Below are 144,179 nucleotides of genomic sequence, written 5' to 3'. Positions count from 1 at the left end.
ACTACGAGGAAAACGTTTTCGTTTCTGCGGTGACTGGGAGGGACGACAGGCGCTCGGCTATCTACTGCTAATGTCTACGGGGTGATTTGAGGTGAGTAACTTCATGCTAAAACACACATATTTATGTCGTTTTGCCACACTATTTGAGCTAAACGAGCACCGTGGTGTCTCGTACGGACCCAACCTGTGTTGCATAGGTCTTGGAATTGTTTTCTGAGGCCCAGGAAAGCAGATATAACGTGCCCCAATGGGTTAGCATTGGAGCGAGTCTGGAAGGCTGCCAGGCAGGTACAGATCTCGGGCTAGGCAACGTCAATTTTTGTCGGGTTTTTTGCTTCTAATAAGTCGGGATGACCCTGAGGACAATGGAAATGGGGTCAAAAATGACCGGATTTCTCCTTTAACCAAACGTGAGTATTTCAGTTTTGTGATTTTCTTGGTTTTATTTGGTATTTATTTGTTGGATCACAGGTTACTTTAATTTGATGTAAAGAGTAACATTTCTCTTAACTGACGGCCTGATGCTGATGTGCAAAGCTTGCACCTACAGTGCTCTTCTCTGTTATTTTGACGGTTGTTATTGAGACACTGCAATAGTGCGCTATTGTGTGGGGAAATGAAGCCCAAGAAAGGATAATTACGTGAAACAATAAAAGAGAAACGCGTTTATCGTCATTTTTGATTGGAGGCGGGCTTTGGCACAGGCTACTTTTCAGAGGGTGTTAGTTTCATTTCACTTAAAGAAAAATGTAGAAACTAGAAACTACTACTTTTTCCTCTTCACTAGGCTATTCCTGAATCCAGTAATATTCTGGGGACCAGATAGAAAGCTCTGGCGGGCCAGATGTGGCCCGCCGCCCGCGGTGTTATGCCGAGTTCTGCCTGCCCGCCGAGAACTGCATGCACCTCGCGGGAGCGCGCACAGCTGAAGGGAAACTACCGTAATGATTTCTGAAGGCGTGGCTGTGCTTTAGCGTGGGATTTCAGATAGTTATGCTAAAACAATATTTTTTAATGTGGAAAATTAATGTGGGGTGTCATCCACACTGTCTAGGTCGATCAAATAAAGTAAGCTGGTGCTGAGAAGACCATTTGATTCCTATCATTCTTTGATTTGAAGTCTCACTGAGTGTTAAGGGGTACATGCTTTATTCGGCAGAACTGATTGCTGCTGCTGAATAATGCATCAGCTATTATTTATGCCTCACTAACATTAAATGTATGATATTCACACTGTTAAGCCAAAACAGCCTAAAATATGAGCTGGTAAAAAACCATGTGATTCAAAGATCTCCAGCAATAAAGTTACAGGGTGGATGTGTTATTCGGCAGTGCTGTACAGGTATGTGAGCTGCCGAGAAGTGCATTCCCCTGTTTTTCCAGGCTAGAAGAGTAGCACATGTATGAAATTCACACTGTTAAGCCAAAACAGCCCAAAATATGAGCTGGTGAAACCATGTGATTCAAAGATCTCCAGCATTAAAGTTACAGGGTGGATGCATTATTCGGCAGTGCTGTATATGAGCTGCCGAGAAGTGCATCCCCCTGTTTTTCCAGGCTAGAAGAGTAGCACATGTATGAAATTAACACTGTTAAGCCAAAACAGCCCAAAATATGAGCTGGTGAAACCATGTGATTCAAAGATCTCCAGCATTAAAGTTACAGGGTGGATGCATTATTCGGCATATATGAGCTGCCGAGAAGTGCATCCCCCTGTTTTTCCAGGCTAGAAGAGTAGCACATGTATGAAATTCACACTGTTAAGCCAAAACAGCCCAAAATATGAGCTGGTGAAACCATGTGATTCAAAGATCTCCAGCAATAAAGTTAAAGGGTGGATGCGTTATTCGGCAGTTTTTACTTGCTGAGAAATACATCTAAACATAAAAATAAACATAGACCATACATTTCTTTCTATGGGAAGCCCATATTACACACAGTGTTCTGTGCTGTACAGTGTACAGACTTGGAGATTTCTTTATAGTAGGCCCTTACTATGTGCACATACACCTCCAAATGTTCACCAGCTGGGATGATGACACTTTATCCAGTCAGAAATATAAATAAACTACTTAAAACTCGGGTCAGGCTCCTGCCTATATCTGTGACCTGCTTTTACCATACGAGCCTGAATGCTGTCTGAGATCCACTGGCACGGCCTTGCTTAGGGTCCCGAGGTCCCGTCTAATCACAAAAGGTGTTATTAGTTATAAAACAAAACAAAAATGCAGTTTAGTAGATAGTAGCACTCACACTGTATTTGGAATATGAGACATATACAGTATTTATTAAATAAAAGAACAGCATGACCCAACAGGACTTCAGAACTTTGGATGAACGGTCCAGGACAATAAAACATACTGTACTTGTACTGTATGTAAGTGTTAGATTTAAATAAAATTACACACAAATACCCAAGTAAGCAAACAAGGTAATGAATAAATGAATAAGAAAATGGAAATAAATAATCAAATGTTAAACTATTTACAATTGTCAAGCCCCCATTGCATAGAACTTTCTAGGTGCATAGCGGGCAGAGGTAGTCCTCATCCAGCGCTGGACTCTTCACACAGACATGGTGGTACCACCTGCCACAGTTGTCACAGGCAATCTGAAAATTTGAAATGCACATTAAAGGGCATTACTACTACCATATTACTATAATACTATGTTATAAACCTGGTACAAGTAATGACAGACTAACCCATGAGATACATACTTAAGTGACTGATGTTTCAGAGATAATGATGTAGATTTTGTAAGCTACAAAGTATGTCTCAAATTTATGTAATTACCCATTGAGGGTCATCACTGTCCTTGAATCCACAATGATGGCAGAGGTCCTGGAGAGTGTCTGTAAAAACACATACAACAGTGTTATTTCATATTCATAATAAGTATAAACTTTTTGTTGTTGTTGAAAGAACAACACTATATCAAGACACTTAAATATCATACAAATTATAAGCCAAAAGGGAAACACACCAGATTCACGGAGGAGAGTGCTGGCTATATCCACTCTCATGCTGTTTACAGCGCTTGTGCTTGTGTCAAAGGTGGTGGCCTTTCCCTCCAATATACACTCAGCAAACTGATGAAAATAGATGATCAGCAAAGCATTTTTAAGATTACTTTTTGATCACCCCTCCAAAAAAACAAATGAAAACAAATAAGTAGACCAACTACATAGCACTCATAAAGAAAATTAAATACTCATCACAGGATATGTACATTGAAACCAGTTGTAATGTGTAATGTTCTTGTCACCTTTATTAATTCACGGTTAAAAAAATGGCTATAATAATAGCCAGTTACACTCACTTTCAAGGCAAAGACACCGCATGATGTGCTGTCTCGGATCCAGAAAAAGACAGTTTTTTTCTTCAGGACAAATCACCTTCATATTTTTGGAAGGAAACGTGTTTTAGGCTTTGCATTTTAAAGCTTTAACAGTGAAACATTCCAACCCTAGAAAGTAGGCCAGCACACAATTGCCACAAACTTGCCCAACCTGTCCAACCAATTCATCTGTATCTGTGTGGTTAACTGTAAACTACTACTGCTCAGACCCCTTAACTACTGGCCTCCCAAATATTGATAATATAAAAGAACAGATGTGGCCTCTATTAAACGACTTATAAAAGCTACAGTGGTCACACTTCTACCGTTAACATCCAGTGGTGGTGCTCATTAAAAATCCCCACTATCTTTTTGTATCTCGATGGATCCATCTGAAAATCAAGATAAGAGAAACCAGTATTTTGCTTTAGTTGAAAATAGGACTGAAACATGGCATTCATAGCAACGTTTATGTCATTGTTATACCTCTATTTTTAATGAAAATTACATCAGTGAAATTGTACATTTGAAATTACAAATCATAAAAAAGATTTCTATACAAACCTTGAGTTTGGAGGTTTTCCCTGTCCAGATGCGTGTCATTTCGAAGCTATCAATTACAGCAGCCTGATCAACATTTTTTTGGTTGTACCGTCGCACAAGCAAGGTAAGGTAAGCGTTGATTACCTGTGAATGATACAAAAAAAACACCTAATTATTTCATATTTTGTTCCAACAACAGGTTTTTAGATTTACAACATATTTACATCACTATCTGTTACTGAGCACTAATGTCCTGCACTACAGTGCATTTAACTTCTTCAGCCCTGCTTGGCCTACCAGTGAACCCGCCCATACAAACACTCTTCATGTGTACATCTTTCAAAACACTAGAAAGTGATTTACAGATGCAGATAACCTAAACAAAGACATAGAATAAAGCATGGTGAATTTTGAAGAAATATGTGTAATGATGCACAGTGTTACACAAAAATAGTCAATTCGAGTTACATATTACGTCAACTTGATTCATTGACTGAAGTTTTGGAATAAGTAGCTACAGAATATATGAACATGTTACAGTAATATATAGTGTTTAAAAAAGTATGAAGTAAAAAATGGAACTTGAACTGAGAGCATAGAATAATAACAAAATTACCTCACTCTCAAGCTCTTGGTTTGGAGCAATCCTTGCAATGTCCCAGCAGAACAGTTTGTATGGTCCAATTTTGGTGAGAATAACATGCACATTCAAGTGTTTCCCAGCCCACAACTCATTCACATCTGCAAAATTAAATAGTAGTAATTTATCTGTTACTATACTGCTCAATGATTTAGCCATGTTATGTTATACATCACAGAAATTAAATAATTGTCATCAATAATCACCTCAAACAAACCCTAAACTGTTAGATGTCTGGTTATGCCTGTCCATTTACTGAAGCCTCTTTGATAACATTAAGTAATTAATAGTGCACATGATAGTCAGTATATGTTTTTACAGACAAAGAATGAAATTTGCAAAAACATACATGTATCTATTTCTGTTTCCGTATATGTGGCAGGTGCTGAGGCTGCTGAGGCTGCTGTGGCTGCAGCTGCAGCTGCTGAGGCTGCTGGGGGTGTAGGTGCAGCTGCTGAGGCTGCTGTGGCTGCAGCTGCTGAGGCTGCTAGGGGTGTAGGTGCAGCTGCTGAGGCTGCTGGGGGTGTAGGTGCAGCTGCTGAGGCTGCTGGGGGTGTAGGTGCAGCTGCTGAGGCTGCTGGGGGTGTAGGTGCAGCTGCTGAGGCTGCTGTGGCTGCAGCTGCTGGGGGTGTAGGTGCAGGTGCTGTGGCTGCAGTGGCTGCAGCTGCTGCTGGGGGTGTAGGTGCAGCTGCTGAGGCTGCAGATTGCATGGCAACAGGTCCTCTGCTCGCTGGTGCCCTGACTCTTGCTGCCCTGACTTTAGTTGCCCTGACTTTGGGTGCCTTGGATACAGGTGCTGATGCTGCTGTGGCTGCAGCTGCAGGTGCTGAGGCTGCTGTGGCTGCAGCTGAGGCTGCTGTGGCTGCTGTGGCTGCTGAGGCTGCTGTGGCTGCAGCTGCAGGTGCTGAGGCTGCAGTGGCTGCAGCTGCTGAGGCTGCTGTGGCTGCAGCTGCAGGTGCTGAGGCTGCTGTGGCTGCAGCTGCAGGTGCTGAGGCTGCAGTGGCTGCAGCTGCTGAGGCTGCTGTGGCTGCAGCTGCAGGTGCTGAGGCTGCTGGGGGTGTAGGTGCAGGTGCTGTGGCTGCAGTGGCTGCAGCTGCTGAGGCTGCTGTCGCTGCAGCTGCAGGTGCTGAGGCTGCTGGGGGTGTAGGTGCTGGGGATGTGGCTGTAGGTGCAGTGGTGGCTGAAGCGGTGGCGGCTGGTGCTGTGGCTGCTTCTCCTGAGGCAATCCTGTGAGGAATCCGTGGATTCTGGACCTTGAAAGGTTTGAGGTGGTCAACACTCACCTTTTTCCTTACTGAACCGTCAGCTGCAAGCAGATCAGCACTTTTGCCTTCCATTGATGTTATGACAAAGGGGCCAAGAAAGTTTGGGTCCAGTTTTCCACCTTTGCGCTGTTGGCTCCTTATGTTCTGGCGCCACACTTTGTCACCAACTGCAAATGTGGTTTGGTCCATTTTAGATTTTAGTCTCTGCTGCGTCTTATCCTGGACCTTTGAGACATTTTCCTGAACAATGCTCTTAATTGCATCCAGGCGTTCTATGTCTTTGGAGACTGTTTCCTCCTGTATCACATCCTCAACACTATTGTCCAGCTGTAAATAGATAAGTCAACATTATTCAAAATACACTAGTGCTGCCTTTTGCCCCAAAATCAACCTGAACTCCTGTTTGTGTCATACATTGTCAATAACTACCTATATCATATCAACCCACTTACTCACCACTAAATAATTTTTCATGTCCCACTGTCACTGCCATAGATATTGCAACCCTGCTGTACATATATACATATATATGTATCCAATATTTATTATCTATCCCATTGGACTACTGCCTCATTGTTTATTTTCACTACCGACTGACCACCTTAATCCACCTTCCACCTTACTTATCTATGTTTGTACTTGTACGTGTTCTCTGTTGTATTATGTCATTGCTCAGTTCTTGTTGCTGTCTTCCTTATGTGTGTACAAGTGAGCGCATAAACCGGAGTCAAATTCCTTGTTTGTCTGTACATACTTTGCCAATAAATCAGATTCTGATTCTGATCAAATTTAAAAAATAAAACAAATCTTGGGAGTGCTTTTCTTTTTACACCATAAGTTAACTAACATTGCATCCTCATACTTCATTTAACTTAAATTTTGCATTTTCACAAACCTGATAATCCTCAGGAATCTCTGCTGGGTAACGTGCTTCCCGACCAAACATTAAAAAATAAGGTGAAAATGTGGTGGTCATCTGTTTTTTGGTACGCAGTCCAAACATAACAGCATCAAGATATTCGTCCCAGGTCTGAAGGCTGGATTATGCTTCCGCGTAGTGATAACGCAACGGCAACGCAACGGCCACGCAGTTGCTTGGAGACCGTGATGGTTCTGCGTTGGGTTTACGTGTCGAAATGCAATTCAATGCCACACCGGGAAAGGGCGCTATGTTTTTTGTAAAGACTGACCGACCGACCGAGACTCTTGGCGTATATCATCGTAAGCTTCGTTATAGCGTATTTGTTTACTTTCCGGCTTTAAACATCCACAATTTTTCAGAACTTGGTGTTTTATTTCTTTGTGCAAAAGCGAGAAGGTGCAAACAATAAAACAAGGTGAAAACAATAAAAGTAGCCTTTTAAAAGTTTAAATGGCGGTGTTTATGAGTGGAAACCGGATAGCGGTCTCCAGCGGATGTAGTTAGCGGACCAATCACAGCCGATGCCGCTGCGTTGGTGTTGCGTTGCTGTTGCGTCGCCTCTACGCGCGTCGAGGATTTTTGGGAGGCACACGTCAGGCCCTTGCGTTGACGCAAGGGGGGTCCGCAAGGACGCAAGGGGTCCGCAAGCCCCCTTGCAATGACAATTTCAGCATAGTCATGCTGTGCTTTCCTTACTTTTGGATGGTTCCATTCATCCTCTCAACTAGACCGTTGGTCTGGGGGTGATAGGGAGCGCAAAGGCTTCGTTTGATGCCTAATTTGGCACACACACTCTTGTTGATCTGTTAGACACATAATTATAAAAATATAATTTTAGAAACTAACATGAAATGTTAAAAACCTCACTTGAAAAATATATTACTATCATACAATAAAAGTAGTTCTGCATAAAAAAGGTTGAATTAGTAAGGCCAGCATTACCGCATTGACAAATTCACTCCCCTGATCCGTCAAAATCCTTTTCGGAGCCTCAAACTGGTGGACAAATTTGATTATTTGTTCTGTGACCACCTCTGCACGTTTTGTCTTCAGTGGATAGGCTTGTGGCCATTTTGTGTAATAATCGATCATTACACACACGTACTGGTTGCCTGCGGTTGTTGTCACCAATTTACCAATGAGGTCCATTCCAATCAGCTCAAATGGTTGTGTTACCTAAAACAAAACAAGTAAAATGAGACAATGGTACAAATGAACCAAAGTGTGTATATCCATGTAACAACATGGTATTAACTTGTATTAACAAAATTTTACTAAATCCTCTAGGGTCATAATAAAACATTTGAAGACAATTAACACTTATCCAAGATACTTCCTCAATTTTACAGAGTGGTGGTTCATTTCATTAGATTTTAGCTGCGTGTGTTTCACGTCATTATCTCATGTGTCTTTTGATTTCACAAGGCAGTATTATGATTTTCAAACCCTAACAAGTCTGTGACAGTTGGCTCATGTGAGGAGCCACATAATGAAAACTCAGCTGAGCAAAATTTTCATTGCTATTATACACATCGATTACTGTAAGACTTGCACATCTGTGACACTGAACAGCTCCTCAACAAATGCATGGCACACCACAGAAAGCCAATGGATATAAGATGAAATCCATGTGAAGCACACAAACACAACTGCCACATTCAAGTGTCTATGCATATTTTGAAAAATGTTTTAATAAAGCCACATGCAGCATAGTATGTCATATTGCAGCAGCTCTCATTAAACTATAGTCTAAGGAAAGTGCAAAACAAAGTAGGGATTGGCCATGTGGAACTCTAAGATCATTTGTTTGCTACATTTATCAATGCATATGGTGAAATGCACCCAAAGATTAAGTGAGCATTAAGAAGCTCAGCACTAAATTTAAATTATGTCTGCAGTGGGTATCAGACTGTGCAGTCAGAAATCTACTGCACCCTCTTACATATGACATCATTGTGTCTCTACTTTTAAGTTGGCTTTGCTCTGAGTTCTACTCTTGCCAAAGCAGAGAACAGATACTTGGCTGCTTAAACAGGCCTCATATCTACATTATACTGTATCTACTAAGCTAAATAGGCTGGTCCAAGTGGCTTGAATGGCAGTTTCACCAGCCATTATTAGGGTTTATATTCTACTACTATTACACATAGCTAGTAAGTATCAACATCTCTGGTATCACAAACTTTGCACACATGCAGAGATGAAATGCAATCAGTATAATGTCCCCTGTCTTTAAAAAAAACAATACTGCACCACCAGCACCACATCCTACCCTGTCAGTTTTATGTACTTACACCTTTGTTAATGTGATCTAAATTATTGGCTTGTGTATATAATGGCCTTGACACCATGGTGTTAGATTTTTTTGTTAAATGCATGGGAACTCCTCACTATCAAATAAAGCTAACGAATCCTTGAATGACTGGAAAAACATCTTCAACTCCTAAATCAGAAGACGAAAATCACTTTTTTTTCTTGCATTTTTTTTACATTAACAATATGGAGAAAAAATCATACCTTTATTGGGGTATACTGAACCTCCTGTTTTATCAGCCGCTGAGTTGACTGGCACACTGCACATTCTGCCACCTGTTTGAACACAATGACACAAGGACTTGTCATTCTGAAGCACTGACATGTTCATTGACAGATATTTACTTTTGAGAGATGAACTAAGGATTTTGAGCAAGAGACTGGCTTTTGCAGGTAATCCATGTCCTAATTGTTTTGAGAAATGCTCTTACTGTTTTGCAAATGTTGAGGATGATTCGAAAAATGTACCAAAGTGACTGAGAAAAACTGTCATTCAAAAGCTCATTGATATAGGACCATGTTACAGACTACAAAGCTCTTTAGTAGTAAAAATAAAATCACACAGGAATTTGTTTCATGACTAATTTGATGCATTCTTACCCATTTGTCTATATCCGTGGTCATTCCAGGCCAGTGAAAACGCTTGGAAATTGCATCCCTTGTTTTTTTCTGGCCGCTGTGAGCTCCTGTTGGGCTATCATGAAAATCAACAAAAATGGCATTGGCTTCCTCTACACCACAAACCACTTTTGTTTTGACGTCTCCAGATCCCTTGATGTAATAGAGTGCTCCTCCTAGAAGATACATTATACAAAGATCAACTTGTGACAAGCCAAAACTTTAATTTTTTGGTCAAACGTATACATAGGCTCCCTTAATAATTAAGTAGGCCTACTGCTAATCTAATTAAATGCATTTTCAAATGAAATGGTCATGTTATCAGTCACAGTAGTTTACAAGGAAATTGTGCTCAGTCATCCCACGATTTTTACTATTGACAGGTTATCAACATGCAGTACCAAACAAAACTACAGGTGTAGACTACACCTGTAGTTTGGTTTGGTACTGCATGTTTGTCTGCAAACACACAATTTCTTCATTTATTCAATGAAGAAATTGTGTGTTTGTCTATTTATCTATGGATTAATATCTGTCTGTATTTGTATGCTATGTATTAATGTATTTATTATTTCTGTATTACTTCATTATATCACTAAATATGAATAGATTAGTGTTTGAGTAAGCAGGATTAGAAACCCCAAAAAAGCATCCATCGACAAAACGTCTTTGATTTGGCGTGCTTCCAGAAATGTAGGCTAGCTAAATTTAAGGTTTACAAATGGCTCCTCAAAAACTAGATAGATAGATGGATAAGCATTAACCTTCAACATGGTACCTTGAAGCTTTTCGTCGAATATCAGACTTTTCTGCTCTTGTAAGGTCACTTTTATATTTGCCGTTAACTTTATACTGCAAAATATCCTCGTGCAATTGAGGGTCCATGATCCAAGAATGATGGCAGGTTAATTAGCAAAAATGGCAATTGACCTCACGACACAACTCTCGCAATTACGGCACACCCACTATCAGGCCTTGAAAAACCTGATACCTGAAATTACTACGGGATGCAGGATTATAAACGCTGATGACGACGATGATAATATCATATTTATGTCTGAACAAATAAATATGCTCCAATTAGAGAGTTTATTGTATCATTGCATATGTACTTAGGCTATATATATAGGCTATTACAATGATTGATATATATTGTTGGCAAAGAGAGGGGAGTCCTAATAGAAACTGATAAGAAAAAGCTTCGTTTGAAATAATTGTGGTGAAAATGTATGCTACAGATCAAAATATAAAATGTAACTGACTTGTAATCACTCACAATATGGTCTTCACGGTGTGTTTTTGAACTGTAGGTTTTGAAGAGCCTCCTCTGAAAACAGTTTAGGATTCTCATAAATTGTATTACCTGTAAGCGCTTTACAAATAAAATCTATTATTATTATTATTATTATGAACACAAACACAATTTTGTTGTAAGCATTTTCCAGTTGCTGGTGTTTTTAATGTTTGACACAATCACGAGAATCTTCTAGCCTGGAAAAACAGGGGAATGCACTTCTCGGCAGCTCACATACCTGTACAGCTCTGCCGAATAACGCATCCACCCTGTAACTTTATTGCTGGAGATCTTTGAATCACATGGTTTTTTATTTAGCTCATATTTTAGGCTGTTTTGGCTTAACAGTGTGAATTTCATACATTTAATGTTAGTGAGGCATAAATAATAACTGATGCATTATTCAGCAGCAGCAATCAGTTCTGCCGAATAAAGCATGTACCCCTTAACACTCAGTGAGACTTCAAATCAAAGAATGATAGGAATCAAATGGTCTTCTCAGCACCAGCTGACTTTATTTGATCGACCTTGACAGTGTGGATGACACCCCACATTCATTTTCCACATTAAAAAATATTGTTTTAGCATAACTATCTGAAATCCCACGCTTAAAACACAGCCACGCCTTCAGAAATCATTACAGTAGTTTCCCTTCAGCTGTGCGCGCTCCCGCGAGGTGCATGCAGTTCTCGGCGGGCAGGCAGAACTCGGCATAACACCGGCCGCCAGTTGACATTCACTGCTGTACTCAGTCTCAATATAAAGGGTTTTATACTCACATGCCAATCATCGTGATCATTGGCATAGAAGTAAAAAACAATTGAACAATTAAAAGGAGTGAAATCAGAACTAGCCTTCACAACCTGCTGTTATCCAGTGACATATACAGAACAAGCACAAGAGCACATTCAGGATTTGTGTGGGGGGTGGTGTATATGTGTGTGTGTGTGTTAGCAGGTACAAAGAGGGGAGCAGGGAATGTGCGCGCAAAAGATCGGTCCTCACAATACACAAAGGGTCAAGAGCGTGTTACCATCACACAGGAGCTCGTGAATGAACTGGCATTCGTTCGGCGGGACCCCGGTCCTTTAACTGATAGTAGATCGCTTACTGAGCTCATGAATGTGTCCGAGGTTAGACCAAACACTGTTAAAGAAATAAACCTATGGAGACAGAACCCTGACATTAATAGTTGGCATTGAAAATAAAATTTGGCATTGTCATTACGATTTTTGGCAGCGAAAATAAAATTTGGCATTGTAATAACGATTTTTGGCAGTGAAAATAAAATTTGGCATTGTAATAAAAGTTGTATTGACACTGGAAAAAAAAAGTATTGGCATTGAATAATGTAGTTTTCAATGTCAGTCTTTAGATTTCTTCTTCATGTCCATCTTTTTTCAGTGTGTTTTTTTACACTCTATTTCCCCCCCCAGTCTCACTGGTTTTCGGTTTCAATGTTCTTTTTTTCAATGCCAAGTTACTGTCAGGGTTTTGGCGTGGAGGGGGGAGTGTCTGAGGGGAGGGGCTAGGGACGCGTGAACGCGCCTCAAGGTTATAAGAGGGGAGTGAGTGGGAGTAGGAGGCCGGGCCTGTGGTGCACCTTCTCCCTACCGACAGCATGGAGCAAACGAGTTCGCCTGCACCGCCCAAACCGCCCGTAAGTATGTTACTCCGTGTTTGTTGCTGGTTTCCACATAGAACCTTGCGGCGTTAAAATGTATATGCTTTATGTTATGCGGATTTGGCAACGGTCTGCCGGAACAAGCGCTAACGTTAGCTTAGCTAAACTAAAGACGTTCTGGCTAAAATAAGCTCAGCTAACATAAGCTAAGCAAAATTAAGCTAAGCTAAAATAAGATAAGCTAAATTAAACTAAGCAAAATTAAGATAAGCTAAATTAAGCTAAGCAAAATTAAGCTAAGCTAAGCAAAGCAAAATTAAGCTAAAATAAATTAAGCTAAGATAATAAAAATGGAATTACCGTCGTACTGCAACGTTAGCTAAGCTAAGATAGCTAAAATGGAATAGCGAATTTGCGCCCAGTAGTCGAGTTGTAAAAAAAATTCGGGGGGGGGGGGGGGGGGGTTGGTCAATATTTTTCACCTTTAAAAAAGAAAGTGGGTGGGGTGGTGGGGGGTAATTAACGTACATTCGTTATCAAAACAAAACACTGATAATTAAGCAATATCACACGAGAGGGAGTGCTGTTGTACTGTATATCAGCACGGGTGTGATGCGGCCACGTGCCTACGACCGAATCACACCCGGCATGTCCAGGGTTTTCAGCCGCCTCTCATGTTTGATAGAAGGGGAGTGGGCAATAATGTTCTCAGATGTCTGACAGTACAGCTATCAAGATGTAGGCTACCATTTCTCCAGCCCTGTGAGGTGTGTTTTGTTTTCTAGGCACTTGAGGCCAGTGTTATTGCTGCTGCACAAGGCCTCATAAATGTCCTAACACAAAACATTCAGCAGCCACATCAGAACCCAGCACAGAGAAGTTCAGTGCAGTCGGGGCACCAGGGTCAGCAAGCACAAACCTCGAGCCAAACAGTACAACAGGAGATGGCCAGGTCTTGATAATCATCTTGATACTGGACTTATTTGATGAGAAATTGTGTTTCATAATGTTAATTCATACAATTTTGTCATATGTTGATATTTACAGGTCATTTCCTGGGTTCTTCGCAAAGAGAAAAGGAAAACATAGATTTTCTCCCCTTCAAAACACTCAGAAGGAAAAAGTTAACATTAAGGCATTCACCGTTTATGTATATTTGCTAAATAGTGCCTGCACTAGCACTCCTTCTGCAGCTGAGGAATTGGAGCTGAGCCAAGCTGGATTGGGAAAGAGGTCTCTTGACCTGACGGATGACATGGACCATGCCATGGTATTGTAACTACTATTTTAATGAATAATAATTTTGACATTACAGAAGGGCTAGATGTACATTGTGGTCATGTTCAGGACTGCAACTAACGATTGTTTTCATTATTGATTAATCTGTCAATTATGTAAACGATTAATCGATTCGTTGTTGGTCAATAACTAAAATGTTAAAAAATGTGGGAAAATATCAATCAGTGTTTCCCAAACCACAAGACAACGTCCTCAAATGTCTTGTTTTGTCCACAAACCAAAGAGAGACTCAGGTTATTGTCATAAATGAACAAAGAAACCAGAAATATTTTTTATTTTAGAAGCTGAAATCTGAGAATTTTGACTTTAAAAAAAAATTTGATTATCAAAATATTTGACGATTAACTTAGTAATTGATTATTGTTTGATTAATAGTTCTCTAGTCATGTTTTACTGTTATTTTGATTAAATACTATTATATACAGCTATACTTATTATTATTTTGTAAAAACATCTAAACTAATTGTTTCCAGATACATAAAATTCTCGTTGAGGAGTATCCCAAAATGGAGGGGGTGGAAGGGTTGCTTTTCTACAAGGCCTCAGGTGCATTACATAATATTTTAAAACATCTTTCCTATGAGTAGTGGAAGGACATCATCAATTATGAAATCTCTTGTCTTACTGTCTGTGCAGGTGGCCATGGAAGACGAAAATTGGTTGCCATAACTCCTGATATTGATGGTTACACCGGGAGACTGATTCGCAGTGCTTCGGCTGCCGGGAAGACCATCTTATACATTGCTCCACTGCAACAGGAACTGGATATGACACCATTGCCCTCAGATGCAGCTGAATTTCAAAAAACACCCAAGGCTGCATGCCAAAAATGCAAAGAACGCATGCCACTGCATATTCTGGCGTTGCACATCCAGTCATGTATGGAGCCTCAAGATGATGATTATGATGATGATGAGGTGAATGCATATATCTAAGATACATTTTTCTTTACTTGTTTGTACACAACGTGTACAGTTGCCTAATCCTATGGTAATACACAATATTATAACACAGGTCCCAATATCTAACAAAGACTAAACTATAGCTACACCTAAAAGGCCAAATCGTTTTTGCTAGACCAGATTTAACCTTGTATTTAGGGCAGCATGATTAAAAAAAATCGAATCATGATTGTTTTGACATTACAATTGCCATATCATTTGCAATATTACAACCATAAATTGTTGAATTAGTAGAGAAAACATACTTACACACTTACTTGCTGTATGACCACATTTTCTAAAATTTGATTATTTGTTCTTTATAGGACTGACTAGATGAAGGTGATGTTGAAATTCTTTCCGTCACAAATTCAACAGTTGCGCAGCACAACATTGAGTCCAGAGAAGAGGAAAAGGTTATAATGTCGGACCTAGATCTGTCTACATTTATGCATCATTTTCAAACTATCTCTACAGTTGATTTGACCGTCTGTCATTTACAGGTTGAAAAGGAATGCCCTATATGCTCAAGATGCTTTCCAGCAGACGACATTGCTCTGCATGCGAGCCAGTGTGGTGAAAGGTAATGTTGTGTAATGTTATCCATTTTAGTTTAACAATTTCAGCCCTTCTCATATGCAATTTCTTGTGTTAAACCTGTGCTTTATTACAGTATGCTTTTCCAGCTTTTCAGACTTAGAAATATGTTTAAAATGTTGGATACTTGCTTTAGAGGACGTGGTACTTGCTTTAGAGGACGTGGAAGTGCCATATCATGAGGCAGGCACGGCTGGTTCTGGCCTCAGTGCCCAATGGTAAAGTGAGAGGGGTCGCGCCGCTTGATATGTTGGCCAATCACAGCTGATGTCCAATGTAACATTTAAAAGCCCCTGAAATGGGCATAATAGGTCCTCATTAATTTAATAAATGCATTGATATAAATATGGCATTTCTGAAGTTTACAGTAACCTGAGTTGTACATTCTAGATACCCTGAAGTAATATGAGTGTTGGTGTGTTTAGTTCAATGGGCTGACAACCTATCCACCATGGTTTCAGGCTTATTCTCTGCTTGCTAGAATGGACTGCTTTAAGGTCTCCAGTCTCTTAATGGCCGACTGTGGTTGCAAATTAGATTAACCTTTTTCCTTCCTACCTTTTCTGTGAGAGTCTAAGGGCAGAGGATGTTGTGATGATGCTGTGTTAAGCCTTTTGAGACAAACTATTTGCAAAAATGGGCTATACAAATACAATCACCTTGCCTAACCTCATCAGTAAAATCAACAATAAATAAGTATGTTAATGTTGATCTTTTTAGTCCACAGGACAGTATTAACAGCAGTACCGACTGCTTCTCCAGATCTGACACTGAGGAAGGTATGCCTGTGGCTGCCATGTCTAGGTATTTTGTTTATTTTTTTGCATTTGCCTTTTTTCCATTCACTTATACTTCTATTTTCCTAAGATGTAAATCTAACTGAAATGTTTTTTCAATAGTGAAGATGTCCTTAACTGGCTTGCAAGTCAAGTTGATGCAAGCAAAGATTTTAAGATCTGTGTTAACCGAGAGGATATGGTCCAAAGAGGCTTCATTCAGTGGCAGAGACAAAAGAAGGGCTCCCCAGTCAATAAACTCAAAGTATCCTTCATCGGGGAAGCAGGCGTTGATACTGGTGCATTAAGCAAAGAATTTTTGACGGGTAATGTAATGAAACTTTTAGAAAAATTGGAGATTCATTATTTAACACTGAGTCAGTTTGATTCGTTTGCTGAATTGTGTGTCTTGTCATCATATACTTTATTTAGAAATGATGCATGCCATTGAAGTGCGGCTGTTTGAGGGAAGCGGCAAAAAAGGAAAGAGTCCAGTTTACTCCATTACTGACTTACAAAATGGCTTCTACAGGTGTGCATGGTTTCATACTTGTACTACATTATGTAGTTTATGCATTACACATTGCAACTAACGATTATTTTCATTATCAATTAATCTGTCGATTATTTAAATCAATTAAGTTGTTTGGTCAATAACATGTTAAAAAAGGTTGAAAAATGTCAGTGTTTCCCATTCCACCAGATGACATCCTCACATGTCTTGTTTTGTCCACAAACCAAAGAGATATTCAGTTTATTGTCATAAAGGTCACTTTTAAGCTGAAACCAGAGAATTATTTTGGCTACTTAATGACTTACGATTACTCGATTATCAGCTGATGATTAATTTAATAATCGGCTATCGATTAATTGTTGCAGCTCTAATGCAATGTTTGTTGATGACATGCAGAACTGCAGGAGAAGTGTTTTCAGTCAGCCTGGCCCAGGGTGGCCCTGCACCATGCTTCTTGAGAGAGTGGTGTTACCAGTTTCTTGCAGAGGGACAGTATGACGCTCTGCAGTTGACCAGAGATGACATAGATGACTGTGAATATACTTCACTCATAGACAGAGTGAGTACATTTCTTATTAGCTGTAATGAGTAAAATGCTTTTCTCAGTGAACAGAATTTCATTGCTATCCTTTTCCTGAGGTTGTGTTGTAATTTTAGGTGGAAGCTGCAACTGATCTGACGGAGCTAACAGACAGTATTCTGAGTTGTGGCTACACAGGAGTGGTCAAGCTGGACAGAAAGGAAAGTATTATAAGGTGTGTACAATTTCCTTCATGGCACATTATAGTGGGCACCATTACAGAATCCACCTTGGACTTGGCAAAATACCCTGTTACGTGGTGTGTGTATTAACTGCTATTACAGTACTTTAGACATGAAAGAAAACAGGCAAACGGTACAGCAAAAATAAGTATATTTAACTTTTTACTTAAATTTAAAGCATTTGTGTATGTTTCCTGGAAATGTCATATCTGTACTTGAAATGTGAATGCATAATACCAGCTGTCCTCTTTATTCATTAGTTTAATAATATTTTTTGGCCCATGGAAAATCAACACAAACCTCACTCCCTTTTCTCAATAGAGCCATTGTTGTACACGCTACAGTGCGTTTGACTGCTATGCTTCAGGAAATCAGAAATGGAATGAAGATTTACAATCTTTTGGAGGTGATTGGGAGGCACCAAACTCTCTGCTCAAACCTGTTTGTCCCCAAAGAGGATGATGACAAAGTAAGGATATTGAACATTTCACCAGATTTGCTTCACTGCTATGCAAAGGATTTAACATTTTATTGACAATCAGTGTTTCTCAAACCACAAGATGCATCCTCAAATCTCTTCTTTTGCCCACTAACCAAAGACATATTCATGTTATTGTCATAAAGGAAACAAGAAACCAGAAATGTTCACATTGAAGAAGTTGAAATCAGAGAATTTTGCCTTTTTTTTTTCTTAAACTACTCAAACCGATTATTCGTATATCAAATTAGTGGACAATTAATTTGATAATCGATTATTGTTCGATTAATTGTTGCAGCTCTAGTGCCTTGAAATAAGATTTGATAAGATTATTTTAAACCATACATCTCTTAAAGACTTTGTTTATGTGGAGGCTTTTTTTGTGTCTATCTCTTCCCGTCTGTGTTGTAACCACCTTTTTCCTTTCTTTGATCTTCAGCCGGATGCTGACTACATAATGAGCGTCCTGGCACCTGAGCTGAGTGAGAAGGGGAGTTATAGACGAGCAACAGAAAATTCCATCATCAACTTCCTCCAGGACTTTCTGCAAGAACTTGAAGTCACAGGTTTGACTCTGTCTCTATTACAAGTGTTAACACACACATTCATATCTTTGTCTTTCATATATTTATTTATAAAGTAATTGATAAATAGGGTCAGTTTCTCACAACGTTTGAATTGCACATGATGAAATACTCAAGATTTGTTTGAATTTTTTTTCTTCATTTTTCGTCATGCAGGTCAGAATGAACACCAAGAAGTGTGTGAGCCTCCTAAGAAGGTATCCCAAGAAGTGTGTGAGCCTCCCAAGAAGGTATCCCAAGAAGTGTGTGAGCCTCCCAAGAAGGTATCCCAAGAAGTGTGTGAGCCTCCCAAGAAGGTATCCCAAGAAGTGTGTGAGCCTCCCAAAAAGGTATCCCAAGAAGTGTGTGAGCATCCCAAGAAGGTATCCCAAGAAGCTGTACAAAGTCAGAATGAAGACAGGAACAGGAGTCTGGAACAACAGAGACACTTGAGACTGTCCATCCCAATAGTGATGCAATGGTTAACTGGACAAGGGCACAAACCCCTTCTTCCATCCGATCAGGCAACTTTTAAAATAAAAGTGAAATTTGACCCAAAAAAATGCCTGGTCATGTCATTTGTTTCCCTCTTGTAAGTGCCTGTACAAATACAATAACTCTTCCTGTTGCACATATGAAGACATACACTGAATTCAGAGATGTAATGACAGTTGCAATCAGAATGGGTAGAGAGTTCAGTCGGGTGTAGAAGCCATGTTTCCTGACCACCTATTGTGTACTAGGTTGACTACTCCTGTACCACTGTAAATTAGTTGGTTTCTGTATTATGCCTTTTCAATATTAACACTTAGAATTGCATGGATGATTTAAACGTTTATTCAGTGAACAATTTGCTGTAAAAGTTCAACATCACAGCATAGTTAATTACAAGGTCCCCTTCAATAAGTGAACTGTCTGACCACCTATTGTGTACTAGGTTGACTACTGTACCACTGCAGTTAGTTTCTGTATTATGCCTTTTAAATAAGATCACTTGCATGGATGATTTAAAGTTTATTCAATGAACAGTGAGCAATTTGCTGTAAAAGTTCAACATCACAGCATTGTTAAATACAAGGTCCCCTTCAATAAATGATCTGACCTGTCGCTTTGGTTTGTGAAGATATGTAATTTCAAACATTGTTTCAGATTATGAGTTTAATTTATCTTGTTCAACCTAATATGTTTACACTTGTCCATCTATGATAAAACAACACAGTAGAACATTTGTAATGTCATAAGTTTACATGTGGGTATTACATGGACGCCATCACGGTAATATGAACCTGACAAATGGGCTTTATGCACAGCTCCACTACTTCTTGAACTTAAACCAGCTCCTTTACGTCCTGTGTTACATTATTGGACAAAGTGATTGATCCAGGTGTGTCTGACCATTGTTCTGAGGTCAGAAACGCCTGGATTAATCAGTTTGTCCAATAATGTCCACATTTGGGGCAGAAAATCATAACATCCAGTACTACTTACCTCACCATGCTGTGATAAAAAGGAAAATGCAACAACCAAGCTGAGGGTCATTTTTGATGCTTCTGCACATGAGAATGGCTGTCCATCTCTTAATGACTGCTCACTGGACCTGAACCCAGACCTCCTCAACGTCGTTGTCAGTTTCAGGTTGCACCCCATTGCATTCATGGCAGACATCACAAAGGCTTTCCTACAGATATAAATCGCAGAAGAGCACAGAGATGTGATGAGCTTCCTGTGGCTCACTGGTCACCCTGATGCTAAGAACACAAACCAGTGTGTGCTGACAATGACATGTAGTGTTTCGTGTGTCATCAAGTCTATTTTATTTATTTAGAAATCATTATTTATTTATAGGTTATATTTCATGATTTACATTCAGATAGTTGAAGTATATTAGATAGATAGTATTAAAAAATACAGTTAAAGGTTATTTCTATACATGATTTCAATTATTACTGGTATGTGATATTACACATTTAGACCACAAGGAGGCATTTTTTGTTTACTTGTCAGTTGAGAGGAGGTCAAAGTTCGAACCGTATAAGTCTTTTAGCCCATGTGCTATTAATGTGTTTTTACCATGGATCTAATACATCCATGGTTTTTTACTAACATCTGCCATTATTCCAGACCCTGCTTGTGTTCTCCTGCCACTCCACAGAGTTGACACTGTAGACCTGCTTTGCATTGTCTCCTTGACATACCTTACAAAAAGGGATTTAATTCAGATGTTCTATTAATGTACAATTAAATGAATTATGTGCTCAGTCTTAATTCATCAATAGCACGCCAGAATGAACTTAGTTTTGTAAGGAGTAAAGCTGCAGCCCTTATGTTTTACCTGAATCTGCCTTCCTGCAACTGTGATTGTGACCCATAAAAAAAAAGCCTCTGTGGGACAATTTAATCCAGATTTGAGAAGTCTAGGTACATTGGATTATGATCTGGTCTGGTCCAATGTGGTCCAGATGTTTAGTGACGGTAAAATGTGCCTTTATTGCATTTTCACAAATAGAATAAAGGTTTCACCAATGCCGGCAAAGTTAATGTCTTACCTAAAATGTGTAAAACGTAAATTAGTAGTTAGATATCTATGTTAAAAAAAAATGAGGCGACCAAATGAACACAAATTAATAAAATTCACTTGTGGAAAGAATACCGACTCCTGAAATGTTAAGGGTGCCACAGAATGTCAGAGTTGTTCAGACCATCAGGAAAGAAAAGAGAAATAAACATACAAATACTTCCATTGTAATTTATTAATGTATATAACAAATTGATTATTTTTGATGCACACAAACTTCATGGCACATTATAGTGGGTACCATTACTGAATCCACTTTGGACTTGGGTAAAATACACTGTTATGGTGTGTGTATTAGCTGCTGTCACAGTACTTAAGATGAACATAATGATTTCAGGAAAACAGTACAGCCAAAAAAGAAAGAAATGTGTTATGCATTTTCAAAAGAAATGTATGTTTAAAAGTGTCTTCAGTTAACAATTCACATTTTTCTGTAAATGTTACAAAAATATCACAGAGAGTTCATTACATTACAAGTTCTCTTTTAATAAATGTTCAAAGGACTCTTCCTGCTGTATAATATTAAAGACATACAGTGAGTTCAGAGATAAATTTCAGTTGAGTGTAGAGGCCATGTTTCCTGACCACCCATGGTCTACCACTGTAAGTTAGCCAGGTCTGCAAGTCTATTCTGGGAGTCACCAACTCTGCACAAACCTGTTTCTTAAAACTGAAACATTACATAGTCCACTGTAGCCTTGTAAATGTCTCTTCCATTGTCCTGGGAGGGCTGCCATCAATCCTGCCATCGCCTGTGGTCCCAGAGGGCAATGGACTGGTGGGAGAACTACACCTGTGGACTCTTCACCCAAACTGTCCAGGTTCCTGCCCGGGACAGTTTGCATACCCTATAAATAAGAAATATTGTTGTAACCTTTAGTGTACTTCACAGAACAATCAAGCTTAGCAAAATTATGAATACAGTGCTGTGAAAAGTTTTTTGGCCCATTCCTATCATTTTAGCTATATTTGTCACATCTGTCATGTATTATTGTGCTTGGATTTAACATTGTTGAGCTTTTACCTCTAGATTCTCTGGAGCAGCCACAGGAGTCTGGAGAAGCCCCAAGGTCCATAGTTGATTGGGAGTCAGGTTTTGTTCAGTTCGCAGAGGATGGTTGTCCCATGCACCTGTAAAAGTGTCGAGGTCCATTCGGAGGCGTGGTACAAATACATACTGGGCACAAAATAAGTGCAGACTGTTGGAGGGATCTAGCAGCTCATCTTCTTCAAGACTGTGAAGCAGCTCATAGTATACACTTGTTACTGCCATCCACACGTCACGCCACAAGCGCTCAACCCTGCAAGAGGGAAAACAAACAAACAAAAAAATCACACAAAAATAAACAAGTCACAATTACAAAAGGCATTTGTATGCTGATGTATTGGGATAACCACCTCCATTGGAATTATCCAAATTTACAAGGGCAGTTGCTGCACTTTTGAGCATCATTAATCACTTCCATAGGAACATTTGTTGTGATGTGGGGCACCAAACCCTAAAAGGTACCTTCAAATCCAAAACAACAATACAGCTTATTTTGACATACCTTTGATTGTGCACGCTCTTTCCTGATATGTAGCTTCCTCTGCCACAGCCGCGAACAGTGAACATGCAGTGAGCAATGGCAACATTCTCAACTCCTTGGTCACCTCGAACTCTTAATAATGACAGAAACCAAGTCAAATGTTTACAGTTAATAAAATTTGATTAACAAAATAGAATATTGGAGGATCTTGCCGTTTTCTTACCTTAATGGAAAGCCAAATTCTTCAACAGAGCTCATGAAGAAGCCAAGTGCAGTTGTTGCCTTGTTATTGTTAGCAGCACTCAGGTACATTATCTAGACGTAGTGACAAAATACTTTAGTGACTGTACAATGGAATATGGTAATACTACAATGAGTTTGTCTTGGAATAAGTGTTTACCTTTCGTGAATATCCATCAATTCCGGCGAAGATGACAATACCATATCTGACAAGAAAAAAAAAATTATTAAGTGTATAATTTCAACTTCAGATATTAAAAATGAAAAACAAATTACAGATCCACAAGGAGTAATTTTGAATACATTTTGACATTATATGTGCAAATGTAATTTTACTAGGTCAAATATAATTGTGGTAATCTAATCTGTTAATTTAAAAAAAAATAGCTACACTGGATATGTATTGTGGGTGTCAAAAACTACATTTCAAATATCCACAATGACAGTGTACCTGATTAATTTGTGGTTTGTATCCACATGAACCAGTGAGAGGGGACCCTTTACAGAATACACCCTTCTGGCAACAAAGCCCATACATGCCATTCTCTCCAAGATCCCGGCAGAATCCACGCGGTGCATGGATGCTGAAACCTGCTCCCATGTCACACGGTGTCCCATAGCCTGCAGCTCACCTTTCATCAGTCTATAGCCGATGTGTGGCATCCTCAATTTGACAGAGTGCACAAGATTGTCCAGCTCATCATCAGTGAGATTGCTGTATGATCCCTTAACTGATAGCCCATACTCATGCATCCGCCGAAAAACTGTCCTTTCAGTGACACCAAGGATCTTGGCTATGCAGGGGATTTTCAGGTGCATGTCAATTAAGCTTTTCATAAGTTTATATTGAGATGGTGTTTAAAATTAGATTTTCTGGAGCATCCCTGGCCCAGCCTATGCACTACCATTAAAAATGCACACGTACTATGAAGCTAAATATATGAAAGCCAATTATGGTGACATGAATGTTGATTAACTTGCCATTACCTGTTGGGATTGTGAGTCTGCCATCTCGTTTTACTTTAGAGTCCTCTGGCCTTAAATTTGTGCTCCCTGGCTGAGGAGTGCGATATTGCTGGTGAATACTGTGTTGGCACATTCACGGAGCCTCAGATTCCTAGAAAACAAAACACACCTCACAGGGTTGGAGAAATGGTAATTGGATCATGATAGCTGTACTGTCAGACATCTGAGAATATTATGTATTGCCCCCACCCCTTCTATCAAACATGATAGGCAGCTGGAAACCCTGGACATACCGGTTCTAATGCAATGAAATTAAAAATTTTGGCCAAGGCCGAAATAAATTATAATGCCAATTTTTAGTACAGCTGTGTTTATGGCTATGACTGTGTACTTTTACTTACCTCACTAAAATAAGGCATTGTAATTGCATAAATTAATATTCATGCTTCAAAGAATAAATCAATCACAAAATTATTAAAATATTTATTAATCAATGACATTCCAACAATGCACAATATAAAATAAAATATTTATCTTGACCCCACTTATGAATAACCTGCAGGCCTAACTGACTGGCGGATGAAAGATTGTAAAATTAATAGTGTATGCCATAGATATATATGTATGCCACTCAGCTGACAGGGTGAGGGCGTCATGTTTCCATGACTACTGACCGGAAACAGACACATGGTACATGTTTACCAATTGTAAAATTGAAACTCTGTGATGTTAACACTGAACACTGAATAGTGGGGAAGGCTCTGTATTTTGTATTTTGTGTTTTTCTTTTCTTTCTTTCTTATTCTGTCTTTTATTTTACTGTGCTTTTATAGCGATTGATCCCCTTGGGTCTGAAATAAATACATTAAATGTAATAATGCTGAACTTTAACAACAAAGACAAAGGTAATGTTAAGCAGTACACGGGCGGGTTATTTATCGGATGCTGTACTGACTGTAGCCGCGCTAACGGCGCTAACTGATAAACAGATACACAGTGCGTAGGCCTATATGTGGTATCAAATCGGTGAGCCTGAAATGGGCGAAAGACGGGGGGATAGGTGTTTCCCATTAATGAACGAGACTACAGTGGGTTTTCACGGCGCGTCATCAACCCGGAAATCGCTATTCCGTTTTAGCTTAGCTAAGCTAACGTTAGCGCTTGTTCCGGCAGACCGTTGCCAAATCCGCATAACATAAAGCATATACATTTTAACGCCACAAGGTTTTATGTGGAAACCAGCAACAAACACGGAGTAACATACTTACGGGCGGTTTGGGCGGTGCAGGCGAACTCGTTTGCTCCATGCTGTCGGTAGGGAGAAGGTGCACCACAGGCCCGGCCTCCTACTCCCACTCACTCCCCTCTTATAACCTTGAGGCGCGTTCACGCGTCCCTAGCCCCTCCCCTCAGACACTCCCCCCTCCACGCCAAAACCCTGACAGTAACTTGGCATTGAAAAAAAGAACATTGAAACCGAAAACCAGTGAGACTGGGGGGGGAAATAGAGTGTAAAAAAACACACACTGAAAAAAGATGGACATGAAGAAGAAATCTAAAGACTGACATTGAAAACTACATTATTCAATGCCAATACTTTTTTTTTCAGTGTCAATACAACTTTTATTACAATGCCAAATTTTATTTTCACTGCCAAAAATCGTTATTACAATGCCAAATTTTATTTTCGCTGCCAAAAATCGTAATTACAATGCCAAATTTTATTTTCAATGCCAACTATTAATGTCAGGGTTCTGTCTCCATATAAACCCAGCTGCGTGGATACACAATCAGCACTGGAGTACAACAATACAGAGAGCAATGGACTCGGCGGTCCATGGTCAAAACTTCAAACACGTTAACAAGAATTACAAGCATATCCTACACTATTGAACCTATGCCTCTGCCCAGACAACAGCCTCTTATCGATTATTATTATCGATGTGCTTGAGTCTGTCCTATGTGGTGGCAGCGCTTCTTGGCACGCCGGCAGCGATGGGCTGTGGTTCGTGAGTCCTCGTGCGGCAGCGAGGATGCGACGAGTCGGTTGAATCCAGGCGAGAGCGGGGCTTAGCAGTTAACCTTCTCGCTGATATACTTGGCTATAGAAAACAGATCGGGTTTCTTCCTTCTGCAGGCAAACAATAAAATTGCGCGGTGCAACGATTTGGTAAGCTGGCTCCAGCTGAGAGCGGGTCGTAGAAGTTATCCTTCTTGCTGTTAGCTTGGATGAAGAAACAGCTGTGTTCTTCCTTCTGCAGGTAAACAGGACACTCACGCGGTTCGGCAATCTTCTCAGGATCCAAAATAATAAAAAAAAGAAAAAGGCGAGTAGAGAAAAAGGAGGGAAAACAGTCTGTCTCTCGTCCAGCGAGTTTGGGGGAAAAGACTGCGGCCTAGGACAAAGGAAATGCTGCAGATGCTAAAAGTTTGGTGGAGAGAGGCCGTAAAATGTGAATGCTGGCCTTTATACCCCACGGCCGACCCCAGGGGTCCCTGTGGTTGTCAGCCAATAGGGCACCAGAGTTGGTGTGACATCACACTTCACACCTTAGTGAGAAGTAAAGCAAAATGGAGGTTTGGGGGGTTGTAGTTCTTTATCTCCTTTGTTCTGACCGCATGTGAAGGCTTTTGGCCTCTGTGCAGGCCGCTCTTTGTCCTCCTACATGCTGAGGTTCCAACAGCTATAACCAGTCAGCTGACGCTAGCTGTAGCAGCCTTTCTGGGGAAAACCTGGTCTGATCAGGAGAGATGGCATCCACCCCACTTTGGATGGAGCCACTCTTCTATCTAGAAACATCGCTGATTTCACTGGTAGTCCTAAAACATGACAAAACCAGAGACCAGGAAGCAGAGTTGCAGTCGTACACACTTCTCTGCACCTCCATTAGAGCAGTCACCCACCCAATACCAAAACCACATCAGAACAGTGTCTGTACCCCGTCCACCTGCCCGCTGTGTGACTGCTCAACTACTACTGCTTTTTGGTCTGCGGCGACGTGGTTGGGATGGATCCATCTCAGGGTGGCTGTGCCTGCTGCCATGGACTACTACTGTTGATAATACTATTACTGTTAATAGTACTACTTCTGTTAATACTACTACTACTACTATACTACTACCAACACCAAATGCAGATGGAACCCAAGGGCCTGGGGCTGCACGACATTTTGACTTAAAAGCCTATTAAGGCAGTTTTTTCTCGCCACTGTCGAGTTGTAATGCTTGCTCCTGGGTGATGTTGGTACTTTGAAAATCATGAGCATGTTCTAGTCCTGCTCAATGTATAAAGTGTCCTGAGATATCTTCTGTTGTCATATGACACTATAAATAAAAATTTATTGAATTGAATTAGACAGACAGAGAAAAACTCTAGCATCCAGTGATATATTAACCCTCCAGGAAAATTCCGTTCCCATACAACTAACCTACACTATTAATTATTTTCCACACATGGTTACCGAGCAACTTGGTGTGGATTAGCCAACAAAATGACTTGGTTTGGTTGAGTAAAAATATCATTGTTTGGACCAATTTACTATGAAATTGAAACAAAACACAACAAAAGGAGAGTTACGTATGTAACTACGGTTCTATGAATTCTGGATGACCACCGAGGCGGTGCTTAAGCACTGGATGCTTCCATCTCGCGCATGCGCAGGTCGAGTAATTTTACCAACAAAGTCACCTGTGACACCTGGGTGACCCGTGAACATCTATATATTCCGGGGTCACCAAGGGCTCTGTTCCAACTGGATCTGGCGGTCATCCAGAATTCATAGAACCGTAGTTACATACATAATTCTTGTTCTATTTCATTCTTACTGACCGCCAGAGGCGGTGCTTAAGCACTGGATGACTTATACCAGAAAGGTCACGAGGAGAACTCACCCACCTACTGGCCCGAAGCTGTCGACTAGACAGCCGTCGCCACAGGATGAGGGACAGCAACATCTACCCTGTAGAACCAGGCAAAGGTACATGCTGAAGACCAGGTAGCGGCGGAGCAAATGTCCTGAAGAGGGACTCCCTTCAAGGCAGCCCATGATGTAACCATACTCCTGGTAGAGTGGCACTTAACCCCCGAAGGCACAGGGAGCACTTGTACTCTATATGCGCCGAAGTGATAGTCGTTGTTTAGACAGCGCAGCCCCTGTACCGCAGCCTCCGTAACAGACAAAAAGATTATCTGTCTTACGTAAGCTGGTTGTCGCCACCACATATGCATGAAGAGAATGCACTGGGCACAGCAGGTCTGACAACGGTTCTGCATCCCCCCGTGAGCCTAGGGGATGGAAAGCAGCCAATTTGATTGATTGGTTCACATGAAGGGGAGACAAGCGTTTGGGTAGGAAGGACGGATTTGGGCAGAGAACAACTCCTGACCAATCCGCATGCCAGCGCAGACACGTTTGCTTACCGACAAGGCATGTAGTTCCCCCACCCGTTTTGCAGATGAAATGGCAAGAAGGAATGCCGTTTTCATAGATAGTGACCCCAGGTTGGCCTGACTCAGTGGTACATATGAGGGTAGACATAAGGCCCTCAGGACGAGTTGCAAATCCCATGAGGGATCCCTTTAAAAACTGCCTGACCAGGTCGTGGGACCCTACCGTCTGGCTATCCACCCTGGCATGTGTGGCCGAGATAGCAGCCACATAAACCCGTAGCATGGAAGCAGCTCTTCCATCGTCCAACACAGACTGCAGGACGCGTAGTATCACAGTTCGCCCTGCGACCCACACCACTGTGTACACCACTTCCACCTGTTGGCATACAGCAATCTTTTAGAGGGTGCTCATAATAGTTTGGATCACTGACTGGTCACAAGATGTCAAAAGTGGGTCCTGGCAACCAGGGGCCACACGTACAGCCGCAGGCGACCAAGGTTCGGGTGCCAGATGCGTCCGCCCACCTGAGACAGAAGGTCTGATCTCTCCGTTAGGCGCCATGGCACTCCATTGAGGAGTTTAAGCAACCATGGCCTTCCCGGCCAATGTGGAGCTACCAGCAGTAGACTGTGACAAGGAGCTCTAACACATTTATATGCCTCAGCCTCTGCTTGGCCCCCCACTGGCCTCTGACTGCTCTGCCCTGTCATACCGCGCCCCAGCCGGTCAGGGAGGCGTCCATCTCTACAACCTCCCGACGGGAGGCAATCATCCCTAAGGGTGAACCCGTGATCAGGTATACCCTCTTCCTCCAGGGTCTGAGGACCAGGAGACACTGGCCGGAAACCCTGAAAAGCTTGTGTCCGTGCCTTTTTGGGTCCAAGTGGAGACCATTTGCCCAGATCTGCAGAGGGCGTAATGTGAGAAGGCCCAGTTGGACAATCATGGATCCCAAAGTCAGCATGCCAATCAGCCGAAGGATCAGATTGTATCTCAGCAACTGGCCATGCCGGAAGCGCTATAGAAGCTGCAGTATGGCAGCTATGCGCCTTGAAGTGAGGAAGGCTCGCATCGACACAGAGTCCAGCACCATCCCCAGGTAACTTGTGACCTGGCCTGGTGTGAGGTTGCTCTTGGTGTAGTTGACCGTTAGGCCCAGCTGGTTCACATGGCTGAGGAGAACAGCTGTGTCCCTGACTGCCTGCTCCCCGGTTGGGGAAATGACCAACCAATCGTCCAGGTATGGCATGATTGTCATACCTCTGGCCTGTAACGGTGATAGGGCCGCTGCTACACATCGTGTAAATATACGGGGAGCCAGGGACAGCCCGAATGGAAGAACCCTGAATTGGGTGCCGAGAAAGGCAAAGCGGAGGAATCGCCTTTGATGTCGTGTAATCGGGACATGAAAGTACGCGTCTTTGAGGTCTATTGACACAAACCAGTCCCCCCGAGTGACCCTCTGGAGGACATCTGCCACACGCAGCATGTGGAAGGGAAGAACCCTGAGGAACCAGTTCAACCCATGCAAGTCGAGGATAAGGCGAAACCCGCTGTCCTTCTTCAGCACCAGAAAATATGTCGAGTAGAACCCATCTAGCTGTGCTTGAGGTTCTACAACCTCGATGGTGCCCTTCCCAAGGGGGTGGCGACTACCTGTTTCAGAACCAGGGATTTGCAGGGATCTTTGACCACAGTAAGTTTGATCCCGCCCGCAGAGGACCATGGCCTGGGAGGGAGGAACGGTGCACGCCGAAAGCTTGCGAACTGCTGCCTAGCCCGGCCAACCTCTACACTCCGTTCCAGGGCCTGCTGGGCAGCCGGGCCGAACGTCTGGCCTGGTACCACCGGAAGTGAGCGGAGGGTCCTAAGACACACCGCTGACATGGGGGACTACGCCAGCCACACCTGGCGACGCGCCAATGTTACAGTCGACATTAACCTACCCAGCTCTCGGGTCATAAAGCAAACGTCTGCAGTGAAGCGTCACTGAGAGTCTGTGCTGCGGGATTAGAGCTGGACTCCTGTATGGTCTGTGACAGGGCCAGGATGAGGTGAGAAAGCGAATTCCCGAGGCAATGTTATAGCTCCTCGTCAGTAGGTCATCTGTAATTCGGCACTGGAGTCGAGGACAGCGTGCATCAGGCCTCAGAGCCTCATCAGGGGAGACAATGAGGGATGCAATAGATGGCTCAACCGGAGCTAGGCCATAACTATGAGCATTATTCGTGGACGCCAGAGCTCTGCTATCACTGGTGTGGTGTGACAGAGCTCTTGAGTCGGCCAACATCTATGGAGCTCTGCAATGTGAGGCTCAGAGGGCGGTGCAGAGAAGGCGGAGCACTGAGAAGCCTGCCGGAAAAAGGCATTTACTGGTGCAGCTGAAACTGGGACTTCATCCAACCCCAGACGTGCCAGGGCTACACATGGCCGGCCTAGCAGTGTCACGACCAGACACTGACCCTCCAGTCGAGCTGCCAGAAGACCCTTGAGAGAAAGCTTGAGAGGCTTGGGAAACCTTCTCCACGCCAAGTTCCACCTCCTCCGTAAAAAGAGAACACGACGCAGCCGTGGACAGCATGTCGTCCTCTGGGGGCAAGGAGAGTGCAAAGGCTCAAGGTGACCTACCGAGGCCGGAGTATTGTGAGCTGGTTGGAGGTTTTGGAGGAGGGCTTTAAATTCAGCAAACTCAGTTGAGAGTGTATCAACCTTGTGAGCCAGACTGTCCACCTTACGGAACTTCCCGGGGGTCCGCCAGACCTTGAAGCACTGCGTCTGGTGCCACTAGGACCCACACCTGAGGGGGGCAACCCCAGTTCGTCCTCCACTTCAGCCAACCTACTAAGCCTGAGTGCAAGAGGCATAAAACTACAGTTGTTGCACCCGCTATCTGACACTGCGTCCCTCAGGTGTTCAACCCTGAGACATGCAGGATATTGGTCATGGCCATCCTCTGCCTGGAGGGAGGCCATACAAGAAACACAGTTATGAGAGCCCAACATGGCTGCCAAAAACAATAACAGAACAAGCAGATTCCAATGCAAATCTGCATTGAATATAGGCTACTGCTGGTACTATGGCATATCAATATAATGCAGACGGCTCAGGTGAGAGCACCTATAGCACGGTGCAAAACAGCAGTGCGCAAAATAATAAATGGGCTTATACAGCCGGAAAAGTGAGGATAGCAGCCGCGCAACCGCAGGCTATAGCATTGTAGAAGAAAATGCGTTACCTTACAATTCTTATTTTAATCTCATACTAATATTCCTTTCTCTTGTACACATCAAATGTACTGCTGCCCCTATTTGATTGTGGTTGACTTGTTATTCTTTATGATAAGACCCTTTGATCTGTCCCCCTTCCTGGACCGTCTCCGAAACACCTTTATCTCACATACTTGATCAAGGCCTTCATGAATGGCCCCCAGGGCTCCAGACTAACATTTTTCACTAGGAGCACAGTGGCCCCTAACTTAAAATTTTAGGGGCGCAAGCAGAAAATTAGGCATAGTAGTAGTTCTATCATTGGAAGATAAGTAATTTTTACAAAAGTAAAAAAAAAAAATTCTCTGTGGACACGTACCTAATACGTGTACACGGGCGATTTTAAACATGAGTGGACGCGCCGCTTCCCAATATTGCACGCTTGGTGGGCTGCCACTGAGGATGATTGACAGGCGCTCTCCTTCATACAATCACGCGCACACTTCATGGCTGCACCTGATTGGACGATCGATTCACAGCTGTCCTGTCTGCTCCGGAGTTCACGCAGACCAACATGGCGGCTCGTTTGGAAACTTTCTCTTATTTTACGAAAATAGTTCACCGAAAGGTGTTTCTGAAAACATTTTAAGCGAGAAATAAGCTATGCAGTTGCTGAATTTGTCTTTATTTTAGATCGACAACTTTCAGTTTAGAAGATTTTCGCGAGCGTTCCCGAGGTGGCGAGTCGAGCCCGGCGCAATGAACGGGACGCGGAGAAACACCGCTGCCTGTGGACACGTACCTTGTCTCTTTCTAAACACTCAACTGCAGGCGGCTTCCTCCACTGAATCACGTGTTGTAAAGACGCTTTACCATAGGTTGAGGGAGGAGGCAGCGGCAGTGCTGCGTTTGGGGGCACTTCAAAAATGTGGCGCTTTGTGATGCAGCTCGAGATATAAAATGCTTCAGAATCGCTGTGTGTAGAAATGAGATCACGTGTATGTGTGAATCGAGATCGCGATTTTTTAACGTTTTTTTGTGCAGCCCTACTGTGATCTTATGGATTTCAGTGGTTCTCTTTGTAAAAGATTGTTATACTGAATGAATGGGGTGTGTATAACCGGTTTGAGAGTTGTATGAGCTCATTGTAACGTCTTGTTTGTCAATGTTGTGTATTTGTGTTTTGCTGTGATTTAAGGCCTGCTGCGGCCATAAATATGTTGTTTTCTTACTGTGAGAAATTATTGCTGGAATTGAGAAGTTGTTCGGGAGGTTACAATTGAACACAACATTCCAGCTCTAATTCGAATTCTTCTTCACTGTTCCTTTGTTATTTAGTAGTATCGCTTCTTTGGCTAGTTAGGTTGTTTGTCTGTTTTAATTAATTTTCCCCAATCTACTTTAGTTTTAAATACATTATATTCTATTTTTTTTATTATTTCTTGTTACTAAAGACTGTTAGTAACTTGCCCTTTATCCCTTCTCTAACTAGTTTGTCTGTCTGTTTTAATTAGTTTCCCCCACCCTGCCCTTTGTTATTTACTCTTTTGTTCTTTACTGTAGTTAAATTGTTGGGTCTTTTAGTATTCTGGCTTCTCTTTAGCCTGTTGGTTTGTTTATTTACATTTTTTTTAATTCACTTCACCCTACCTACCTTTTATTATTTTTGTATTTTTTGTAAATATTTTATTTTTTCAATTTTATGATTTCTTGTTTCTCATAACTAATACCGTACCTTATCCTTCTAGTATTATCATTTCTCTTGCGCCGGTTGTTTCTGTATTAATTAATTTGCCCCGTTTTTTTTTTTTTTTTGCAAAACATATTCTCAATTTTATATCTTTTATGTTCTCAATTTTTAGTATTATTATTATTTTCTCATTAATCATTTTATTATTTTTTTATTTTTTATTTCATTGTATTTAATTTATAATTTTTTTATTTCGCCTGTTTTTTTGCCTGGAATGCTCTATACAAATCTGGCACCCTACTGAACGGAGTTAAACTGAGAGAGCATTCACAGACACCAGGATGAACACATTCACAGTAGCGTTCATCAGGCAGTAATACAGTACGTTATGTATTACTGCCTGATGACCGCTACTGTGAATGTGTTCACGTTCAGCCAAAATATGACGATTTCATGAACTATTGTTCAATGAACGCGCTCAGGCACAACACTGTTTAGTAGTATCGTTTCTCTAACTAGTTGGTTGTCTGTCTGTTTGAATGCATTTTTTCCGCAACCTACCGGTTGCTATTTCAGTCTTTTTTGTAAATACATTATTTTTCTATTTTATTATTTCAGGATTCACATACTGTTAGTACTTTGTCATTTTAAGTGTTGTTTATCCTTAACTAGTTTGTTGTTTTGTCTATACCTTTTGTTAATATTAGTTCTTTTTTTTTAAATGTCATCATCAATCATTTTCATTTTTTTAATTTCTCGTTAATAATTATGTTGGTTTTAATTTTTATTTCATCTTATTTTTTGTTAGTGTTTCATTATTATTTTCGCTTGTACATTTTTTATTATTTTTTCTCTCTTCAAAAAAACAACAAAAAAAAGGGGTAAATTAACTGAATTATATGACTTGCCATCAATCCTAAAGACTTGTCCTCTGTTAAATTGTCCTCTGAGGTTGTAAACACAGTAGGCGTCTCTGGCATCACTACACAAAACCCAATAGTACTCCAATGACAGTGGAATTAGGCCCCCTATCTGGAGAACATGCAAGATGGTAAAGTTATTCCAATGTTGTAATGACAAAACATTTTGTGATACTGTAGCCAGTTACCCACTGTACAAGGCTGGCTCCTTGGGGTACATCCTGTGGGTCTCTTTTGACCCACAACCTGTTATTTTTTCAGCCCTTTCGCAGACAGAACCACACCTAGCCCCCCAGCCTATTTCTCCATCCACAACCTCCTCCCATCTTCTCTCCCAGATCCCTCCGGCTTTATGGTCCTCCCACCCTAATGATGTAGGACTGATTCTTTCTGCTTCGAGTGTAAAAAAATTAATGTCAACCCAGATAAACCACTCCCAAAGAAACGCCAGTATCCCCTTAAACCCAGGGCCAGACACTTTGCTGTACCCTGGGCAACAATATTCAATCATCATCATGACCCCAGCATCACCATAATCTGGCAAAATACAGAATAAATTACAGTCATATACAGTTAATATACTCTATACTTCAATATCTAACTGTCATCAAGTGCATTTTGATGTACAGATGTGCAAATGCTCATAGAACTACAAATGCACCACTATGTCCTCTTGTCAAGGCCACTCACTCACATATGATGTTATGAAAATAAAACACATCAGCATCAGTATAATCTGGCAAAATTGACCCACTACATAGAGAAGGGAGGGAGGTGTCCTCCATTTTCAACCACTTTCAAAGCATCCAATATTTATTTTATACACTTAACACTTATTCCCAACAGAAATGTATTGAATTGATAGAGCCATCACAGAGGAAGTCCACAGACAAGACACGAACAAAAATCTATAATCTGCTAGAATCAAGTAACATTTTGGTCCTCAGCTCATTTTAAAGAGAAAACAACCTGTCACCTCAGAATTCAACAGGACAATCAAGTAATAGTGCAATATAAACATTTTGAAATCTGCCAGTTTTCTCTCAACAACAATAAACAACTTACAGCATTTTCATGGAGCCACCACAAGGAAAAAAACAATAAAATTCAGTATCATCTGCTCAAATAAACATTTTGGTCCTAAGCTCATTTTAGCTTGTTTTAAAACAGAAAACAACCTGTCACATCACAATTCAACAAGACAGGCAAGCGTTAAACATTTTAGTGCAAGACAAAAATAAATGCTACATAATCTGGCCACAATTTTCATCCTAAATAATGGGGAAGTGCATATTTAAATTTGAAATGCTTGATTTCATTTGGCAAACACATCTTACACTGGCTTTTTTCTGGACTTTGAATGTGCAAACTGGTGTACGATATCTTCAAAATCAACGCCACTAACAAGTTCATGTTCGATGACCAAGAGAGAAAGTGCAGAGAGCCGTGTCTGTGACATTGTGGTCCTCAGCTCATTTTTTACTCAGAAAGCGACCTCTCACCCTCACAGTTAGACACAGGCAAAGTTAAAAACAGTCTTAGTGCAACATTAACATTCGGAAATGTTGTCTTAAGTCCATGTCTCTCAAGAGCTTGCAGCAGGTGTACAGGTGAAGTCTCATTCTGCACGGAGTGCTTGAACTGAAAAGTTTGTCTGACAAGGAACCATCCAGATCTGTCGGATAAGTGGAGCTCATCTTAGCAGCTCTTTCACGCACATCACGCACATCACAGTCCCTCTCAAATAGAACTCCAAAGAGGTCACACACGTGTGTAGGCTTCGATGCACTTGGATAGGCACAAACAAAGTCTGTCAATGATGACATAATATGTTTCAACCTTAAATCTCTGACTACTATCAGTGAAAGCTTCTTCGCTGTCATCACCAGACTCGTCTGCAACTCCAAACTCCAGCTTTTGTGGAGTCTGCTCTGCAACTCCATCGAGTGGTGCTGAGGGATTTTAGAGTGTATCTAATGAAATGTTCGCTGTTATGGAAAACTGTATTCCAGCGATGGGTTGATGCGCTGCAAAATGTATACAGAGACTGCAGCAGTTCAAAAAAAGAGTTAACCTCACAGCAATTATCAATGCAGTTAACACCTACGAGGTTCAGCGAATGGGCAGCACACAGTGTATAATGAATTAGTGGGTTTTGTTTTTTCAAGTGCGCCTGGAGCCCGCTGTATTTGCCAGACATGTTGCTAGCATTATCTTAACTTTGGCCACGACAGTTTGACAAGTCTAACCCCAAGCCTCGCACCATTTCAATTACAGATTTGGCTAGGCTTACACCTGTGTGGTTGTGGATGGGCTCAAACCCGATGAATCTTTCCACCATCTCCACTGACAAAACAAAAAAACAAATGTCAGCTGATCTACGTGTGCTAAATCTGGTGTTGAATCAACGATTACAGAGAAATATTTAGCGCCTGTCAGCGTGTTAGTTTTGTCACCCATTAATGAAATAAATTCTTCACACACAGTTGAGGACAGGTAAGATGGCTTACCTCTACCCTTATTGCCATGCTTCTCAAGGTGCTCCTTAAAAAGGGGTCAAACTCTGCTATCAGTTCAAGCAGTCCCAAATAGTTCCCATTGTGCGCAGAACCCAGCAGTTCGTTGTCGCCTCGAAATGGCAGTCCTCTCGCTCCCAAAAATTTAATAACAGCAACCACACGTCTGAGGACTTCTTTCCAGTACTGCTGTTCTGCCTCACACTGTTGGGCAAGACAAGTGTCCACTCTGCATGCGTATTTAGACCTGTGCAATAAAGAAAGCATGTTTTGTCTATGTTCTGCACTCTTTTCGTGATCACTATCCTCTCTGGATGTTTCCAATCACAGAATCCGCTGATAAATGTATGCTTTTGGGTTGACAGGAGTTTGCAGGCAAAGCAATAAACTGATCCAGTTGATGGCGAGTAAAGAAGCCATTCCCTTGGCACAATTTGGTTGTTTGGGAGACGGCAATGAAGCAAATCGTTGGTGAGGGAACGTGTCCTATTTCCAAGTCCGGACTCCCTTACCGATGCAGGATACTTGGCAGCCCGGTTCTGGAAAGCTGCAGGCCCTCGGTAGATCGCCTCTTCCCGGAGCTGCTCCGTAACGGGCCCCCACAGTGCAGGATCCCCAGGGAGAAGAGGCGTTGAGGTACAGCAGGGGCTGCTCGCAGACTCGACGAGTGGCTCAGATGGCGGTGAGACTCGAGACCCATCACCGCTTCCCTCAACGGTCGCACTCGCAGCAGAATCTGGGCCGTCCGTTGAAGATGCTAGCTCTTCGCTCTCCGGGCTGTGAACATTAGCTAGCGCCGGCAGTGAAGTAATGTCCTGAGCTGTCCTCTTTGACGGAAGCTGCCTTAGCAGAACAGTTGGTAACTGGAGTGAAGAAATTACCTATTTTCGGTATATAGTTTAAATTTTCTGCGTTTTTGATGTCCTTCTGATGTCCCTTTTCTTTTCACTTAGCTTCTCCCTGCGTAGAGGCGCCTGACGTCACGCAACCCGCTCAGCAGTGTTGGGAACGTTACTTTAAAAAAGTAATTAGTTATAGTTACTCACTACTTGTTCCAAAAAGTAACTGAGTTAGTAACTGAATTACTTTATAATAAAAGTAACTAGTAAGTAAGTAAGTTGCTTTATGTCAAAGAATTTGGATTTTTCTGAGCAGTTTTCACAAGTCAGTTGAAATGAGTAGAACAGACATCTCCACCTTGAAAATGCCAACTTTTGATCGCATTGCTCCGGACTCGCCATCTGCTGCTGCTTCTTCGAATTAGGGATGGCCAAAACTAAAAATATTTTTGACCGACCACCAAGCCTCATTAACCGGTTGAAATCGGTTAACTGATCAGATTAAAATGCGCTATTAAATGCGCTATTAAAATGCCCCCCCCCCCTTGATTTCGATTCGCGCTTGCTGCTTATCTCTCTCCCGTTCTGTCTCCGACTCACTCACACATACACTGCCCCGGCACCGCCCTTCCACTCACGTCACTTTTTAAATCCCCTACAGCGCGAAACATCGAGTCCCGCGGCTCATTTAGGAATAACAGCTCCGAGACGCTGCTTGTTTAGTTTGAGGAGATGGTAGTGCTAATAATAATAAAGCAAGATGATTATTATCATGACCTTATCTGTTACCATTGAAAATCCTGAAATGTAGTAATGTCCGAATCCAAGCCCATCCAAGATAAAACGGGCATCTTCGGAATGCGTAAAAGACGCACTGGCGTGAAATGTTTTCCCGATCCACTAGACAAACCACTTGCAAAACCTGAGTTAATTTTGTTTGTAGATGGTAGCTCATACCGCTCTCCCACAGGAGCACTTGACTAGAATCCTATGAAATCCGTTTTAAATTTTCAAGATTCCATTTTATTTTTTCCAAATTCTGTGCTCTTCGTTTTAATTTTTCTAAATTCTGTTTTCCGTTCTAATTTTTCTAAATCCCATGTTCCGTGTTTTCCCATTTGAATTTTTCTAAATTCTGTTTTCCGTTTTAATTTTTCTAAATTCTGTTTTCCGTTTTAATTTTTCTAAATTCGGTTTTCTGTTTCAATTTTTTTAAATCCCATGTTCTGTCTTTTTCCAATTTTTATTTTTTTCTAAATTCTGATTTCCATTTTAATTTTTCGAAATTCCATGTTTTCCCATTTTATTTTTTTCCAAATTCCGTGCTTTCTGTTTTCCTTTTTTTCGAAATTCTGTGTTTTCCGTTTAAATGTTTCTAAATTTTGTTTTCCGTTCTCATTTTTCGAAATTCTGTTTTCCGTTTTCATTTATAGAAATTCTGTATTTTACAATTTTATAGCATTTTTTCATCAAATAGTGTCTCGTGTAGGTGATAAATCAAAATAAAGAAATTTCTAGCAGCCCCCTGCCCCCGACTTTCGCCGTGTCTAAAATCAGCGTATCTGTCGATCCACTCGCCGCTATTTATGTTTCACTTTTCAGACAGGCTGGATGAGGTAGTGTTCCTGTTGACCCCCTTTTTTTTCAGCTTAGGTATGGTAACATACTCTTATAATGTTTGAGAAAACATTGATTTTCAGATTTTGACAAATTCCATGAAATTCTACGTTTTACAGGTAATTTTCTTGTCAGATTCTGCGATTCAGTCTATGCGCATCGTGGGAATCAGAGAGCCCTACACTTGACTCAGGTTATGCAATTGGTCCCCTATTTGAGTCCCTAGAATCTCACCCACCCCGCCCCCCCCCCCCCCCCCCGCATATTAGCAATATCTCGTCCCTCCTTGGATGCTCCATCCTTCAACAGAGACGAGAAACTGGACCCAATACATTTCTCACACATGACCAAATTATTTCTACGAACACTTATATCAACCTGCCTAGAATGTTAGCTGACCAAAGCTCCAATTCTACCAACGGTTACACATGTGGATTCATCCTACATGATACCAATGAACTCTTCCCACTGATGACTCGCCCATTTCCGACTGTGACACGTGCCATTTACTTCACCGGAATACACACATCTCACACCCATGAACTCTCCACAGTTTTCACCTGAAATTTGAACTTTACCCTGCAAAATATCCACAAACAAGTGTCAGGCATGCATGGATGCCCCTGCTACCATCCCTCTTAGTGTAGTTCCAGGACTATTAGAATTGTGTATTAAAGGCACCGCAAGTGGTCATGACATGAATTTCAAATTGTCGCTTCGTGTCTTCCTCCAGTACCAACAAGGACTTTAGACAATCTTTTGGCATCCCAAGGTGGTACCTGTGCAGTGATTGGTGTTGAACGTTGTGCTTATGTGACAGATTATCATTGCACGCATTCAACACAATACTGATGAGGTGCACACCAGCAATATTAGCAAAACTTTTGAATGATTGGAAACAATTATAGTCAAGCATTTTGTTTGTTTTTGTTGTTTTGTTGGAATAATCTGTTTCTTTTATTACCTCTTATTCTTTACATATGTAAGAACAATATGCAAAACTACTGCAGCTAAGGTGACTGCTAAAATGATGGCTCAGTCAACTACCCACTTACCTGAAGAAATCTTTCATGATGTTTTTGATGTATTGTGTTGTAATTTTCATGTGTCATTTGATGACATTTTCTTGTAAATTTAGTGTTGTCCTATAGGACAAAATGGGGAATTGGAGAAGAAAATGCGTTGCCTTACAATTCTTATTTTAATCTCATACTAATATTCCTTTCTCTTGTACTCATCAAATGTCCTGCTGCCCCTATTTGATTGTGGTTGACTTGTTATTCTTGATGAAAAGACCTTTTGAGCTCTCCTTTGCCCCACACTATTCAGAAAGGACTGTGTCGCAACGCGGTATTTTCCTTTCTCCACTGTCAGTGATTAAACCTCATCTGAACCAGCCACAGAATTGGACCTGAAGAGGTTTTCTTCCACAGCATTCACACCCTAACGCACACAACTACAACCGGGCGAAAAAACACCCGCTGGTAGAGTGGTAACGAAAAAATGTCTGCAAAAGACAATATCAAAACAAGCAGACTCAAACACAAATCTGCGTTGAATATAGGCATCTGCCGGCACTATGGCAAACTAATACAATGCAGTCGCACAGGCGAGGGCGCGGTGCAACACAGCAGCACATACAATATTACAGCGTAGAGGCGAGGCTAATGGCCACACTCACCGCAGGTTATACCGTTCACACGCACAACCAGGCGAAAAACACCTAGAAAAACACATTGCTCGCTGGTAGAGCAATGATGAAAAACCATGCACTGTACTCACCAGTTGTGGTTGTAATGTGGACATAACATTTAGGACAAAGTTACCAACCACGCAAGCCGGCACTGCGAAAACACTGCTGGCCGCAGTGTGCAGAACGTCCTCGTTGTATTCTGTTGTTCAAGACAGCAAGTGCAGCCTCTGTTGGACGAATAAAATCGCAGCACCAACCCTTGGGTTACGAGGCTACAAGCAACGAGCTGATTCGGAACAATAAGCAACAAACAATTCATGTGCTTGACCTGCTACGTCAGTCCGCTATTGCGAGAAGATAGAAGGAACAGAGCCCTTGGTGACCCCGGAATATATAGATGTTCACGGGTCACCCAGGTGTCACAGGTGACTTTGTTGTAGTGTTGTCATGATACCAACATTTTGGTACCGGTACCGGTACCAACATGTGTTTCGGTACTTTTCGGTACTTTTCGATACTTTTTCAAATAAAAAGTGAACGCAAAAAATGTCATTACTGACTTTATTTTAATAGAAAATCAATAACATATTAATCAGTAAATAAAATAAAATACCACAAAGACAAGCTTTTCTAATGCACACAATTTTAAAAATGTGAAAATATAAATACAATAATATAATATAAAATATAATAATATAAATAAACCAGCTCTATTTTTTTTTTCTTCCAGAGCTACTTTTGTTAAGAGTGAAGGGCGGTGGCGCTTGCTTTTAGCACTGAATGTGGCTTTTCTTCCTGAGTAAATGACCTGTCGTTCCCTGAGCTCAGTGTGCATGTCTGGGTGCTTGTCCTTTAAGTGTTTGGATAAGTCGGAGGTGTTTCCGCCGTTAGCCATGCATGTTTTTAAACACCGTTTACACAGTGGTGCATCGGTGTTTTAAGCTAAAGTACGGCCATATCGCACTTCGCGGCGCTGGTTTGTTCGCAAGTTGCGGCGTGGTGACGGTTGCAGCAGCCAGTCTCCTCTCCGTGCTTCGCTCGCTGTCTCGCGCGCTCTCTCCAAGCTTTCCTCCTGCTCCGTTTGTTGTTCCAGTCAATGCTGCTCGCTAACTTGCTAGCGGTTTCCTCCGGCTTGCTTGCTTTTTCCTTTTATCTCCCCAAGCTGCGGCTCGCTCCTCGTCCTCTCAGCTGTAGTTACAACGCGGTGACGTCACGTGGCGAGTTCGCCGCGCTGTTGCGGGCGCTGCCGGCGGCGCTGCAAGTACCGGTCCCGTCCAAATGCAATATGGTACCGTTTTAAATGCCTCAGTACCCCGGTACCAAATTAGTACCGGTATACCGTGCAACCCTACTTTGTTGGTATAATTACTCAACCTGTGCATGCGCGAGATGAAAGCATCCAGTGCTTAAGCACCGCCTCTGGGGGTCAGTAAGAATGAAATAGAACAACTTGGTTCCAATGGGTCAGTCTCCTGGTCAAAGCCCTGTGTTTTTCACAGATTCATTTGACAATAATTTGTGTCAAGAGCAAATGTAATTCACAACAATAGTTGGTGTCCTCGAAAAATTCAAATGATGACCCAACTCTTATGGATGAGTGAGAGCAGATCTTTGTAGCCAGGTTTTCGCTAATTTGAAGAGGAAAAAATAGGGGAAAAGATTTGGTGGCATGACACAATTGCATAACTACAGGCCTATTCATCTTACTTACACCATCTTCAAATTTGCTGATCACACCACCATTGTAGGACTGATTAAGGATAACGTGTCAGCCTACAGGGAGGAGGTCCAGCATCTGACATGTTCTCATAACAATCTGGATCTAAACGTCACAAAAACCAAGGAACTGATTGTGGATTTTAGGAAATCCAAACGCAATGAGCACCAGTGTTAATTTCGTTAACGAAAACAATGACGAAATATGTTCATCAAAAGCATTTTTTCTCTGACTAAGACGAGACGATGACGAGCTAAAAATAGATCCTTGATGATAAAAACTATGACGAGATGTCTGCTTCGTTTTCGTCAACGAGACGGGACGGGACTAAAATGTTAATGGTGCGTTCTACGGACATAAAAAAAAAACATGCGTTTCTTTTCCTCTTAAACTAGAGAAACGGGGCTAAACAACGGTACCCTGCTTGCCCATGTGAGCGATTTATTTCTGACAACCAAACGAATGCGTAAAGTTGTAAAGATGTGACTAAATGTCTCCTCGTCTCCGTGGCGAATTTCTCCGTTTTGTTATGTATATCGATCATTATTTTAATCCGCCATCTTGCTAGTGATGTATAGAGTTACGTTTATGCATCGGATGCTCATATTGGCTCCCATAGCGGCTTTTACAGCCAATCGGAAAGCCTGGTTTACGCTTGGCTGTGAGTTGTTGTGTTTGTCCAAACGGGAGACACGGAGGAGTTCACAGCAGAGCAAATGACAGTCAGAGAGTTACTGTAGTGATAGAGAAAGTTAAATACATAAATGGCAGAGAAGAAGTACACTATATACACACATATTTAGGGCAGGGAGTGGAAAGGACCATTCCTGGCAACAAAACCGCCCATGGACACTACCCAAAATAATATCCATATTTCATAAACAGAAGCAGCTAGAAGCTTGATGGAATGGAATTGTCCTGTTGTAATAGCTCGCCACATGCAGCCCATAGGAAAAGAATGAGACAACAGATTCAACATAGGCCAAGTTATGGACCGGCAGCTTAAAGCAGACGCATGGGGGCGGCAGTGATGAAATGTGACTAAAAGTAATGACTAAAAGTTGACTAAAAGTTGACTAAAATGTTTTTACTTTTCGTCGACTAAAACTAGACTAAAACTATGAAGGTAAACAATGACTAAAATGTGACTAAAACTAATAAGCATTTTCGTCTAAAGACTAAGACAAAACCAATCAAGCAGCGTCTTTATCGTGTATCTGCTGATAAGCGTAAGTATTTGGATGCAGAGGTTAAGTACATGCTTGAAAACGATATTGCTGAACCATCATCATCTAGCTGGGCTTCCCCATGTCTGCTTGTTCCGAAGTTTGATAACACACTCAGGTTTTGCTCTGATTTTAGGAAGGTTAACAGTGTCGCCAAGCCAGGCGCATTTCCACTTCCAAGGATGGATGACTGCATTGATGAGGTTGGTTCTGCAAAGTTTGTAAGTAGATTCGACCTTCTGAAAGGCTATTGGCAGGTGCCATTGTCTAAGAGAGCGCAGGAAATTTCTGCGTTTGTCACTCCATCTGGCCTGTATTCATATAAGGTGATGCCTTTTGGCCTGCGGAATGCTCCGACTACATTCCAGCGTTTAATGAACATGGTGGTTGGCGATTTGGACAGTTGTGCAGTCTATTTAGACGATGTGATTGTTTACAGTGACAGCTGGAACAGTGATGTCCTGCACATTGCACAGTTATTCTAACGTTTGGCTGCAGCCTGCCTGACCGTTAATCTTGCAAAATGTGAATTTGCTCATGCAAGAGTAACATATCTCGACCATGTTGTGGGACAGGGCCAGGTCAGACCAGTGCAGGCAAAGGTGTTGGCTGTGGAGCAATTTCCCATACCGACAACAAAAAAGGAGCTAATCCGGTTCTTAGGAATGGTAGGGTATTACCGCAGGTTCTGTAAGAACTTTTCTTCTGTGGTCGCCCTTCTCACTAATTTGTTAAAGACCAGTGTCAATTATGTGTGGTCTCCTATGTGTCAGCAGGCTTTCCAGAATATAAAGGCCCTGCTGTGTAGTGCTCTGGTGCTAGCCGCCCCCAGACGAGAAATTCAAGCTGCAGGTGGATGCCAGCCACGTCGGGGGAAGGTGCAGTACTGATGCAGTCTGATCAGGGTCAGGGTATGGACAGGCCTGTAAGTTTCTTTTCTAAAAAATTTAACAAGCGCCAGCTGAATTACTCTATCGAAAAGGAAACGTTGAAGTGTATGTTGGCTCAGGAATACCAGTCGTTGTCTTTACCGACCATAATCCATTGATTTTTTTAATTCTCTGAAGTGTCCGAATCAGAGGTTAATCAGGTGGTCGCTAATGTTACAGTCGTATTGTTTGGACATACATCATATTAAGGGGTTGGATAACCTGGTGGCGGACGCGCTGTAACGTGCCCCTGTGATGTAAAACAGCCTGTGTTGTGTCTCTCCTCCCTTATGCAGTGTAATTACAGGATCCTGGTGCTGAGGTTGATGGGGAGTGCTGCATGCAGGTTGTATACTTTGGTTTATTTATTTGAGTGGATTGTCGTGGTCCCAGATGGTAACCCGTTTTAATGGGGGGAGGTGTGACGGCCATGCCTCTGGTGCTGTGGTACTGTTTGCTTGTACTGTTGTGTTGCAGATGCCCAGCAGGAGGGGTTCGGGCGTCGTTAGTTGCTGGGAACACCTGAACGGTGTTCCCAGTACTATAAGAGCACACCTCACTAGGATCGGCGAGAGAGAGGGAGGACAAGGGAGAAATCCTGCTCTCCACTCTCCATGCTCCTTGTTTTGTTTCGACATTGATATGTTGGTTTTTGAGTTAGTTTCAATAAATTATCATTTACTTGCTTTAACTTCTTGCGTCCTCTCCTATTATTTGTCATGGTTTTGGAGCCGGCCGTGACACTTTCCAATTGATTTAAGAACATTATCGATGATTTTGATTTGTTTAATTTATATCCTGAGATTTTTCCAAATACATCAAAAAGTTCTAATAATTCAGGAATGGATTTTTCCATCTTTTTAAGAAATATTATTACGTAATCCGCAAATAGAGCTAGACGAGGTTCTTGTTGTCCAATTTTGGTGTGTTCTTACTGCTATTGCCAGTGGTTCTATAGCCATGAAGAACAGCAGGGGGGATAGGGGATCCCTTGTCTACATCCTCTTTGTATCTTAATAGTTTTGGATATATTACGGTTAGTCATGATTTCAGGATACACTGTAACAAATTGCTGTAAAAAAATACTGGATATTTTGCATTTTTCCATTAATACAGTTGAATACTGTAAATTCTCATGTCTTTGAGGAACAAAATATTAACAGCAAGCTCCTGTAAAATCTTACGGTAAAAAGCAGTATTTTTTATTATTTACAGCAAGCTACCTATAATTTTACAGTATAATATAGTGTTTTTTTTTCTTTTTCCGTTAACTTTAAATCAGACTTGATTTTCGGTCCGTTTAATAGTTAATCTGAGCAAAATAAAAAATTCTGTGAATGGATGGAGCACTTGAGCAACCCGGTCTCACGGGAAATCATGAAACTGTCACGATAATTAATCTATTGTTTCGTGCGTGCCAGCATGATTTCCTCGTTTCTTTCGTGCTACTCAGAACGAATTTCAAACTAATGCATTTCAATTGGAAGTCAATTTCGTGCGTACAAGCACGACAGTCTGCATTTCAATTGGAAGTTAATTTCGTGCGTACAAGCACGACAGTCAAATGCCACGGCGCACAGGAGGGGTTTGGTTTTATTTAATTTATGAACCTTGACATCAACTGAATACATTTTAATCATCAGAGATTCCTACATATCATATATATAACTCTGTCTTTTTTTCCGTTTTTTAATGTTATGTCAAGCCTGTACATTTAAGAATCCAGTGATATTCAGCATCATGTCGTCCCATATTTATGATCTGATGCTTTTATTCTTTGTTTTTGTTGTAGGATTCAGCCATTTTGTGATTAGAAAACTATTTTATGGTTATTTTTAATATCTGCTTCCTGCTGTTTTCCCTATACAATATAGCTAGAATGTCCGCATTTATTTTTCATATCTATTGCGAAGTAAAAAAAAAAAAAAAAATTTAATCGTAAGGTGTTTTTTCCGGTGTTTTAATGTTACGTCAAGCCTGTACATTTCAGAATCCAGTGATATTCGGCATCATATCGTCCCATATTTATGATCTAATGCTTTTATTCCTCTAATTTGCTGCAGGATTCAGGCATTTTATGATTAGAAAACTCTTTTGGTTATTTTATTTTGTAGGAAAAAGCAGGAAACAGATCTGTTTCCTGCTGGTGCTGATGCTGATGGTTGATGGTTGCTGATGGTTCAACCAGTTGCTGATGGTTCAACCAGTTGCATATACTTTTTAAACCTTTCTGCAAATAAACACAGCTAGACTAATAGCTAGCCTACAGTACTTAATATTTGTTTCTGTTCTCCTTGTAGTTTCTGTCACCCCATCCCCGAACACAGACCCAGCATCTATCTCCACATATAGACCCAAAGGCACTTTTAAGAGCCATCTTCTATCTAGCTATCTATCTGTCTGTCTGTCTATCTATCTATCTATCTATCTATCTATCTATCTATCTATCTATCTATCTATCTATCTAGCTAGCTAGCTAGCTAGCTAGCTATCTCTCAGCTATCTGTGTAACTGTTTGTTAGTCTGCCTGTTTGTCTGTATTGGTTTGTTTGTTTATTTGTTTGTCTGTATCTGTCTGTATTGCAATGGACAACAGATATACTGTTGACCCCCAGAATCCCAAATACAAAGAGGGGAGGCGCATGGCTGTTGAACTGAAGCATAATCAGATTCTCGCTGAAGCCAGGGTTAGTGTTTACGTCATACTTTACTTGACCATACATGTGGGTGACAAATTATATCCCTTACTGAATGTGTGTAGAAATATGAGTTCAGAAGATTTTTTTTACTGTTTTATTAAACAAGGCAGTTGAGTATTTAACATCGAGGCATGCTCTGTGGCATGTTTAGAAATGATGAAAAGGCCCAGATGATGCTGACTCTGTATCAGTAGTGAATAATATCTGCACTTAGAGCTATGGAGAAAACTTCAGTAAACAAATGAAGAAATTGAGGCCACAGGCAGACTGTTCATGACTGTAGTGCATTAGTGAAATATGTAATGCAAAACATTGGAGAGCAAGTTTTCCAATGTAACTGTCCTTAACTACAGATTGCGATATTATGGTAAGGGCGGGATAGTGCATAAATCCCTCGATTCAGTAGATGTTGGGGTTTGCTTTGATTTGTCATCTGTTTTTGCTTCTAGTACCTTTAACCACATCAGTTTGACAAGACTTTTATCAACTCATAGGAAGCAGCTCAGATCAGGAAACCATGCTCTGGAAGAGACTCTCCGTCAAAGTCTAAGAGGACAAGGCAAGGACAAGGCAAGCCCAGGGGGAGGCGTGGTGGGCGACGCAGAGCCTCAGCTACAGGTTGTTTGTGTAAATTATTGATGTATCGAAAAGTAGATAACAATTTTTTCATTGGCATTTCAGTTAATTACGTAACCAAGTATTTCATGTGAATATAGTTTGTCTGATTATATCAATTGTTAATTAATATGTAGGTAGAAAAAACATGATTGCAGTCCTAATCCTACCCTAACCCATTCTTATTCTTCTATGTGCTTATTTACAGGTGCACAGCCTCCAACTGAGTGCTCCCTGTCATCCAGTGTGGGAGATCTGCCTACTTTACCCTCAGCAAGTCCTCTGGCAAAATTTGGTAAATCACAGTGATGAATGAATTTAACTTTAAATGTAATCTTCAAATCTCCATGTATAATTGAATTTAAGATAGACATGGAAACAAACCTTAAACTGTAAAGACAATGTATTACATAGACAAAGAACACTAATGATTAGAGCCAGTTCCATGGTGATGAAAATATGTGTATACTACCTGTTGATTAATTGTTTTAATGGTTGTTATCTAAATCATCTTTTATAACTCAAGTTTATATTTTCTTTACAGAAAAAAATATGGAGAGGCTCTCTGCTATTTTGGCATCATGTCATTCTGATGAGCCTCAAAGAAGCTCAGCATCATCCTGGTCTTTCCGTCAGCAGAAAGCCTCGGAGCGCTGGAAAGAGTCAAGACCATACAACCTCCAGTGCCTCATAGAAAAAGAGGCTGTTGGGCAATCTTTGTGTTGCCTCTGCAATGAGCCTGCTGTCATTCGGTTGGTATTCTTAAATACTAAACTTATTCCATGATGGGCTTTTTTAGAATTAGTGCTCAGTGTGTAATTATGTTTTCTTTTGTGCTGGTAGAAAACATGAACATTTCAGAAGCATCCCACAGGAATGTGAAAAAATTATTTAGGACCTTCTGTGCCCAACTGTAAGGGGCTAAACCCTGAGACACATATCCCAAATAAATAAAACTTTGTATCTCACGTAATTCAGAATATCCTAACTTGAATTAATAGTACCTATCACTATTCCCATGAAATCATTTTTTATAATCATTTTGCCTTTACCTTCTAGGTGCAGAGATTGTCTTCCCGAGGAGTGGTTCTGTGGCGACTGTGATGTACTGCATCACAAAAAGCAGCCACTCCACAACAGGGAATCCAACAGGGAATCCATTATTGATGGTTTTTTTTAGAGCTATTCCTCCAACTACACACATCATGAAACAGGAGGATGGATATTGCACCCATGAGCAAGGTATGTCTCAATCTAAGCCTAATTTTTTCCATATGTATTTCTAGCTTGTTACAAATAATGTAATGCAGTGGTTTCTTGTTTTTGTCAGCATGCATTTTGCCAGCTGTGAAGGCACCATGCTGTTCTTGTGAGGACACAAACATCATCATATCACCAGGGAAACCAGTGATTTTAATTACCATCAATGGTAAGAACAATTCACTACACTACACAGATCATGTGTATTAAGTATGTGGTTGGTATGTAATCATGATGTTGTTTATTTGCATTATGTTCCAAGGGCGTTATGATTTGCATCAGCCACTATATTTGTGTGGAACATGCCAGAGGCTGTGGACTCCTGACTTAAAGGACCTCATTGGGAGCGGATATTGGCCGGCATCTCTTAATGTGTCTACTTTGTACACATTGGACCTTTTGAGCTCCTTCCAGGAACTGGAGGTCATTTCTCCTGGTTTTGCCAGACAGGCCTTCACAAAGTTGTTGGAGCACCGCACAAAGTGTGGAGGAAGAGTACGTTTATTTGTTCCTAACCATATTAAAAAACTGTATTTACATAAGCAGACAACATCACAAAAATGTATAATTCTCTGTATCTTCTAGTCTGGACATATCAATGGAGATGCACTGCAGCGCAGTTTCCTAGAGTTTTCATACTGAGGAAAACCAACTCTGCTGTGGTGCTGAATTCACCTGCCCAGCCTGCACACCTGAAATGTTGGCTGTTTCTGCAGATGGAAACAGGAAGCTGTATCGCTTTGGCCAAAGTGGAAGGTGCTCTTTTTTCCAGTGTTTTTATTGATTCATTTATATTCCTGTGTGATTAATGCATCTGTCTATTTGTCTTTCTTCTTCAGCAGTGATGACCCTGCCTTTTTTGAGGGGCTCTTTGTGGCAAAAGACAGTGAAGTGTCCACATTTACTGAGGCCATCCAAAAAGCAGTGAAAAATGCAAGTTATATTTATAATGTGACAAAATAGCTTTATTGCTAAAATATTACTGAAATTAAATTTAGAGAAACAATGACCTATATAGCAGACCCAATTGCATTTATTTTTATTTATTTGTTTGTTTTGTATGTCATAGAGACATGGAAAAGGAAAATGTGGGGACTCCCAGTGGACAGCAGCAAGGGAGAGTTCAAGGAGGGCTTCCAAATTGGATGAAGAGGGGATGGAGGTTGCTGTATGTCGCCATGGCTTCCTTTTGAAAGCTCTTAATATGTACAGGGGGGAGATATTTGCTTACCCTCTCTACCTTCAAAAAGAGCTGATGCCGGCCAAGCCTCAATTCTTTGCCATGGATGTGGCTTGCAAATATTGGCCCTACTTGGAGAAAGCTGCCAGTGTCCTTCCTGCCCTCCAGGAGCTGACAAAAATGAAGCCGTTCCTCAGTGTTATGCATGCAAGAGCTCATGCAACTAAGTGTGAGGTATTTTTAACATTTTTGTGTCATGTGCATTTGTAACGTTTACAAGCACAGTAATAACATACAAGTTTATTAACAACTATGGTATGTAGCCTTTTGCATTAACATTATATCCCTCTTTACTTACTTAAAGATCAAATGGAGTGGTAGGAACCAGGAAGGAGCAGGGACTGTCATGATCTGTGTTTGTTTTGATCTGTGTTTCTTGATTTTGATTCCCTGGTTTATTTTGTAATTTTGCCCTTGTTGTGATTCCCTGTCTCGTACTTCCTGGTCCTTGTTGTTTCCGCTGTCTTGACTCCCCCTCCCTCTCGTGTTGATTACCATGCCTGCCCTGATGTGTTTCACCTGTCCCTCGTAAGCTCCCTGCCTCCCTGTGTATATAGTCTGTGTGTTTCCCCTGTCTCTTGTTGGATCATTGTCGTCTGTCGTTTGTCGAGGTCGCTGTCTGTCACTCTCTGTCTGCTGCCCCACGTCTTGTCCTTGGATTTGTTTGTTTCTGCCTCCCGTGTCCCTTCGTGTTTTGGTTCCTGTTTAGTAAGTGTTTCTTTGATAGTCGTTTTTGCCCTCGTGGTCTCCTTTGTTTGATACTTTGTTTTTGTCTTAGTTTGGTTTTGTATTTAGTTCATGATTTAAATAAATCCCTTTATCAACTGCATTTGGGTCCTCACCTCCTGTTTTTCGAGTCCACGCCTGCTTCCAAGCCCGAAACCGTGACAGAATGATCCAACCACAGGAGGACCCAGCAGTGGATGGACTTAAGATCATACGATGGTATGTGGACTTCATGACAAATCCTGCTAGTAGGGCTCGCCAAATTGCTGCAAGCAAACCTTTTTTTGAAGCCACAGCCACGCAACCAGCCAAGGCCCCAGCCACAGCCACAGCCATGCTAGCAGCTCATGCCGCAGTCACAGTCATGCCACCGGATCATGTCTCAGCCACCGCACAGCTTCCCAGCTCCGGCCCCAACCCGTTTTTTGGGTACTCGCCTGGCCCTGGGAGGGCCAAGGAGCGTCCAGCGGAGGCCTACCCGTCCAAGCAACCAGCCCACGCCACCGTCTCAACCAAGCAACCAGCCCACGCCACCGTCTCAGCCAAGCAACCAGCCCATGTCTCTGCCAGTCAGTCGGCGGTCCGGTCGACACCTGCCAGTGGTCTTCAGTCGGCGGCCCGGTCGACACCTGCCATTGGTCTTCAGTCGGCGGTCCGGTCGACACCTGCCAGTGGTCTTCAGTCGGCGGTCCGGTCGACCCCTGCCATTGGCCTTCAGTCGGCGGCCCGGTCGACACTCTCCAGTGGTCTTCAGTCGGCGGCCCGTCCGTCACCAGTCCTGGCGGAGGAACGTCCGGCACCAGCCCAGACAGGGGACCGTCCCACACCTGCTCCTCGCAGCCTATTGGGGGTTCGCCTGTCACCCGTTCTTGTTCCGACGGGGGGCCGTCCCACGCCTGCTCCGCGAAGCCTTCGGGAGGTCCGCTCGTCACCCGTTCCTGTTCCGACGGGGGGCCGTCCCACGCCTGCTCCGCGCAGCCTTCGGGAGGTCCGCTCGTCACCCGTTCCTGTTCCGACGGGGGGCCGTCCCACGCCTGCTCCGCGCAGCCTTCGGGAGGTCCGCTCGTCACCCGTTCCTGTTCCGACGGGGGGCCGTCCCACGCCTGCTACACGCAGCCTTCGGGAGGTCCGCTCGTCACCCGTTCCTGTTCCGACGGGGGGCCGTCCCACGCCTGCTCCACGCAGCCTTCGGGAGGTCCGCTCGTCACCCGTTCCTGTTCCGACGGGGGGCCGTCACCCGTTCCTGTTCCGACGGGGGGCCGTCCTACGCCTGCTCCACGTCGCCTTCCTGAGCGGCCCCGTCGGCTAGGTCACCCTCATGCCCAGCCTCCTGAGCGGCCCCGCCCGCTAGGTCGCCCTCACGCCCGGCCTCCTGAGCGGTCCCGCCCGCTAGGTCGCCCTCATGCCCGGCCTCCTGAGCGGCACCGCCCGCTGGGGCGCCCTCATGCCCGGCCTCCTGAGCGGCTCCGTCCGCTGGGGCGCCTTCATGCCCGGCCTCCTGAGCGGCCCCGTCCGCTGGGTCGCACTCATGCCCGGCCTCCTGAGCCCTGCCCCCAGACCCACCCTACGTATCTTGAATCTATCTCGTTGTGCCCTGACGACAAAATACATGTCGAAAGCAGGTGATTGATCTGTTTACCATATTCTTGCACCCTTTTTTAGATTGCATTTCATAAACTCATTATTTGTTTTCAACAGCACGTGTGGACATGCTTACACTGCATGCATTGGGGTGGAACCACAAAAAAGGGCCTCGCTACACCAAGCACTTTCCACTAGATATGTAAAGGTAAGTCTGTATTTGTGGTTTTGTTGTGTCATGTATTGACACATGTTGTTCACTTGGCTTGTTAATCCTTAAGGGCTTTAACCTGATTATTGTATAACACTATTTATCAGACATGTCAACGACTCCTGGATGAGACTGCAAGGCTAGCTGAGCTTAAAACAGAGCTACATTGCTCGGATGATGAAATGACATCACAATGGATCTCTGAGGTGGTTGAATGGGCAGCTGGAGGTAAGCAAGACCAGATAACAGAAATCAGTGCAGAGAGTGCACATCGCATGTTTTACAACCAAGTTGTATTAAAATGGATTTTATATGTAGACCAAAACAAGCTCTTAAATTTAAAGTCCTGTGTTCTGTTATATTGAATTTACTGTAACTTTTATTTCTATAGAGACACCAAACGCACCTCATACCACTGAAGGCACCACGCAGAGCGAACTTCAGCAGTCCATTGTGGGGCTCTACCTTAGTGTCAGGCAACGGAAACAAACCCTCTACCGTCAGAATGGTATAACAATAAAACAAGTTCATAAAAGCAATCTACTGTATTTAATAGTGTTAACATTCCAACAAATGCATGTACTTGCAATTCATGAATTCTAACTGTCCATTATTTAAACTGTCATTTAGATTTTGATAATCTAGATAATGTTCTTGCTCTTAATGTCTTTTCAGACAGCAGCAAGTTTCGCCACCGCCTTCGAAGGAAGCTAGGAGAAGACAAAAAACTGCTTCTTCAGGAGATGCAGAAGTACAATGAACTAGTACCAGACTCTGCAGCAATTGATGTGGCTGCTGTGGAGAACACATTTACTGGAGAGAGCACTGTGTCCCCTCTGTGGCCATGGGAGGTTCATGGCAGTGGTATATCAGTTTTGTAAAGCTTCATAAGAATTAATTTTGAGTTCTTGTACTTAGAGTATACTGAACTAAATCATGCTAATAACATATTAAGTGTTTTAATATCCATTAGGTTTGTGGGTGTATTTTAATTTTACTGTTATTGTGTTCAGAAAACATCACAATCAAGAAGAGATTGTATGACCAAGTGATGTTAACAATGCGACTGGAAGAGGAAAAGAGCATTTTGCTTTTGGAGATGGTGCAACATTGCACATGGTTGCAGAAGCAGGCAGAGGAGCTGAAGAACAAGGTGGCTGAGAATGGTAAGATGAAACAAAAATGTATTCATTGAAAGAATTGCTTTCAAGATTAAAAGAAGTAAGCCGAAGTCAGTGTCAGTCACAGAAGACATACATCTTACTGTGGAGTGCGTCTATAATGTGTCTTGTGTCCTTTGAAATGTAGACCAGGGCAACAAAGGACTTTGCTGTCTCTTACGAAAACAACTGTCCGAGCTGTTGGAGCAGTTGCAAGTGGTCCTCCAACAGTACAAGACTGCTTTAGGTCCTGAGGCCTCTGTCCATCTTCACATTGAGGAGGAGGATCAAAGTGCCCTCAGCAGTCCAGACAGCAGTGAAGATGAAGAGGATATCACAATTTAGGTAATTTACTCAAGTATGTACTGTATACTAGTGTTTGTTTTGCAAACCTGTACCTGTAAATGATTTATACAGCTTGTTGTTAGACTTCACCTTCTCTTACCATGTTTTTTTTTTCACAGATTGATGCTGTATGACGGACTGGACTCCGCGCTGCCAGACCCATCAATCACATACCCATGTACACATAAAAACAAGATAGAAAGCACACAATAAGAATTACAAAAAACACAATAAGATCATAAAAGTTGTAGTGATATTTTAAACTCCAATGCAGAACACCAACTGACAGAGGCATGAAGGAGTTCTTGTATTGGGTGGTAGCGGGAACTGAGGCACTCAGAGTAGGAGAGTGATTTAAAAAGCCTTTTTTGCAGCATGGCCATACAAATTAAAAACAAGCCAATGCGTTGCGGCCACAACACAGCCTGATAAAATAAAACATAATTCTCTGCTCAACTCTGTACAGTCGCAGTCTCCTTAGAAAGTACAATCTTTGGAGGAGTCTAGAACACACGCAGTCTACACGGGTGGTCCATGTTAAAGTTCTGTGTATGTGGAAACTAAGGTACTTGTAGGACTGGATTTGTGCAACTGGTTGGTTGTGGATGACAATTTTGCTGTGATCGCAGACTCCTTTGGGATCAAAAATAATCTCCTCTGTCTTTTTAACGTTTATTGTGAGATAATTTGGTATCGCACCACTCAACAAACCTTTCCACTTCAGAATGATAAATGTTAGTGTTGTAATGCACCTGAAGTAAGCTCAGCACTGCAGAGTCATCAGAGTATTTGAAAATATAATTCTGTGCGTAACTTGCTGAGCACTCATTTGGGAACCGTGTGAACAGAACTGGTGAGCTGACACACCCCTGTGGAGCTCCCATGCTTATGGTTTTTACCTGAGAAACACTATTACTGTAGCTGAGTTCTGTTTGTTAAAAAGGAGTGATACCATCTTATAACTGAGGGGCTGACAGCCAGTTGTTTCAGTTTCTGAATTAAAAGATGTGGCTGAAGCGTGTTAAAAGCAGAGCTAAAGTCAATAAAAAGCAGTCGCCCCACTATCCTCAAGATGTTGGCCTATATCTGCGTTTTACTATATTGCTGAGTTATACATACCATGTCCACTATATTGTCTATAGTGTTCAGAAATAAAAATCACTGTGTGCACATGAATGGAGGTCATGCATTGTTTCTGTGTGTGTTACTTTGACACTTATTTAATATCATAAGTGTGTCTTAAAATGTATTATGGAACATTTAACTTACCTATATGTACAATACACGTATATTCCCTATTATACAATTCGATACAACATTAGATAAAAATTGTTTTGCATCCACTGGCAGCTCTGTTCAATAAAAAATGAATACAGACACTAAAACATGACACTATGAGACCAAATAATTCACACATATAACTACAACTATCACTGAAACTCTTTCTGTCATCCTCCACTTTGGACAAAGGGCAACTTTCAAACCGCCCCCGCGGGAGGGGGGAGACTGGCGATTGCACCGGACTGGACAGCAGCCGACAGATTTATTACGTTAGGTTATGGTTTAATAATCATTATGAATGAGGGTGAGTATTTTAGTTTTTGGCTGTGCGCACCCAGTGTTTCTCTCGAGCGAGACCTAGCTGTTTTGAAAACATGACAAAATCCTACCGCCACTGAACGCATCTCCGTCAGTCAAGCATATCTGAAGTCACGTCTGAGAGACGTCTACTAAACCGTAATAAATGTATATGTTTATGTTTTTCAGACATACATTTTCCAATTATATGACCATATATCTTAAGTTTTAACTTTTTGTATTAAAAAGTAACCAGATATATGTTTTCTCAAACCTAATCTATCAACCAAACCCTAACAACTGAAAACTACAAAGATGTGGAAATGCCCGGAAGTTGCAATACACAGTGCTATGCTCCGCCATATTGTTTTGTAGTTCCAATGTGTTTTCTCTATTATGTGAAGTCATAACCAAGAATATTGTTGGCTGTTGATAGGTTTTAAGTATAGGGAACACATTTAATAGGTCAAATTTATGCATCTTATTGACAACATGGTAAAATCATGTTTTTTTTAGATTTGGGCCCTAATCAGTGGCGCCCCCTATTGACACTGATTCGGTTATAGTAGTATAGATCAAGAGCTTTCCAAAACTGTTGATCCCATATCTGTAGCACTTTTTGTTGCTGCTTTATGAGCCTTCAAAAACGTCCCAATTTCAAGGTTCAAAGGTCATTCCTGAGGAGAAGGAAACACCCACATGTCCCATTCTGAAATATATTACTCCCTAGGTCAAGACCTTTCCAATGATGTCTTCATTGTCCACCTACGATAAAATTTCATTTTTAATCTTGCTCCCAGCCAAGCCTCTTTCAGGTGTACTTTCTCAGATGCCTTAGGGTCCCAGCTAGACAAAATAAGTCCAACATTTTTTAAGGCCTATTTAATGGCCAAATATGTTCAAGATATTGATGTTTGCCTTCCACACAGTCAGATTTTTCAATTTGGATCAGTTAAGACCCAATCTTCCCCATACAAATACATATTCTTGCAAGTAAGCATATTTCCCCATTTCCTTAATATGGCCATAAGCATAGCCTAGGCTATAGCTACTGCACCCTTTCCCACGCTGACAGGATAGATCAGCGGTTCCCAAACTTTCTCTACTGGGCCCCCCTTTGGTTCATTAGAATTTTCTTTTTGCAATGTCCAGCTTTGATGTGTATTTTGTATTGATTGAGGCCACAGCAGAAAAAAACAACCTCACATAGGCAGGATGTGGCAAAAGGAAGAAGTACCTATGGCCTGTGCCTATTTCCTCGCATCGTGCTGAAAAAATCTGCCCTTTGACAGGTCATGTTTTGATATAGTTGACTCTCGTCATTGATTAAAACCATTTATTGCAACAAAGTTATACAGTTAGACTTGGCGCTGAAGGCTCCACTCTAGAATGAATGTGATTGGGTAGAGACTAATCAGCTGGCTGTCAGATGACAACAGCTGGGGTCAACTTATGACTTCAATGTCCTGCATGAATTTGCGCAAAGCTTCATTTATAGGAGATGATCATTTCTGGATCTGCAGGTGTGCATTGGTCCCGCGCCAAGGGATGACTGTTTGCAGAGTTAAATTGCAGACCTAAGTGTATTCACGCTATAACTGACTATGTCATGTGTTACTGTCTGACTTCTTCGAGTGGAGGCTGGAACAGTGTGACACAAGTCAGGCCCGCGGAGCCACTCGGAGCGGGGCCACTTGGACGAACAGGTCCGGTCAAGGATGTTGATGTCAGCCTGGGCTGGATATCAGCAGAGCTGTGGATGGAGTTGAACTGGGACAGGGGTAGAGTGCATGTGTGTGTGTTGTGAGAGAGGAGCAAGGTTCTGGTAGCAACTTCTGGCGTTGGCGTCTCCATAGCAACAGTGCCTCAGGTACTGCAGCATTTGCCTTACCAAAAATGACAAAACTGTGAGAAATATAATAGAAATGCTTTACTATGACATCAGCGAGGGTCAAACAAATAATAGCCTCACATCATCCTTTTCCCATTTGTTAATGATCTTTATTTATTTATGTATAGCCATAACCTTTTGTCAGCAACAAAGTTAACAACTTGTGTTTATCCATATTGTGAAAGTAACCAACTTTAAAAAGCAAAAATGTCAAGAACATGAAATCAAGTAATACGTCAGCTGTCATATAATAAAAGTGAAGTGTATGTGGAGTTCTCCATCTTATCTTAATTTGAAATAAACATTACCTTAAATACAAGATAGAAACTTGATGACATATATGCTCCAACCAAAATATTCACATTGAAACAAAAACTCACACTCACACTCAAATTCACATTACACATTTTTATTTTTAAACAATTTGAAAAGAATCCTTTGGCTGCCAGAAATGGGCCCACTCCTTGCCACTGAAAACAGATGAGAAATGTTCTTTTTGTTACTGGTGCTTGCGAGTGCTGAGTATTTCTAATAAGCTTAAACTTCTAACATGTGTCAAGCACAGACCCTACAGAATATTCTAGGGGTGACCTCAAATAGTCGACGATTCGATTCGGAGAGGTCTGATTTGACTATGAACCTTGTCTTCCAATTGTCGAAAAATGTGGTTATGAAAAAAAGATTGTACCATGCCGAATAAATAGGGGTGTTCCCTGCTGCTGAACATCTGATTTTACATTACATTAGCTCTTACCTCTGGAGCGGAAAAAGAAGCAAATGAATGTATTATGGAACATTTATGTAGAAAGTTGCTACAACTAGAGAAGCTAGCGGTTAGCAGACTTCATCTCTTGAGGGGGGGTCTTACTCGATGTCACGGTGCGTTGGACCATGGGTTAAATTTATGCCGGAATATCCCTTTAAGTATTAATGCAGAGGCCTATAGAGGGAGAGATTAAGAAAAATTGCAGAATTACATACCAAACTGGACAGGGCTCCCACTCCACCAACATCTCTGCTTTGCCCTGTAAAGACAGTAAAGAACAACGAAAAAGAAAGACATCTATCATTATTCTAAAAGGCATCAATCCCAATCTTACGAATCAGCTATTATCTGTGGTTGCAGTCACTGAGTTTTGTTGGTGCATTGGGACTTTCCTGATATTTACATTGTTTCATAATGATATGTTCAGTATATACTGTGTTTTAATCTGTGATTCAAAAAGACCCTACAGATGATACACACAAGGATGTTTCTAAAACTGATAGTGCAATGCGTGGAATTTCAACAAATAAGTATTGTTTGTATTTGCAGGGACAGTACATGATTACAATTAATTGCAACAGAGTTAGCTAATTTTACATGGGTGTCTGTCTACCCTGTCTAACCTTTCTCACTCTCTCTCTCTCTCTTTACTCTCCTGATGGGAAAAGTCTCAAGACGAGCATGGTAAGAGCAATCTGTGAACAAAAACATAGCTGTTGTACATTTTTTTAGATTAGGAGCAACAACAAAAAATACAATTGTGAATACTTGAGTAGTATGCAAGCCAGAATGGTTATATAATGCTTAGCATGTTTTACCCTAACTACAAAAGTTATTTGGTAAAATTAAACACATTAAGCCTGATGGATTTCCTGTGTTTTCTGTTACAAATCATCTCTCATAAAAACGTACAACTATTTGGCAAATAATGTGGGGAAAATGATCAAAGCATGAACCCCTGTAATTACATGTACTTCAGCCAGGACCACTTCAGACAAAGGAACTTAATCACAATTGCAAAATTTAATTTTGGCGGCGTGGCTTTTTCTGGGACCTCCCTGCTGAGCAGAGTCAGCAAGACCCCCAGAACAGAGCAAGCACCAATGACCCAATTATGACATTGGTAAGCCAGAACAAAATGAGAAGGAGGAGCTGGGGAGAAGGTGGGTTGTAAAGCAGCAAGCTGAGGAAGCAGCAGAAGCAGATAGCCGACCGATGCAGTTTAAATAGAGCGCCCAATTGAATGAGAAGGAGGAGATATGGTCCGCTGACAAGGAGCTGGCCTATCCAGCCAGCCAGCTGATATGAGCCTGTCCGACATGGCCTGCCCACATCAGCTGATGAGGTGAGCAGCACAGCTTGACTATGTGGCCTGCCTGAACTAACGCTACACTCAATTTTTGCAACTATATGTGCAGTGGCACACAGTGTATGTTTTCTGAGTAAGTCAACCGGTAAACCATTATCCAAGTTCCTGCCAAAGAGATTTCTTGTGAATATGCAAAATTATTAAATGATTGGTTTGTGCTGTAAGGATAACAAACAGGAATAATTTAAACTTACTTTGTTGTAGCTTCTTCCTCTCTGGCATATGCCTTGTTGCCACTGCAATATAAGATTATAGTTCACTCATATATCCTTTAAAAGATGACACTATCCCTTCTTAATCGTATGTAATGTATTAATAAACAGTGATAATGAGATATCAATAATCAACAGAGGCATGAGATTACCAATGTAACTAGAAAATGCATTTCCTGCGGAAATACGTGGAAATGCTTTAATGCTGAAGCAACACTGAAAAAAAAGCTGAATATTTGAAGAAAATATTTAAAAAAGCAGAGTATTTGAAGAAAATATTAAAAAAGCTGAATATTTCAAGAGAATATTCAAAAAAGCTGAATATGTGCAAAAGTTTGAAAAAGCTGAATAGTTGAAGAGAATATTCAAAAAGCTGAATATGTGCAAAAGTTTGAAAAAGCTGAATAGTTGAAGAGAATATTCAAAAAGCTGAATAGTTGAAGAGAATTTTGAAAAAGCCTAATAGTTGAAGAGAATTTTCAAAAAGCTGAATAGTTGAAGAGAATTTTGAAAAAGCTGAACATGTGCAAAATTATGAAAAAAGCTAAATATTTGAAAATAATATTAAGAAAGCTTAATATCTGCAAATGTATGAAATAAGCTAAATAGCTGAACAAATATGAAAAACCTGAATATTTGAAAAGAATATGAAAGGCAAAAAAATGTTGAAGACATGTTGAAATGTCCATAAAGAGCTGAACATTTTAATATTTGAATGTTCTTTTTGTTTTTAGTATTAGTAGGGTACTAATAGAAGTAGTAGAAGTAGTATCAGTAGTAGTAGTAGTAGCAGTAATACTAGTATTATTAGTAAAAGTAGTATTAGTAGTAGCAGTAGTATTAGCAGTAGTACTAGTAATATTAGTACAAGTATTAGTATTATTAGAAGTAGTCGAAGTAGAAGTACTACTAGTACTAGTAATATTAGTACAAGTATTAGTAGTAGTAGAAGTACTAGTAGTAGTAGTCCTAGTACTACTACAAGTAGTGGAGGTAGTATCAGTAGTAAACTAGAAGTAGTACTAGTACTAGTACAAGTACAAGTAGTGGACATGGTATCAGTAGTAGGCTAGTAGCAAAAGGAGTAGTAGTACGAGTAAAAGTTCAAGTAGTGGACGTAGTATCAGTAGTAGACGTAGTAGTAGTACTAGTACTACTACAAGTAGTGGAGGTAGTATCAGTAGTAGGCTAGTAGTAGTAGAAGTAGTACTATTACAAGTAGTGGACATAGTATCAGTAGTAGTACTAGTACAAGTTCAAGTAGTGGACGTAGTATCAGTAGTAGAAGAAGTAGTAGTAGTAGTAGTACTACTACAAGTAGTGGAGGAAGTATCAGTAGTAGGCTAGAAGTAGAAGTATTAGAAGTAGTATCAGTAGTAGGCTAGTAGAAGAAGTAGTAGTAGTAGTAGTAGTAGTACTAGTACTACTACAAGTAGTGGAGGTAGTATCAGTAGTAGGCTAGTACTAGTAGTATTAGTAGTAGTACTATTACAAGTAGTGGACATAGTATCAGTAGTAGGCTAGTAGTAGCAGTAGTAGTAGTACTAGTACAAGTACGAGAAGTGGACGTAGTATCAGTAGTAGGCTAGTAGTAGAAGTAGTAGTAGTAGTAGTCAGACAGACAGAGAGTGAGACAGAGAGAGATAGACAGACTTGTGTATACATTTTAAAGTTTAAATGGAGTTTCTAGGTGAAAGTATGTTTGAGCAGAAGATGTTTGACAAAAAAAACTACAAATCCCACTGACTGCTCCTGTCTGCCGCTCCTGTCCGCCAATCAGAGCACACCTGCTGTCACTTCTAAAGATCAAAGCCACAGAGATCAAAGCCATCTACGCGCCTGTGTAACTGTCTAGAGCCTGTCTCTATTCCTCCATTTCGGAGGGTCCGAACAAAAGCTTCTCACGCTCACACCGAAACTCGTATCGCCAAAATGTTCGCACCGTTAGCGCCACAAGACTCTGCTGAAGACACTGATCACTTTTATTTTTTCCTAGTCTCAGAAATGTGGACGCTAGGGCGAGTTAGAAATGCTGCTCATTTCAGGTTTCTTTGAAAATCTGTTTCTCAATTTGTATGGCAGCCCATTGGGAGAAAAAACCGACGTGGCTGCGCTTAGAGGTTGCTAGTTCAAATTCTGTAAATCTCATAGAGTTTTTGAGCACATGGTGAGAGACAGGACAAGTTTGTCTACAAAACTGGAAAATATCACGTGTGTAGTGTGTAAATTGTGGCCAGGAGGAGTTTGGAAAGAAAAAAAAGCTGAAGTGTGTTGGGCTGCTCTCACACTCTAAGCGATGATGTCACCCACTCTAGCACGCGCAATACACACCCATTATAAACTCTGATGAGGTCTGAAAAAACCATAAAACATAAACTGTGATTATATAAAAACTGTAAAAGATATCAAAAAACTGAGCAAGAGTTTTATAGTTCAAAGTCTTGTAGATTGTTTAAAGTTTAAATGGAGTCTGTAGGTGGAAGTATGTGAAACTAGTCGGAGTTCAAAGAGGATGATGTTAAAGAGGTTTTTAGGCTGATCTCCATAGGAATGCATTGAAAAAAAAAATATGAAAAAGCTGAATAATATGAAAAGTATGAAAGGCTGAAAAAATGTTGAAGATGTCCCGGAAAGAGCTGAAAAAGCTGAACATTTTTATAGTTGAATGGTTTTTGTAGCTGAAAGTATGCAGAAGCTAGAGGCGACCAAAAAACGTACGGAAGAAGAATAATAAAAAAAAACTAGAAAATGTATTTCCTGCGGAAATACGTGGAAATGCTTTAATGCTGAAGCAACACTGAAAAAAAAGCTGAATATTTGAAGAAAATATTAAAAAAGCTGAATATTTGAAGAAAATATTTAAAAAGCTGAATATTTCAAGAGAATATTCAAAAAGCTGAATATGTGCAAAAGTATGAAAAAGCTGAATATTTCAAGAGAATATTAAAAAAGCTGAATATGCAAAAAGTTTGAAAAAGCTGAATAGTTGAAGAGAATATTAAAAAAAGCTGAATATGCAAAAAGTTTGAAAATCTGAATAGCTGAAGAGAATATTCAAAAAGCTGAATAGTTGAAGAGAATTTTGAAAAAGCTGAACATGTGCAAAATTATGAAAAAAGCTAAATATTTGAAAATAATATTAAGAAAGCTTAATATCTGCAAATGTATGAAATAAGCTAAATAGCTGAACAAATATGAAAAACCTGAATATTTGAAAAGAATATGAAAGGCAAAAAAATGTTGAAGACATGTTGAAATGTCCATAAAGAGCTGAACATTTTAATATTTGAATGTTTTTTTTGTTTTTAGTATTAGTAGTACTAATAGAAGTAGTAGGAGTAGTATCAGTAGTAGTAGTAGTAGCAGTAATACTAGTATTATTAGTAAAAGTAGTATTAGTAGTAGCAGTAGTATTAGCAGTAGTACTAGTAATATTAGTACAAGTATTAGTATTATTAGTAGTAGTAGAAGTAGAAGTACTACTAGTACTAGTAATATTAGTACAAGTATTAGTAGTATTAGTAGAAGTAGAAGTACTAGTAGTAGTAGTCCTAGTACTACTACAAGTAGTGGAGGTAGTATCAGTAGTAAACTAGAAGTAGTACTAGTACTAGTACAAGTACAAGTAGTGGACATGGTATCAGTAGTAGGCTAGTAGCAAAAGGAGTAGTAGTACGAGTAAAAGTTCAAGTAGTGGACGTAGTATCAGTAGTAGACGTAGTAGTACTAGTACTACTACAAGTAGTGGAAGTAGTATCAGTAGTAGAAGAAGTAGTAGTAGTAGTAGTACTACTACAAGTAGTGGAGGAAGTGTCAGTAGTAGGCTAGTAGTAGAAGTATTAGAAGTAGTATCAGTAGTAGGCTAGTAGAAGAAGTAGTAGTAGTAGTAGTACTAGTACTACTACAAGTAGTGGAGGTAGTATCAGTAGTAGGCTAGTACTAGTAGTATTAGTAGTAGTACTATTACAAGTAGTGGACATAGTATCAGTAGTAGGCTAGTAGTAGCAGTAGTAGTAGTACTAGTACAAGTACGAGCAGTGGACGTAGTATCACTAGTAGGCTAGTAGTAGAAGCAGTTGTAGTACTAGTACAAGTACAAGTAGTGGACGTAGTATCAGTAGTAGGCTAGTAGTAGAAGTAGTAGTAGTAGTTGTAGTACTAGTACTACTACAAGTAGTGGAGGTAGTATCAGTAGTAGGCTAGTAGTAGTAGTATTAGTAGTAGTACTATTACAAGTAGTGGACATAGTATCAGTAGTAGGCTAGTAGCAAAAGGAGTAGTAGTACGAGTAAAAGTTCAAGTAGTGGACGTAGTATCAGTAGTAGACGTAGTAGTAGTACTAGTACTACTACAAGTAGTGGAGGTAGTATCAGTAGTAGGCTAGTAGTAGTAGTAGTAGTACTATTACAAGTAGTGGACATAGTATCAGTAGTAGTACTAGTACAAGTTCAAGTAGTGGACGTAGTATCAGTAGTAGAAGAAGTAGTAGTAGTAGTAGTACTACTACAAGTAGTGGAGGAAGTATCAGTAGTAGGCTAGTAGTAGAAGTATTAGAAGTAGTATCAGTAGTAGGCTAGTAGAAGAAGTAGTAGTAGTAGTAGTAGTACTAGTACTGCTACAAGTAGTGGAGGTAGTATCAGTAGTAGGCTAGTACTAGTAGTATTAGTAGTAGTACTATTACAAGTAGTGGACATAGTATCAGTAGTAGGCTAGTAGTAGTAGTACTAGTACAAGTACGAGCAGTGGACGTAGTATCAGTAGTAGGCTAGTAGTAGAAGTAGTAGTAGTAGTAGTCAGACAGACAGAGAGTGAGACAGAGAGAGATAGACAGACTTGTGTATACATTTTACAGTTTAAATGGAGTTTCTAGGTGAAAGTATGTTTGAGCAGACGATGTTTGACAAAAAAAACTACAAATCCCACTGACTGCTCCTGTCTGCCGCTCCTGTCCGCCAATCAGAGCACACCTGCTGTCACTTCTAAAGATCAAAGCCACAGAGATCAAAGCCATCTACGCGCCTGTGTAACTGTCTAGAGCCTGTCTCTATTCCTCCATTTCGGAGGGTCCGAACAAAAGCTTCTCACGCTCACACCGAAAGTCGTATTGCCAAAATTTTCGCACCGTTAGCACCACAAGACTCTGCTGAAGACACTGATCACTTTTATTTTTTCCTAGTGTCAGAAATGTGGACGCTAGGGCGAGTTAGAAATGTGTGATTTTCAGCATTTCTTTGAAAATCTGCTTCTCGATTTGCATTAGATCGAATGAGAAGCAAAAGAGACTTGGCCGCACTTAGAGGTTGCTAGTTCAAATTCTGTAACTGTCACAGAGTTTTTGAGCACATTGTGAGAGACAGGACAAGTTTGTCTACAAAATTGGAAAAGATCACGTGTGTAGAGTGAAAATTGTGGCCGGGAGGAGTTTGGAAAGGAAAAAAATCTGAAGTATGACGAGGAGCTCTCACACTCTAACGATGATGTCACGCACTCTAGCAGGCCCAATACACACCCATTATAAACTCTGATGAGGTCTGAAAAAACCATAAAACATAAACTGTGATTATATAAAAACTGTAAAAGATATCAAAAAACTGAGCAAGAGTTTTATAGTTCAAAGTCTTGTAGATTGTTTAAAGTTTAAATGGAGTCTGTAGGTGGAAGTATGTGAAACTAGTCGGAGTTCAAAGAGGATGATGTTAAAGAGGTTTTTAGGCTGATCTCCATAGGAATGCATTGAAAAAAAAAATATGAAAAAGCTGAATAATATGAAAAGTATGAAAGGCTGAAAAAATGTTGAAGATGTCCCGGAAAGAGCTGAAAAAGCTGAACATTTTTATAGTTGAATGGTTTTTGTAGCTGAAAGTATGCAGAAGCTAGAGGCGACCAAAAAACGTACGGAAGAAGAATAATAAAAAGAAAAAAAAAATAATAAAGATTAGGATAACATAGGTTGGAAATGCTTGAAAGCATTTCCACCAACTAGAAAATGCATTTCCTGCGGAAATACGTGGAAATGCTTTAATGCTGAAGCAACACTGAAAAAAAAGCAGAATATTTGAAGAAAATATTAAAAAAGCAGAATATTTGAAGAAAATATTAAAAAAGCTGAATGTTTCAAGAGAATATTCAAAAAGCTGAATAAGTGCAAAAGTATGAAAAAGCTGAATATTTGAAGAGAATATTAAAAAAGCTGAATATGCAAAAAGTTTGAAAAAGCTGAATAGTTGAAGAGAATGTTAAAAAAAGCTGAATATGCAAAAAGTTTGAAAATCTGAATAGTTAAAGAGAATATTCAAAAAGCTGAATATGTGAAAAGTATGAAAAAGCTGAATATGTGCAAAATTATGAAAAAAGCTAAATATTTGAAAATAATATTAAGAAAGCTTAATATCTGCAAATGTATGAAATAATAATAACAAATATGAAAAACCTGAATATTTGAAAAGAATATGAAAGGCAAAAAAATGTTGAAGACATGTTGAAATGTCCATAAAGAGCTGAACATTTTAATATTTGAATGTTCTTTTTGTTTTTAGTATTAGTAGGGTACTAATAGAAGTAGTAGGAGTAGTATGAGTAGTAGTAGTAGTAGCAGTAATACTAGTATTATTAGTAAAAGTAGTATTAGTAGTAGCAGTAGTATTAGCAGTAGTACTAGTAATATTAGTACAAGTATTAGTATTATTAGAAGTAGTAGAAGTAGAAGTACTACTAGTACTAGTAATATTAGTACAAGTATTAGTAGTATTAGTAGTAGTAGAAGTAGAAGTACTAGTAGTAGTAGTCCTAGTACTACTACAAGTAGTGGAGGTAGTATCAGTAGTAAAGTATAAGTAGTACTAGTACTAGTACAAGTACAAGTAGTGGACATGGTATCAGTAGTAGGCTAGTAGCAAAAGGAGTAGTAGTACGAGTAAAAGTTCAAGTAGTGGACGTAGTATCAGTAGTAGACGTAGTAGTAGTACTAGTACTACTACAAGTAGTGGAGGTAGTATCAGTAGTAGGCTAGTAGTAGTAGTAGTAGTGCTATTACAAGTAGTGGACATAGTATCAGTAGTAGTACTAGTACAAGTTCAAGTAGTGGACGTAGTATCAGTAGTAGAAGAAGTAGTAGTAGTAGTAGTAGTACTACTACAAGTAGTGGAGGAAGTATCAGTAGTAGGCTAGTAGTAGAAGTATTAGAAGTAGTATCAGTAGTATGCGTAGTAGTAGTACTAGTACTACTACAAGTAGTGGAGGTAGTATCAGTAGTAGGCTAGTAGTAGTAGTAGTAGTACTATTACAAGTAGTGGACATAGTATCAGTAGTAGTACTAGTACAAGTTCAAGTAGTGGACGTAGTATCAGTAGTAGTAGTAGTAGTACTAGTACTACTACAAGTAGTGGAGGTAGTATCAGTAGTAGGCTAGTACTAGTAGTATTAGTAATAGTACTATTACAAGTAGTGGACATAGAATCAGTAGTAGGCTAGTAGTAGCAGTAGTAGTAGTACTAGTACAAGTACGAGCAGTGGACGTAGTATCAGTAGTAGTAGTAGTAGCAGTAATAGTAGTAGTATTAGTAGTAGCAGTAGTATTAGCAGTAGTACTAGTAATATTAGTACAAGTATTAGTATTATTAGTAGTAGTAGAAGTAGAAGTACTACTAGTACTAGTAATATTAGTACAAGTATTAGTAGTATTAGTAGTAGTAGAAGTAGAAGTACTATTAGTAGTAGTCCTAGTACTACTACAAGTAGTGGAGGTAGTATCAGTAGTAAACTAGAAGTAGTACTAGTACTAGTACAAGTAGTGGACATGGTATCAGTAGTAGGCTAGTAGCAAAAGGAGTAGTAGTACGAGTAAAAGTTCAAGTAGTGGACGTAGTATCAGTAGTAGACGTAGTAGTAGTACTAGTACTACTACAAGTAGTGGAGGTAGTATCAGTAGTAGGCTAGTAGTAGTAGTAGTAGTACTATTACAAGTAGTGGACATAGTATCAGTAGTAGTACTAGTACAAGTTCAAGTAGTGGACGTAGTACCAGTAGTAGAAGAAGTAGAAGTAGTAGTAGTACTACTACAAGTAGTGGAGGAAGTATCAGTAGTAGGCTAGTAGTAGAAGTAATAGAAGTAGTATCAGTAGTAGGCTAGTAGAAGAAGTAGTAGTAGTAGTAGTAGTACTAGTACTACTACAAGTAGTGGAGGTAGTATCAGTAGTAGGCTAGTACTAGTAGTATAAGTAGTAGTACTATTACAAGTAGTGGACATAGTATCAGTAGTAGGCTAGTAGTAGCAGTAGTAGTAGTACTAGTACAAGTACAAGAAGTGGACGTAGTATCAGTAGTAGGCTAGTAGTAGAAGTAGTAGTAGTAGTAGTAGTCAGACAGACAGAGAGTGAGACAGAGAGAGATAGACAGACTTGTGTATACATTTTACAGTTTAAATGGAGTTTCTAGGTGAAAGTATGTTTGAGCAGACGATGTTTGACAAAAAAAACTACAAATCCCACTGACTGCTCCTGTCTGCCGCTCCTTTCCGCCAATCAGAGCACACCTGCTGTCACTTCTAAAGATCAAAGCCACAGAGATCAAAGCCATCTACGCGCCTGTGTAACTGCCTAGAGCCTGTCTCTATTCCTCCATTTCGGAGGGTCCGAACAAAAGCTTCTCACGCTCACACCGAAAGTCGTATTGCCAAAATGTTCGCACCGTTAGCGCCACAAGACTCTGCTGAAGACACTGATCACTTTTATTTTTTCCTAGTGTCAGAAATGTGGACGCTAGGGCGAGTTAGAAATGCTGTTCGTTTCAGGTTTCTTTGAAAATCTGCTTCTCAATTAACATTGGAGCGGATGACGAAAAAAATGGACTTGGCCGCGCTTAGAGGTTGCTAGTTCAAATTCTGTAACTGTCACAGAGTTTTTGAGCACATTGTGAGAGACAAGACAAGTTTGTCTACAAAATTGGAAAAGATCACGTGTGTAGAGTGAAAATTGTGGCCGGGAGGAGTTTGGAAAGGAAAAAAATCTGAAGTATGACGAGGAGCTCTCACACTCTAACGATGATGTCACGCACTCTAGCAGGCGCAATACACACCCATTATAAACTCTAATGAGGTCTGAAAAAACCATAAAACATAAACTGTGATTATATAAAAACTGTAAAAGATATCAAAAAACTGAGCAAGAGTTTTATAGTTCAAAGTCTTGTAGATTGTTTAAAGTTTAAATGGAGTCTGTAGGTGGAAGTATGTGAAACTAGTCGGAGTTCAAAGAGGATGATGTTAAAGAGGTTTTTAGGCTGATCTCCATAGGAATGCATTGAAAAAAAAAATATGAAAAAGCTGAATAATATGAAAAGTATGAAAGGCTGAAAAAATGTTGAAGATGTCCCGGAAAGAGCTGAAAAAGCTGAACATTTTTATAGTTGAATGGTTTTTGTAGCTGAAAGTATGCAGAAGCTAGAGGCGACCAAAAAACGTACGGAAGAAGAATAATAAAAAGAAAAAAAAAAACTAGAAAATGCATTTCCTGCGGAAATACGTGGAAATGCTTTAATGCTGAAGCAACACTGAAAAAAAAGCTGAATATTTGAAGAAAATATTAAAAAAGCAGAGTATTTGAAGAAAATATTAAAAAAGCTGAATGTTTCAAGAGAATATTCAAAAAAGCTGAATATGTGCAAAAGTTTGAAAAAGCTGAATAGTTGAAGAGAATATTCAAAAAGCTGAATATGTGCAAAAGTTAGAAAAAGCTGAATAGCTGAAGAGAATATTAAAAAAGCTGAATATGTGCAAACGTTTGAAAAAGCTGAATAGTTGAAGAGAATTTTGGAAAAGCTGAATAGTTGAAGAGAATATTCAAAAAGCTGAATAGTTGAAGAGAATTTTGAAAAAGCTGAACGTGCAAAATTATGAAAAAAGCTAAATATTTGAAAATAATATTAAGAAAGCTTAATATCTGCAAATGTATGAAATAAGCTAAATAGCTGAACAAATATGAAAAACCTGAATATTTGAAAATATGAAAGGCAAAAAAATGTTGAAGACATGTTGAAATGTCCATAAAGAGCTGAACATTTTAATATTTGAATGTTCTTTTTGTTTTTAGTATTAGTAGGGTACTAATAGAAGTAGTAGGAGTAGTATCAGTAGTAGTAGTAGTAGCAGTAATACTAGTATTATTAGTAAAAGTAGTATTAGTAGTAGCAGTAGTATTAGCAGTAGTACTAGTAATATTAGTACAAGTATAAGTATTATTAGTAGTAGTAGAAGTAGAAGTACTACTAGTACTAGTAATATTAGTACAAGTATTAGTAGTATTAGTAGTAGTAGAAGTAGAAGTACTAGTAGTAGTAGTCCTAGTACTACTACAAGTAGTGGAGGTAGTATCAGTAGTAAACTAGAAGTAGTACTAGTACTAGTACAAGTACGAGTAGTGGACATGGTATCAGTAGTAGGCTAGTAGCAAAAGGAGTAGTAGTACGAGTAAAAGTTCAAGTAGTGGACGTAGTATCAGTAGTAGACGTAGTAGTAGTACTAGTACTACTACAAGTAGTGGAGGTAGTATCAGTAGTAGGCTAGTAGTAGTACTAGTAGTACTATTACAAGTAGTGGACATAGTATCAGTAGTAGTACTAGTACAAGTTCAAGTAGTGGACGTAGTATCAGTAGTAGAAGAAGTAGTAGTAGTAGTAGTACTACTACAAGTAGTGGAGGTAGTATCAGTAGTAGGCTAGTACTAGTAGTATTAGTAGTAGTACTATTACAAGTAGTGGACATAGTATCAGTAGTAGGCTAGTAGTAGTAGTACTAGTACAAGTACGAGCAGTGGACGTAGTATCAGTAGTAGGCTAGTAGTAGAAGTAGTAGTAGTAGTAGTCAGACAGACAGAGAGTGAGACAGAGAGAGATAGACAGACTTGTGTATACATTTTAAAGTTTAAATGGAGTTTCTAGGTGAAAGTATGTTTGAGCAGACGATGTTTGACAAAAAAAACTACAAATCCCACTGACTGCTCCTGTCTGCCGCTCCTGTCCGCCAATCAGAGCACACCTGCTGTCACTCTCAAGATCAAAGCCACAGAGATCAAAGCCATCTACGCGCCTGTGTAACTGTCTAGAGCCTGTCTCTATTCCTCCATTTCGGAGGGTCCGAACAAAAGCTTCTCACGCTCACACCGAAAGTCGTATTGCCAAAATTTCCGCACCGTTAGCGCCACAAGACTCTGCTGAAGACACTGATGACTTTTATTTTTTCCTAATGTCAGAAATGTGGACGCTAGGGCGAGTTAGAAATGCTGTTCATATCAGGTTTCTTTGAAAATCTGCTTCTCAATTAACATTGGAGCGGATGAGGAGAAAAAAAGGACTTGGCCGCACTTAGAGGTTGCTAGTTCAAATTCTGTAAATCTCACAGAGATTTTGAGCACATTGTCAGAGACAGGACAAGTTTGTCTACAAAATTGGAAAAGATCACGTGTGTAGAGTGAAAATTGTGGCCGGGAGGAGTTTGGAAAGGAAAAAAATCTGAAGTATGACGAGGAGCTCTCACACTCTAACGATGATGTCACGCACTCTAGCAGGCGCAATACACACCCATTATAAACTCTGGTGAGGTCTGAAAAAACCATAAAACATAAACTGTGATTATAGAAAAACTGTAAAAGATATCAAAAATCTGATAAAGAGTTTTATAGTTCAAAGTCTTGTAGATTGTTTAAAGTTTAAATGGAGTCTGTAGGTGGAAGTATTTGAAACTAGTCGGAGTTCAAAGAGGAGGATGTTAAAGAGGTTTTTAGGCTGATCTCCATAGGAATGCATTGAAAAAAAAATATGGAAAAAACTGAATATATGAAAAAGTATGAAAGGTAGAAAAAAGGTTGAAGGTGAGCATAAAAGAGCTGAAAGAGCTGAACATTTTGATAGTTGAATGGTTTTTGTACCTGAAAGTATGTAGAAGTTAGAGGCGACCGAAAAACGTACGGAAGAAGAATAATAATATGAAAAATAAAGATTAGGATAACATAGGTTGGAAATGCTTGAAAGCATTTCCACCAATAATAAAGATTAGGATAACATAGGTTGGAAATGCTTGAAAGCATTTCCACCAACTAGAAAATGCATTTCCTGCGGAAATACGTGGAAATGCTTTAATGCTGAAGCTACACTGAAAAAAGCTTGCAAAGTTTGCAAAAATATTTTAAAAAAGCTGAATATGTGCAAAAGTATGAAAAATTTGAATAGCTGAAGAGAATATTCAAAAAACTGAATATGTGCAAAAGAATAAAAAAGCTGAATGTTTGAAAAGAATATGAAATGCAGGAAAAACAGTTGAAGATAAGTTAAAATGTCCTTTAAGAGCTGAACATTTAAATATCTGAATGGTTTTTGTAGCTGAATGACACACATACAGACAGAGGCCGAGTGAAATACATACAGACAAAGAGAAAGACAACAGACAGGCAGACAGACAGAGGGGAGAAAAACACAGAAAATATAAAGGCACTGAAATAGTGTGTGGATCTTTGTATAACATTGTGAAGCAAACCATTGGTCTCAATGTTTTAACAAATACAAAACAGACGGGTAAGCTCATTGCAAATATATTTTAATTGCATTATAATTTAATGAATCAATAATGCTGTAGTAATTCACAGTAATTAGTACAATTCAAAATGTAGTTGTAGAGTCAGCAGAATTAAATGAATATATCATTATCAACAGTATTATATACAAACAAGCCTGATACATTGTTCATACAGAATGAACTGATGTATTTGTTTAATCTGTATTACTTCACTGTGATTACTGCACAAATTGTAAAATTGTTCAATAAATTATAAATAAAACATTGATAATGCTTCAGTATATTATGAATACAAAGTGGCACAAAATATGAATGAATAGTTCTTAAATTGATCTATGAATTGTAAATGAAAAAAGGAAACTTAGCACAAAATCTTAAACTGTGTTCATTCTTTTTTTCCCCGTAAATAAAAAACACAATTGGAATTAAATACATGAAATTATATATATTCATTTATATACAAATTAATATATAGAAATAGAGGGCTAAATTGAATAAATAAATAAAAAATACTTAAATTCAATTAAATTGAACTATGAATTTGAAATTTAAAAAGCGAAACTTGCATTCACTCTTTTTTCTGCATATCAAACATAATTGAAATGAAAGTAATTAAATCTGAAATAATATTTAGAAGTAGAAAGATAAAGAAAAATAATTCTGTACTAAAATTAAATTGAACTACGAATTTGAAATGAAAAAGGGAATCGTCGTAAGCTGCATTCACTCACTTTTTTCTGCATATAAAACATCATTGGACTTAAATGAATTCAATTTGAAATAAACATAGAAATAGAAAGATAAATAGAAAATAAATAAAAACAATACTGACATTAAATCAAATTGAACCAAGTCTTAAGCTTTCTTAACTTTTTTCTGCATAATTGAAATTAAATTAATTAAATTTATAATGAATATATAGAAATAGAGAGATAAATTAAAAAAAAAATAATAATACTGAAATCAAATTAAAAGCAACTCAAAGACCAAAATCTGTGTGCATTCACATTCTTCATATCCCTGTCAATCAAAATGGCCTCCCCTGTGCCACCTCCCCTTATTTAAATGACTGGAGGTGCTAAGTTTCTACACGGTGGTGTGAAAGCCCCTTTAGGGCTTGATTTTGCCTACACCATGGGGGACACTTTAACTAACCATAAGGAAACTCAAATGGAGTTTTGGCTCCACTTTGGTGGCAATTCACTAAGAGTCTGTTATTCATATGGGGATAACGTGAATTGGGAATAATTTCAATTATTGCATGTAGACCCCCTTTTAATTCAAAGAAACAAATAAAACTTAAAATAAAATTAGATTTGAATACAGAATTTGATCATCAATGTATCCCCGTATGCACTGGCAGTTGGATCTTGCAATAAAACAAATAAATAGATGAAAATAAAAAATTCATAGAAACTGTAGGTTACAAAACTCAAAAATGAACAGCGCCTAAGCAGAAATTGTTTTCAAATAGTTTTAGGGCTCAACAATATATATTGTCGCCATCAATAGCAGAAGATTCGTGCTGTATGTGCAAAGGATGCAGTATTGGGTAACTAACATCTGTCCACATCCTTCTTTCACCTTTTATCTAAATTGTTTTTTATGATAAGCACAGAACATAAATAATATTGTGTTGATCAAGACCTTTAGTCAAGATTCATGGGTAAATATTAGGGAGACAATGTGTCATGCCTAAAAACATTGTTATGATAGCGACACATTAGTCAAAACAGAGCTTTGTATGTAAAGTGTAATTTGTTTGATAATGATGAACAATATCACAATTTCAATAGTGGACAGAGGCTTTTCACATGGTGGTTAGACCGAGGCTAATACCCGCAATAGTCTAGCACAGGTGTCAAACTGATCCAGTAAAGGGGCTACAGGTTTTCATTCCAACCAAGCAAGAACACACCTGATCCAACAAATCAACTGTGTGAAGACAATTCAGTTGATTGAATAAGTCCAGTCAGCTGTGTTCTTGCTTGGTTGGAATGAAAACCTGCAGCTACAGCGGCCCTTTACTGGATCAGTTTTGACACCCTATGGCTTCAAGCTGCAGTAGCCCTGGATTGACAGTCATGTCAACACTGTCATTTCACTTGTGTGTTATCTCAATATTTAGCTCAGTTTACTGAGCCTCACTGAAATGCAGGTTGTGTCCTTGACTTTGAAGGAACATGGGGTTAGAGTCACTTGTGTGACCTCAGGTCAGAAGACAAGCATGGGAACATTTGTTTACCAATCAAATCTTTAGACGAGGCTCATTTAACCAAGTCATGTGTTGTGGGCCTTCTGGAGACAAAACCTTCAGCTTACTTCCACAGTCAGATACTGTGACAGCTTTTCAGTTGGGTTTAGAATAGCCCAAGGCTAAGGATACACATGTGAAAATCCTCTAACAAACCTACCAGCTGAAACCCCACACTAATGATCACTTAAATAATATATAATAAAACACATGTCTTCTCTTTCAGGTTAATTAGTTTAGATGCATATAACATCTGAACTACCTGACAACTTTCCCCTTCATCTGTCATTAATCTGTCAGAAAACAGATGGAGAGGGAAAGGGAGAGATGACATGAAAAATAAATACATAAAATAAAAGATATTAACTGTGGTGAAATATAAAAAAACAACATACATTGTTTGAATCACATAAGAAAGAGATCAATAATAATAATGATAGGAATAATAACAAATAGGTGTCCTACTATTGAGAGAGGTAGTCATTCTGTCCATGGATCAGTCGTGTATGCTGTTGTTTGTTGAATCTGTCCAAATTGTCAGTGGAGCACAGTGTCAGTGTGGAGATGTAAAGGGCTGTAACATGATGACCTTTGACATGTCCAGTGGCTGTAGGACTGCTTCTTCCAGGTATCTGGACAGTGTTTGTGTGAGGACAGCATCACGGTAGACATGGAGGAGGAAAGGCCTTAAAGGGAAGAGCAGACAGAAACTTTATTCCTCCCATTCCTTTAGTTGTTAATGCAAACAGCACACACAAACAGTAATGAAACAGTATGTTTGCTTGTTGTTTAGTTAAAGAGGGATTCTGTTCTAAAGGAGTAAAAAAATGTTACCTTTAGTTGTTTAGCCTGATTCTGCACCCAGCAGGAAGTGTGATGACAGTGATGACTGATCTGATCTTCCCTACAGCAGCACACCTGATCACTTTCCAAGGATCAACAGTAGTTAGGCTCTACTGAAGTCAACTGTGCACAGCAATGGATGCACATGTGGTGACGTGGAGATAGGAGGAGAGCGCAGGTCCTGATAACCGAAAACATAAAGTTATTGTCATAAACTGAAGACTGTGAAACAAAACATGTTCAGAAGTTACAAAACAGACATTAATCAAATACCTTGAACACTGCTGCCATTTCACTCAGAGAGGTTTATGAAGGCTTCATGATGTTCAGCTTCTTTCACATGTTGAGCTCTCTGTGCAGTCCTGAGTGTCTCCACTCTAACTGTGAAGTGGAGGGATCACAGAGGAGGAATGAGAATGACAACATTATACTCAACAATGTTATCCAAACTGTTGCATTAATACAAAGTAAATACATGAATGTACACTATTGAAAGAGAATATCAGATATACAACAACAAGAAAACAATACCTTATAGTCTGTTGTGAAGAAACCTCAGCACTGGCAGGTGGAACACAGGTCTGTGGTCCAGCAGTGACGGTCCACTGTTGATGCTGCTGCAGCATCTGGTCTGTGGCAGCATGATGTCCTGGTTGATGATCCAGTATCTCAGAGCCAGAGTGATGGTGAGGCAAAGACGGGCAGGTGTTATCTCATCCTCTGCTTTAAAGAATGACTGGGATTGGCAGGAAGTAGAAGGTGTCTCTTGCAGTGATGGTCCGCTGACAGTGGACAGAGTTAAGATGCTGCTGCAGCATCTGTCTTGTGGCTGCATGTCTTGGTGGATGTGAGCTGGTCCTCACAGTGCTGAAGGGTGTGAGGCTGAAGCTGGTGTTGTCATAGAGGAGACAGGAGAACTGTGTCTCTCGTCCAGGGGAAAGTAAACTTACACGAGTTATAGTCTCTAACAAGAAACTGGGTGGGATGATAATGTGGAGTTTCAGCTGGTAGGGATCACTAAACCAGAGAGCAGGTGTTTCATTAAGAACACCTACTTTCTGATTTCTACACTAAATGTTAGCAGCTGTATACAATGCTGTATACAGCTGCTGAAACAGTTTTGACCTGTGCATTCATCATCCCTGACCCGACCCCCCCACCCAGATGAATGCACAGGTCAAAATGCATTGGCAATATAGCTCATAACAACATATCTGAATATCTGAGTTATCTGAAAAGAAATGATGTATTATCCAATATTCTCAAAACTTATGATTACCAAACAAAATGTTATTTTACTTACAATGAACAGCATACTTAGGTTTCCTTTACATAGACACTTAGATAAACCGGACCAACAACAATATGGTTATCTAAAAAACAATCACATGATGCTCAGTGGATTTTTGTTCTACCTGACAGTTTTCAGACCTGTGGTGGAGAGAAATTGGGTCCTGCAGCAACAAAGAGGCCTTGCATGTCAGTTTCTCATAGGCTCGTTACAGAAGTCATACCAAGTGTTGAGGAGATCCTCTGGTCCGCCCTCCCTCCCTCCCAGCCTCAGAGAGACTGAGGCAGCCTGGCAAGGTGTTGAAGCCTGGCTGCTCAGAGGATACTCCTCATTATGGACCATTGTATTTGTCATTTAAATCTCTGTAAGTCATATTTTCTACATTGTTCTGAGTAAACATAGCATCACAATATACTCTTTCTGATTTTATCATTGCACATTTCAATCATTTACTCTTTAAAACTAAGCTGTGTTATTAATACATTTATCACTCACTTACTTCACTATGTTAAAGTTCCATCACAAATTCTTTGACTTTTTCTTGATCTTTAAAACTCACCTGACATATTATGGGCTGTTAGAGGACATGACACAGTAGACAGGATTGTGATAACTGTAATAACTTTTCATCACGCCAGATTGGAGACAACGCTGTGGTTGAGAGATGAGAATGAGGTCGAGCAGTGTGTTCTTCTCTGTGGTTGCACCATTGATCAGTTGTGTAAATCCATGGGACTGAAACAGCTCAAGGATCGGCTTACTGGCGTTGGATAGGAGATTCTCGTTGAAGTCACCACACACAATTATGTTGTTACAGTCCATGATCTCAAGTGAGTCCAACAGGCTTCCCAGGTTTGACAGGAAAGATGTCACACTGTAGTCTGGAGGTCTGTACACAGCTGCAATCAGTGCACTCACTGGGGCTTCAACTTTCAGAGCTACGAACTCAAGGTCAGTTACATTATGGACATACTGTTTTTCATGCACTTGAATGTGGTTTTTCACATAAACAGCAACTCCACCACCTCTTCTGTTGGCCATCTGTGGTACATTTGTGTAGGACACGTGTCTGTTGCGTTTGAACATGGTGTAACCCTCTAAATGCAGACTGTCTGCCACGAAGGAGCCTTGTAGGTGAGTTTCTGTGAGACACAAAACATCTGCAAGACACAGTTCATGATGGCTCTTGATGTCATTGACATGAGCTGGGAGTCCCTCTGTATTGTGGTGAATAATGGTCATTGTGTCAGGTCCGCTCAATGTATGTTTGATCTGAAGAAGAGGCATCATGTCGTCCAAGTTGACTTGTCTCATAGTTTGCAGGGCTCCAGTGATTTGTGGGTTGGCGTATATTTTACTCTCATCCATATCCAGAATGTGCAGTCCACTGAGAGAGGTCACTCTGCTGACAGCTACATAAGCCATGCCAGGTTCAAAAATGTGTTTCAGTGAGACCACAGCTGATGTCCTTGTCATACCTTGGACCTTGTGAATTGTACAAGCAAAGGCCAGTTTAATAGGAAACTGTCTGCGTACCACTCCTTTCTGTTTCAGATTCTCCTCGGCTCTCTCGATGTACACTAGATTGTCTGGTCCACCTGGTGCTCTATTACGGTAATCCCTTCCAGCTGTTTCATCATCCATCTTGAACCCAAGCATAGTGACATGTGTGACACCATTTTGTTCAGAAGTTATTACCCTGACCAGAGTAGAGAACGATCCATTCACCAATCCTTGAGACACGTCTATGTTTCTGGTGAGCATGACACGAGCACCCTCAGCAACGTTTACAGTATCTGGTAACTCATTTCTGTTTCCTTTATATGGTTTGGCTTGTCGTGCCATTCTGCCAGTTCGTGGGTCCTTCTTGTAGTCATCTGCATCAATGTTGGTGATATGAGAATGGAGCAGAGCTAATGTTGTTGAGTTGTGTGAATCAACTTGTTTATTAGTTGCAAAAATGTGCAGTACATCATTTGGACAAAGTGCTGGTTCAGTGACGGCCTGTGACAGCAGAGCTCTGTCTGATTCAGACAAAACACGTGACTTTTCTTTCACTCGGATCCTGTTCAACATCTCTGCAAAGGCAACATCATCCTTCTGACGCATAATCTCAGTCAGAGTGATCATCTGAAAGTGTTCCTGCCAAAGGTCAATCTCACAGGGGTCATACACACACAGAGGTTTGGACTGTCTCACTGGTGGAAGCTGGTAAAAGTCTCCTACAGCTATGACTGACATTCCTCCAAAGGGTCTCTGACTGCCTTTGATCTGTTTGAGTCTAGCATCAACATAGGCAAACAGGGGCTTTGACACCATGGACACTTCATCAATGATGAGGATTTCAGCATTCAACAGGTCAGATCTGACTTCATCCAGTTTGTTGCCAAGTCCTTGAAATGGAGGTTTTAGGCTTCTGGGCAGCTTGAGAAGAGAGTGCAGTGTTGTTCCTGAGATGTTAAAAGCAGCCGTTCCAGTGAAAGCAGTCAGCAGGACAGTAGGGTTTGATATGTCAGCTTCTTCAGAACGTCTCGGCAGCTTGCACAGTATCTTAGAGGCCTCAGAGTAGATGCATTTAATGAGATGTGACTTTCCTGTTCCAGCACCACCATTGATGTAAAAAAAGAACTGCTCTGGATTAAGGCCACAGACTCGTTTCACACACCAGTCTCTCACTGCATAGAATACACAGGCTTGTTTCTGGTTCAGATTCTGATACATCTGTCGTAACAGTGTGGGGTCTAATGCAGGGGACTCTCTGATGGCTCTGGCTTCAGTTACAGCATTAGCCTGATTTATGTACTCTGGGACATTCTCTTGTTCATTTTCATGATCTGGCTCTCTTGACTCCAGCTCTTCAACACACTCCAACCTCACTACTTCAGATTCTGGCGCCAGATTACACCATTCATCAATCACACCTCTGTTCTGCTCATATTCTTCAACAGCATTCTCAATCTGCTCACTGTTTTTCTCATATTTGTCTCTGTTTCGTTTCACAATGTGTTGGACATATTCGGGATGGTCGGAGCCTGAGAGTTGGACACAGCCACTGTTGTAGAAGGACTCATATGTGGGGAAGTACGGTCTTTTCAGTTCCTGCTCTGATCGGTGAGGAATGTACAGTTTCAGTAATGTGCCATAATACTTCTCAGGATATTTTTCCTGTGATGTGCGGTGATATCTGATGATAGCAGGCTTATCCTTTTTCCTCATTTGCACAAATCCCATCTCATTCAGGAGGGGCAACACATCTTTCCCTTTTGTCTGCTGGCCATAGACAATCCTGCAAGTAGCTGCAAAATCAGCCAAACACATCTCCTCATACTCTGGTGTTTCAGGTCTGGCTTTGTATTTGTCAGTCAAAGACGTCATCCACACATCTGCACATTCTGATGTTGTGTTCTCCAGGAACGAGAGGGGACGACTCATTTTCAATGCGTTGTCATCAGTCGGTATGAATACGACACCACGGGAACACTTTTTCATGTTAATGCCACATGCACGGGTCACACACTCCTGAGCACTGACCTCTCTCTTTTTTGAGTATGCCTGCATGATTTCCCTCATTTCATCACATTCGTTGACGTGGTCTCTGTTGGAGTTCTCAATGACTGTTTTGAGGTACTCGGACATTCCACCTTCTTTCTTGGTTATGTACTCTGTGAGATACACAATGCATCCGTGTGCGTTCAGTATGTACTGTATGTCGATATTTGCATCCCAGGCATCAAGCAAAAACGGATTATATCCATTTACCCAGCAGTCTTTTGGGTCACGTTTCAGTATCACTGCACTGGATTTGTTCATGAGGTCGAGGCATCGTTCATACTCAATGTGTGTTAAGTCGCATCGAGCCAGGAGCTGCTCTAAACTCAGGGAGGCTGTTTGAGGTTCATTCAACAACAAGTTCAGTGGTCTGAGCTTTTCTTTTGCTAGTTCCACGAGCAGTGGATCAAATTCCTCATCAGGTCTCGTTATCATGGTGTCTCTCACAGGTGGTTTGGGAAATCCAAATCTGCATCCAGAGCTGCGAGTCTTGAAACATGTCTTTGAGTGGTTTTTGCTGTGCATTTGCAGTTCTGTGACTTGTTTGTACAGTTCAGGTTGTTTATGTGGGTCAGGCAGCTGAGCTGTGATGTATTTGGACACAAAATCCAACACCGTCTGATCATCATCCTCATCAAACACAGGTGCACCTTCTATCCAAACGAGGCAGTGAATGTGTGGGCTTCCTCTGTGCTGAAACTCAACTCTGTAAAAGTAGTCAACAACTTTGCCGATGGGCTGTGCAGGAGACAAGATGACATCTCTGAATAACGCCTCAACACGCTTATCAAACATGCGCATGGCTGTCACAGGATTGCTTCGCAGGATCTCACACTTTGCTGACCAGTCCAGACTTTCAAAATCCACATCTTCACCTTGCTGCCTTTTTATTGCTTCAATCACCTCAGGCCAACGCATTTCAGCTGCAGAGAATGTACAGAAGAAAGTGGGCTTTCCCAGCTGTCTGATCATGGCAAAGAGATCTTTGGTGGTTTTCTCCCAATAGGCTGGTGTTCCTCTCAGTGGCTGCATGAATCTGACTGCATCTCAAGTGTATTTCAGTCACAAACTGTGCAAAGAACAAGTAGTTTGTGTCTCTTGCAAAACGTCCATCATTACAGAAGAGCCTCGCTTTGAAATAACCGCTGGGTGTCACTTTAATAGGTCTCTGTTCATCCAGTGTGTTTTGACCGGTAGGGAACTGAACAGGGAAAGCCATGGCCTCCAGTTTAGGTGTTCTGAAAAAGCTGACTGGACTGTTTCTTTCAGCGGGGGCAACAGAGTAGATTCCTTCACTAAAAGATAGTATTTCCTCTGCAACATCACATGGCTGAAGGCATGATTCCAGAGCAAAACCACCATTAGGCATGTCACCTTCCTGCTCATCATCATCTCTCTGCTCCTTTGGTTGTTCACCATCACCGGACAACATGTCGACATCCTGTTCATTTTCAGGCTCATGTTCTGCCTCACACAGTGCATCAGTCTCACACCTGTCCATTTCCATTAAATCAGCTTCATCATAATCATCATCCTCCATTATTGCATTCTCATCATTGTCATCGTCCTCATCAGGAAGTGTTGGGTCACATAACTCTGCCTCATCTCTGATAGTAATGTCTTGATACTGTGGGTGGATCTGTTTGAGTTTATGCAGCGCCTGCACTAGTTTAGACCAGGTAACAGTCTGAAACAGCTGATGACCTCTGTAACACAGTCGTCTCTTCAGTTTCACTCTCATGACCTGAGACTCACTTCTCAGTCTGGGTAAGGCTTCCACTGTTTCCTGAACCTCCGAGGGAACACATATGACATTACCACGTATTAGATTCTGTCTGCCTTTGGGAAGAGGAATAATCTTGGCAAATGCTATGCACTTGGCTATGAGATGTCTCTCCAGTATGTTGAGATCACACAGTTCAGATGGAATATCAGCGAGCTGTAAGTTGTTAGCAACAGCGAGGCTTGGCATATTTCCATTTTTAAGGTGATTATGACAGGTGTGACAGATCCACTCTCTCCTTCTCTCATCAGGCATCTTACACTGTTGTTCATCTCTGCAGTCAGCATCACAAACATGGACATACTTTCCAGTCAGGCATCTAGCAACCATGTGTGGATTTCTGGCATAATTTGACCTTTTGCAGAGACGTACTTGGTTTTGAAAAGAAGCTTTATGGCAGACAGTGCACACATAAGTGGGACCGTTCTTTATATGTGATCTGAAAATCTTTATGGCCTCTTTGATCAAAGAGTTGTCATCCTCTGTCTCACATGTTGGTCTGTTCATCTGTCTGTATTTATTTTTTATTTTCATGGCACATCTCATGTTCTGCATACTCCTGAACGCAAGATTGTTCGCATACCTGTCTCGCATCCGTTTTCTCATTAGTTGTCTGTGTCTTTCCCTGAAGGATTTGTCGTTTCTATATCTCGTTCGGATATAAGATTGCTGTCTCTTTCTGAAGGCCACATTCTCTATGTATCGACTGGTTATGTAATTTTTTCGTTTCTCTCTGAAGTTAAAATTATTTTTATATTGATTGGTAATAAATTGTATTTGCTTCTTTCTGAAGTCAGGATTCTCCCTGTATCGATTGCTGAGGAATCGTTTATGTTTCTCTCTGAATTCAGCATTCTCCCTGTATCGATTGCTGAGGAATCGTTTATGTTTCTCTCTGAATTCAGCATTCTCCCTGTATCGATTGCTGAGGAATCGTTTCTGTCTCTCTCTGAATTCAGCATTCTCCCTGTATCGATTGCTGAGGAATCGTTTATGTTTCTCTCTGAATTCAGCATTCTCCGTGTATCGATTGCTGAGGAATCGTTTCTGTTTCTCTCTGAATTCAGCATCCTCTCTGTATCGGGCTCTTATATTATTTATTTTCTGTTGTCGTAATTCAGAGTTGTTTCGATAGATATTAGTAACAAACTCTTGTTTTCTTTGTCTGAATTCTTCATTAGAATATTTCCTGCTTGAGTCAGATTTTTTCTTTGCTTTAAATGTCTCATTTGAAGCATACCTTTCCCTCTCTTTCCTCTTTTGTTTCTCCTTTCTCTCTGATACTGTTTCAGAGCGCATTAGCCTCCTCTTATATTTTCTTCGGTCCTGTTTACTGAGTTTTTTCAGTTTATGTGAGATGTCATGTGAGATATTATCACTGGCTGCAGTATTTGTCAATGGAGCAGATAAGTTTGAATCACTGTGAGGAGCATCATGTGATGTGACAGTTTGGGTGTCAGGAAATGTGACATGAACATCTTGTCTCACAGATAATACAGAAGTAATGTTAGTGGACACTCCCTGTAATATGTTATCAGAGGCATCAGTGTTTACATAATTCAAGTTGAACTGGCTCAATGGTTCTGGTTCAGTTTCCATATCAGTAGATACCTCATGTACGATGATATCAGTGACAACAGTGTTTATCTTTGCAGCACTCTTGTTTTGAGGAGCATCATCCAGCAGAGCAGTTGAAACAGCAGCAGCATGAGTTATAGGTCGACTCTCTCTGTCTGGGATATTCTGAAGGATGTCCGTGTTCACATCGTAAAACTTCACAGGCTTCAACTCATAGTTACTGGAGGACTGTGCGCCTGACATTCTGTGACACGTCATGAGCCTGTCAATCATATCACTGAGACGTGTGAATGTTACCATGACAGCAGTACCAGGAGTGAGTGAACCCGGGGGGAGGGGCAAACCTTTAGCTGTTCTGGAGTGGGGGTCAAAAAATCCAAACCTGCCTGACCTGGTTCTGAATACTGCAATACACAACAGTCTCATCATCAGTAAACCATACTGCACTTCTGATAACAAGCAGCTCAGTCCTGCCTCAAGGTCCAGATAACTGTCTACAGCTCCAGGTAAAGGGTCTCCAAATGTGCCGTATCTGGAAAGTTGTGTCATGTCCACATAATGTATACACTTGCGTGCAGGAACTTCATCAGGGAGCTCATCTGTAGTCAGATAGATGTCATCATGGTTTAGCCTTTTCCTCACCTCTGAGTACATCACATTACCCTTATCCAAAACAAGGTCCAGGTCTGCTCTGGTCAGGTTTTCATTCTCATGAAGGAATGCAAGAAAGGTCAGTGAGTTACAGGTACACTGCTTATTTCTGTTTATGCCATATCTACTAGAAGCCTGGCTGCGTGATGCACACACATGTCTTACAGAAGGCTGATGTCCCAGGTCCACACAGTCTGCATGAGAAGGTCCTGCAACACATGGTTCATCTTTATGATGTCCTGGTTTTACGATGTCAGCAGAAGATACCTTTGGTGCACTTGTCTCATCACTTTGACCTCTGTGGTTTTCCTGGTTTACATTAGAAGGTTCTGCTACACATGAGTCATTACTGGGACGTCCTCTCATGATAACATTAGCATAGGATACCTGTGGTACAGATGATGTATCGTGTTGACCTGCCTGTTTCACACTTTGAACATGAGATGCTGCAGACATGTTTACTTCTCCACTGCTCTGAGGACCATCACATTCTGCTTCTTTAGTTGGTTCACAGGGAAACTTGTTTGACCTCTGCCAGCGCAGGCGTGCAGCTTGAGACTTCTTATTTTTCTTTGGCATTGTTTTAATGCTCCAAGACCACTATATTTTCTGTTATTTATTTTCTACACAGCAAGATATTAAACCCAATATGAATGAACAGTTAATGTCACAGGTTCAGAATAAAGATAACACTTGTGTCTGCTTAAAGTAATCAAGAGCACTTAGGATGACAAATTAACTCACTGAAAAGAGTTAACGTTTCAAAACTATTCTGTTTATAACTATTAATCAAAGGAACAGACTTAACTGTGGCCAAAAAGCCTGTGGAAATATATGTAATATATAACACTATCAAGAGATCTGTATTAATGTTCAAATTCAATCTACTGAGATTGTGATCGTAGCTTTATATTTATTTTTGTGATAAAAATAATTTTAATGTCAAATTCAATGACACAAGCTCAGTTAAATTCCTCAAACAGTCTGAATATATTCAGGTTTATATATATATATAAACTATGATCAAATAATCCACTTGGTTGATGAATTACAGTATATGAGGGGTTAAACAACAACAAAGCACTTATATACACTTACTGATGCAAACAGGTCTTTATATGTGAATCAGGAACAATGCATATAATTCGGTGTTACTTGTACTTATTTACACCAGTTGAGTAAAACTGATTGTGGCCAGTCAATTATGAAGATATCTGCAATCCAAACCTTTGGGTACACACCTGCAGAGCAAAATGTTCAGTAACAACTACACTTCTTAGTGTAAATATGGACTTTCACTTCAATCTTATTTCTTGTTTTACAAGAACACTGTTATCTTTAATTTCTTCCTTACAACAATTATAGATTTGAATATGTACAAGATTGGAAAAAAAGTCTTTAGTCCAATGTTTGTGTTCTGTATTAATTAGAAAATAAGGAAATTATAGCTGTAAATCAATTCAATGTAACTATATAATATTTTTGATCAAATCGGCTTCAAAATAGAGATGAAATTACTAATCAAATTTCTATATCAATATGGACTAAGATAGACAAAACCTCTCTATAGAAATTGTTGTCTTAGGACTGCTGATATTCAGTTCCTTCAGGTTTCTAAACAGAATAAATTGAATTTAATATGTAAATTCAGTTCTTTAAAATATCTTGTCAAATCTGGGGAAATGATATTCAATGTGAAAACACTGACACTAGAGAAGATATATTATACTAATCACAATGCTATTGCTGATTTCAACCCACCTAAGTTTCAATAAAGCTTTGTAATTTGTTTGTAGTAATCCACTAGAGACTGGTGAATTAAACTTTGAAGACTTTCCTCAATTTAATGCTAAGGCAACAGTATTTAGTGTAAGAACTAGTGTAGAAACAATTTAAGACCAAAACACTAAAAATTATATTGTTAATATCAATGCTATTTAAATGTGTAAATCACAGAATATATAATTTTTATATTTTCCACTTATAATGCTCCAAAATGCAAACAATAGTCCAATATCAGCTATGATCTGTCCTGATCCTCAAGTGTTTGAACTTACCAGCAGAGAATAACTGAATGCTAGACTAGATGTCTTTTCAGTGTTTGATATATATTCAGTAATAATATATATTTATATATCAAGGTTTATATTGAATATGAGGACTACAGTTGTTGTGTGAGTGTGATGACAGATGAATTCTTCTGGTATCTGAAGAAGGTTGAGTCTGCAGACAGGGAACAGCCAGGTCCTCCTCACAGATCGTCTGTCTGTTAGTTTATTTCAGGTTAAACAACACAACAACACTTACAGACTCAAACAATGTGTACAAATAATAATATCATTGAACTGGATAATAATGAATACAATGTATGTAGTTGTATTACTTTTACACTTATTAACACTATTCAAGTTAACAAAGTGTGAAGATAATTACAATCAAAACAAACCTTTGGATACAAACCAACAGATCTCAGAAACAGCAGCACCGTTCAGGAACAACTACACGACTTTTCTAGTATAAATGAGTTTTCAAATTTACAAGCTTCAATTTTTAATCAGAGTGTATTTCAAGTCCAATGTTTTCTGATAAAATTGTAATTTTCAATTCATGCAAAATGTATTAGTATGTTGTTGTTGTTTTCAACAGTCTTTGGAATAAACTTGTTTTCAATTTTATGTTCAAACCAATTTTGTAGGCTTAGAAATTCTCTTAAGCTTCAATTATTAATTAAGTAATTATACAGTATTTCAGTATGTTGTTCAATTTGTAAAAACAGTTATATTTTTCAAAAATAATGAATTGCAAATTGTAAAGATCCAAAGATCTTTGGTTCAGAGGATGGGTATAGAGATAGATAGAGATTGAGAGCAGAGATCTCTCAGAGTTCTGTTCAAAGGTAGATCAGGTTCTTGGATTGAGGAGAGGTGACAGGAAAGAATGAGCACGAGAGAAAGAGACTCTCAAGATTCCAAAAATAGTCAGATTCAGGCACTTTTCAACCCGAGTATTCAGTAGTCAAGTTCTCAATATTCAAAGTTTCAAGGCAAGGTTTCAATATCAAGGTTTTTCAATGTTGGTTCAAGATCACAAGAGATAGAGTCACAATGTTTGACAGATTAGAGGGATAGACAGGTAGAATGTCACAATTTAGACAGAGGGGTAGATATGACAGGATAGAATGAAGAGCCAATATTTAAGTCAGAGTGGATAGAAGATATACAAAGATCGAAAGCCAATATGATAGGGGAGAGGAGAGGAGAGAGGCTGGACAGCCGGACCTGTAAGACAGAAAAAAGAATACATTAGACAGTTTCAATGTAAGAAATCAAATGAAGTAACTTCTACCCAAAGATAAAATATCAGTAAAAAGGTGTCTTCACATGAACAGTCTAAAAACATAATCACTAACAAATAGCCCTATTATTACTACATTTCTGGTTTTGCCAGATTTATGTGAAAGACAATGGTGTTATGAAATGCATCTAGTCAGTGGGCTGTTTTACAAGACTCAGTATATCACTGCCACTTTGGTAAGTGTGTATAGGCAACATCCACTAATTTGAAGCTCAGTGCTGAAATTCAGCATTTCATTCATGTCTGTGAACTTACTGTTGAGTCACCGCAGGGTTGCTGACACTGATGGTCTGCAGTTAGACAGGGAGTAGGGGGGTAATGAAATAGCCTCTTTACTTTACTTTTAGTATTATGTCATTCATGTGTTGGGGTGAGACATTATCAGACCCACATGGCAGCTGCAGAACTATAAAATGTATTTAGGAGCATACGCAAAACAAACAAATTGAGGTGTGTTCACACAGTAGCTCCCATGACGCTGCCACAGGTTTTGTTTCAATTTGTAGTCTTAAGAGCTCTTTATCAAGACTGTAAGATTTTATATTAATTTAAGTTTAAATCAACCTTCAACCTTATGCACTCAAGTGCAAGTCACGATAACTAGAGGATACATGTTCATCAACTACCTATTTTTTCCTGACTAACGACACTATGATGAGATGGCAGCACTGTCATTTAACATTAATTGTGATGATAATAAACGGTCATATTCTTTGACGAAAAAAGACGAGACAAAAATGTAGTTTAAACCTTCCGTCTTTTCTCCCTCTCTGTGGCTTGTCCCTTTGTCTCTCTCCCTCTCAAACACACTCAAGTGGTGGGTGAGAGTGTGACTGACCCACGTATCACTACTGAAGGTGTTCGGAGGACTCAGGAGTTACTGCAAAGCTGCATCGTTCATCATTCAACCAGGTGTTAGAGTGGGCCGGAACAGTACCTTCAGTTAATAAGTAAATTCATCTGATCAGCAGGTTTATACATGCGTTTCATTCTGCAGCACTCGCTGTAGCGAGTGTCTGTGGTTAGTTCAGGTGTCTGTAATAACAGTAGGGCAGCGGAGTGTCTGTTATCTGAACTGCTAAAGTCAGCTGAACAGGTAAACTGGACTATAGGGATGGGTAAAAATATCGATTCAGCAATGCATTGCGATTCTTTTCCCCGCAATTCAATATCGATTCAGCAATCTTCTGAATCGATTCAGGCCCCTGGCCAGTGGGGGCGCTGTGACCGACATCCTCGTGTGATTCGCGCTGTACGGACGGGGGCCGCACTAGACCAAACCATTACAATATGGCGACCGGAGTGAGTACAGCGTACACACCGGCCGTGGAAGCGCCGCGAATAGACGCGTAGTGGAGCCCGCTTCCTTTCGGCGCCCCTGTTAAGCGATAGTGTAGTTGACACCAGACGCGGAGCGCCGCGAATAGGCGCGGCCGTCCCGCGCCGTGAAGCGATCGTTTCGGCGTCTGCTGTATTTTTTGCGCGTGCCGCGAGCAAACTTTTCAAAATAAAATACCGCGATTGACAAATGCGATCATAGTTGTGTATCTCAACTCGCACTGGGAAACAGGAAGAGAAAATACATTTAATAAATGTTAAGAGTAGATAAACAAATATGTGCATTTCAACGGTATATCTGCACTACTACTGTCTACTACCAGAGCTTCCACGGCCGGTGTGAACCAGGTTACATGCACTGTAGTTCAGTGTTTAAGTAGTGTCCTGTTTTATAATGCCATGAGTTATACCACGGCTGTTCATAAGGTATGAAACTAAATAAATTATTTGAAAAAATGATCTGGTACTCTTACTTGTGTATTTCTACTTGATACTGAATCGATATCGAAGCATTTCAATCAATATCGAATCGAATCGATATTGAATCGAATCGTGACCCAACGAATCGAAATCGAATCGAATCGTAAGATTCTAAACAATACCCAGCCCTACTGGACTAAAATGTTTTGGTTTTCATCAACTAAAACTATGAAGAATAAAAATGACTAAAACTAATTAGCATTTTCGTGAAAAGACTAATCTAAAATAGCCCAAATGAACACTTTAAAGTATACATAATTATATTATCAAATAAATAATTATTTTGAAACAATTTTGAAGCAGAAATAATTATGAAACATTGTGTACATTTTACATTTACATGAATTAAATCAGTTTGCTTGTAAATGTCTTCTCGTGTTCCTTTATTAAGCAAAAACCACATTACTTAATTTAATTATTATTATTATTATTAATTTTCATTGTGCACCACAAAGTTTTTTATTTATTCCTAAATGTTTCTCCTTAGAAAATTATATTCTTTTTCTTTTTTTTAAATCTGTGTAAGGGCTCACATTCCATGTGGACCTGGGCATGAGGCAGAAAGAGGTCATTCTAAAATGTAAATCAAAGAAATATCAGGTTAGTGATAGCAAAATCAAAATCCATGTGTGTAAACTTACACTTCAGAGTCACCAACAGGGATGTCTGCAATTAGAGACAGGAAGGAGGGAGAGAGAAAGATTATCAGTTTCAGAAGCTACCTCATGATCTCACAGCTCATTTCAAGTCGCACTACTATTTCAAGAAAGCTAAAATAAGGATCTACAGGAAGTCCTTCCTGCCTGTACAACCAATCTTGTCCGTGTCAAGACAGGGGGTCAGGAGGTGAAGCCTCACTCTTCACCCTAACAGACTTATGACTGATATAGACACTCCCGTCCACTCATACAACTATCACCCTCTTTAAAATGAAATAATCTGATTAATAACTGCACTATTACTTTATAGTACAATTGGGATTTGAGGTCCACCTCACACATTTAGCGTTAACATCCCTGTTAAGCCCACCAAGTCTGATTTTCACACACAAAAAAATAAAAATACTGACCCAAGTGAGAACATGGGTTGAGAACCATATTGATAAATCTTACCTCTTACTAGCTAATTTCATTTAGTCTCCAGTCCTGTCCTATAGCCTGTAAATGCCCTTTGAAATAGGCGTGACCAGCCTTTTTGCTGTTATCAATGCAGAAAAAACTATTTACAAAGACAAAACTGTAGTGGAAATTACTCCTGAATACTTCATCTTTCAGTACATGTTGTCTGTATCTCTATCCTATGCTTGGGATTTGAAATTGGCCAAAATGTCTGGTGTAGCCAGCTGGTTGAAAGTGCAGATATTGTTATGAAGACTTCTAAAGAGCAACTGACTGAAATAAAAACAGTTTGCAGATTCAATACTAATGTTCGAAGGATAGTTAATGATTCAATTTCAGCATTTACAAATAAACAATAAATGTAATTGCAATTGTGCTCACTCACACTTGTAGTGTGTGACAGCTAGAACTTGCAGATTTTGCATCACTGATATTTATACATAGGTATTTATTATTAAAATTAAGGGAAGTCATAATATTTTGCTATTTGCACATGACATTAAAAACATCTTTATGAAAAGTAGTATTGAAAAGTATTAATTGATCGTGCAGAGAGGTCATTGACAGTGCAATTGCAGACGGTATTTTTGTTATTGTCCACTTTAAGCCTCCCAGCTAAAAATTGTAATTGTTTTACATTTAGCAGTATTATAATATAAACTACCCATGTCAACTATACATGCCTAATCATGCTTCTTGTCATTGTAATGAGTACAAATCAAGAAAAGAATGTGTACGTATTAGCCTAAATGTGTGTGAGAGCTCTAAAATAGCAACAACTTGACCACACAATGCGTGCAGGCTGCGCTAACAAATCATCTATTGCAGTTTTACACTATAAATGTTCAAAAAATACCTCTGTACTATTTATATGTCCTAGAAGTTCCCAGTAAAAGATGCCATACCAGTGTTTTACCCCTTCAGAAGCAATTACATAGGAATTTTATATACTGTGATATAATACCATTACCATCTATGCTTTGGTTTACACAGTGACAGAAATTTTAGACCACACCTGTAAGCTCCTGTAATATTCCCCACCAGTATTAATAAAGTACTCTCTCTTTATAGGACCTTTAAGATTTGCAATAATCTGTTCAGTGCATGCTGCATTCAATAGTCACAGTAAACTAAATAAAGGCAAAGCGTGATTTCAATCATGTATGAATGTTTTTTCTAAACAAAGTAAAAAGATGTAAATTATTAAACCATTGCCTACAGTCAATTAAATTTCAGTTAAAATATTGCTTTACTTACCAAAGTGTAGAGATCTGTGAATGTTCTGTTAAAGAGAAGAAACAATGTGACAAACTCAGTGAGCATGCATCTTTTCCATGTCAACTATAGACATCAGGTCCAGTGTGAATTATCCACGTTGCCATGTTCCACCTCGTCTAACATAAAATAGAGATAGTCTGGCTCTAAGTCACAACCACAATATCGACATAATAAATATAAAATAAATATGATGTGCTTGAATGCAGCTTACACATTAAGACAAAATATCTACAGTCGAGCCTGCATACAGTATAGCCTGTATAGTAGATAGATAGATAACTACTGTTATTTAATACCAGCATTATTTATTCAAGCTCACTCATAAAGGTTGGCTCATTAGTGTGCAGTGTTTCCCCTAGAATTTTTTTCAGGCCCGGTGGTACCCACCGAAAAAACCCTAAACAGACGAGAAGCGTGGGATGGTGTATTGGTGCAGTTGGATTAAGTCAGGCGGCACAGCAAGCAGTCTGCAATTCTGCAATTATTATATTTGCATTCAACATTTTTGTTCAACCAGAGTGTATTCAAGGTTTTCAAGGATTCAAGGAGAGAGTGACTTATTAAGGTGCCGGTTGATGGAAATGATCCAAAATTAGGGGCCGGAAAAATATGGCTTGAAAATGAGGAGCATCACATTAATAGCTACAGATACTGTAAATCACTATAATGACATATGAGTGCATATATTGTCTTATTTTATCAAGTAAAATATAAGTTATAGGTTTACTCAACAGCCTAATAGTTCATAGAAATTCAGGTAGAAATAGGTTAACTCAGAGTTCCACAGCTTATCAAAAACAATCCTTATTTTATTAACATAGGCTGCCTAAGTAGCGTGCCTTGGCACGATTTCCCCAGGGGGGTCCCACTGCTTTGCATTCACACTGGTTGTACATACGTCATCACGTCCTAATACTACACATGCATGGCTTGATGTTGTTTTTAAGGAGCGCCGTCTCTGCATATATTTCTCGACAACGCTCGAATGTGCGCACGAGCGGATCTGTGCAAGCAGGCAGCGCGAGGAAAGCGGATTTTGAACGGAGACACACAGCGGCATTTTTCTTATAAATGCACCGGTCCGGGTCCGCTCACACCACGAGTCTGAAGAGTGCAACAGCTTATCAAAATACAGTGTCAACTTACGTGTTTTCAAAGTAGAAAGCGACATCGTGGTGGTTTAACGAGGCGGAACGGCATCAGAACAACGTCAAGCGCGTAAAGTAGGATGAAGAACATGAAGAAGAACGTAGCGGGAGCGCGTAGCGGGAGCGCGCAGCGAGGATTGTTGCGGCGGCGCGTCTTGCGGAGCAAATCTACTGTGCTGCGCGGAGGCGCTCCTAGTTTAGTGTAAATGATTATTGATTTATGAATGAATTGATAGGTGGCTTATTTTTGGCCAGGCCTGTACAATGGTAGGGAAAACACTGGTGTGTAAAACCTCTGCTTTATGTAGACTGGCCTTACATGCACATTCAACAATATATTAAATTAAAATTAAACTCTCCAGTGTAAAGGTTAGTTAGACAGATAGATAGAAGAGATCCCTGGATCACATTAAACACCCATGGTTGCCTTAAGTTACCTAGCTGAGTGCTGCTAACAGCTAAAACTGCTGGTTAAAACTGAGCCAGAAACACACATCAACAGAATAATCAGTTAGCTTGTTACTGGTTAATTTTTTTACATGTTCCTCTTTCACATTCATGTCAGGATAGATAGTGGAATTAGTGGAAACAAATCTTTAAAAAGAAAAACGAAAATAAAATAAACCACTAACCAGTTGTTTTGTCAGGTACCATGGCTAAAGTTAGCATTGGCCGCTATGCTAGCATTAGCATCGTTGCTAATATTAGCTAGCCAACAATATGCTTTACTCAGCTGTGTAGGGAAAATATTTTACCTATACATTCATGTTAGCATGCTGTATGAGTTAGAAACCACGTTTATAACTTAATAACTGTAATTTTGACTGCTTAAAACATTAACATTAGTATCATTAGTTGGGAGAGAGGTTGAGAGTGACTCACCATTCAAGACTCAGCACAAAATGGCGAAGCTCCTGTGTTGCGCAGCAAACTTTGATTGAGGCGTTCAGGGGAACTCGGAAATTCTGGCGTCTGGCGTCAAAAAAAAAATCAGACTTTACCTTTTATTTATAGACATTGCTTTGAATGTGTTGAATGGCTTCTATTTACGGCAATTTTGACTGTTGGCTGGTCAATACTATGTCACTGCTGAGTCAGTAAGTATGTAAAAGCAGTGACATTTCAAAGTGGAGCATGATAAAGAGGATTTGAAGGTTAAGGAAAAAAGCTCAATATGTGAAAATAATATTAACAAAGCTTAATATCTGCAAATGTATGAAATAAGCGAAATAGCTGAACAAATATGAAAAACCTGAATATTTGAAAAGAATATGAAAGAGAAAAAAATGTTGAAGACACGTTGAAATGTCCTTAAAGAGCTGAACATTTTAATATTTGAATGTTCTTTTTGTTTGTAGTATTAGTAGGGTACTAATAGAAGTAGTAGGAGTAGTATCAGTAGTAGTAGTAGTAGTAGCAGTAGTACTAGTAGTATTAGTAGTAATATTAGTACAAGTATTAGTAGTAGCAGTAGTAGCAGTAGTATTAGCACTAGTACTAGTTATATTAGTACAAGTATTAGTAGTATTAGTAGTACTAGAAGTAGAAGTACTACTAGTACTAGTAATATTAGTACAAGTATTAGTAGTATTAGTAGTAGTAGAAGTAGTAGTAGTAGTAGTAGTACTAGTACTACTACAAGTAGTGGAGGTAGTATCAGTAGTAGGCTAGTAGTAGTAGTAGTAGTAGTACTATTACAAGTAGTGGACATAGTATCAGTAGTAGTACTAGTACAAGTTCAAGTAGTGGACGTAGTATCAGTAGTAGAAGAAGTAGTAGTAGTAGTAGTACTACTACAAGTAGTGGAGGAAGTATCAGTAGTAGGCTAGTAGTAGAAGTATTAGAAGTAGTATCAGTAGTAGGCTAGTAGAAGAAGTAGTAGTAGTAGTAGTAGTACTAGTACTACTACAAGTAGTGGAGGTAGTATCAGTAGTAGGCTAGTACTAGTAGTATTAGTAGTAGTACTATTACAAGTAGTGGACATAGTATCAGTAGTAGGCTAGTAGTAGCAGTAGTAGTAGTACTAGTACAAGTACGAGAAGTGGACGTAGTATCAGTAGTAGGCTAGTAGTAGAAGTAGTAGTAGTAGTAGTCAGACAGACAGAGAGTGAGACAGAGAGAGATAGACAGACTTGTGTATACATTTTAAAGTTTAAATGGAGTTTCTAGGTGAAAGTATGTTTGAGCAGACGATGTTTGACAAAAAAAACTACAAATCCCACTGACTGCTCCCGTCCGCCAATCAGAGCACACCTGCTGTCACTCTCAAGATCAAAGCCACAGAGATCAAAGCCATCTACGCGCCTGTGTAACTGTCTAGAGCCTGTCTCTATTCCTCCATTTCGGAGGGTCCGAACAAAAGCTTCTCACGCTCACACCGAAAGTCGTATTGCCAAAATTTTCGCACCGTTAGCGCCACAAGACTCTGCTGAAGACACTGATCACTTTTATTTTTTCCTAGTGTCAGAAATGTGGACGCTAGGGCGAGTTAGAAATGTGTGATTTTCAGCATTTCTTTGAAAATCTGCTTCTCGATTTGCATTAGATCGAATGAGAAGCAAAAGAGACTTGGCCGCACTTAGAGGTTGCTAGTTCAAATTCTGTAACTGTCACAGAGTTTTTGAGCACATTGTGAGAGACAGGACAAGTTTGTCTACAAAATTGGAAAAGATCACGTGTGTAGAGTGAAAATTGTGGCCGGGAGGAGTTTGGAAAGGAAAAAAATCTGAAGTATGACGAGGAGCTCTCACACTCTAACGATGATGTCACGCACTCTAGCAGGCGCAATACACACCCATTATAAACTCTAATGAGGTCTGAAAAAACCATAAAACATAAACTGTGATTATATAAAAACTGTAAAAGATATCAAAAAACTGAGCAAGAGTTTTATAGTTCAAAGTCTTGTAGATTGTTTAAAGTTTAAATGGAGTCTGTAGGTGGAAGTATGTGAAACTAGTCGGAGTTCAAAGAGGATGATGTTAAAGAGGTTTTTAGGCTGATCTCCATAGGAATGCATTGAAAAAAAAAATATGAAAAAGCTGAATAATATGAAAAGTATGAAAGGCTGAAAAAATGTTGAAGATGTCCCGGAAAGAGCTGAAAAAGCTGAACATTTTTATAGTTGAATGGTTTTTGTAGCTGAAAGTATGCAGAAGCTAGAGGCGACCAAAAAACGTACGGAAGAAGAATAATAAAAAGAAAAAAAAAATAATAAAGATTAGGATAACATAGGTTGGAAATGCTTGAAAGCATTTCCACCAACTAGAAAATGCATTTCCTGCGGAAATACGTGGAAATGCTTTAATGCTGAAGCAACACTGAAAAAAAAGCAGAATATTTGAAGAAAATATTAAAAAAGCAGAATATTTGAAGAAAATATTAAAAAAGCTGAATGTTTCAAGAGAATATTCAAAAAGCTGAATAAGTGCAAAAGTATGAAAAAGCTGAATATTTGAAGAGAATATTAAAAAAGCTGAATATGCAAAAAGTTTGAAAAAGCTGAATAGTTGAAGAGAATGTTAAAAAAAGCTGAATATGCAAAAAGTTTGAAAATCTGAATAGTTAAAGAGAATATTCAAAAAGCTGAATATGTGAAAAGTATGAAAAAGCTGAATATGTGCAAAATTATGAAAAAAGCTAAATATTTGAAAATAATATTAAGAAAGCTTAATATCTGCAAATGTATGAAATAATAATAACAAATATGAAAAACCTGAATATTTGAAAAGAATATGAAAGGCAAAAAAATGTTGAAGACATGTTGAAATGTCCATAAAGAGCTGAACATTTTAATATTTGAATGTTCTTTTTGTTTTTAGTATTAGTAGGGTACTAATAGAAGTAGTAGGAGTAGTATGAGTAGTAGTAGTAGTAGCAGTAATACTAGTATTATTAGTAAAAGTAGTATTAGTAGTAGCAGTAGTACTAGTAATATTAGTACAAGTATTAGTATTATTAGAAGTAGTAGAAGTAGAAGTACTACTAGTACTAGTAATATTAGTACAAGTATTAGTAGTATTAGTAGTAGTAGAAGTAGAAGTACTAGTAGTAGTAGTCCTAGTACTACTACAAGTAGTGGAGGTAGTATCAGTAGTAAAGTAGAAGTAGTACTAGTACTAGTACAAGTACAAGTAGTGGACATGGTATCAGTAGTAGGCTAGTAGCAAAAGGAGTAGTAGTACGAGTAAAAGTTCAAGTAGTGGACGTAGTATCAGTAGTAGACGTAGTAGTAGTACTAGTACTACTACAAGTAGTGGAGGTAGTATCAGTAGTAGGCTAGTAGTAGTAGTAGTAGTGCTATTACAAGTAGTGGACATAGTATCAGTAGTAGTACTAGTACAAGTTCAAGTAGTGGACGTAGTATCAGTAGTAGAAGAAGTAGTAGTAGTAGTAGTACTACTACAAGTAGTGGAGGAAGTATCAGTAGTAGGCTAGTAGTAGAAGTATTAGAAGTAGTATCAGTAGTATGCGTAGTAGTAGTACTAGTACTACTACAAGTAGTGGAGGTAGTATCAGTAGTAGGCTAGTAGTAGTAGTAGTAGTACTATTACAAGTAGTGGACATAGTATCAGTAGTAGTACTAGTACAAGTTCAAGTAGTGGACGTAGTATCAGTAGTAGTAGTAGTAGTACTAGTACTACTACAAGTAGTGGAGGTAGTATCAGTAGTAGGCTAGTACTAGTAGTATTAGTAATAGTACTATTACAAGTAGTGGACATAGAATCAGTAGTAGGCTAGTAGTAGCAGTAGTAGTAGTACTAGTACAAGTACGAGCAGTGGACGTAGTATCAGTAGTAGTAGTAGTAGCAGTAATAGTAGTAGTATTAGTAGTAGCAGTAGTATTAGCAGTAGTACTAGTAATATTAGTACAAGTATTAGTATTATTAGTAGTAGTAGAAGTAGAAGTACTACTAGTACTAGTAATATTAGTACAAGTATTAGTAGTATTAGTAGTAGTAGAAGTAGAAGTACTATTAGTAGTAGTCCTAGTACTACTACAAGTAGTGGAGGTAGTATCAGTAGTAAACTAGAAGTAGTACTAGTACTAGTACAAGTAGTGGACATGGTATCAGTAGTAGGCTAGTAGCAAAAGGAGTAGTAGTACGAGTAAAAGTTCAAGTAGTGGACGTAGTATCAGTAGTAGACGTAGTAGTAGTACTAGTACTACTACAAGTAGTGGAGGTAGTATCAGTAGTAGGCTAGTAGTAGTAGTAGTAGTACTATTACAAGTAGTGGACATAGTATCAGTAGTAGTACTAGTACAAGTTCAAGTAGTGGACGTAGTATCAGTAGTAGAAGAAGTAGTAGTAGTAGTAGTAGTACTACTACAAGTAGTGGAGGAAGTATCAGTAGTAGGCTAGTAGTAGAAGTATTAGAAGTAGTATCAGTAGTAGGCTAGTAGAAGAAGTAGTAGTAGTAGTACTAGTACTACTACAAGTAGTGGAGGTAGTATCAGTAGTAGGCTAGTGCTAGTAGTATTAGTAGTAGTACTATTACAAGTAGTGGACATAGTATCAGTAGTAGTACTAGTACAAGTTCAAGTAGTGGACGTAGTATCAGTAGTAGAAGAAGTAGTAGTAGTAGTAGTACTACTACAAGTAGTGGACATGGTATCAGTAGTAGGCTAGTAGTAGAAGTAGTATCAGTAGTAGGCTAGTAGAAGAAGTAGTAGTAGTAGTACTAGTACTACTACAAGTAGTGGAGGTAGTATCAGTAGTAGGCTAGTAGTAGTAGTAGTAGTACTATTACAAGTAGTGGACATAGTATCAGTAGTAGTACAAGTTCAAGTAGTGGACGTAGTACCAGTAGTAGAAGAAGTAGAAGTAGTAGTAGTACTACTACAAGTAGTGGAGGAAGTATCAGTAGTAGGCTAGTAGTAGAAGTAATAGAAGTAGTATCAGTAGTAGGCTAGTAGAAGAAGTAGTAGTAGTAGTAGTAGTACTAGTACTACTACAAGTAGTGGAGGTAGTATCAGTAGTAGGCTAGTACTAGTAGTATAAGTAGTAGTACTATTACAAGTAGTGGACATAGTATCAGTAGTAGGCTAGTAGTAGCAGTAGTAGTAGTACTAGTACAAGTACAAGAAGTGGACGTAGTATCAGTAGTAGGCTAGTAGTAGAAGTAGTAGTAGTAGTAGTAGTCAGACAGACAGAGAGTGAGACAGAGAGAGATAGACAGACTTGTGTATACATTTTACAGTTTAAATGGAGTTTCTAGGTGAAAGTATGTTTGAGCAGACGATGTTTGACAAAAAAAACTACAAATCCCACTGACTGCTCCTGTCTGCCGCTCCTTTCCGCCAATCAGAGCACACCTGCTGTCACTTCTAAAGATCAAAGCCACAGAGATCAAAGCCATCTACGCGCCTGTGTAACTGCCTAGAGCCTGTCTCTATTCCTCCATTTCGGAGGGTCCGAACAAAAGCTTCTCACGCTCACACCGAAAGTCGTATTGCCAAAATGTTCGCACCGTTAGCGCCACAAGACTCTGCTGAAGACACTGATCACTTTTATTTTTTCCTAGTGTCAGAAATGTGGACGCTAGGGCGAGTTACAAATGCTGTTCGTTTCAGGTTTCTTTGAAAATCTGCTTCTCAATTAACATTGGAGCGGATGACGAAAAAAATGGACTTGGCCGCGCTTAGAGGTTGCTAGTTCAAATTCTGTAACTGTCACAGAGTTTTTGAGCACATTGTGAGAGACAAGACAAGTTTGTCTACAAAATTGGAAAAGATCACGTGTGTAGAGTGAAAATTGTGGCCGGGAGGAGTTTGGAAAGGAAAAAAATCTGAAGTATGACGAGGAGCTCTCACACTCTAACGATGATGTCACGCACTCTAGCAGGCGCAATACACACCCATTATAAACTCTAATGAGGTCTGAAAAAACCATAAAACATAAACTGTGATTATATAAAAACTGTAAAAGATATCAAAAAACTGAGCAAGAGTTTTATAGTTCAAAGTCTTGTAGATTGTTTAAAGTTTAAATGGAGTCTGTAGGTGGAAGTATGTGAAACTAGTCGGAGTTCAAAGAGGATGATGTTAAAGAGGTTTTTAGGCTGATCTCCATAGGAATGCATTGAAAAAAAAAATATGAAAAAGCTGAATAATATGAAAAGTATGAAAGGCTGAAAAAAAGTTGAAGATGTCCCGGAAAGAGCTGAAAAAGCTGAACATTTTTATAGTTGAATGGTTTTTGTAGCTGAAAGTATGCAGAAGCTAGAGGCGACCAAAAAATGTACGGAAGAAGAATAATAAAAAGAAAAAAAATAACTAGAAAATGCATTTCCTGCGGAAATACGTGGAAATGCTTTAATGCTGAAGCAACACTGAAAAAAAAGCTGAATATTTGAAGAAAATATTAAAAAAGCAGAGTATTTGAAGAAAATATTAAAAAAGCTGAATATTTCAAGAGAATATTCAAAAAAGCTGAATATGTGCAAAAGTTTGAAAAAGCTGAATAGTTGAAGAGAATATTCAAAAAGCTGAATATGTGAAAAGTATGAAAAAGCTGAATAGCTGAAGAGAATATTCAAAAAGCTGAATATGTGAAAAGTATGAAAAAGCTGAATGTCTGTCCCTCTCTCTCTCTCTCTCTCTTTCTCTCTCATGTCTCACTCTCTGTCTGTCTCTCTCTCTCTGTGTGTCTCTCTCTGTCTCACTCACTCTCTGTCTGTCTGTCTCTCTGTCTGTCAGTCCCCCCCTCTCTCTATCTGTCCATCACGCTGACGATGTCATATGTCATGATGTCATATGTCATCTATCTGTCCATCACGCTCTCTGTCTGTCCCTCTCTCGCTCTATCTCTCTGTCTGTCCCTCTGTCTCTGTGTCTGTCCCTATCTCTTTCTGTGTCTGTCCCTCTCTCTCTCTGTCTCTCTGTCTGTCCCTCTGTCTCTGTGTCTGTCCCTCTGTCTCTGTCTGTCCCTATCTCTTTCTGTGTCTGTCCCGCTTTCTCTCTCTCTCTGTCTGTCTGTCTTTCTATCTGTGTGTGTGTGTGTGTGTGTGTGTCTGTGTGTGTGTGTGTGTGTGTGTCTGTCTGTCTGTCTGTCTTCTGTCAGAGAAGGATAAAATGGCCGACATTCAAACTTTATTATTGACAGTCATTGTTATTAGACAGAGAGTTAAAAAAAAATAGCTAAGCACTCCACCCCTACTGACTGCTCCTGTCCACCAATCAGTGCGCACCTGCTGCGCTTCTCAAGATCAAAGCCACACCCTCTGTCTGTGTGACTGTAAATCCTGTCAGAATTTTGGCTCGACGCACCCTCCAAACAAAAGCTTCCCACACTCACACCGAAACTCCTATTGATAAGAGATTTAAAAAAGCTAAATATGTGCAAAAGTATGAAAAAGCTGAATATTTGAAGAGAATATTGAAAAAGCTAAATATGTGCAAAAGTATGAAAAAGCTGAATATTTGAAGAGAATATTGAAAAAGCTGAATATGCAAAAAGTTTGAAAAAGCTGAATATTTGAAGAGAATATTGAAAAAGCTGAATATGCAAAAAGTTTGAAAGTATGCAGATTGCCATGCTATTCAAAGAGGAGCATGTTAAAGAGGTTTTTAGGCTGATCTCACCAGCCACTCATCACAGCTCATCACACCACTCGTGTCTCCATTTTAAAGTTTAAATGGAGTTTCTAGGTGAAAGTATGACCGAGCAGAAGACGTTTGACTAAAAAAACTACATTTCCCATTACTAAATGTAGTTTTTAGTACATTCCTGTCCACCAATCAGAGCACACCACTCGTGTCTCCATTTTAAAGTTTAAATGGAGTTTCTAGGTGAAAGTATGGACGAGAAGAAGACGTTTGACTAAAAAAACTACATTTCCCACTACTAAATGTAGTTCTTAGTACATTCCTGTCCACCAATCAGAGCACACCACTCGTGTCTCCATTTTAAAGTTAAAATGGAGTTTCTAGGTGAAAGTATGGTCGAGCTGAAGACGTTTGACTAAAAAAACTACATTTCCCACTACTAAATGTAGTTCTTAGTACATTCCTGTCCACCAATCAGAGCACACCACTCGTCTCTCCATTTTAAAGTTTAAATGGAGTTTCTAGGTGAAAATATGCCCTGAACTCAGCTGTCACTCAAGTACTACCGAGTACTAGCGAGTACTAGCGAGTACTACCGAGTACTACCAAGTACTACCGAGTACTACTGAGTCTCAAGTACTGAGAACTACTAGGTACAATGTATTGTCAAACAGTTGAGTGCTTCGCACTCAACTGTTTCCCAGTACATGTCATTGAACTCAGCTGTCACTCAAGTACTACCGAGTACTACCAAGTACTACCGAGTACTACTGAGTCTCAAGTACTGAGAACTACTAGGTACAATGTATTGTCAAACAGTTGAGTGCTTCGCACTCAACTGTTTCCCTGTACAGGTCACTGAACTCAGCTGTCACTCAAGTACTACCGAGTACTACCGAGTACTACCAAGTACTACCGAGTACTACTGAGTCTCAAGTACTGAGAACTACTAGGTACAATGTATTGTAAAACAGTTGAGTGCTTCGCACTCAACTGTTAAGCAATACATGTCACTGAACTCAGCTGTCACTCAAGTACTACCGAGTACTACCGAGTACTACTGAGACTCAAGTACTGAGAACTACTAGGTACAGGTCACTGAACTCAGCTGTCACTCAAGTACTACCGAGTACTCCATTTTAAAGTTTAAATGGAGTTTCTAGGTGAAAGTATGGCTGAGCTGAAGAGGTTTGACTAAAAAAACTACATATCCCACTACTAATGTAGTTTTAGTACATTCCTGTCCTCCAATCAGAGCACACCTGCTGTCAGTTATGAAGATCAGTGCCACACAGTGCTGTCACCATGGCAACGGCCCTTGCTGCGTGTGTATGACTGCTTTGGAGCGTCTCTCTGCTTCTCTCTATCGCTCAATTCCCCCTCTGCGCATGGGTCCGAACAAAAGCATGCCACGCTCACACCGAAACTCCTATCGCCAAAATTTTCGCACCGTTAGCGCCACAAGACTCGGCTGAAGACACTGATGACTTTTATTTTTTCCTAGTGTCAGAAATGTGGACGCTAGGGCGAGTTAGAAATGCTGTTCATATCAGGTTTCTTTGAAAATCTGCTTCTAAATTAACATTTGAGCGGATGACGAGAAAACCTGACTTGGCCGCGCTTAGAGGTTGCTAGTTCAAATTCTGTAAAACTCACAGAGATTTTGAGCACATTGTGAGAGACAGGACAAGTTTGTCTACAAAATTGGAAAATATCACGTCTGTAGAGTGAAGATCGTGGCCGGGAGGAGTTTGGAAAGGAAAAAACTCTGAGAAGCCCTCACACTCTAACTGTTGATGTCACGCACTCTAGCCCAGAAGGTTCCGCGCAATACACACCCATTGAAAACTCAAAAAAAGTCTGAAAACAGCATCATATTTAAACACTGATAATTTAAAAACTGTAATAGATATCACAATGAAAAGTAATAGCTGAATAGCTGAAGGTTTTGTGAATGTTTTAAAATTTGAATGACGTCTGTAGGTGGAAGTATGCAGACTGCCATGCTTTTCAAAGAGGAGCATGTTAAATAGGTTTTTAGGCTGATCTCCATAGGAATGCATTGAAAAAAAAATATGGAAAAGGCTGAATATATGAAAAAGTATGAAAGGCTGAAAAAATGTTGAAGATATCCCGGAAAGAGCTGAAAAAGCTGAACATTTTGATAGCTGAATGGTTTTTGTAGCTGAAAGTATGCAGAAGCTAGAGGCGACCAAAAAACGTACGGAAGAAGAAAAATAAGAAAAATAAAGATTAGGATAACATAGGTTGGAAATGCTTGAAAGCATTTCCACCAATAAAGATTAGGATAACATAGGTTGGAAATGCTTGAAAGCATTTCCACCAATAATAATAAAGATTAGGATAACATAGGTTGGAAATGCTTGAAAGCATTTCCACCAAAAATAATAAAGATTAGGATAACATAGGTTGGAAATGCTTGAAAGCATTTCCACCAAAAATAATAAAGATTAGGATAACATAGGTTGGAAATGCTTGAAAGCATTTCCACCAAAAATAATAAAGATTAGGATAACATAGGTTGGAAATGCTTGAAAGCATTTCCACCAATTAATTGAAATTACCCTATAAACATTAGTACATACCTGACTTTTTGGTCTGCTGTGCCTGGCCCTCCATTTTGGTCTGCTCTGCTAGTCCCTCCATGTTGGTCTGCTCTGCTTGTCCCTCCATGTTGGTCTGCTCTGCTTGTCCCTCCATGTTGGTCTGCTCTGCTTGTCCCTCCATGTTGGTCTGCTCTGCTAGTCCCTCCATGTTGGTCTGCTGTGCCTGTCCCTCCATGTTGGTCTGCTGTGCCTGTCCCTCCATGTTGGTCTGCTCTGCTTGTCCCTCCATGTTGGTCTGCTCTGCTAGTCCCTCCATGTTGGTCTGCTGTGCCTGTCCCTCCATGTTGGTCTGCTCTGCTTGTCCCTCCATGTTGGTCTGCTCTGCTAGTCCCTCCATGTTGGTCTGCTGTGCCTGTCCCTCCATGTTGGTCTGCTCTGCTTGTCCCTCCATGTTGGTCTGCTGGGCCTGTCCCTCCATGTTGGTCTGCTCTGCTTGTCCCTCCATGTTCGCCTTGCTTGGCCCTTCCAGTGGGTCACAGGGTGTGAGGTGCAGTGTGATTAGCTCCTCCTCCTCCTGGTTCCAACCTGTGCAGTTAAACAAGTTGTCAAATCTCAACCAGATTTGTGTTCACTTTAGATTACAGGAACATTTTGAGTCTCCTGGATCTATTCAATTTCTACAAATCTATACTGTATTTAATTCTTTGTGACTGTAATTATAACTCAGAATATTATCATATGGTTCAATTAATTAAAATATTATTTTATTTCTCTGTAACAGACCATAGCTATCACTGCTGTTCTTAGTTTATGAAGGACCATATCCAGCCACTTTGTGTCAGGGTCTTGCATCACCCTGTCAGGGTGTTTTTCCACAACAAAGACCAGGTCCCTGCACACTATCCCTTACATACTTTATGGTCAGCGTCCTGATCTGAAAGCTGATGCTAACAGACTCAATAAACTCATCAGGAAAGCTGGTCCTGTCCTGGGAGTGGAACTCCAGTTGGCTGTGAGAGAGGAGGATGCTGAGAAAACTCTCATGAACAATTTCTCTCACCCCCTGCATGCCACACATGCACATTACTCTAACTATTATTGGCATTTACTCCATTCACACTATAATAAACTAATAATCTGGCATGAAAATATCCTTTGGGATTGAAAAAAGTTCTATCTCATCTTATTTTATCTATAATATTGTTTATACAGGACAATGACAGAGTACTCATAAGATTGACTCAAAAATGACATCAAGCTAAACTAAACTATTTAGTTCACACTAACATGTGTGCGGTGAAGGAGCACTGCAATTTTGTCATTTTATATTTTGACATGGACAAAGGAGACAGCGACGCCAGACAGCCAAACATTTTACAGGAGGAAACTGATGTTTTGGTCCGGGAAGTCCAAGCTCACAGTGGCCAAATATATGGTAACACGGACAGACCTCCACGGACTGATGAAGCAGAAGTAGTCTGGGAGGAGTTTATGGTTAATCAGATTTGCCCCGATACACTAAGAACTGTTGCCCAGTGTGGAAAAAATAAACAAACAGAAAAACGCACCCTTTTCCACTAATAAAGATGCTCACATGTACTGTTTACTGTCTGTTTTACTTAGCAACGGTCTGTTACACAGAAATACAAGACCGTAAGATGTAGAATCAGTGTATAGAATGAGTGTAATTCATTAGAGTGTCATCAAAATGCAGCATTCAAAAGAGCCGTGTCATAAAAAAATGTTAATCCACTCCTTTTGTGAGAATTGTTGTCACAGCCCACGAGGTGACAGATAGACGACCTGTTATAAATCGGTACTCAAGATGGCGCTGCGACCGCTGTGTGACGTCACATGATATCTATGAATATTTTAACCCGTGTAACAAAGATGAGTAGTGTGCACAGATCACAACATAAACAAATACCATGCGGGGATGAAATCAGAAGCACCTGTGCGTAAAAGGACGCATCACCAAGCTCTGTAGCCTATCCCTTGTCGGCGAGCGTCTCTTTTTTTCTCTTTTCTTTTGAATTTTCTGAGATGGGAGATGCCGAATATATACTCACTATCTGATGCTGAGGCCCTTTGTGGTTGGCTGAGAGACATGTGAACTTGTTAGTTTGCATCCCGTTTTAATCTGTGTTAATTCAGTCAGGTCGAGTTTCGATTACGTGTGCCAACCACCTTTGATCCGTCATCAGATGTGACGGGACAATCGATATAGATATTTACGTGTTGATTCCATTAGTTGCATTAAATAGTGCTTGTTGCAATTACTGTTTGCATTTAAATGTGCCTGACATTCTGAAAAACCTGCTTGTGCAGCCAAACTACCACTGCACCGGCACCGAGTAGACCAGGTTGGAGCTGACGGGCTTTCAGCACACTTTCGGAGCAGCTTTTTGGCACGAAATTGTCACTGCACCAAGCTGAATCTGTGACACTTCCCCCTGATGCGGCGCCACACCCATCTCAGTGCACCGCTGTCTACCAAATTGCCAAACTGACCATGCGCTGTGTTGCGCTGCATGAAACTTGCACTGCGCCACCCTGCGCCGCGCCACGAAACTAGAAATATAATAATATAAATTCCTTTCCAATACAATAATTTAATTTACATTAATAATACCATTTGTTAAGCATGCATTGCATGCATCTCACCTTCACAAAGGTACTCATAAAATGAGCCAATCTTTTGGAGGTAGTCTTTGGCAAAATCAGCAAGTCTGCAACGAGGGGTGAGGATCTCACACTTTGTTTGCTCATTCTTTGTCTTCGTCTTCTTTCCAAGAAGAAGCACTGGTTTGTAGCCAATAGCATGGAGTTTCTCAAGCTGCAATGACACAAGTTTGTATTATCAGTTGAAAAAAATGGAATAGCAACTACAAAACTAACTAAACACATTGATTAATGACAAAAATATGACATTACTGAGGACAGCATCCATACTAATGCCATTTAGGATGATCTAACTTTGTGGTGAGTTTCACTTTTGAATAAAAATGTATGTGCAAACAGGAACAATTCATGAAGTGTAAGCAAAAAGCTAAACTTTTAGACAAATAGCAACAGTAAGGGTACAATATGTATCACATTTGTAACACTTGTTTTTGGTTTAGATAACTAGAAACTGAAGCATTAACAATGACAATTTCTAAATGTATTCAAAATAGAGAGAAACCTTTGTGATTCTATGACTGAATAGGTGAATGCTGCAAATGCATTTATAGTTGGCAGTGTAAACATTTTACAAGCTGTAGTGGTATAAATGCAGTCCATTTCTTCTATGAACTTTTTTGTTATGAACACAGAAATACCTGAGGATCACAGGCTTTTCCATGTGTACCACAGAACTTATTTCCAATATTATCTGAGCATGTCATGTCTTTTTAAAATCTGCACAAACCATGATGGTGGCTTCATCCTTGATGGATGCCAAGTTGTGGTTCTTCTTACGGCCAACCACCCATTCTTCTCTCTTGTCATCAAACCTCTGAAGCTTCTTTTTACAGTTTTTCTCAGTCGATTTGGTACAATTCTCAGATCAGAACTGAAATTCTCAAAACTACCTGTTCAATCTTCACATCATTGTGTCACTTGTGCACATCAAAAAAGCAAATTCTCATTCCTTTGAACAAGTTGCAAATGCTTTGGTCCATCCATGCAAATGATTATGTACAATTCTCTGCTGTTTCCTACATTATCAATTGCTTATGTCATTTTGATCAAAATGCATTATAATGGGTCTCTGTTGAATAGTCTCACCACCCACAACATTTAGGCATTAGTTCATCGCGTATGTCTTTACATGCAAAATGCTTGAACAAGTTTTCACAATATGTCAAGCATATTCATATACAATTCCATTTAACTTTTTTTTTTTTTTTTTTACTTTTTTTCTAAATCTGTCCTATAGTAATTGGTAAATTGCTCCCAGGTGATTCCCAGGTGATTTCTAATGAAATTGCATGTCATGAACAATCAACTGGCAAGTATATATAAAGCCAGAGCACAACACAATTTTACAATGTCTGACAATGGAAGGACAAATTGGAAGGGGTCAACAGCCAGTGAGAAGAAGAAGAGGAAGAGGAATCAGGCTGCGTGGCGGAGGAGTTGGGAGGGAAAACAGAGGAAGAGGCAGAAGAGGCCGAGGACATATGCGCGTGCCTGATGAGATAAGGGCCACACTTGTAGACCATGTTCTCAATCATGGGCTTACAATGGCCGAGGCTGGTCGAAGGGTGCAGCCAAATGTTGGGAGAACAACTGTGTCCTCAATCATTCAGACTTTTCGTCGAGAGAACAGGTATGTAATCTAACAATACGTACTGTACTGTAGGCTAATACCGTATGCGTTATTCCATTTTTACAGTATACAGTCCATGTATATGTATTTTACTGGACTCAATTTTGTGTTTTGCACTATATATATTTTATATTTACACTATATTTTTTTCCACATAGGACTGCAAGACAACTTCACGGGGGTGGCAGAGGGCCCCTTTTCACACCTGAACAGGAGGAGGCTATTTGTACCATGGTTATCGAAAACAATGCCATAAGACTAAGGGAGATAAGAACTGCCATTATAGAAGACAACAACATATTTGAAAACATCCAAACTGTCAGCATCTCAACCATTGACAGGGTGCTGAAAAGACACCAAATGAGAATGAAGCAGCTGTACACTGTTCCATTTGAAAGAAATAGCGAAAGAGTGAAGGAGCTCCGCTACCAGTATGTACAGGTAAAACATGCATGAGCATCCAGTAACTGTACCTCATAGTACAGTAAACAATACAGCATCATATAGTGGTACACACTACACATTTGCTATGGCTGTAGAAATGAAGAGGCAATGTGTGCTGTTTACGTTTGATGTAACTGTATCTTGTCCAAAATGAAAATGTATGTACAGTAATTCATAAAATTCATTTTGTATCTTCTGGATATAGCGTATAATGGAGCTGGAAGCCAGTGAACCACCACACAACTTCATCTACATGGATGAGGCTGGCTTCAACCTTACCAAACGCAGAAGGCGAGGTCGAAATATCATTGGCCACAGAGCTACAGTTGATGTGCCAGGCCAACGGGGTGGGAACATAACAATGGGTGCAGCTATATCTGAGAATGGGGTGCTAACGCATATTCCCATTATTGGGCCATACAATACAGAGCATCTTGTCACATTTTTAGACACTCTCTACAGGGATCTCATCCCTGAACAAGAGAGGGGTCAGATTGGAGATGACTTGCCAATGTATGTGATAGTTTGGGACAATGTCAGCTTCCATCGCTCCAATATCATCAGGCAATGGTTTGCAAACCACAACAGGATGAAGATGGAGTTCCTCTCACCCTACTCCCCATTCCTCAACCCCATTGAAGAATTTTTCTCAGCATGGAGATGGAAAGTTTATGATCGCCAGCCCCATACCCAGATGACCCTTCTGGCTGCCATGGATGCTGCGTGTGATGACATCACAGCAGATGCCTGCAGAGGCTGGATAAGACACTCAAAAAGATTCTTTCCACGCTGCATCGCAAGAGAAGATATTCGTTGTGATGTAGATGAAAATATGTGGCCCAACATACAGGAACGTCAGGAGGTGTAGGAAGACTGCACTGTAATTCCTACAACACTGCATGTACAGTTTTCCCTGAGGTGATTGTCCTATGTTTACATTTCTACTTTTTTTCTTTGTGCTGTGCAGTGTTGTCTTTTCCTTTTTGTATACTGTAACAATCTGTCAACTGTCAACAAATTACAATACAAAAAGTAAAAGCGTAAATGTGAATCTTGTCCTGTCCTTTTGCAAACAATCTCCCACATACACTAAGGTGTAACTTACTATTTACAGTACAATACAGTAATTGTCATCAAAAATTTAGCCATAGTTTACATCAGAACATCCCTCCAGAGTTCACTGTGATATTGACAACATGACTAAGCAATTTGACTGTCTTATCCATACACAATGACACAAGGACTTGCCCTTCTGATGGCACTGACATGTTCATTGACACAGATATTTAATTTTGAGAGATGAACTAAGGATTTTGAGCAAGAGACTGGCTTTTGCAGGCAATCCATGGTGTTTTGCCATTTGTCCGAATTGTTTTGAGAAATGCACTTACTGTTTTGCTAATAGCGAGGCTGATTCGAGAATTGTACCAAAGCGACTGAGAAAAACTGTAAGGCGCTGCTTCAGAGGCTGCTCTGTCTTGCAGTGAGGACACACCTTCTGCGCACAAAACAAAACTCCCTTGCAAAAGGGACAAGTCTTTTTTGTAGACCCTCCTGGCATGACAGGGACACAGACAGACAGTCAGACAGACAGAAAAGACAGACTACAAGACAGATACAGACAAACAAATAAACAAACAAACCAATACAGACAAACAGGCAGACTAACAAACAGTTACACAGATAGCTGAGAGATAGCTAGATAGCTAGATAGACAGACAGACAGACAGACAGACAGACAGACAGACAGATAGATAGATAGATAGATAGATAGATAGATAGATAGATAGATAGATAGATAGATAGATAGATAGATAGATAGATAGATAGATAGATAGATAGAAGATGGCTCTTAAATGTGCCTTTGGGTCTATATGTGGAGATAGATGCTGGGTCGGTGTTCGGGGATGGGGTGACAGAAACTACAAGGAGAACAGAAACAAATATTAAGTACTGTAGGCTAGCTATTAGTCTAGCTGTGTTTATTTGCAGAAAGGTTTAAAAAGTATATGCAACTGGTTGAACCATGATTTCCCCATCTTCTGAATGAATACAAAAGGTCACGTTTTTTCTAAATCAATACACAGGTTTTAAGGGTGCCTAATGAGACATTATTTGTCATGTTATTGCATATCACATAATAACGTAACGTTAGTTGGTGGTGCTCCACGCTCGGCGGGAATACAGTACCTATTGGCTTACACATAGTTGACTTACCGGTAAGCTAGCTGGACAAAAGTTACAAGATACGGCTATTTTTTCCCTCACAAGTTAGAAGATCGATTTCATAGTCTTGCGTTTAATAATGAAACCATTGTTAATGTGAACACCCAGCAGACACACATCTTACCTGGAGAAGGGTTCGCGGGAAAGGGCAGAATCTGCTTCCGACAGCAGGCGGAGCTGTGGCGGAAGGGACTGGAGGAATACAGGACGCGTACGAAAAAACGATATTAAAATAATATAAGATGACATTGTCAACATAGTGGTACCTTACAATAAATAAATAAAATAAAATAAAAATGAATGCGGACATTCTAGCTATATTGTAGGAAAAAGCAGGAAACAGATCTGTTTCCTGCTTTTTCCTACAAAATAAAATAACCAAAAGAGTTGGTTCCAAACAGGCTGGCTCCAAACAATGCAACCCCTATTGTGAAAAACTACATGTTAACTGGCATTAACTGACATGATCCGAACATTCTATTTCTGGTCTCCCCAAAGTGAACAAGCAGTGCACTTGGGGTTTTCTGAATTGTTTGCTGTTCGAAAGAGGTAAATATACTTTAAATATTATTTCTTTATAAAATATTGAAGAATTTATTCATATCATTTACAGAAGGGCAATATTTGTTTGCCACCTATGCTAATTTTAGTTGTTCTGGTGTTTCAGCAATTGAAAGAATTGTAAGCTAGCTAGCAAGCACAGTTAGTTACTGTAAGCTAACATTCTAAAAAAAACTGTAAGTCTCTTGTACTATATTTTTCATTTTATCAATAGATATTTTTTTAAATATTATTTTTTTCATATAAAATATTGAAGGATTTACATTAATATGATGTACAGAAGGACAATTTGCTTGCCACCTATGCTAATTTTAGTTTTTTCTGATGTTTCAGCAATTGTAAGCTCGCTAGCAAGCACAGTTAGCTACTGTTGGCTAACATTCTGAAAGAATCTGTAAGTCCCTTGTCCTATATTTTTCATTTGATCAATATATTTTTTATCATTGATTGAGAGAATTTAATGTGACATACCAACCATTTGTTGTTTGTGCAGTGCTGTGTGGGGTCACATGTACACCTATGCCACAACTACACCTTTGTGTGTAATTGGCACAAGTAAGGAATAGAGTGAGTATTTTGAGATTGAGGCTGCACTACATATGCTATGTTTAAAATATTACTTTTTTTTTTTAAAAGAACAATATATTGCAATTATTCACAATTGTATCCACTACTTCATAATTACAATGATATTGACCAGTAATTTTTTTGTATGTTCCTTCCTGTAGCAAGATGACAAGCCAGCCAATTAAACATTTGGGTGACACGGCCATGTCGCTGAAGCATGAGTCTCATAACAAGAGTTGTGAAGTTAAAAGCACTGACTACACAAAGTGCATCATATGTCAAGGACACTCCGTTAAATACCTAAATTTCATCACTCCTATAACAAAGCAAAAGTTTTTAAAAGCCATTGATGCACGTCAAGATGAGGTCTTCCAAAGACTGCTCAATGATTCTGCATCAAAAAAATGGTTGGAAGACAGTGCACCAAAGTGGCACCGAAAATGTCGAAATTGGTACATAAACAAGAAGAGCTACCAATATGCTGAGAAGAAACGTTCAACTGATATGAGAGCACGAGCATCAAATTTGGCTGATCCGCGATTCACCTCCTCACACCATGATGTCAGGTCCAACAGACGAAACACTGAAAATTTTCAAACAAAGAAGAGGTGTGTAATTTGCAATAAGCAGTGGCTGCGAAGAAAGGAACCAATCTCTATGGTATCCACATTAAATAGTCAAAAGGCCATTGAGGAGAAAGCCAAGAAACTGGGTAGAGATGACATATTGTTGAGACTGATTGGGCAAGGTCATGATATGGTTGCCAATGGTATTGCCTACCATAAACCATGCATGAACAACTTCAAGGCTCAGCGCATTCATTCTGGAAAGCGAAGACTTAACCTGTATGCTGTTGCCTTTACTCGCCTCATGGAAGAACTGGAGGCTCCTCTTTTCCATGACCTGTCAGGATTCTTATTGAAATCAGTGCGTAACCGGTACCGAGAAATTCTGAAGGAGCTAGGTGTCAAAAATGCAGATGAGTACCGAACAATTAGTATGAAATTGAAGCTGCAGCAATACTTTGGTTCACGTGTTTCAGTCCTTAATCAGACATGTGGTTCAGGTTTCATGTGTGCATCAGGTGTACCCCTCGGTGATGCCCTGGAGAAGCTGAGGAGACTAGAAGCAGATCATATGCAGGATGAGAAACATCAAGCACTGCGACAAGCTGCAAAGATTCTTCGAGCAGATTGTGTGGACTGCATGAGGCAAACTCATAAGAAACATTCCACTGAGATATCCTTCACATCTGCTAATAACATGGTTCCCGACTCACTCTTCAACTTCACAGCTATGCTGTTTAATGACAAGATACCAGAACTCGGTGCAGAGGGAAGAGTCATTGTTGATCAGCCAACAGCAGAGAAAGCTATCATTATGTCACAGCATATCCTACAGCATGTCTCGAGGGTAACAACACCTTTGGGCATAGCCACTGCCTACCACATATTCAATCAGACACGTAGTAAATCGTTGATTATGCTGAACAACAGGCTGGGGCTTGGGATCAGTTATGAAAGTCTGCAGCGTCAGCTGACTGCACACAGTGAGAAGATCATGCAGCAGGTTGAAACTGTTGGTGTTTATGTCCCAGAGACAATGACTAAAAACTGCAAGATTCCCCATGTGTTTGCCATGGACAATCTGGACTGGAAGAAGAAGACACTAGATGGTGGGAGTTTCAATGCCACCTCTGCAATCATAATTGAAAACAAACAGATTGAGAGATTCCAAGAGGGTGCCAGTCTTCCCACTTCCACTCGTGACAGAAGAAAGACTCTCCATGATGTTGCTGACCCACCTGTTCCCATGTGTTACATCTCAGCTAAAGACAGGCAGAGGTCCAGGTCACTTGAGCACATTGAGAAGCTAGAGAGTCTGGCAACTTCCTCAGATGGTACAGCTGAAGACCTGTTGCTTATATGGCGCCTAGCAAGAATGGTTACAACTTCACAGCTGTTGAATTCTCCTCCAGATGCAGTACTGCCTGGATTTTCTGCCTTCTGTGCAGACCTCCATCCACATAGACAGGCCAGCACCATTGGTTATCTTCCTCTCATCCCAGCATCTCCAACTGATCCCGCAGTGATGAAAGAAGAGATGAAACGGCTGGTCAATACATCACATACACTGGGAGACAAGTATACCATTATCACTGGAGACCAGGCTACATATGAACTTGCAGTTACCATCAGAGACAAGCACAGAGATGACTTTGACAGTGTAATCTTGCTGCTAGGGGGCTTTCACCAAGCTCATAACTATATGAAGGCTGTTTGCAAAATCATCAGGGATGCAGGTGCAGAAGATCTTCTTGTCGCAGCTGGTCTATGTCAGGAAGGGACTGTCAAGAAGATGTTTGGTGAGAAGGCTGACTACTATCAAACACTACATGCCCTCAGGATCCTCAGTGAGGCAATGTGGCGCTTGTACTGGGAAGCATTTGAGACATGGGCAGCAGACAGAGAAACAGAACACTGGCAATCACAGGTCGAAAATGTTGTGAAGAGGTTGTTTGAGAAAGATGCTACTGCCACTCAGAAGTTGGAGATCATCCAGATGTCACATCCACAGTTATCAGTTCTACGGGAGCAGATGTTGCTTTTTCAGAAATCACTGAGTGAACAACCAACGTCCGTTTTCTGGTCAATCTTCCTGGAGATGTCCGACATTCTTCACAGGTTCATTTACTACCAACGAGAAGGCAACTGGGTAGGCCATCTCTCTGAATCAGCACAAATGCTGCCTTACCTCACTGCAGCAGGTCACTATAAATATGGGCAGCAATCTTTGCCTCTGTATTTGGCCGAGATGAAGAAACTACCTGAAACAGCTCCAGAGGTACATGAAGCACTGATGGCAGGTGCATTTGTTGGGAGGAGAGCAGATGGCAGTCACAATGGGGTCTCCCCTGACATGCTTCTGGAGCAGACATATAATGCAGATGCCAAGGAGGCAAGCGGTTTAGATGGCATTACACTCAACCCTGCTGCCTGGATGAAGTGGCTTTTCACAAAACCACTCACTGCAGCCATCTCTGCAGAGCTCAAGTCTATGTTGCACATCCATTCCTCCAGCCCACACCATGAATCTGGTTGGAGTCGTGTCACCAGGGATGCAGAGATGGTAGTCAAGGTCATGGCAGCAGTAGAGACCAACCCATTCACAACAGCCACGCCATGCCTGATCAACATATCAACTGGACAATGTGCAGATTCCACAGTCAAGGACAACCTGACAAATGTGAAAGTACTTGGTTTGAAGGCTCTGTCAGAGTCACTGTCCAGTGATCAGAAGAAGACAACTATTGTGAAGCTTAACACCTTCCACACACAAAACACGAAAGTCTCAAAGAAGTCTGAGGGTAAAACATCTTCATCTGGCAAGAGCAATGAAGTTACTGCCCTTCTGCGCATGACACAGATCATTGCTAGTGGTGGCGAACTCAACATTGTGGACTTCATCGGCAACCATGAGTGCAGTGACTTTCCCCCATCCCTCTTCCAGGAAGATGGCAGTATGAGAAATGGTACCAAGGCAAGCCTAGTAAAGATTCTGAAAGAGGAGACCAAAGTGAACAGCATCCCTAATCTGCTTCAAGATGGCAAAAAGACAGCAGTAGTAGTTGATGCTATGTGTGCCATACGACACTGGTCTTTTCAAAAAGGTGAACTATTTGGAACCATTGCTAAGCGATACAAAAGCTTGCTGCTGAATGATGTGCCTGCTTGCACTCAGATCATACACTTCTGTTGTGACAGGTACAGTAGGCCCAGCCTTAAATCAGCTGAGCAGGAGAAGAGATACGCCCGATCAAAACCAGCCAAAGTGTATGAAGTCAGTGAGCAGTTCACAGCTCCAGACCCAAATGAGTTTTTTGCAGTCTCAGCTAACAAAGCAAATCTTCTGAGCTTCCTCTGTGATAAATGGTGTGAGAATGAGCAACTGGGGCCTGTTTTTGGCCCAACTCATCTCTACCTGGGTGGTGGTTTCAAAGAAGAGACCAAGAGTGTGGTGCTGACAGAAGGGTCTGTTATGCATGTTCCTGCTCTGGAGTCTACACAGCAGGAGGCTGACACCAGGATCATACTCCACACCCTCTACAGTGTCCAGAATGAAGGAGTTGACAGAGTTGTCATACATGCAAATGACACTGACGTCATTACCATGTGTCTGTACTATGGTGCAACGCATCTAAGTGATCTAGCAGAGCTGTGGGTGAGAACAGCCCAAAATGCATACCTGCCTATCCATGAAATGGTTGTGGCACTGGGACCTTCACAGTGTTGTGCAATGCTATTTGTCCACAGTCTGAGTGGCAGAGATACAACTAGTTACCCATATTTCACTGGGAAGAAGGCATGGTTTAAGAACAGCATGATTCTGGACATACCTGCACTTAAAGAATTTGGTGAGAACTCAACCGATGCCATAACAGATGACGTCCTGAAGCAGGCACGGGACCTCACCATAGCTGTGTATACAGCCACAGCAGATCACTTTGAGGATTCAGACCTGGGCAAACTTATGCCTGCCACACACCTAAAGATTTTATAAATCTCAACCGATTTTTTATCTGTGAGAGACCCCACACATGAAGATAAAAAATCTGTGATTTAACAGTTTTGATCGTATTGTGTGTGGTGTCCTGCGATATTCCAAACACAGCACACCACACACATAAAGATTTGTCTTCTGACGCACTAGAATCTTGTCCCTCAAGCAAGAAATCTCGCGTGAACAAACGTGATCAAACGTGATCTGACGTAGTACTCTGACTGACCTGTGGGGGCAGTCACACCAAAAATAGTCATTGAACTAACTACAAGAAGAAGTGAAGAAGAGCGAGTGTAAACCGGTGTAAACTAATGGAGGACCAGCTGGATACCGACTGCATGATGGTGGTTTTGGGATTAATTAATTAATTAAATATTGTACAAACACTCGTGTGTTTGCCAATGTTCGACAAGTTGATCCTCCATATCTGAGGTCCACCTAACTTTAACTGTCTTCGCCATATTGCTGATAACCAGGGATATCGTAGCCATGGAGATAGCTCGTTATAATTCCGTGTTCAGTCAGCTCGCTCTTTATTGGTTAAATTCAATATAACGTCACGTTGGGGACTCCCGATTGTCGGCTTCCCCCCCACACAAGACGATTTGACACCACAACGTTCTCCGCCGACAATCGTAAATATTGAACATGTTTAATATTTACGATTATCGGCGCCGACTGATTTCGGAGCCGATTGTCGGCCGAATTTCACTCTTAACACACCACACACTACAAGAGAATCTTATAAAATAATCTTAAGAGCTTAAGATAATCGGGCGATGTCTGTCCGTGGTCGGAAGGGGGAAAATCGGGGCAAAATCAACCCGATTATCTTTATGTGTGTGGCAGGCATAAGAGCATACAAGTTCCTGAACAACAAATCAACACTCTTAAAGCTACTACCCCCAACAGAAGATGCATTTCTCCTGCACCTGAAAAGGGCTGCTCTAGCAACACTCATTGACAAGAGTGCACACATATCCAAGCCAGATATTCCCTTATGCACATAATTTGGATGGTCTATGGATAATGGAAAAACAGTTCCTATCCCTTCTACAAAGCCAGCCTGGCCTGTGTCAATGAACAAGACAATCTCATGTGGATGTGTCAAAGGCTGCCAGAAGAACTGTTCCTGTGCAAAGAAGGCAGTTCCATGCTACATAGGGTGCCGTTGCCAGGGACTGACAACCAGATGCAACAGATTAAACACTGTGACATTGGAGCTCAGTGACAGCAGCAGTGAATCAGAAAACTAGGTACTAACACCAAAACGTGTTGTACCTGCTGTAATTTGGACATATATATGTCATGTTTTTTTTTTTTTAAATCCTATTATTATTAAATCCTATTAAATCCCAATCCTATGTTCTAGTTCTGGCCATGAGGATGGTTATTCTATGTTCAATTTATGAACATTTAAATGAAAATAAATGTTTTGCTGCCAGGAATTTTCTTTCTTCATTGATCAATATTGCATATTTTTCATAAACACTGAGGCATTGATTTGTACAAATGATAGAAGAAAAAATGAAGAAACAGCACTTAACCCCATCTGGTAGAACACTGACTGGAAATTCTATTTCAGCACAATTCTCGATTTGGGATAGAGAGAAGACCGTTGGCCACAGCAAGTGAGGCTTTTGAGATAGAAAGGCCATCTTGGACTCAAATGGAAGCTTATGAATTAAGGAAGTTTTGTATATACATGTTAGGCATAGATATTCTCCATAAAGTGCTGAAAAATAATAATGTTCATGAGAATTTGTCAGGCGAACAGTACTTTTTTTTGTCTTTTTTGGGATGTTGAGGGTGATATCTTAAAATTGAGTTGCAACAAGCCCCAGAATATTGTTTCCATGCCTCCCCCTATGTGTCATGATACTCTCTGTCAAATTTTATAGTTGTATGACTATTTATTCCATTGTAGTACCTAAATATTTGCATTTACATAATTTCGCCAGGAAAATTACCCAAATAGAGGGGTTTTGGCCCCCTGTAGCTTTCCAGCAGCTAGTTGACCGGGTTGTCCACCCAGGTTTTATTCCTTGAAGGTCCTAGATATCATTTCTGGTGTCAAACCTTTTACAACGCTCCGTGTCTGTTTTCCAAAAAAATGGGATTTTGCCCCCTGGGTATAAGTTGACAATAGACCCCATTGTTGAGGAGCCTGAAATACAGTCTTCAAAACGTATGTAGTAGTCTATATGTTGAACTTTGCCAAAGATAAACTTTCCTAAAGATGACAATGTTTCCTAATGCCACCCTCAAATCAAAGTTTAATAGATGCTGTAATAATGGCAACAGTTGATCTGTTGTAATCCTGAATCATGAATGTTTTGTTTCTCATAAATAGTTTATCGAAATGAGATCATTCTCTCATATGAGACACAGGGGTCACTATCATAAAAAGATTTTTATTTTTTATTCAATTAATGTGATAGGGTTCCATATTGAATGCAAATGATCTTTATCTTATATACTTACATTCATACATACACATACACTCTCTATTATTACATTTTAGGCGCCTCATTGGGATTAATCCTGAGAGGGGAAGAAAGACCAGCCAGGGGAAGGTGGTGTCAAAGAAGACGGGGAAGCTGGTCCACAAAAAGGCAACAACGGTGAATCCCCATGTGGCCACTCTACTCAAAAATGTTATGGACTTTGAGTGGGGCTTAATTTAGCCAGTATAGTTAAGTCCATCTGTCTCAGATGTCCAGGTTCATTTTTGGACCCACCATTGTTGAGAGCCTGTTTGATATGTCTAATTGTTATTGTTAATGGAATGTGTGTAATTAAGTTAGCTTTTACTTAGTTTTCTTAGCTGCTATGCATTTGATGCAGTGACTTTAACCTAACTGTTGACTTTGGATGAAGGAAAGAAGGAGGAAGGAAAAAAACTAGCAGGTCAAATGAAGTTTAATTGGCTTATAATTTGTACTCTATGCTTTGCAAACAGTCAAACCAGACCTGGTCAATTTTGACCCAGGGAGGAAAATACAAAGTTTAATGAATGTAATGTTAGCCATCACTTGTCATAGTTCAAGAAAAAATTCTGACAACCAAGTAGTAATGGTGTTTTTATGGATTTTGTAGATACTGAAAATGTTCAGCTTTAATAAATGCCTAATGTTGTAAGGCCATCTCTTGTCTGAGCCATTTCTGTGATAGCTATTTTCCATCCATCCATCCATCCATCCATTTTCTACCGCTTATCCTGTTTTCAGGGTCGCGGGGGGGGGGGGCTGGAGCCGATACCAGCTGTCATTGGGCGAAGGCAGGGTACACCCTGGACAGGACGCCAGTCTATCGCAGGGCTATAGCTATTTTCATTCATTATTATTATTATGATTTCAGGGGTTTTCATTTTTAAATGTAAAACTTTTAAATCATTAGTTTATATCACTGTGAAGATCACATTCTACAGTTTTACAGTAATAAGTTGTTAATGGAAAATACTGTAGGAACTGTAAAATAACAGTATAATTGCAACCAAAGAGCTGACAGTATAATACTGTAATGTTTATTTTACATACAGCACAGTACTGTAATATTTTTACAGTACTAAACCGTAGAATAACAGTTTCAAGCTGGCAACTGTAGCTGCCAGTAGTTTACTGTAATTTAACAGGACATTTTGTTACAGTGTATGGTTCTGTGTAAAGTAGTTTTATCCATTTATTAAAGTTTTCTCCAAAGCCAAAATGTGTAAGGATTTCGAATAAATAGAGCCATTGCACTCTGTCGAAAGCTTTTTCAGCGTCTAGTGACAGTAATGCTGTATCTGCTGCTCCTCTTTCCTCAAATAATATATTTAGAATTCTCCTAACATTACGGAAGCCTTGCCTACTTTGTACAAAGCCATTTTGATCTTTGTCAATAATATTCAAAACTATTTTCTCCAGTCTGGACTGGATTTACTCCAAATTTTTAAATTCACATTTAGGAGACCAATTGGCCTGAAGTTTTCACATTTGTTTTTCGGTTTGCCCGGTTTCTGTAACAAAGTAATTAGTGCTCCCCTTAAATAATATGTTGGAAGGATTCCATTGAGAAAAGATTCCTTAAACATTTCTAATAATGAACATTTTATAAACCTCAATGGGTATCTCATCTAGCCTAGGGGTTTTCCTTCCTTTGATACTGTCAATAGCCATAGATAGTTCCACTAAAGTTATATCTTTCTCTAGTTCTAGTTCTTCCATATCTTTCTCTAGTACTAGTTCTTACTTTTTTTTTACTTTTTTATTTGCACCATAAAAAACGACAATTACAAAAAACAGAAATGAAAGAAGAATAGTAAGTGCAGGAGAGGTTAAAAAAACCCTACATGGGCTTATAAGAAGCACCTCCCCAAGAAATATACACATTCAGAGGATAAATCAACAACAACAATAGGAGAAAGCAACAACAAATAACAACAAAAAAGGAAGCAATACAAGTGCCATTTTATAGCACACACTCAAAGAAGTCAGAAATAAAAACATGGGTATGTATAAATATAAAATAATTGTATTTAACTGAGTGTATGAGCATGTAAAGAGATAATGATCCAATGACAAATATACTGGAAAAGAAACTATTAGGAACTTTGATTTAACAGGTAAGCTTTCAGTCTTAACTTAAAAGTATTGAGGGATGAAGATAATTTAACAACATGAAGATGGGAATTCCAAAGTATGGAGCCTCTGTAAGCAAAAGAAAACTGAGTATGAGTAGTGCGGCAAAAAGGGGGATGAAGTTTATCAGTCTGTCTTGTGTTATAAGAATGGACCTGAGAGTTAACTGTAAAGAATTCATGAAAGGATTTGGGCAGCAAGTGGGACAGATGGATATATTTATATATAAATACACATGATTGAAGTATATTAATATAGTAGACTGACATTATCTGAAGATTCTTAAACAGAGGGGCAGATGGAGACAAATAATTAGAGAAGGTGGCTAATCTAACAAATTTCTTTTGCGCGATTAATAATTTCTGTAAATTAGAAGGATAAGTGCTGGCCCAAACAATATTACCGTAACTGAGATGTGGATGAATTAAGCTATAATACAGTATATTTAAAACTTTCTGAGATATGAAATCACGAATTTTTCTGATGATACCAATGGATTTCAACACTTTATTATTAACAAGTTTAATATGTTCGGACCATGACAACCTCTCATCAATTAATACCCCTAAAAATTTGGTGGAGGAAACCTGAATTATATCATTATCCCCAATAGTGATCTTAGCGCTGGATTTACAATATTTTTTATTTTTTCCCGTAAATATAATAAAATTAGTTTTTTTTACATTTAATGTCAACTTATTTATCTGGAACCATTCAGAAAATTTAATAATGCCAGAATTGGCTTCACTAATTAAAGAATCAAAGTGACTGTGAGTCAAAATCAGATTAGTATTGTGGAGAAAAATGTAAATACATAAGCTAATCACACATGTTTTAAATTACTACACATAGACTCAGATGTTCAGGCTAGTGGAAAACTATTGTGAGGGTCAGAAACTGTGTCAGGGCATTCCATCTGTACGCCATACGTTGAAAACAGGAAACACAAGAGAGGATCACATTTGGGTCACACACACACACATGACAAGCTCATGATATACATCCCGACAACATACAATGAACGGACACATTGTGTAGCTGCACCCGGAAGGAGCACATGACAAGCTCATGATATACACCCGACAACACACAATGAACGGACACATTGTGTAGCCGCACCAGGAAGGAGCACATGACAAGCACATGATATGCATCTCGACAACATACACACACAATACATAGATGACAGCACCCGGAGGGATGGACCGTATGAGCCAGTGTGGGTGGAGATACCCAGCGCTCCAACCAGGCCGCGGCATGCTAAAATTACGCTCCGCCTGCATCTATAGAATGAGCCAATCAGACTCATGCGGAGTCTCTTGAAATACGCTGCGCACTCTGTTGTAAAGCGCCTTTTGAGTAAATTCAACCCTATGTTGAGTTGACTTTTAGGTCCGTGCACGTTTAACTGCCGGAATATGTTTTCCTGATATTTGTGCTAATAAAGCGCTGTTATTGATACAACCCATAGACTCTCCTCCTATATTCAAGCTTACTATTTTTTTCACAACAAATCTGGTAGCAGAGGATGGTTTGGAGAAAAGCTTGAGGAGGAAAGAATTTTAACGACTACCTCCTGTCTTGCAGAAGGAGGGGGGCTTCCTGAAAGAAAGTGGAGGCCAGAAGGATTCATCCACTCTCGGGAAAGTTGATCACATGAGCGCTCAACTGAATAGGTAAGCAGAAACCTATTTAATTGAATTCTGTATATTGAAAAATATAAATTAGGTGATCAACAAATACCGAGTGTGAGTATGAATACTTTAGACAAAATTTAACTAAAGGATAAAATGTTAAAAAATAGAAGGAAAACATATTCTGCAAAAGTGATAAAATAAACCTGCCATAGTGTGTACACATGTGTGACTGAACCTAACAGAAAACACGAGATGAAGGACGAATAGAAGGGCTTTTATGTGTACAGTATCGTGAAGTAGCGGACCCACCATACTCCGTGAAACATGAGAATTCTTGCACATAATTAAGTCACTCTATTAACGAACATAGCGTGTTTTGGGTTAACCAACAGACTGCATAAATAGTACTTTGTAATTTGGAAACCGATACAACTCCTCCGGGACCTCGCTGTCGAGCAGAGAAGCGTAGGCAGTGGTTGTAATACAGGAAAACTTATAGTAATTTGGAACCGATACAATTTCTCCGGAACCGCGCTGTCGAGCAGAGAAGCGTAGGCAGTGGTTGTAATACAGGAAAACTTATAGTAATTTGGAAACGATACAATTTCTCCGGAACCGCGCTGTCGAGCAGAGAAGCGTAGGCAGTGGTTGTAATACAAGAAAATTTAGACATGGCATGGAGTTTTATGACATAGACATAGAAGAGTTCAGAGATATAGATAACAAAGAAGAAGAGAAAGTAGCCGACACCCTGTTGCACGCTCTAGGAAGTGACACTCTCCACTCAGCAGCAACAGCAGAGACACACATACCAACGATAACGGAAGTGAGTAGACAGATACTAGAACTAGAAAAACTTATCAAGACGAGTCTGTTAAATAAACCTAGTGGGATTGGGGCTGGTCTGGGTAACGTTAGGAGCGATTCTTTTGATTATATTGAGGGATTGAACGAGGGGGAAATGGAAGATTTCGTAGAGACCTTGAAGGCTAGAGTTATGACTGAGGATAGAAGTAAAAAGGGAGATGGGAAGATAGTTAAATCAGTAGCGAAAAGGTGGGAGATAAAGGGATGGATCACCAAGGACGGGCTGCCATCAAGAGAAGCTATGAATATAATGGTGAATGATGTCAAACAAAGATTAGAGAGAGCTCGACAGAACATGGAGGCTGAAAAGGACAAGCGATCAGTTTTCAAACCACTCAAAAAGATGTTTGAAGAACAAGAAGAAGAGACAAGAGTAACAAACCTAATGCTAAAAGATCTATTCCAGCAGAGAAAAATGGAGAGGGGAGACAAACATGAAGAGACACAGGGAGGGGGAGGGGGCATATATCCAGTCCTGCCAGAGAAGTTAACAACTGGGCCTCCAGAAACGACACCTCCCCCAACAGCCCCACCTCCCTACACCCACCAAAGATTTATGCCTGCACAGACCACAGACACAGCAGTACAAGCACCAGTACTAACATTGGCCGGCGTGGAAGTCCTCGTACAAGACCAAGACAGAGAGGAAATGAAGAGAGAAGTGGAAAGACTGCAACAGCGAATAACGGCACTGGAGCCCCCTGGAGGATCAAGGAGTCAAGGCAGTTCAGAAAAGACCTGGTCAGAAAGTGAACCAGAAGGACCTCTCACAAAAAATCCCTCGAAGCCACCTAGTGGTGGAAACCATATCGACCCAAGGAAGGAGGGGTCAACCAGAGTAAAGTCACCTGCCAGCAGTATTGGCGGCCAGAAAGAGGAAGAGGAACGGGGAGCGGCTGGAGGATACAACCCTAAATCAGCGGCATGTGGATACGATCGGGACTTCATGAGAGATAACGAGGACCACTTTGGCCTCCCCACAGGAGGGGTAGACATATCTCAATTGACTGATCTAAGCAACATGGCCGCTCCAAGTCCAAAAACCCCGCCAAGGAGCCCAAGCCCCACCAGAAGAAGATATGTGGTGCTTCACGGGCCCCCATACCACGGATGTCTCCCTCCCAGAACACATACCACTGCCAAGACAACATGGACTCCCATGTACGGATCACCCAGGAGCCGCAGTGGTTTTGAATGCGGTGAACTCACGATTTTGGACTATAACCCCCCATGACGTAGGAGCCCTGGAAACACAACCAGTGATTGTCACCCTGAAAGACCCAGATGCACCTCCTATTTATCGACGGCAGTATCCCCTAACCCAAGATCAAATGAAGGGAATTGCCCCCACGATACAGGGCCTTCTGGACGTCGGGGTAATATACGAGTGCCACTCCCCATGGAATACTCCCATATTACCGGTACAGAAAGCAGGGGGAAAGGGCTGGAGAATGGTACAAGATTTCCGCCCTATAAATGATGCAACGACACCAGATGTTCATCCAGTACCAGACCCACACGTAGCACTCACAAGTTTAAGCCCAGCATTTCGATACTTCACTGTCATAGATTTGGCAAACGCTTTCTTCAGTGTTCCACTGGCACAAACATCACAAGCCATGTTTGCTTTCACGTTTGGGGGCAAACAGTACACCTACAATCGGTTGCCACAGGGGTTCAGGGACTCGCCAGGTCTCTTTAATCAGGTACTAAAAGCACACCTACTAGAACTCCAATGGCCACCAGGGGTTGTGCTCATCCAATATGTAGATGATCTTCTCTTGACAGCAGAAACATCTACCCTCTGCCTGGAGGCCACTGCCCTACTGTTCTCAGTTCTGCACAAGAAGGGCTACAAAGTCAAGAGAGAAAAAGTGCAGCTATGCAGAGAAGAAGTCTTATTCCTGGGCCGACAAATCTCGGCATCAGGATTGGGAGTATCTACGGCCCACAGGGAATCAATCCTACACCATCCAAAGCCCACCACGGTGGCAGACATGCTGTCATTTCTGGGACTAACGGGCTACAGCCGATCCCACATACCTGATTACTCCAATCGGACACAACCTTTGCGGACAATGATCAACGAGGTAGGGGCTCGAAACCTCACAGAACGACTACCCTGGACTTCTGAAGCTGAACAAGCATTCACTGACATGAAACAAGTACTCTCCCAAGCTGCTGCACTCACCTCACCGGACTACACAGAAGTGTTCCATTTGGATGTTTCTGAACAAAATGCATTTTTAAATGCTGTTTTGTATCAGAAAAAAGGGGGAGAGAGGAATGTGTTGATATACTACTCTTCAAAACTCGACGCAGTGGAAACCGGACAGTCAATGTGCGCCAGATATGTTGCAGCGGTAGCAAAAGCTCTCCAAAAAACAGCACATGTAGTGATGTGTCACCCATTACAGGTCCACACTGAACATGGAGTTGCAGCGTTTTTGGCAAGTAAGGAGTTTACTTTCAGCATGGCCAGAAAAACCAAGATTCAAAGAGAATGCACCAGGCCACATATAACCTTTGTCGCAGCCGAAAGGAACATGGCTGGAAACTTTGGGAAAGGAACCCCACATTCATGTGAAGAACTTGCGGTCAAGGAAAGTAAGCTCAGACAAGACCTGAAAAATGACATAGATCCCAAAGCAGAACTCTGGCTCTACACTGACGGATGCTGCTATCGAGGAGAAAACGGACTGAACCAGGCATCATATGCAGTGGTTCAGCAACACTCCAATGGAAGACATGAGACGCTCAAAGCAGAAGTAATACCACAACCCGCTTCAGCGCAAATGGCAGAAGTCAAGGCGCTCACCGAAGCCTTGAAACTGGCCAAAGGAAAGACGGTGAACATCTTTACAGATTCTGCTTACGCACATGGGGCGGCACAAGTAGATGCACCCATGTGGCAACGGAGGGGATTCGTAACATCCAGCAACGCCCCAATCAAACACCAAAGAGAAATACAAGAGCTGGTGGAAGCAATCACCCTACCAAGAGGAGTATCCATAATGAAGTGCAAAGGACATGAGAAAACAGGCACCAGGATCAGTCAAGGAAACGAGGCTGCAGATCAGGCGGCCAAAAAGGCAGGAGGATATCAGCCAAAGCAAATGATACTTAAGCTGACGCCCCCCCAACCTAAACTCACCGAAGAAGACCTAAAAAAGATACAAGAACAAGCAGGCCCGTACGAATGGTCGACATGGACACAAAAGGGGGCCACAAAGAAAGAAGGTCTCTGGAGATCACATGATGGAAGGATAGTGGCACCAGCAAAATTAGTAGCGACCCTACTAAAAGAAGCCCATGGACCAACCCATGAAGGACAAAGACAAACACTGTTGAACATTTCAGCACTCTGGTGGCACCCACACCTAGACAGCATGGCAAAACTATACTGCGAAGAATGCGTCGTCTGTGGAAACCACAACCCAAGAAAACCATTCAAAACGCCCATGGGATCCTACCCCGTACCTCTCGCACCATTCCAAGATATTAGTATAGATTATACAGATATGGGACAGGAGAACGTAGTACAGGGAAAGAGGTACATCTTGGTAATGGTAGACAGATTTTCAAGATGGGTAGAAGCAATCCCCACAAATAGAGAAGACGGGAAGACAGTAATAAAGTGGTTGCAAACAGAGCTAATACCCAGATATGGGGTACCGAAACGTATCAGATCAGACAACGGGACACATTTTAATAATCAGATGCTGAGTGAAGTGGAGGCATTCCTGGGGATTGCACACAGTTTTGGTTCGGTCTACCATCCACAGTCCCAGGGACTGGTGGAACGCGCGAATCAAACATTGAAGGCTAAAATAGCCAAGGTATGTGCGGGCAGTAAGATGACATGGTTGGAGGCCCTCCCTTTGGCTCTCATGGCCATGAGAACCTCAAAAGGGGGAGGCACGCACCTGTCGCCCCATGAGTTGTTGACGGGAAGGCCAATGCCTGGCCCGCCACGTGATGGAGGACATATACCTCCTTTAGATGTGTGTCAGATAGAGAAATCCGACTACATGAGAGAACTAATATCTCTTGTCTCAGCCCTCTCAATACAGGTGCAGAAGGCACAGGAGAAGGATCCCGAAGAGCAGGGGACGATAGTCAAAGTAGGAGACTGGGTCAGGGTCAAGGTTCACAAAAGAAAGTGGACGGACCCCAGGTGGACTGGTCCGTACGAAGTGAAGGAGGTTACTTCACACTCGGTCCAGGTCAAGGGAAAAGCAGGAGCTCCCTGGCACCACCTGACACATTGTGCCCCAGCATCACCACCTACTCGCTCACTCCAGGAAGTGAGAACAGATTTGGCCCAAAATGACGACTCCGAGGAGTTTTAGGAGACTCTCCGGAGATCCGTCTGTTGCACCGGAGGAAAGACGGAGGTGGAGATATGCAGACTATCTCCCATGGGGGAAAACGATGTGCACCATGATCATGGGTGTAACCGGGGTGGCGGTAATACTCCTTCTACTAGGACTCGAACTAATAAACAAAGAGCGAGACAATTCCACCAACATTTACCTAACACGTCCCAAAAGGGAACAAACGAAAACTTTCCAGATCCCTGAAGTCGCGTGCGGTGCTAAAATAGTTTTAAATTATACTGCCGGGGATACCACAATGTTCACATTCGACCTGTGCTCCGTGATAGACTGCGGGGAATCCCAAGCAAGTTGGCGGGGCTACGATGTCTATCTGTGTAATAGTCCACGAATAGTGGAGAGCTGCGAGGCCACTGGGAATGCTTACCAACATGGGTTTGGGTTCTCGGTGGATTCACAGCCATTTTGTCCCGATTGGTATCAAGTAACAAAGTACACTGGGACCTGGTCCGGTTTTACCAGACACACACACAGCGAGTTTTGGGACCACATTTCGTTCCAAAGAGATTTCAGTCCAACCGGCAATCCGCTCACTCTCTCTATCAATAACATTAAGGCAAGCTCCACGGGAAAAAATCGCATATGGATCGCATTAGGAGTAGACGTCACCGGAAAAGACCAGATACGAGGAATACAAGTAAACATATACCCGCCCAAATACGCCCCCACTAGTAAAGGTAGTGCAACGAATACGACCACAGCTAATTCCACTGCCCTAAAACCGCCCACTACCAGTCCGATAGTGATGACCCAGGATTACACAGAATTAACTCCTTTAGACGTCGTAAAAATGGCTACAGGCTTCGGAGAAAGTAACATTTGGTTAAGGTGGATTACGGATAATGCTAAGCGCCAGAACATGACGGGATGTGTAGCATGCGCGGCTGCGCGTCCTGCCATGTTCATCGAACCTGCCCCCTTATATCCAGACAAAGACAAAGTAGGTTATGAATGTATGATGAACTTAACCAGAAAAGCCACACCCTCAGGATGCCAATCCCTGGCATCAGTCTTCCCACCCATTGATAATAAAACTAGGGCCGGCTATTTTACCGCCATAAAAGGAAAAAATCCCAGGTATCAGTGTTTCAACTTCGCCAGCAGCAAACCAAAAGTTAATGTGGGAAACATACCCTCAGATTGGTGTAATAGGACAACATCTGGGGATGTGATAGGACCATGGGCCCGAGCGGGACTGTTTTACTATTGTGGAGGGTTGCGTCTCTATTCTCGAGTAGAGGCCGACACCACCATAGGCACCTGCGCCATGGTCAGACTAGGGATGCCCCTTACGTTAATAGGCAGTCAAGTGATAAAAAACCCCTCAGGACCTAACGCCCTCGTCCGGCGAAGAAGAAGACATATACTTGCTAAAAGGGACACAAGCTTGCAAGACCCATTTGGAGGGACCACATACGTGGACGCCATAGGTATCCCTCGAGGCGTGCCAGACGAGTATAAATTGGCCAATCAAGTAGGGGCAGGGTTCGAATCAATCTTTCTCTGGATACTCCCCAATAAAAACGTAGACCGCATTAACTATATCCACTATAATATTTTGCGCCTCGCTAATGCCACTAGGGATGCAGTGGAAGGGCTGGCGGAGCAGCTCGCACCCACATCGATCATCGCTATGCAAAATAGAATGGCGCTAGACATGCTCCTAGCTGAAAAAGGGGGTGTCTGTGCCATGTTCGGAAAACTTTGCTGTACCATAATCCCCAATAACACGGCCCCAGATGGCTCAGTCACTCGAGCATTAGAAAACCTAAGAGCACTCTCCAAAGAAATGCACGAAGCATCAGGGGTCGATGACCCGTTCACCAAATGGATGGAAGATGTGTTTGGAAAATGGAAAGCGGTAATAATATCTTTAGCAGCCTCAATAGCCATCTTCCTGGCCATACTAGTCACCTGTGGGTGCTGCTGCATTCCATGTCTGAGAACCATGGTTTCCAGGTTAGTGCAAACTGCACTGACTAAAGAAAAAGACCCACCAAAATATATGATGCCTCTACTAGCTAATGAGGAATTTGAGGATGGGAGCCTGGACATGGAAGACGAGGAAGGAAAAGAGTACCTTTAAGCAAAATGTTCACACCTAGTTGGTGTGAAAAGGGGGATTTGTGGAGAAAAATGTAAATACATAAGCTAATCACACATGTTTTAAATTACTACACATAGACTCAGATGTTCAGGCTAGTGGAAAACTATTGTGAGGGTCAGAAACTGTGTCAGGGCATTCCATCTGTACGCCATACGTTGAAAACAGGAAACACAAGAGAGGATCACATTTGGGTCACACACACACACATGACAAGCTCATGATATACATCCCGACAACATACAATGAACGGACACATTGTGTAGCTGCACCCGGAAGGAGCACATGACAAGCTCATGATATACACCCGACAACACACAATGAACGGACACATTGTGTAGCCGCACCAGGAAGGAGCACATGACAAGCACATGATATGCATCTCGACAACATACACACACAATACATAGATGACAGCACCCGGAGGGATGGACCGTATGAGCCAGTGTGGGTGGAGATACCCAGCGCTCCAACCAGGCCGCGGCATGCTAAAATTACGCTCCGCCTGCATCTATAGAATGAGCCAATCAGACTCATGCGGAGTCTCTTGAAATACGCTGCGCACTCTGTTGTAAAGCGCCTTTTGAGTAAATTCAACCCTATGTTGAGTTGACTTTTAGGTCCGTGCACGTTTAACTGCCGGAATATGTTTTCCTGATATTTGTGCTAATAAAGCGCTGTTATTGATACAACCCATAGACTCTCCTCCTATATTCAAGCTTACTATTTTTTTCACAACAGTATCATCAGCAAAAAGTATTGGTAGCATCGTGGAAGAAACAGTTGCAAGGTCATTAATGTAAACAAGGAACAATAACGGACCAAGTATGGAACCCTGGGGGACACCATATGTTAACTGGGCTCTGGAAGAAGTACAACCATTGACATAAACAAACTGTTCTCGGTTTGAAACATAATTAACAAGCCAAATATATGAATAATCATGAAAACCATAACGATGTAACTTGGAAAGTAAAATAGTGTGGTCAACAGAATCAAAGGCTTTCGATAAATCTAAAAAAATACCCAAAGCATATTTATTGTTATTTATGGCTGTATAAATTTTTTCAACCAGCTGTAAGAGGGCCATATCTGTAGAATGATTTTCCCGGAAACCATATTGGTGCTCGTGTAAAATGCTGTATTTATTTAAATGAGATAAGATTCTTTTTTGTACCAGTTTTTCTAGAATTTTTGAAAAACATGGTAAAATAGAAATTGGTCGATAGTTATTAAATGATCTTGTATCCCCAGTTTTATGAAGTGGGATAACTTTAGCAATTTTTAGATCTTTAGGCACACATCCCGTCTGCAACGATAGATTGAAAATATACGTTAATGGTTCAACAATAGATGAAGACACAGATTTAATCAATGAAGCACAGATATCGTCATGGCCCGCAGCAGATATTTTCAATCTGCCAATGATTTCCATCACCTCTGCTATGTCTGTATTTTCAAACTGTAAAAGAGGGGGGAAGTTACCCTTTATGTAATCCAATGGATTTCTGTTAGAAGGTTTAATGTTCTTTGACAAAGAGGAACCCACTTGTGCAAAGAAATTATTAAATTCACAAGAAATTACATAAGGATCAGTAAATGTTACACCACCTTCATTGAACTCTGAAGGATGAGAAACGGAAGACTTTTGTTTATTCATAAGTTGATTGATAACCTTCCAAGTAGACCTGATATCGGTGGAATATTCTTTGAGTTTGTTGCTGAAATATATTTTTTTGGCTATTCGAATTAAATGATTATATTTATTTCTATATGTTTTGTACTTTTTTGAATTCAGAGGTGTAGGATTGGTAAGAAACCTCTTGTATAACTTATTTTTGGTTGTTGAGGATTTGTGGAGGCCGGACGTATACCAGGGTTTTTTATTCGGTACAGCAAGGTTCTTTTTTGATTGTACCAGTGGAAAGCATAAATGAAATGCCAAATTAAAGGTTGTCACAAAAGTCTGATAAGCAGACTCAGCATCTGTATGTTTGTAAACATTATCCCACGAAATGTCATCAATCAACTTTTTTAACCGTTCAGTATTTTGCCGATTAAATAATCGACGTACAGTACAGGAATTTGTACCAACAGGGCCAGTCTTGTCAGAGATAGAAAAATGAAAAATGGGAAAATGATCTGAGATATCAGTGAAAAGGATGCCTGATTTAGTTGTATTATTCACAGAGTTAGTAAAGATATTGTCAATTAGGGTGGCAGATGATTTTGTCACTTCTTCCTTAATAACTTCTGATATCTTGGGAATGTAAATGTTTTCCAGGAAATTATTCATTTCAAATGTATTGAGACCTATGTAGCCCTATGAAAAATTAGGCTGGAAAGTTAATTGATTCATAAATAGGAATTAGTAAATAGAATACCTAGGATTTAAAAGGGTAAAAACTATGCAGAGGTTTGTTATGGCATATTGTGACATTGGATTTCATTGTTAAGTTCATATATTGAAATATACATTCTGTAAATGGTATTTGTTCAGTCAATGTGTTCACAATGATAAAAATGTGTTTATTAATGTTTTCTGTGGGATACTGGAGGGAAAAAAAGGGTTAAATGTGAAGTTTGCATTTGTTATATTTGCATGAGCCAATGAGAAGTGGTTTTTGACGGTCAGGTGAGAGGAAGACGAGAGACGGGAGGAAGATGGGGGAGGAAGCTGACGCCACGAGGGTGACAGCGCTATTGTAGTGAGTTAAAAGTTAACAGTGGAAATACGGAGGAGGTAATAACGCGAGTCCACAACCCGTGGACTCGGCGCGTTGTTATGTTCGACGGACGGACGGCTGTGAACATTTATTCCGACGAGGAATTCAACGTTCGAGCAGTCTGCTAACTGGTTAGCCTAGCTCTACAGTGGATAGCTAGCGGGGCTGGACTGTTTATGGACTGCGGGTTCGCCAACGAGGAGAGCGCAACACGTCTGTATAATACAGAGGACTCCGCGACGACAGAGATTCCTACGATTCCAGTCAACTACGTACGCACGTTCCGGAGAGGAGCGACGCGCGCGTGCTGCATCTTCGAGAGACCGTGAGTTGGCTAGGAGCCGCCACCTTAGTGCACTGCAACGCTCTCAAGCTTCACGTCAGGCCTGCAACAACCGCTGGACTTGGGGGTATTTTTTTAGTATACTGCCGGTGAGACACCCGATTTGGTTCCCCCCCAGTTCCTGTTCCCCTTTACGCCGATTTACTGACGATCCGTGCGTAGTTGCTGTGTTACCGTACGTATTTATGGAAAAAACCGCAACGTGAAAACAGCTGGATGTATGGAAAGCGAAATGGGACAAACCTCACACCAGGCTGTGCGGCTGTAATGTGCTGCGTTGATTTTAGCGTCACAAAACAACTAGGCCTATATTGTGTAGGCTACTGTTATGTTACTTATTACATTAAAGCAAAAAAAATGTAAAGGTATTTGCTTGACCAGCCATTGGTTGGTCATTTGACAAAGGAATAAGATTAAAGGACAATAATAGGGGAAACAGTTTCCATCAATGATGTATTTATTAGGGCAGTTTTAATCGCATATCGTGTTAACTCATAGTTAACTCGCAATTAATAACACTTTCAAAATTCCGTTTTAAATCAACTCCAATTGAAGTTAAAAGATTCAAATTGAATGACACGTTATCAGTCATACAAAATGTACCTAATAACCAAAATCTTGGCCAAGTGATCTTCAGGGAGTTTTCATTTCATTTTGTTGACTTTGTTAGTTGATTGAATATGAAACTTACGGAACACAACAGATTTGGGAATTGTAAACAGGCAGTTAATTAGTACAATTGTAAACAAACAGTTACAAGTGTAGTTAACAAACAAATGATTTCTGATATGAATGTTGACATTCTGTGGGCAATACCTTTCAAAATCAAAGTAAAATTCACTCTTCTGTCTGTTCTAGCGTGTTGCGGTGACTGCGACTGGACTCTTCTCATGGTTAACCGGCCAGCAGCCCATCGTCATTTGTAATGTTTTGTCTGTATCTATGTATGTCAATTGTGGCAACCATTGCCCTCCTGAACCATCCCTGGAAGGAGGAATCCCCCAGTCAGCGCTCCTTCCCAAGCCTGTTAAGCGCTTTGAGACTGTAATGGTGATTAAGGGCTATACAAATTAAATTGAATTGAGAAAAAAAATAATAATAAATGAGAAGGCGAGTTAATTCGCTCTTTGTAAAAAAATAATAATAAATGAGAAGGCGAGTTAATTCGCTCTTTGTAAAAAAATAATAATAAATGAGAAGGCGAGTTAATTCGCTCTTTGTATAAAAAAAAATAAAGATTGCGTTAACGCTTAACGCATTATTTTCCCTGAAGGCATGCCTGGCATTCAAATATGCCTTCCATGGACGGCTTTCCCACACACTCAGTGTGGAACCATCGTTCGCACCTATCACAAGCAATCTGCAAATAAATAAAGGTAGAATTAGGCTGGCTTATAAATATGTGCTGGTTAATAAGGGCTGCACGCCAATCCTATAGTATAATGCTACTTACCCAAGTCAGGTTTTCCATATCATTAAAGGTCTCTGCCTCCCCACAAAAATGACACAGGTCACTCAAGTCATCTACGAATTAAGATAACTTTTGTAAAGAATTTGACAGACACGGGAAGCAAAGTCTAATAGGGTCAGGTTACACCATTATCCCTATTCAAGCCACTTGGTGGAGCGGTAGGACTCGCGACCAACACACTGACACAGGTTGAAATCCTGACCTGTGTGCCTACTCCTATAAGGAAAGGGCATTGATTAAAAGATTTGAAGTGCTTACCAGATTGAGTGAGGATGGTGGTGGCTATTTCCATCCTTAGATTATTCACAGAGGACGGGGGGAAATCGATGGATGTTGTAGCATTGATGAGGTGTTCTGCAAACTGAAAGTGTGAGAATGAGCCCATAATTCACAGGTCCCCCAATGCGTGATATAGCGTTTACACCTGTGATATCATTTGCCATGTAATATAGCATACTTTCAAAGCAAACACCCCACAAGATATTGTGTCCTGCTGGAGTGGGTGCTTCAGAGTGTCACACGTCCAGTGAGACACGTTCACGGCCATTCTTCTCATCAGGGCTCTAAAGAAAAGTTTGTTAAGTTGTTACTAGTGAACTAGTAAAAACCAAATATCACTGCTGTAGGAAAATATGGGCTACCTCGTTGTCTCCAAACACCTTTTTATCTTCACTGGTGACTCTCCTAGAGAGTCCAGTAAAATAGTTTTCTTTTTGGATGGATACATGGCCTGGGAAAATATATATATATGGTAATAGGATTGTAAAAGTATGTAGGCCTTTTTACATTTTAATTTAGGAAAAGTCCTGGGAACTCCCTTCTTTGTCACATACTTACAACAAGAAACCAATGGTGGCAATCATTCACAATGCCTAGAATCATAGGCAGAGGCATCCAGCTGAGAAAAGCATCACAAATAATGAGTGTAGGTTAATTATAGCCTTTAAACCCATCATTAAGCCCACCTTTTCACCCAAACAACCCTCAACATCAACTATATGATAACTGGTGGCTTGCACTTGCAGCACTGAACAAATAAACCCTCTTCTTTCAATCTCAGAGCTGAGAACACCACCACCACCAACACCATTATCATGTTTCAGCACACCTTCAGTTTGAGATTTTTTTTCTGCCACATGGATGTCATGGCGAAAGTGTCCAGGTGGTAGGCTTTTTTTTCTGCATGCTGCCTCACCATTATTTTCAGATACGAATTGATTACCTACATCAACATTAAAAATGATTAAAACTTTGCAGGTGAAGCCATAATGCCTTTGGAATTCAGGAATATGTACCTTGGACTCCAATTCCTGGCCAGGGCCCAGCTGGAAGATGTCTTGGTAAAAGACCTTGTAGGGCCCAACCTTTGCCAGTAGCACTTGGCTTTTATTGCCATTCCAGGCATCCATGATACCTGTAACACAGAGCACAATTAACAAACAACAATAAAGAGTTTTTAAATAAAGGCCATTGTTGGGTATGTATCACTTACGGCTGCGCACAAGATCGTATGGGATTACTGGGTCCAGTGTACAAGCGGCCTGAGACGGTGAAGGTGCAGATGGTGCGTGAACTGTTAGATTAATTGGTGATTTGGGTGAGGATGGAGCAGGTGGTGAGTGGTAGGCGGGTTTATTTGAGAGGTCAAGCGGTGTCGGTAAAGGTGAATGGGTGACTGAGGGGATAGTGGGACTGACAATAAACGTTTTTTTCATTGGGGGTTCTTCTGGGGATGTTTTCTGAATTCGATGAGGTATGCGCGGTGCAGGATCAATGAATTGTTTCAGATGGTCGGTGTTGATTTTGGCGTGTTGATTGCCGTTATCATCTACGAGGTCTGCACTTTTCCCATCTATTTTAGTGATGCGATATGGTCCAAGCCAGGTACGCTCCAGTTTTCCCCCTTTCCGCTGCTGCGTTCTAATGTTTTTCCGCAGGACCCTCTGGCCCACAGTAAAAGCAGACTTGAAAGGAATTTTCTGCCTTTTTTCCTGTTTTTTCACAACGCTGTTTCGAACCATGGCATCAAATGTTTCCTTTAACGCTATGCCTGCAGATACGGCTTTGTTCGCCACAACATCTTCCACTGAGCTGTCCACCTTTCCAATAGAAAAATAAACAAAGATTAAGAATGGAATTGGAATGCTGAAATTACCTGACACAAGTGAGACAACATGCCATACCGTGAAATCCTCTGCTACTTCGCATGGGTACCGTGCCTCCATACCAAACATCATAAAGAAAGGAGAGAACCTGGTGGTGAAGTGTGGCTTCGTTCTGAGGCCAAACATCACGGCATCCAAGTATAGGTCCCATGTGTCTGGCTTTTCACCCACAAGTTTGCATAATGCTCTGTATAGACAGAAGGAAATAATTGTCATCAGTCATCATGTTTTTTTAAATGACACCAATATTGTTGACAAGCTAATAGCTCTTCTGCAATCTATTTTGAGTCATTTCCTAATTACAGCTTCACCTCTGAATTGTTCCATTCAACTTTTCCACAAGACCATTTGTCTGTGGATGGTACGGAGCGCACAGACTCTTCTCCACATTTAAAAATGTGCAGATGTTTGAGTTGAGCTGTTGAAAAACATGAAGAGTACAAAGCATGGTATTTATTTTTATTTTTTTAATTATTTTTTTATTATTTACAAGTCAACAGATCCCAGGCGTGTACTCAGATCTGACATATTACAAAAGCAATTAACTATATTACATTAAATACAATGACTCATAACATAAGTAATAGTATATTTAAAGAACAGAATAAACAATAATAGAAACAATAAAAATTGCGTTTTCGCACGCAATCTCTTACGCAACTCGTCAAACTTTTTGTACCACTTGGCTTTCCGTAGATCCAGTTGTTTTGGGTTGGTCCTGTGGGCGGAGTCAGATAACATTGCATTTCGAGGGGGAACAGGAATTCCAAGGGGGAACCAAATCGGGTGTCTCACCGGCTATAGGTTATTTTATTTCCTTGAGGTATAGAGCCTAGTAGTTGAGGTGGATATAAATGTGCAATGTGTTTGGTGTTGTATGTTTATCCATTGTGTTAACTGACTGTTTGAATAATTGAAACAAAAAAAAGAGTGATATACATTTGTACATAATTAAATGGTTAATGTAATTCCTAAACATTTCAGAGCCTGCGAATGGTTATTACTATCTTTATTCTTGATAAGTGAGCTGTGTAGTAGTCTACAGTACAAGGTAGGGTTGTCACGATACCAGAATTTCAGTAGTCGATACCAATACCTGTGAATTTCCACGATTCTCGATACTAATTCGATACCACAATTAAAAAAAAAAACAACAGGACCAATGTACTTTTAAATTCACTAATTTATTGAAAACTGCTTCAAACTGTCAAGTATTTAACACCACTGTGCTTTAAGATCTTTTTGCACAGAATTTAAATTGCAGTACCAGCTGCCAACAGACCTATAGCCATCCAGTATAAAAACAAACAATACTGTGTACTAAGGCACTTTTTGCATGTCGGCTTGTTTGAATCAAGAATTGCTCCGGATTCATCCGCCTCGAATGCAAAATATTTCCACACGCGACTCTTCGCACCTGTCTTGTCGACGAGCCGACGTGTTGTGCTTTCGTTCCCACCTGCTGAAGCCATTTTTTTCGAAGACGGCAAGTTTTCTTCTTCAGCGCCACTTACTGCTCTGTGCTGCTCACACGCGTATACTGCCCCCGTCAGTTCCGCCAAGAATCGACACGGCTCGCCGAGTGAAAAGTTGTATATTCGGTTCTGACGATACCAGAAAAAAGCAAGTATCAAATTATTTTTTTCGGGTCGGCATCGAATTGGTACCGAAGTATCGGTTCTTGTGACAACCCTAGTACAAGGTCAATTACAAATTAAGTTCCATCCATCCATTTTCTACCGCTTATCCTGTATTAGGGTCACGGGGGGGCTGGAGCCGATCCCAGCTGTCATTGGGCGAAGGCAGGTTACACCCTGGACAGGACGCCAATCTATCGCAGGGCCTACAAATTAAGTTGATAATTAATAATTTATAAGTAAGTAACCTGATAGTCCTAACAGTTCAGCTATATAGTAACTAATACTCCTTGGAAAGACAAATTATACACAATTTTTTTTGAAGTTTTCATTTATTTCAATAGGGTCGACAATATCTTCGTCATTATCGTTTGGTAATGAGGTTATAAGTCTTTCATTCTGAAGTTGTTTGATGCGCCATGCCAGCACTCTACCAGGCTTTTCTCCTTGATCATAAAATGTATGTTTAAGCCATAATAAGCTTGATAAAGCTCTCGTTGAAGATATTTCATTATATTGCGTTCTCAACAGGAGTAATTTTTGGTGGGCATCTTGAGAACCTGACTGGTAGTATTCATCTTCTAATTTCTTTATTTCTGCTTATAATGATTTTGTCTTCTTGTAAGTTCCTTTGGCTTTAAATCTACTAATGTTAATTATTTGTCCCCTAATAAAGGCCTTAAATGCTTCCCATCTGATACTCCCTGAAGTTTCTATCGTATTTGTTTCTAAATAGTATTTAATCTGTTCATCTAATAAAGTAACAAAGCCAGTATCTGCCAACAATTTTGTTTTAAATCTCCATTTGGGAATATCACGAGACAAATTGGGATCATAATCAGTGTTGCCACAGTTACTTTGAAAAAGTAATCTGACTACTGACTACTCCTTTAAAAAGTAACTTAGTTAAGTTACTGACTACTTGGTTTTAAAAGTAACTAAGTTAGATTACAAGTTACTTTATTAGTTACATTCAGGGCTGTAAACTAACTTTTTGGCTCACCTGCCAAGGGGACCGGTAGTTGAAAGAATCTACCGGCCAAGTAAATTTTTTACCGGCCAAATAATAAATTGCCTCTTTTTGTTGCATATACATCTGTTTCAGTACTTTTCATTGAGATAACGCTTAGAAAAGAGGCCAAAGTAGTATTTAGAAATACATTTTAATATTATTAACTGAATTTCATTCATTTCATCTCAAACATTGCAAATTGAAAACTTTAACAGTGCAAAACTGTGACAAAGGAAACACTCATTAATTACTCATCAGAACTGAATTTCCGCGCTGTTTTTCTTTGGCATGTGTCCGGCAGACGGAGCGAAACATGACACCCGTCGAGTCGTTGTACTGAAGCCAGGGCCGACGAAAATCGTGCTCGGCCCGCTGCTCCCCTGTTCACACCAGACGCGTATTTCTCCGCGACGGTCGACAAGCGCTTCTGCTCAGCTGTTGTTCATTCAGAGCTATTTTTTCATTATGGAGTAAATAACCCCATAAAATGAATACGCCATATTTCTGTAACCAAGAAGTTTGTACACTAATTGTATTTATCCGTTCCGAGAGAGAGAGTGAGAGAGTATGGTAGTGCAGATATACTGTTGAAATACGCATATTTGTTTATCTTCACATTTATTAAATGTATTGTCTCTTCCTGTTTCCCAGTGCAAGTTGAGATACACAAATATGATCGCATTTGTCAATCGCAGTATTTTATTTTGAAAATTGCTTTTATTTTGAAAATTGACCGGATTGTCTCGTGTTTCTTTGTGTGATTTACTGCCAGAATTGACGTGTTCCCTCGCGGCATGCGCAAAAAATAGAGCAGACGCCGAAACGATCGCTTCACGGCGCGGGAGGGCCGCGCCTATTCGCGGCGCTCCGCGTCTGGTGTGAACCAGGCGTCACTCACTGCGAGAAACTTTTAAAGAGCGGTGACGCGCACGCTACGTTGCTTCGGGGGAACTATTTTCTACAGCGGTGACGTCGGGGGAGCTACTTCAGTGTGACACACAACAAATCACCGGTTTAGCTTGACGTTTGCTACTGTTGTAATTTATCAGTTTACAGCTACTACAATGTTTTGTTATATCATGCATAATTTATTGCAAGAGCACGACCATCGGGACAAATATTTACCCGCCCCAGTGGCATGTATCCCTCCAAAATTAAGTCGCCAGGGGAATATTTTAGTCGCATTTGGCGAGTGGCGACCGCTAGTTTACAGCCCTGGTTACATTCAGCAGCTGCCGACTACTGATTTTGCCACTTTATTGATGTGCTTTTTAACAGTAACATCAACTAGGGCCCGACCGATATTGATTTTTGAGTGCCGATGCTGATTATTTTCAGAGAAAAATTACGATAACGATTTAATCGGCCGATTATTAAAAAAAAAAAAAGCATATAAAACGTATTTTTTGATACCTTAAATATACTTTAAACACTTTTGACGAATATGTGAATTGAATGCAGAACCTTTGAGTGTTTTAGAATACATTTACAGTCAAAAATGAGTGCAAATACAGCCTTATCTTATTGTCAATAAAATAAAATAAAAAGATCTTAAAAAAATGAGTGCAGGAACTTATTTTTATTGGTAACATAGTTCTAACAAAGTAGTACAGGACAGTACAGGAAGAAGAACTATTTTGTAACTATACGCAACATCTTTGAAAACAAATCAATAATAATATAAAATAACTGTATAGGAACGAGGTAACATGTTGTGTGGGGCAAGCAGCATATTAACATTTTGCACAACAATCTTTTGACATAAAGTGCAGGAAGAACTTTTTTGTAACTATACACAACATCTTTGAAAACAAATCAATTATAATATAAAATAACTGTATATTAACGAGGTAACATGTGTTGTGTGGGGCAAGCAGCATATGGATATTTTCCAAATAGAATTCTATTCACAAGCCCCTGCCAGTCATAGAATCCTTAATATTGCCACTTCAGCAGAGGCACGTTGTAGTGCAGGAAGCACAGCTTTTCAGCATTCTCTCCCTTGAGGGAGCTGCGCTTCTCCTCATAAATGTTGCCAATGGTACTGAACACCCTCTCACTTGGCACAGAGGAAGGTGGACAGCAAAGGTATCTCCTGGCCAGGCCCGACAGTCCCTTGAAGCGGAAACCGTTGCTCTTCCACCACTCCAGTGGGTTCCCCTTTTTCCGGTCTATGACAGGCTCCCTCATATACCGTTCCAGCTCTTCAATGATCTCCTCTGGTTCCTCGTCCTGAGTGGTTGAAGAGAGCATGCTGTCATACAGACTGTCTAGAACACTGTGGGCCCGTCCCTCCTCCACTCTCTGTCGTTTTGGATCTCCCTCTTCTTCACAGGCAGTGTCTCCTTGTGTTTCTGGTGGATTCCTCTGTGCTTCTTCCATTACCCAGGCTTTGGCTTGACCTAGTGTCTCTGGTGACAAGGGCCGCTCCTTGTAGCGTGGATCGAGCAGACATGCGAGCACCACCTCTTTTGCCTCTTTCACCTTAGAGAACCTTTTCTCCAGGCTCTCCAGCATGGTCTTTCTTAGAGTCTTGATTCCTCTGCTGTTTGGTCCCTCTGACTCGAGCAGACACTTCAGCACTGCTACACATGGTATAATGCAGGAAGCAGAGGAATCGGCCATGCTCATTTCAAGTGTTATATCTTCCAGTGGTGTCAGGGTCTCCGCCAGGTTTGCTGCCACATCCCACTCCTCTGCACTTGGACATACAAAATGGCCGTGGTCACTAGAATAGGCTGTGATTGCTCTCTTTTGCTCAATCATCCTGGCAATCATATGCAGTGTGGAGTTCCACCTGGTTTGCACTGCCTGGATAATGGAATGGTTAGGAACACCAACCTCTTGCTGAATAACAGAGAGTCGTTGTTGTGCTACCACTGAATGGTTGAAGTGTGTGGCTATTCTTTTTAGTTTCGCCAAAATGTCCCCAACCATCCTCTGGGAGTGGAGGCCATCATTGATTACCAGCTGAAGAGTATGGGCAGTGCAGCTCAGGCCAGGCATCTCTTCAAGTCTAATGCCTTTGATCATGTTTGCGCCGCTGTCCCTCAGCACCAGGTGGACACGCTGTGTGTCAATGTCCCATTCTTTCAGTAAGTTCAGGAAAGTCTCAGCAATATACTCGCCTGTGTGGGACCCAAACATGGCCTTTACATTTAACACAACTTGGACTCTCTCCCAGTTCTTGTCAATAAAATGAGCTGTCAAGCTCATTAGAGCCTCAGTGGATCCCGACCAACAGTCAGTAGTAAAAGCAATGCTGCTTCCTGCATTTTCCACAGAGAGAAGTTGCTTTACTCTTTTTGCAACTTGAGAATACACTTCTCCCATCAGCTGAGTGCGGAAATACTTTTCACTTTTTTGAGGATACCTGTGCTCTGCCACGGCCAGGACTCTTTTAAAACCTTGACCCTCCACAACGGCATAGGGCAATATATCAGTGGCAATCATTTCCATTATTAGTTTGTCCAGCTCCTTTGTTCTCGGGTCACTTAGGTTCCACTTTGTGTTCCTATCAATCACTTCTGCAAGTGTGGGCTGATTAGTTTTCTTAGTTAGTGCTTCTGCCTTTCTTTGTGCTTCATGAAGAGCCTGTCTTTGTGATTCCACATACGCTTCATTATGTCTAAGTCTCAAGTGTTGCCATAAGTTGGTTGTGTTTCTTGTTTTTTGACGGCTTGATCCCTGGCTCACAGAAGCTGCACATGCATTACAAACTGCTTCACCAGTAGGCCCCTTGGTGAAGTAGTCCCAAACCTTGCTATGAGTCTTATCTGACATCTGTAAAAGGAAAAAAATGTCATAAATATGCATTGGCTTAAGAAATAAAGTTTTAAAAAATATTTCTTAAGTTACTTGGGGCATTTTGAAACTCGGATACAAAGCATTTTCCATCTGCAAGGCTTATACATAAATATACCTTATTTACAAATTATGCATTTATAATAAGCTACCGCAATCAAATGTAAAATAAATTAAAACTGCGAGC

General features: G+C 40.4%; 4 protein-coding genes and 2 long non-coding RNA genes across 7 annotated transcripts; 3 read left to right on the top strand and 3 right to left on the bottom strand.

Moving 5' to 3' along the window:
* Nucleotides 1-13,216: 13,216 nt before the first annotated feature.
* Nucleotides 13,217-19,084, top strand: LOC311018786 (G2/M phase-specific E3 ubiquitin-protein ligase-like; the record flags this gene model as incomplete). Its single annotated transcript, XM_084017866.1, has 13 exons — nt 13,217-13,828; nt 14,331-14,403; nt 14,494-14,774; nt 15,125-15,214; nt 15,302-15,381; nt 16,116-16,199; nt 16,300-16,497; nt 16,604-16,703; nt 17,082-17,244; nt 17,343-17,440; nt 17,769-17,916; nt 18,365-18,491; nt 18,666-19,084. The coding sequence occupies exons 4-13, from the start codon at nt 15,135-15,137 to the stop codon at nt 19,082-19,084; spliced, it is 1,497 nt and encodes a 498-aa protein (XP_083873992.1). The 5' UTR covers nt 13,217-13,828; nt 14,331-14,403; nt 14,494-14,774; nt 15,125-15,134.
* Nucleotides 19,085-21,701: 2,617 nt separating this feature from the next.
* Nucleotides 21,702-23,651, bottom strand: LOC311018785 (uncharacterized protein; the record flags this gene model as incomplete). The annotated part of the gene is made up of 6 exons (XM_084017865.1): nt 21,702-21,911; nt 22,088-22,364; nt 22,614-22,724; nt 22,816-22,907; nt 22,993-23,038; nt 23,284-23,651. The coding sequence occupies 6 exons, from the start codon at nt 23,649-23,651 to the stop codon at nt 21,702-21,704; spliced, it is 1,104 nt and encodes a 367-aa protein (XP_083873991.1).
* Nucleotides 23,652-47,788: 24,137 nt separating this feature from the next.
* LOC311019044 lies at nt 47,789-51,230 on the top strand. Its single transcript, XR_014597778.1, has 9 exons — nt 47,789-47,859; nt 48,065-48,151; nt 48,401-48,608; nt 48,916-49,098; nt 49,187-49,285; nt 49,379-49,611; nt 49,702-49,872; nt 49,956-50,530; nt 50,661-51,230. It is a non-coding gene; the product is annotated as an uncharacterized lncRNA (long non-coding RNA).
* Nucleotides 51,231-52,814: 1,584 nt separating this feature from the next.
* On the top strand, nt 52,815-55,141 carry LOC311019037 (uncharacterized protein). The gene is made up of 7 exons (XM_084018202.1): nt 52,815-52,871; nt 52,982-53,102; nt 53,266-53,382; nt 53,550-53,738; nt 53,888-54,040; nt 54,183-54,379; nt 54,499-55,141. Exons 2-6 carry the CDS (start codon nt 53,057-53,059, stop codon nt 54,377-54,379), a joined length of 702 nt encoding a protein of 233 aa, XP_083874328.1. The 5' UTR covers nt 52,815-52,871; nt 52,982-53,056; the 3' UTR covers nt 54,499-55,141.
* Nucleotides 55,142-57,571: 2,430 nt separating this feature from the next.
* LOC311018213 (uncharacterized protein) lies at nt 57,572-108,844 on the bottom strand (the record flags this gene model as incomplete). Its single annotated transcript, XM_084017054.1, has 7 exons — nt 107,947-108,844; nt 107,202-107,373; nt 104,577-105,122; nt 60,178-60,219; nt 58,830-58,873; nt 58,157-58,318; nt 57,572-57,727 (listed from the first exon to the last, which is right to left on the bottom strand). The coding sequence occupies exons 1-7, from the start codon at nt 107,947-107,949 to the stop codon at nt 57,572-57,574; spliced, it is 1,125 nt and encodes a 374-aa protein (XP_083873180.1). The 5' UTR covers nt 107,950-108,844.
* On the bottom strand, nt 87,731-94,373 carry LOC311019043. 2 transcript variants are annotated; one of them, XR_014597776.1, is made up of 4 exons: nt 94,305-94,373; nt 92,254-92,278; nt 90,520-90,544; nt 87,731-87,984 (listed from the first exon to the last, which is right to left on the bottom strand). It is a non-coding gene; the product is annotated as an uncharacterized lncRNA (long non-coding RNA). The 2 variants fall into 2 exon arrangements; XR_014597777.1 differs by lacking the exon at nt 94,305-94,373 and adding an exon at nt 93,421-93,463.
* Nucleotides 108,845-144,179: the final 35,335 nt, after the last annotated feature.

Source organism: Eutrigla gurnardus (assembly GCF_963514095.1).
Source record: "Eutrigla gurnardus genome assembly, chromosome: 9".
Lineage (NCBI taxonomy): Eukaryota > Metazoa > Chordata > Actinopteri > Perciformes > Triglidae > Eutrigla > Eutrigla gurnardus.
This window is presented reverse-complemented; position numbering and strand designations above follow the sequence as displayed.

What these genes read in the sequence shown, in the direction of transcription:
- LOC311019037 (XM_084018202.1), top strand. Translation starts at nt 53,057, where the DNA reads ATGACATCACAATGGATCTCTGAGGTGGTTGAATGGGCAGCTGGAG. An exon ending in AACCCTCTACCGTCAGAATG is followed by an intron (nt 53,383 to 53,549) that starts GTATAACAATAA and finishes ATGTCTTTTCAG; the next exon opens with ACAGCAGCAAGTTTCGCCAC. An exon ending in ATGGGAGGTTCATGGCAGTG is followed by an intron (nt 53,739 to 53,887) that starts GTATATCAGTTT and finishes TATTGTGTTCAG; the next exon opens with AAAACATCACAATCAAGAAG.